The sequence below is a fragment of the Camellia sinensis genome, chromosome 1 (genome assembly GCF_055761805.1).
Source record: "Camellia sinensis isolate YWXY chromosome 1, ASM5576180v1, whole genome shotgun sequence".
Taxonomy (NCBI): domain Eukaryota; kingdom Viridiplantae; phylum Streptophyta; class Magnoliopsida; order Ericales; family Theaceae; genus Camellia; species Camellia sinensis.
In genome coordinates this window covers 229,635,305-229,779,483 of record NC_138961.1, presented here as the reverse complement: position 1 = coordinate 229,779,483, position 144,179 = coordinate 229,635,305, and the positions used below count along the sequence as shown (strand labels likewise).

Below are 144,179 nucleotides of genomic sequence, written 5' to 3'. Positions count from 1 at the left end.
CATGCGAACCACTCAAGCTGGTAAGCATGGTTATACACCATGGGAACCACCCAAGCCACCCCATGGCGCACTCCCTAAGTCGCCCCCCTTGGTGCACCACCACAATCTTCTACATCGGTCCGACATGACCCCGTAAACTGTCCCGACATTGATTCCGGTCAGCTTCTACAACAACGGTCTGACACGACCACACAGTGTCTGCTACATCGGTCCGGCATGACCTCGTAAACTGTCCTGCTACAACGGTCCGACACGACCATACAGTGTCTCATTCAACGGTCTGACACAACCATACAGTGTCTCCTATCCTATTTTATTTTATTTGTCAGTTTATTTTCACGTTTTGTTACTCTCTTCAAACTCAAGTTGGTTAGTTCCTATCCTCCTTGAGTTTGAGGGGGGCTGTTAATGTATTATATGTTATTAGCTGTTAGTATTATTAGTGTACAGAAAAGCTGTAAAGTAAAGCATAGCTAGTTGTCATTTATATTATATAATATGTAATGTTTCTTGCTTTCGGCGTCTAACTTAGCATCCTATGCTGTTATCTCCTCTCTATAAAGAGAGTGTTCATCTTCTTGTAATAATATACAGAAATACAGAGTTATTCATTTTGCTCTCTCTCCTTCTCTCTCTATCAATTTATCTTTCATGTCTAAATAACCAAACAGGACAATAAATGGGTTTCCTGGAATTTTCTATATAGTTCTGTTTGTATGTTTCCATCACACACACAAACACCGCTTGGTTACCCAGAAAACGTACAGGGCAAGGCAAAAATTCAAATATTAAAATCACAGGCTGTTAATTGCAAGGCTTAGTTAGCGGATATGAAAATTGTAGGTTTAAAATCCGCAATGAAAACAAAAAGATAGGATAAAAATGTGTGCGTGTACAGTGCATACGCATATGAACTGCATTCTAACTTCCCCAAATTTTCTCAAAACTATCACATTGATCAAAGAAACAGAAAAAAGAACAAATGGGCTTTGATCATCAACGTACCTGATGACAAGTCTTCCCATTCCAAGAAGAGTAGATTTGATCCTCAAAACTTGCGCACTTTGCGCTCTTCTTGGCCGGCGATGAACAACCAATCTCAGATTGTTTCCGAGATTTTTCTTCCTTCTTCTCACTGTTACTGGTCTTCCCATTCTGTTGATCAGATAAATCATCCCGTGAGCTTGAAGGCACCGCCATTGTCGCCAACTGTGATGTTGGCTTCGATGGTGGTTCAAACTGAGAGTACAGAGAGACAGATCGCCAATCGAAATTTTCACTATTTCTGAATTGTTGGGTGCGTATGGCGGGAGATGATGGAATTGGAAGAGAATTGAATTCCCCGCGAATTTCGAAATTGGAAATTTAGGAAGCGCCAAATGAAATTAGGGCTTTAATATAAACCGAACATGAACAAACAAACAAACATCTGAGCCACGTCGGTTCGGTTTATATATATATACATCCACGAAATACCAGATATCACCCTCCCGAATCCTGACCGAGGCCCCCCTCTAAACGGCCCAATCACCAGATAAGTGGATCGTTGGCCCAAACACACCAAGTACAGGGCCAATGTCAAATAAAATATGACAAATTACTCACAAGTCTCTTTTTATAAAAGTACGTAAGTACGTATCGATATGTTATATAAGAAAATGAAAGTTTTTAATTCATAAAATTTGTAGGAACTCTAATATTTTTATTTTTATTTTTTTAAAAAAAAATTTAGTATTTATTAACTTCTCCTTATCATAAGTCTTTTTGATTTGTTCCGTACCTACTTTGCACTTTTCAACTTCTACCATACACTATGCCTTGTGATGGATTATTAAATTATTTTTATAAAAAATCTTTAAAAATTAATTTGGATATTAAAAAATATTTAAAACAAATATAAATTCTTATTAAAAAATAACAGGTTGCAATTGCAAGAAAAAGTAAAAAAATTACACTGCATTTCATTAATAATGCTCAACAAATGTGCCAAGTATTTGTATAAAGGCTTAACACGTGTCCACTCTCAAATCTATATATTATATAAGGAAAATGAGATTTATAACCGCAAGTCTTGTGGGAACTTCAATATCTTAATATTAACTTTTTAACCTTTTGATTTTTTTTAAAAAAAAAAAACTCAACATTTATCTACTTCTCACAATCCACAAGCGTTTTTTATTTCTCTCATATCTACTACCACACTTTTCAACTTCTCCCATACACTATGGTTACTGATGAGATTATTAAATTATTTTTATAAAAATCTAAAAAAATAATTTGTATATTAAAAAAATATCTAAAACAAATATAAATTCTTATTAAAAAAATAACATGTTGTAATTGCAAAAAAATAAATAAATTACACTATGCATTTCATTAATAATGCTCAAAAAATGTGTCAAGTGTTTGCGTAAAGACTTGACAGGTGTCCACACTCAAATTATCAAATGAATATAGATGAAGTCAAATAACTCAACTTTAATGGCTAACAAATATTAGAAGCCCGACTATTGAAGCCTAATAACTATTAATTAATAAAATTTAATAATTGAAATGTCTCAAACCACTTCTCTTTGTCTTCTCAAATGTTCCTTTCTTTTTAATCATGCATTTATTTTAATATTGATAGAGAATTGAGCGTGTGGAAAAGTGAGAGACATTAAAATTATATATTTGAGTTATGTAATTGTCGTGATGAAAAATAAATATTATTTTCCCTTTCTATAGCGATTTATCTAGTTATACCTTCAATTAAAACTTCAGGTGTGTTTATACATCATCATTGAACGTTACTTTTATTTTTTTAAAATACTTTGTCTCACAATTATTCGTGCTTTGTATTATCAAATTTATTACATATGTATTTGCTGAAACTATTAGATAAACCTAATACAATAAGTGCAGACTATTTCAATATCATTATCAAGATTAAAAACACAAAAAAAAAACATACACAAAAAAATAAAAATAGACAAGATTTTACAAAAATTTGTTTGTGAGTCTCACCTCTTGAAGATCCTATAATTTATTTATTTTTTATATTATGTTTTATGTTTGGTTTCTGTACTTTTTTTTGTTATTTTATAGTTTTCTTTGTTTTCTTTAAAAAATTATTTTTAAAAATTAATAAATAACTAAATAAATCATTTTTATTTCAAACCATTTAATTTTTGTTTTTTATTCTTTATTTTTTCTTAAAGTAGTTTTAGTTTTGGACAAAAAAAAAAAATTCTTCTATATATTGTAATTTTGTGCATTTTAAGTGTATAATGTTTTCACTAATACACTCGGATATGCACTATGAAATAAGTATCATGCGAAAATCAAGCAAGAAGAAGAAAAATAAATAAAACAATTCGATGAATGTGGAGCAAAGATCCAATATCAAAACTGTTGGAAAATTGGTTTTATAAGGCTTATTTTTGGTTAACTTTGAGCCCAAAATTGAGTGGGCCCCAAACGTCTTTTGGGGTGGGTCCGAAAAGGTAACATGTTCCTCGCCGCACGGCAAGTCACACGGTGAAGACGGTTCGTCAAAACTATTTATGAGTGAATGGGAAGTTGACGTCATTTTTGGGTTCACGGAATGGACAATTAAATAAGTAAATGTGGGTTTCTTTGAATTGGGTTGTCCCACATTGAAACTTTAAGAGAGCTTTTGTGTGAATATAAGCTCTAGATTACAACACTTGGGTTGGGCCGCAAGGGGCACCCCAAGTTTGTAGAATGGAGGAGTTATGAACAAATGAAACCTTAGCCCAAACCACCACACGTGCGCCGCCACCACCGGCCGGCCATATCGGGCGCGAGTGTGGGTAAAGTCGATTTTTATATTAATTTTTTGGACAAAATTCATTTGAATTTTTCCTAAAAAATTATTGCGGGTAATTAATTCAAATTTGGTGTCCAAAAATTGTGCCTCCAAATTCCACTAATGCCTAATTGTTAACAGGTTTTTTAAACTGCCGGACAGAGTTAAAACTGTCCAAACAGGTTTCTTCAAATCTATTGGAATTTCGAAAAGATTCAAATTCAAAACTGCCCAGGTAGTTTCAACAGTTTCTGAACAGTTATATAACTGTAGCAATTACCATATCTGTTCAGTTTCTAGTTTGTATCTGTTGGCAAATTTCACACCTATTCAGGCAGGACCTTTTTGCCTATAAATACCTACATTTCCAGCAGTGTTGGATCATCCAAAACAGTCTGAAAAATCTTTTTTTTTTTTTTTGCTATCTTATTTTCTGCACTATTGCATATATTATTCATTATTAGTTTTTAGGGATTTTTTATAGAGAGTATAGAACACAAGGTTCTAGTTCGCCAGAAAAATTTGTTTGGAGTGCTACTACAAATTTGTAAAGATCATTGTATCCTGAGAGATAGACGTCATTAGTCCGTAAGCACCGAAGCGAGGTGAATCTGTCTTAAAGACAGAGTGTCACACACTCAACTTAGTCTTTAATTATTCATTTGGTTCGAATAAATTTGGTATGTAATTTATTTTATTTGTTTGATTTGTTTCGATTTATTTATTGTATACAGAAGATTGTTTCAACAATCTTAAGACAGATCCGAATTATTCTGTTTACAGAATTTTTCGTTTATTTCTTTTCTTCTTTCTTCTTCTTACAAAAATTATTTTCTGTGATTTTACAAAATAATATTCTGGTTGAAAAACAAATAGTAATAACATACTGTTTGACATATAGTACTAATATACTGTATATTTTCTTTGACAACTAATAGTAATATACTATTAATTAAAAATAATTCATTTTTTTTCATTATTAAAGTGTTACAGGAATTTAATTTTCTGTGTGGAATTAATTTGGTTAAATAAAATCTTATTTTATTTCCAAATTAATTGAAAAATAAAAGTTACATTCTTGTTTCTTTTATTTTACAGAATTTAATTCTGTAAATTTGGATTAATTTTCTGTGTAGTATAAATTCTAAATATAATTTTGTTTTATAATTTAGAATTCATGGCTACTGAAACAAATGCTCACTAGTGTGGTGGCTGCCATTGCGCCAACCCTCTATCCTGTTTTGACCGTACCGGTAAATCACGGTGAGAAGCCAGAAAAGTTCTCTGGAACTGATTTTAAAAAATGGCAACAGAAAATGTTATTCTATTTTACTACTCTTAACCTGGCACGCTTTCTCCATGAGGATGCTCCTATTTTGAAAGAGGATGAAACCGACCGGCAAGTGGTTGCTGCGGTCGATGCCTGGAAACATGCTGATTTCCTTTGCCGAAACTACATCTTGAACGGACTTGACAACACATTATACAACGTCTACAATCCTATCAAGACAGCAAAGGAACTTTGAGAGTCTTTGGAGAAAAAGTACAAAACGAAAGATGCCGGCTCAAAAAAATTTGTGGTTAACAAATTCCTAAACTTTGTGATGGTTGATTCTAAGACTGTGATCAACCAAGTTCAAGATCTCCAACTCATTCTGCATGGCATTCATGCAGAAGGCATGTCTCTCAGTGAATCCTTCCAAGTTGCAGCCTTAATTGAGAAATTACCACAAAGTTGGAAGGAATTCAAAAACTACCTCAAACACAAACGCAAAGAAATGCCTTTGGAAGAATTAATTGTGCGTTTGAGGATTGAGGAGGACAACTGTCACGACCCAAACCCGGCCCTATGGGTTTAGCACCGTAACCGGCCAGTAATCCGAGATTACCGAAGGCCTGCTTAACAGTAATACAGTAAAACAGAGTACAGGGCCTGGCGGAAGCCAATACAGTAATTAAACAATGTCCAATGAGCTGTGACAGTCTGTATGCAAAAGATTTTTTCCATGCATTCATACATAAACAGTACAGAACAGTATGTACAATATCCACATCCATTCAACTAGGGACTCAACCCTCCAGAACAGTACAGGAAACATTCCGTCTGTACAAAACAGTACGGTCTATACAAAACAGTAAAACAGTACAGAAGGGGGAAAAACAGACAAAACAGCCCCAAGCCATAGCATGGCAACTCGGAACCTCGCAGTGAGGCACAAAGGCTGGCTTGACAAAACTGGAGTAACCCTGACGCCTCTAGCTGCGGTCTGGTGCCTGAACACCTACATATATATATGAGCAGTGAGCTAAAGCCCAGTGAATAACATAAAGCGTAAAGGGGTTAAAAATGAATGTCCTTCCAGTATGAAAACAGTTCATTTCAATCAGTCATTCAGTTGTTTAGTACAATAAACAGTCATATGTGGTACATCCATTAGCATAACAGTAACAGTAAGTCTTGAAAGACCGAACAGTAATGATGGCCATCAGTCAGTAAACAGTAGTGGTTCCACGAGGGAACCGACAGAGAATTCTGTCGCAGTAACAGTAACAGTAAACAGTAGGTACTAAGGATGCCACAGTACAGTTCAGAAATAAAGGACATACATTCATTCAGTAAATAATACCAGTTCAGTAAACAGTTCAGTTCAGTATTCAAAAGATAATCAGTTGAACATATCTTTACACAATTGTTACTCACAGAGTTCTGGGCTACAGTATGCTAGAGCGTGTCTCCCCAGTTGCCAACCCTACACAGTTCACAGGTTGAACACACTAGGCTATACAGTTGGGAAATCTTATAACTTAATCCCTAATTTGCCTTGGTGTGTTCTACAACGATATCCTCATTAAGATGCCTTAAACTAGGCCTAAGAATGCCTAGGATGGGATGAGGATGCAAAAATACACTTAGAAAACATTTCGCAAAGTTTGCTGAAAATAGGAGCCTCGCTCGAGCGAGACTTTCTACGCTCGAGCGTAAGTCCAAAATCAAAGGCTTCGCTCGAGCGAAGAATCCTTCGCTCGAGCGGTCTGCAAAACAGTAAAAGTACTGGATGCTGAAATTTTACGCGCGATGGTCGCTCGATGGTCGCTCGAGCGGAGCCCTGGACAAAGGTGCTCGCTCGAGCGGGGAATCCTTCGCTCGAGCGAGGAAGCCAAATCTGGAATTTCCAGATCCGCCTCCCAAGCTCAAACCAAGCATTCTACCACTCCAAACTCGACCTCTTGGGCCCAAATTTTGGAAAACATCACTAAATTCAATGTATAACAAGTTTCAAAGCTCAATTTATGAATTCAAGCCCCAAAGGTGAGTCAATTAAAACCATATTCAAACCCATTTTCAAGAACAACATTCAAACATGCATGAATGAGTTTTAAACCCAATTAAAGCTTCAAAGCTTGATCAAATGAGCTCATTTCTTTTCAAATCAGATGGAAACATGGTCTATAACAACAATATGAGCATGCATGCACTAATGTCCATGTAATCAACCTCAAAATGCAACAATACCAACATGCATGCAAGAAATGATCTTCAATCCATCATTAATGAACCAAATCATGACTTAGCTCTACAAATTAACATGAATCATGCAAGAATGAACTCAAGGACAGCAACAAGAAGATGGATGTCCTACCTTAGTCTTGTATTCAAGGTCTAGGAGTTCAAATATGCAAATACACTTCAATTACCAAGCAAGATCAAGCAAATCTCTCAAGAACAACTCAATTCTCTCTCACTCTCTAGCTTGGGTCGGTTGAGGCAAGAAGAGGAGAAGAAAATGTTTGTTTTGATCACATACGTGGAGTGTAAAAGGCTCAAGTGTGTGTATATGAGATAGTGGCAAAATGGTAAATATGGCAAACTCTTTAATTGGCTTATTTTAATCTAATTTAATCATACCTAATCAGTTTTCAGATAAATATACCATAAAATCACATTAATTATGAGGGTCACGGAACATCAATCGGTTTCTAATTCGGCCGCCGATAAGGCCTTCAATTAGCAGTTTAAACATATAAACATGAACAGATAATCATACAGTCAAACAGATATAATGCAATTTAACTAACATATACTCAATCAATTCGGTTTCCAGTTTCGGTCAGCCAGTTCAGTACTTTTAATCAGTTCAATTATCAGTCAGTTATCAGTCATTATCCGTTTCGTTTAACAGTAATCGGTGATTATCGGTAATCAATCAGTCCTTAATCAGTAAACAGTATGAGGGTTGTTACAACAACCTCAATTTTGAAAAGCAGGCTGGTAAGCATCCTGTGGAGTCTAAGGAAAATGTAGTGGAACATGCTCCAAAAGCAAAGAAACGAAAGTTTTCTGGAGAAAGTTCATCACAAGGCTCTAAAGGAGGGGAAATTAAAAAGTACAAGTTTAATGACAAGTGTTACATGTTTGACAAAGAGGGACATCGGGCCAAAGATTATCGTAACAAAGGCAAAAGCAAAAGAAGAACAAGCAAGAAGTCTACTCAAGCCCATATGACCGAAATGGATAATATTTCCAATAGTATAGGTAACATCAATCTTTCTGCAGTTGTTTCCGAGGCAAATCTTGTCAGAAATTCTAAAGAATGGTGGGTGGACACTGATGCTACTCGCCACATTTATGCCGACAAAAAGATGTTCATATCTTATTCTACAGTGGACAACGGTGAACAACTTTTTATGGACAACTCCTCAACTTCTAAAGTTGAAGAACAAGGAAATATTGTACTTAAGATGACATCTAGAAAGGAACTCATTCTCAACAATGTGCTGCATGTACTGGATATTCTCAAGAATCTTGTTTTCGGATCTTAGTTGAGCAATAATGGGTTTAAGCTAGTGTTTAAGAGTGATAAATTTGTACTTACTAAGAATGGGATGTATGTAGAAAAATGTTACATGTCTGATAGCCTTTTCAAGATGAATGTAATGACTGTTGTACCCTCAATTATTAATAAAAATACATTTTCTTCTTACTTACTTGAGTCTTCAAATTTATGGCATGGTAGACTTGGACATGTTAATTATGGATCTTTGCGTAAATTAATTAATATGGAATATTTACCTAAATTTGACATTGATTCAAATCATAAATGTGAAATTTGCGTTAAGACAAAATTATCCAAAACTCATTTTCATTCAATTGAAAGAAGTACGGAACCATTTGAATTAATTTTTAGTGACATTTGTGATTTTAAATCAATTCAAACTAGAGGTGGGAAAAAATATTTTATCACTTTTATAGATAACTATATTAGATATAGTTATGTTTATTTAATTCGAACCAATGATGAAACTTTGGAAACTTTCATTCAATATAAGAATGAAGTTGAAAATCAACTGGGTAAGAAAATTAAGAAACTTAGAAGGGATAGAGGTAGTGAATATGAATCACCTTTGGTGAGTTTTGTAAAGAACATGGAATAATTCATCAAACCATTGCTCCTTACTCACCTCAGCAAAATGGAATTACTGAAAGGAAAAATAGGACTTTAAAAGAAATGATGAATGCCATGTTAATAAGTTCTGGATTGCCTCAGAACTTGTGGGGGGAAGCAATACTTTCTGCAAATTATATTTTCAATAAAGTACCCCGAAAGAAAGTGAATCAAACACCTTATGAAATGTGGCATGGAAAAGTATCATCATACAAATACTTAAAAGTGTGAGGGTGTTTGGCTAAAGTGGCTATTCCTAATCCTAAAAAGACTAAGATAGGTTCTAAAACAGTTAATTGCATTTTCATTGGTTATGCCAAGAATAATAGTGTATATCGGTTTTTGATTTATAAATCAGAACATACTAAAATGCATGTAAATACTATTATTGAGTCTCGAAATGTATCATTCTTTGAACATGCGTTTCCGAATAAGATTAGACAAGAGACTAGTAATAAGAAAAGATATTTTGATGCTATTATTAGTAATGATCAAGAACAAGATCAAGATTAAGAGATAGATCAAGATGAGGAAAAGGAACCTAGGCGTAGTAAACGTGCTAGAACCTCAAAATTTTTTGGTCCAGATTTTCTAACTTTTTTGTTAGGAAATGAGCCTTTAACTTTTAAAGAGGCTATGTCCAGTCCTGAAACTCATTTATGGAAAGAAGCTGTCAATAGTGAAGTTGAATTCATCTTGCAAAATCACACTTGGGAATTGGTGGATTTGCTACCAGGTTGTAAACCTCTTGGATATAAGTGGATTTTTAAAAGAAAAATGAAAGCGGATGGATCAATTGACAAATACAAGGCAAAACTTATGGTCAAAGGGTATAGACAAAAAGAAGGTCTTGATTACTTTGACACATACTCACAAGTTACTTGAATAACATCCATTAGAATGCTAATTGCTATTATGTCTTTGTACAATCTAGAAATTCATCAAATGGATGTGAAAACCGCTTTCTTAAATGGAGATGAAGAAATTTACATAGAACAACCAGAGGGTTTTTCTATTCCAGGAAAAGAAAAGAAAGTGTGTAAATTAGTTAAATCATTATATGGTTTAAAACAAATGCCAAAGCAATGACATGAGAAATTTGACAATGTAATGATGTCAAATGGATTTAAAATTAATGAGTGTGACAAATGTGTTTATATTAAAAACACAGACAGAGGTTATGTCATTGTATGTCTTTATGTAGATGATATTCTCATCACAGGTGGTAATAATGATATGATTAAAACTATCAAGAAAATGTTGAATAAACATTTTGACATGAAAGACATAGGCATTGCTGATGTAGTTCATGGTATGAAAATTACCAAAATATCAGAAGGTTATGCTTTGTCACAATCTCATTACATTGAGAAAATACTTGACAAATTTAGCAAAGATGATGATCACCTAGCTAGAACACCTGTGGATGTTAATTTGTTTCTTTCTAAGAATGTATAGGAAAGTATTTCTCAATTAGAGTATGCCCAAATTATTGGAAGCTTAATATACTTGATAAACTGCACTCAACCAGATATAGCTTATGAAGTAAGTAAATTAAGTAGATATACGAGTAATCTAGGAGTAGAATACTGGAAAGCTATTATAAGGGTTCTTAGATATCTTCGATTTACTCGTAATATTGGGCTTAATTATACTAGATATCCAGTAGTACTTGAAGGATACTGTGATGCAAATTGGATATCGGATACTAGAGACTCAAAATCCACCAGTGGGTATGTCTTTATGCTTGGTGGGGCAGCTGTATCTTAGAAATTTTCCAAACAGACTTACATTTCTAGGTCTATTATGGAATCAGAATTCATAGCTTTAGACAAAGTAGGGGAAGAGGCAAAATGGGTTCGCCACTTCCTTAAAGATATTCCAATGTGGCCAAAATGGGTTCGAGCGAGCTTGTTAAAACAGTGGAGTCGCTCGAGCGTGGACTTCCTCGCTCGAGCGGTCTGTAAAAATGCAAAAAATGCTGGATGTTGAAAATTTCCGCTCGACGCTCGCTCGAGCGTGAGACACAGTCCTCGCTCGAGCGTACGTTCTCTCACTCGAGCGTGCGTCTGCGTGCACCAAAAACCTGAGAGCTTGCAATTTACGCTCGAGCCATCATTCCTTCGCTCGAGCGGAGCTCTGAACAAACGATGGTTGCTCGAGCGTGGAATCCTTCGCTCGAGCGAGGAAGCCAAATTCTGAAATTTTCAGATTTGCCTTCAAAGCTCAAACCAAGCATTCAACACCTCAAAACTCAACCTCTTAGGCCTATTTTCTGGGAAAACACTTTAAACCCATAATATAACATGTTTTGAAGATCAATTTATAAAATCAAAACCCAAGGGTGAGTCCATTGAACACAATTTCAAAGAAACTCTCATGAACTATGTAAAACAATAACATGCAAGAACTCTTATGAATCAAGTGCTCTAAAACTTGGCCAAATGCAAGATTAAGCTTAAGAACACGGTGAATTCATGGACTACATTCAAAATATACACATACATGCAAGGAATTCATGCAAAACAACCTCAAAATGCAAGAATATGAACATGCATGCATGAATTAGCTCATAATTCAACTCTTTAAATTAATCCTTGACTTTAAACTCTAAATTACCATGAACCTTGCAAGATACAACTCAAATTCACAATGGAGAAGGTGAAATCTCTACCTTAGGTCTTGAATTCAAGGTATACAAGCTCAAATATGCAATCTCTCTTCAATTTCTTCTAGTTCCCAAGCTAAATTTGATGAACTCAAGTTCTTTCTCTCACTCTCCTCTCTCAAACGGTTTGTCTAAGGAAATGGCTGAAGGAATGATGCCTCAAATACATAACATGGAGGGTAGACAATGGCCTAGGATTGTCCACTAAGTGGCAATTTCGTAAATAACTTGAACTAATGTGATTTATCTCCATTTAATCTAATTTAATCATACCAAATCAAATTTTAATTAAATCTACCATAAAACCACATAAATTTTAATTAACATATAACACTAATCAATTTCAGATTCGGCCGCCGATAAGGCCTTCAATTTGCAGTTCAAAACTTAAAACACGAACAGATCAATTAAGTAATCAAACAGATAGAAATGCGATCAAACAACATACTCATGCAATCAATTCAGAATTTCAGTCAGATCAATCACTTATCATGCTTAATCACAGATTAGCACTAATCAGAGGTGAGGGTTGTCACATGTAGCCGTTACCATATTTGTTCAGTTTCTAGTTTGTATCTGTTGGCAGATTTCACACCTGTTCGGGCAGGATTTTTTTGCCTATGAATACCTACATTTCTAGCAGTGTTGGATCATTCAAAACAGTCTAAAAATTCATTTTTTTTGCTGTCCTATTTTCTACACCATTGCATATATTCTTTATTATTGGTTTTTAGGAATTTTTTATAGAGAGTATAGAATATAAGGTTCTAGTTCGCCGGACAAATTTGTTTGGAGTGCTACTACAAATTTGTGAAAATCACTATATCCTGGGAGGTAGACACCATTAGTCCGCAAGCACCGAAGCGGGCGCGAATCTGTTTTAAGGACAGAGTGTCACACACTCGACTTAGTCTTTAATTATTCATTTGGTTCGAATAAATTCGGTATGTAATTTATTTTATTTGTTTGATTTGTTTCAATTTATTTATTGTACAAAGAAGATTGTTCCAACAAAAACTCCCAAAGCAAGCAAACAAGTAGAATAGAATGTTTAACAATAGACATTTTAAAATTTACAACAAAAATTTATAACTTTCTTTTTTGCTAAGAAAATTCTATTTGGTACTAGCAATAAAATGCTTTTAAGATAAATTTTTTTTTTAATTTTAAATTAAAACTATAGTAAATTTATGTGAACATAATTGCTAACCACATTTTTTTACTTAATGTATAATATTATATTGACTACATTTTTTCATGTTTATTTTTTTAAGTATTTATATAAAAGTAAAAAAATGTTGTTAGGAATAAATTTTTCCTTAATTTAGTTATAAATTTTGCTCGTACATTATTTTGAAATTTTAAATAAAAGTAAACATAAAATAATTGATTGAAGATATGCTGTATTTGTTATATTCATTTTTCCTACGTGCAAAAAAAAAAAATTAAAAATCACAATTCACACATGTATAAATAATTGTAAACACAATCTGTGCATAGCATGGATGGAACACTCGTTCTATTTAATCACAAAACCTTTTACATAGACCCAAAAGTTCTATATCCATTTATCTTTTCATCTTCCTTCACTCTATTTCATCTCTTTATCTATCTTTCTTTGATATCAGCGACAACAACAATCATGGCCACACCTTACTTCTTTTGTTTCTCTTTCTAATCTACAGTCACCAGCAACCGGCGACTATCATTGATTGGGGTTCATGGGAAACCACTGAGTACCAACTTCTTACTTTGTGCTTACCGACGGTGAAAGAAATGAGTTTTTGACGAAGAAGATGAATAGATCTACGTTAGATCTAGCTAGATCTAAATAAAAAAATAGTTGTCAGAGTATAAGTATCTCTCTATATCCGTCTTTTTCCTTCGATCTTTCAGTTTTAATACTTTTTCTGTACTACACACTTCTATTTCCCTGTTATAATAGAGAAAATTCTCAAGTTATGAACAAATTGTTTTTGAGTTTTAATTACAGTCGATGAAATTGTAAAAAATTATAGTTTCAGTTTTTTTGGTACTGAAATGATTCATTCTTTAAAACTGTAAAATTTTGCAGTTTCATAACATGTTTTTCAGATTGATTAATAAGGACAAATGCTTAATAGAATTATACTTTGAAACTGTAATAACCCTCACCACTGATCACTGATAACGCTACTGATTACTACTAAACTGAGACTGAACATGATTAGTAATTGAATCGACTGAAATACTGAACTGATCTATTGAATGTGCTAGTTTAAATGCATATCTATCTGTTGATTGTTAAATTATCTGTTTATGTTTTATGCTTTAAACTGCAAATTGAAGGCCTTACCGGCGGCCGAATCTGAAATTGATTGATGACTTATGATCATTAGAATTTATGTGATTTTATGGCATATTTAATTAAAATGTGATTTGGTATGTTTAAATTAGATAGAATTGAGCTAAATTGCAATAGTTGGCTTAATTACCAACATACCACTTAGTGGACCACTTAGGCAACACATATTTGAGCTTCATTATACATTCAACAAAACATTTCATCAGCCTCTTTCCTTGTTATTGCCGACTTGAGAGAGAGAGATAGGGAGTTGGAGTGAATTCATCTTGTATTGCTTGGAAATTGAGAAGATTGGAAGAGTTTGTGATCAATTGAGCTTCTAGACTTGTATTTGAGAACTTAGGTAAGGAGTTCATCCTTTAGTTGTGAATTTAGGTTAGTCCTTGCATGTTTCATGCTAATTTGAAGAGTTGAGCCTAGAATTGGTTTAAATTGTTGCATTAGAGCTTGAATCATGCATGCATGTTTCCATTCTTGGGTTTTGAAGCTATTGTTCATGAAATTCACATGCATGTTCATGTTTTTGCAAATGGACTATGAATTCACCATGATTTTAGAAGAATTGGCTCATTTGAGCTAGCATTTGAAGCTTTGAAGTTGTTGAATTCATGCATGTTACACATTCATCATGTTCTTGAAGTATTGTTTGAAATTGGGTTTAATTCCCTCACCTTTGGGCCTTGATTTTACAAATTGAGCTTTGAATCATGCCATACTATGTATTTACAAGTGTTTTCCAGGAAATGGGCCCAAAGGAATCGAATTTGTTACATTTGTAGTTGAATTTGAGTTTGAGGTTCAAATTTGGGAATTCCAGATTTTGAATTTACGCTCGAACAGGGTGACTGGCGCTCGAGCGTGGAAATCGTGCTCCCGGCATTTTGTTCTGTTTTGCAGTCCGCTCGAGCGGGGTAATTTACGATCGAGCGGGACATTGTGTCTTACACTCGAGCGGATGTCGAGCGTCCAATCGAGCGTAATTTTCACACATCTAGCACTGTTGACTGTTTTGCAGTACGCTCGAGCAGGTAAGTCTACGCTCGAGCGGAAAACCTTTGTCTGTATGTCCGCTTGAGTAGAGTAACTGACGCTCGAGCGGGATCCCTGTTTTTCTGAAAACTCTGAAAATGCTTTTAAAGTGCATCTTTGCATCCTCATTTCATCCTAGGCATTCTTAGGCCTAGTTTAAGGCATCTTAATGAGGATATAGATGTAGAACCACACCGAGTCTAAGTAGGGACTAAGTCTTTGTTTCCCGAATGTGAACTTAGTGTGTGTTCATCTTGTAAACTGTGTAGGGTTGGCATCTGAGGACGCGCTCTAGCTTAACTGTAGCCCAGAATTCTGTGAGTAACAACTGTGAACAATTGAACTGTACTGTTTTCTGAAATGATACTATTACTGAATGAATGATGTCCTAATTGTGAACTGTATTGTGGCATCCTTAACAACTACTGTTACTGCTACTGTTACTGCTACTGTTACAGAGATCTCTGTCGGTTCCCATGTTGGAACAACTACTGTTTACTGATATGATGGCCATCAACTGACTGTTCGGTCTGATAAGACCTACTGTACTGTTTTGTTACTGGATGTACCACATATGACTGTAATGACTGAATAACTGACATACTGATTGAAATGATTGTTTTCAATACTGTAAGGACATTCATTCTTAACCTCTTTACGCATTATGTTATTCATTAGGTTTTAGCTCACTGCTCATATATATATATATATATATAGGTGTACAGGCGCCGGACCGTTGCTAGAAGCGTCGGGGTAAACTCCAGTTTTGTCAAGCCAACCTATGTGCCTCACTGCGAGGTTTCGAGCCTGCCAAGCTATGGCTTAGGGGTGTTTTAATTTTCCCCCGTCTGTCTTTGTATCTGTTTTGTATTATTGTATAGACTGATAACACTGTACTGTACTGTCTTAATAGGGATTAAGTCCTTGACCTGGATGATTGTAAATGTTGTACATATTGTTCTGTACTGTTCATGTATATACGTATGAAAAATCTTTTTGCATACAGACTCACAGCTCATTGGACATTGTTTATTTATCGTTTTGGCTTCCGCCATGCCCCTGTACTCTGTATTACTGTCTTACTGTTAAGCAGGCCTTCGGTAATCTCGGATTACTGGCCGGTTACGGTGCTAAACCCATAGGGACGGGTTTGGGTCGTGACAGAAACTGTAACATTTTTCAGTTTCAACACTTGTTTTTCAGTTTGATCAATATTAAAAATTATTTGCTTAAACCCTACAAAAATTGAAAATAACATATATATATTTTTCACATCGTTGCTGTTTGTTGTGCTTAGATTTTTTTCTTTTTTTCAATTTATCAATATTTAGCACATTTTATTATATTTTTTCGCTTTAATTTCTCAATTTATGCTTCTTATTTTTTTGGGCAATATTGTAGACGTTCTGACGACTTTCGGTGACGTTCAAAACATTTTGGTAATACTTCGGCGAATTTCCAGTGATATTTCGGCGACTTCCCAGTGATATTGAACATTCCAGCGAGTCTGCAATGACTGTCTGACAGAAGTCTGGTGGTCGTGTAATGCAGCAGCTTATTTACCTTTTTTTTAAAAAAAATGCTCTAGGATTTTTTGGTAACAATTAAAAATATATAAGACTAATTGGTGTAAGTGTTTTGTTTTGGAATTAAATAAATTTTAAATTTTGTGAATGTGATTTATCAGTAAGTTTCCCAATAAAATAAAATAAAGATAACTGAGACACGATTTACAAACATAAACCTTGAAACACTGTTCAAAATATAATCACAAATCAACATAATAAGAGTATCTCTAATCCTTTATAATATATTATTTCATCTTTCTAACAAAAAAAAAAAAAAAAAAAAGAAAAAGAAAAAAAGAGCATCTCTAATTGTTCAGTTTTTTTCATCAAATTTAAATTTATTAAAAAAGTGTTCATAAATCATCTAAAATCTTTTCCCTCAAATGTTCATCAAATTAAAGAAAAGTTATTTTTTTTCATCAAATTGAGAACTTATCAAATCCTTTATCAAATTTGAATTTGATGAAAATTTAAAAAGATAAAACATTGGAGATGATTTCTTTCCCATCATTTTGATGAAAAGTAAAATTTGGATTGAGAAGGTAATTTTTTAAAAGATTTTGACAAAAAACGATTGGAATAGTTAATATCAAATCAAATTTTTTACTTAAATTTTGAATCAACTAAACAAAAAAATTTGATGAATAATCGAAGATGGTCTAAGGCCAGTGAAATTTATATAAAAGATAAACCTGCAAAAACACGTCAAAACACAACCACAAATTAATTTAATAAGACCAGTAAAATTTATATAAAAGAATCCGAACAACCTTGTTTTTTGTTGAACAACTTAAAAGTATTAATAATAATAAATAAATAAATAACTAAAAATTCGAAAAGAAAAATACAAATAAAGACATGCGAGCTAACTATGTATATCTTTCTAAGGCATTCCATTATTCACCTTGATTTTCTTTTCATCATCACCAATTTTTTTTCCAGTACCAGTACCAGTACCCTCTCCACACTTGTGACATTCCTCAATGGGTACATTGTTGGAGAACATTGGTTGGTTGGTTGGTTAGTTAGATTTTTTTGTTGGTTGGCATCATTTCATGTTTGGGTTTATATTAAAATTATCTCAATACTAACCTAATCCATTTATTATTTTGTAATATTACATCGTGTTATTTTCGATTCATATCCAATTCCTATTTCGTCAACATGACATGTCAAAATTTTTCGCTATGCGCGTGGGGGTTGCACGGCAATTGGAATGTGTTTTTCCTAGTATAAAATTTGTCATTGTTGTTCTAAGATGGAACGGCAATTGGAATGTGTCTTTCCTAGTATAAAATTTGTCATTGTTGTTCTAAGATGGATGAGAAAAATAATGAAAATGAAATATGCATATGCAAATAATCAAGTACGTATGGCGGAAAAAAGAGAAAACAAATTTACATAAGAAACAAAACCAATTTAAGAGAAATATAGAAACAGAAAACATAAAATTAGAATTAAGAATTAGAAATCTTTAAGTATTGCTTGGTTTAATTTTTAAATTAACTTTTGGATTGAAAAATCAAAAAACATATTTGGTTTGTTTTCAAAATTATTTTTTCTCTTTTTTTTTTTACACATCAATCAATCATTTTTTTTTCTTTCCTCTCTCATTTTTTCTCTCTCATTCTCTCACATTATATACATCAATCAATTAATCAATCAATTTTTCTGTCACACCCATTTATTCTGTAAAATAATGATGTATTATTTATTGATTGTGTATATTACAAGATTGATATATCTGATTTGTATGTTACAAGCTATTATATAGGAGAGGTGTGAGGTAAGTGAGTGGTGGTAGTGGATGGTAGTGGAGGTGGTGGGTGGTAGTGGAGATGGTAAGTGTGTTAGGTTTAGTGGGGTGGATGTAGTGGGTTAGGTTAGTGGGTTAGGCTTAGTGTACATTAACAGCCCCCCTCAAACTCAAGGAGGATAGGAACTAACCAACTTGAGTTTGAAGAGAGTAACAAAACAGAAAAATAAACTGATAAATAAAACAGGATAGGAGACACGGTATGGTCGTGTCAGACCGATGTAGCAGACAGTTTATGGGGTCATGTCGGACCGTTGTAGCAGACACTGTGTGGTCGTGTTAGATCGATGTAGAAGACAGTTTACGTGGTCATGTCGGACCGTTGTAGCAGGACAGTTTACGGGGTCATGTCGGACCGATGTAGCAGGACAGTTTACGGGGTCATGTCGGACCGATGTAGAAGACAGTTTACGGGGTCAAGTTGGACCGTTGTAGAAGCTGACCGGAATCAATGTCGGGACAGTTTATGGGGTCATGTCGGACCGTTGTAGAAGCTGACCGGAATCAATGTCGGGACAGTTTATGGGGTCATGTCGGACCGATGTAGCAGACACTGTGTGGTCGTGTCAGACCGTTGTAGAAGACAGTTTATGGGGTCATGTCGGACCGTTGTAGAAGAGGTTGTGGTGGTGCACCAAGGGGGCGACTTAGGGAGTGCGCCATGGGGTGGCTTGGGTGGTTCGCAGGGTGTGTAACCGTGCTCACCATGATATATGTATAACCCCCCCTCAAACTCAAATAGGTGTGAAGATAGAAACCTATTTGAGGTTGAAACAAAGGGATTGATAAAGCTGGCCGGTGTAGAAGACACTGTATGAGTGTGTATATAGGCTGCCCAAAAGATATATATGGATCTAGATATCGAGCCCTCAAAAATCGTGCCCTCAAAAGGTGTGCCCGCACCCTAAAAAGGCGTGCCCGCACCCTCAAAAGGCGTGCCATCAAAAGGCGTGCCCGAGTCATCAAAAGGCGTGCCATGAAAAGGCGTGCCAGGTTGTCGGTGGCAAGAGGCGCGCGATGCGCGAGGCTGCCTCGGCTATTTAACCAAGACAGAGCCTGAGGCCGAGGCAGAAGCAAAAAACCTGCGAAATCTGCTGAAAAAACTCTGCCGTTTCTGAGAGAGAGAGGCTGTAACACTGTTGTGCTGAGAGAGAGAGTCTGTAACACTCTGTTGCGAGAAAATGGCTTCGTCGTCCCGTGGTCTGCTGACTCTCTTTCCTGACCTGAACGAGTCCACAGGAGAGAGAACTGGTGCGGTGTCCCATGAACCTCAACCAAACACCACGGGGTTTGCTCCATTGAACTTTCCGATGCAGTCGGTGGAGCAAAAAATGGCAGTGCAAACGGATGTGGAGGCTAATCAGTATACTTTGAAGGCATGTGTGGAGTCCATGACGGCGGTCACAAACTTGTCGCACCGGCTGCAGAGTAGGACAAATGAGGTGCAGCAATTAAACGCCCAGCTGGCTCTGCTCCAACGCATGTATAAGGATGCGCGAGCAGAGATAAGCGTGCTAAGGGCAGAAAACAAGGAGCTGAAGCGGAAGGCCACCGTGATGTTCCGATTTGGAGGGCCGCCATATGCTGCAGTGGAGGAGCAGGGAGTAGTGATCGTGCCCAGTGGAGTGGGAAGCACGGAGGCAACACCGTCAAGGGCCGCCCAGGACGGAGGCAAGAAGAAGAGACCGGCGGCAGAGTAGAGAAAAAAAATCCACAGTTTGTAATTTTTTTTTTTTTTTTTTTTTTTTTGTTTTTTTTTTTGTGTGTGTGTGTGTGTAAGTGTGATCGGGGTGAATCCCTGAGATGAATAAAATATGATTTGTCGTGCACATTTGTAAATGGTTATGGGTGTTTTTTTGTTTTTGTTTTGTTTGTTTGTTTGTTTGTTTTTTTTTTTTTTTTTTTTTTTTTTAATGAAAAAAAAAAAAGATAAAATAAAATAAAAGAAAGTAATAATGGTCGATGCCAGCCATGAGAGTAATAAAATATGAAATAGTCAGGGATTTGGGTGTAGGGTGGTCCATGGAGTTGGTAAAACCAGCACATGGTTTGTGGGGTTGGTTGTTCAAAAAGATGGGTTTAAAAAAAGAAAAAGAAAATGAGGTGGTGGAAATAAAAAAATAAAATAAAGGAGGAATTGGTAAAACCAGCACATGGTTTGTTGGGTTGGTTGTTCAAAAAATATTGGTTTTAAAAAAAAAGGAAAGGAAGGTGGTGGAAATAAAAAAATAACATAAAGGAGGAAGTCTGAGAGAGAGGTGCCGAGAGAGTGAGAGAGCTCTGTTAGAGAGAGAGAGCTGGGTTTGGTCTTTTGTTAATGTGTATCTTGTGTATCTTGACTGATAATTGATTAGAGAGAGAGAGCAGAGATGGATAGCAAAGAGATTGTGCCCAGTTGTGGGTTTGCGTATGGATCATGTAGCCCTTTCATTCCGTCTCGGCGTCTGGGTAATAACAATAACATGCGTAAGGTTTATGGTTCTTATGGGCTTCTCACCCCATCCAGATTGCTCAAGATGAATCATTTTTAACTTCTTGGCGATGAAGTCTCAGCGGTTCGAGAGAGAGAGACCACGGTTTGGTGTGGTGGATGGAAGGTGCCTCACAGTTGACGAGCATGTCGTCGAGAGAGATCGGAAGGGTGGTGTCGTGGCCGTGGACAACGGCGAGAGCGATGGCTGATGAATCAGACAAGAACAGCCGATATTGAGAAGGCTGTGATGAACGGCCAGGGTTCGTTGGGGGAACAAGGAGGTCCAGCGAAGAAGACCGTGGTTGACGGAAACGGCCGGATTGGTGGTGTCGTGCACGTGGAAACCCAAGTGGAATCGGCTACCAGCGACGGAGAGAGCGAGGCTGAAGGCAACAGGTTTCAGTGTTTCAAATTGTGGTGGGAGATGTGGTTTTCTTGAAGATCGGAGACCGAGTTCCTGCTGATGGGTTGTTCATAGATGGGCAGTCGTTTGAAGTTGATGAATCAAGCACGACAGGTGGGCATATGGGGACGATAGTGACCACGGATCAGCTTCATCTTCATGAGCCACATGTTTGACTGGAGGCTCGGATGATGAATAATAACCAGGCTGTTGTGGAGGATAACCATGATGAGAGTAATGGGGTGGTGGTGGTGGCTGAGAAGATAAAGCAGAGCCGTGGTCAGTGAAAAGGGAAATAGAGCTGTCTGCAGAGCGAGAAATTAGAAAATTTGGATTTGTCCGGCGGGCGGCCAAGGCGAGATTGCCGCCCGCCGGTGGAACGAAAAATACTAGGTTCCTAACCTAGCTCTGATACCATGTAAAATAATGATGTATTATTTATTGATTGTGTATATTACAAGATTGATATATCTGATTTGTATGTTACAAGCTATTATATAGGAGAGGTGTGAGGTAAGTGAGTGGTGGTAGTGGATGGTAGTGGAGGTGGTGGGTGGTAGTGGAGATGGTAAGTGTGTTAGGTTTAGTGGGGTGGATGTAGTGGGTTAGGTTAGTGGGTTAGGCTTAGTGTACATTAACATATTCAACTAATAAAAAAAAATACAAATCATCCAAAATTATTTCTAAAACTCGTAATCAAATAAGTTTTCAATTTTCAAAAAGCTTTTAAAAAATTTAAGGCAAACTTCACTTTACCCCCTTATGGTTTGGGCTGCGTGTTGTTTACCCCCCTGATATTTGGAAATCGCTACATAACCCCCCTATAGTTACTGAATTGAAGTGCACAGTTAATATTTCTATCTAACATAACAGCCCGTGTATGACATGCGCCTAATATGCAAATTGACATGAAAATATAATTTTCCCTCCGAATTAAATGACTAAAATGCCCTCTTCTTCATCATCAATTTCCAAAGTCTACCCTTATCTTCATCATCAATATCCAGATCTGGAAACCTTTACCCAGAAGAGAAAAAAAAAATTAAAAAAAAAGAAAAAAAAAAAGAAGAAGAATGAGGTAAAAAGACTATTAGATATATAAAAAAATAGAAAGAAAATACACAATCTTTTAAACTTAATTTTTATATAATTATATTTTACAGATATATACCTATACATAAATATAGGTACTATAATTTTTAGGGTAAACTACCAATAGGTCTTAATAGTTGGATTTAATTCCTATAAAGTCCTGTTGAAAATAAGTCTTGGTAAAGTTGTCGCTAAAAATAATTTTTTTATGACAATTTTTTATATATGTCGCTAAAAATTAACAATTAGTGATTTTTTTGGTCATAATTTTTATAAATTGTCGCTAAAACTTACAATTAGTGACTTTTTTATGGTAATTTTTTTTCCATAGGACCTATTAGATAATAAGTCCACTTATTAGGACTTACACGTAAGTACCCCTAATTTTTATACATATATATAGTTATATATATATCTCTCTACTAATTGTCCAGTCACTAAGGACATGGGCGATCGTTGAAGCTTGTCAAGCTCCAACCGTATGGTCTTGTGAAAGTAGAGAAAAATTAGAATTGGAGATTTCATAACCGAATCGTCCAAATATGCTTTAGATGATAGCGAATCGACCGGATTCACCACCACTCCTTCTCCTTCTCCTTCTCCTTCTCCTTCTCCATCGTTTCGGCCCGACAATGGCATCTCCATTTTTCTTTCTGCAAATTCACAAACCCAACCTCCTCTTTACGCTATGTTTGGTAACTTAGGAGAGGAGAGAAAAGAAAAGAAATGATTACTTAAGTAATAAGAGAAAAGAAAAGAAAAGAAAAGAAATGATTGTAATTTCTCTCCTTTTTGTTTGGATAAGTAAGAAATAAAAGAAAAGAAATGATTGTGATTTCTCTCCTTCTTGTTTGGTTAGATTTCATTAAGAGAAAAGAAAAGAAAAGAAATTATTTTATGTTATATTACCAAAATAACCTTTTTATATTTTCAATCATTTTATTTCTTTTATTTTTATAGGGGTAAAATTGGTATTATAAAAATATAAACATTTGTGGATTTCTTTTCTCTCCCAATCTCTCCACTTTTGGGAATATTGAAAATAAGGGTTATGAGAGAAATGAGTTTCTCTCCATTTCTCTCTATTTCTTCCCATTTCTCTCCACTTAAAATAACCAAACAAGGAAGAGAAATACATTTCTCTCTATTTCTTTTCTTTTCTCTCCAAATCACTCAATCCAAACACAGTGTTAGCTCCACAAAATTACCTCTACCCCTCTCTCTCTACAGAAAATTCTATTTTCTTTCTCTAAAACTCTGGTTAATCTTTCTCGCTGTGTAAATTTCTCTCTCTAGAACTCTACTATTCACACCTTTCAACATGAACCCCTCTCTCTCTCTCTTTGTATCTTTATAGTTGCTTTCTCTATATTTTGGTTCGGTAGAGAGAAAGAGAAGCTTCTGATGGACATATACATAGATATAGATAGAGATATACATATAGATACATACAAGCTAGTCTATGTGTAGGTGTTGACAAATCCATATATTATATAATGCTCAGATTTTAACCAAGAAAAAATAAAATAATTGATTTGAACTTTAAACTTGAAGGCATATTAAATTTTAATTAAATTAATTTTTGATGAAAATTATGTTGTTTAAATTAATTTGTTAAATCAAAACCCTAATTTCACATGTTAAAACCCTAAGTTCTCTCCACACAACTCTTACTCTTCTCAAATGCACAGTTGTTGAATGAAAAATGGTAAACAATGGTTATATATAAGGGCAAAATAGTATTTTTACGTATGTCTTTAACGTTGTTAACTATGCATTTCAATCCAGTAACCACAGGGGGTTATGTGGCGATTTCCAAATGTCAAGGGGGTAAATCACACGTGACTCAAACCAAAAGGGGGTAAAGTGAAGTATGCCTAAAAAATTTATATTCAAAATACAACTCAAAACTCAAAGTTGTTTTAAAAAACTAAACTGAACAGAGCCAAAGTTTATTGCTTGGAAAATCCATTGCTTCTCGGTGTGGATTGTGCAATTATTTAGGCTTGATTTGAGAACATGTTATTTTAGTAACTTTTTGACTTTTTACGAAAAGATGTGTAAAAAAGAAGAGAGTGATGCGATAACTTATAATGTCTTTTTAATTTTTTGACTAAAATAATTACTTCCCAAACAAGACCTTAATATATTATTTAGACGTCACCAAAATTATAAATGACAGGACCCGCTCCTCGTACCCAAGGGTTAAGTATCGTGATGGCCAGTAACTGAAATTACCTACGGCCAATTCATAAACAAATTAATAAACGCAAGCGGAAGAAACATTTGAGTAAGGGTACCAAAATAATCATTGGAGCTTCTATTTTTATTACAAAATATATTGACCAAAAAGGCCGATATTTACATATAAAAATATCATAAAAGTGTTGTGTGTGTCTATTCCGCAGCCCCGCGTCTAAGACTTTCCAGAAGTTATTTTTGAATTGCATGTTTCCTGAAAATTGGTAAAAAACTATAAGCACATAGCAGAGTGAGAAATATTATACCAAGAGTATAAGGGACACGAAATAATCATGGATAGTTATTTAGGCCAAAACATTTACAGATAATTTAGTCGGAACAAATAATCCTTTAAGTAGCAAAACAGAGATTATTTTCATAAATCATTTAAATGACAGAAACTGAAATACAGAAACTATGTAAATATATCACCATAATCACGGTACTGAACAGAACAAAACAGAGCAAAGGTCACAGAAGTGACAGTCAGAACAGAGGTACGGATTCAAGAAGTGGCTCGTACGGATTCTAGAGGCGGCTCTCACAATAGTGTAGCACTTAGTTCCGCACAGAACAGAGGTACGGATTCAAGAGGTGGCTCCCACAACAGTGTAGCACTTAGCTCCGCACAGCACTTTGGTCCGCACAGAACAGACGTCAATGGATCAGAGGGCCACAAAGTAACCAAACAGAGGCCAATGGTTATTTAAGTCCCCCGAGACGTGGGACTCCCATGTTGGTACTTACAAAATATAATTATATATAAGGTTATAGCAAAATATTCTTTAAAATATAAAACAAATATATCCATGGATTTTCTTTTAACAAATAAGGTTCAGAAATAAAACCACGTAACTGAAACCTTTATAAAACATAACTTTTATTAAAAATATAACTTGTATAAAATAAATTTTGGTAAGTTAAAACATACGTAAAATATATTTTGGTGACTCAAGGTATAATATAACTCACCTTAACTTTAATACCTTACTCTTTCTTTCCACTATCAAAGACCCTTTTAACTTTTATTATTTTTTTCCTTTCTTTTCCCTCTTCTTTTCTTCTTTCTTTCTTCTTCATTTTTCTTTCTTCTTTCCTCTTTCTTTTCCTTTTCTTCTATCCCAGGTGAAACGCCTGCTCCCTATTTATAGTTAGGTGAGGCCATTCATCAGCCAACGCGTGGCTACGGGTCCCTTTCACGCAGATTTAATTCATAATTATATAGATTTGTTCTTATCTTTAATAGATATTTAAGATAATTATATTTTGACTTAATATTTTAATATAATTATATAAGTAAATTAATTCTTAATTAAATTACACATTATCACATATTAACAGAAAATTAATTATTTATTTTAATACCACACCCATTATTATTATTATTTATATTATCTATCTTATTATTATTTATATTTTGACCTCTAAACTTTTAAATAGTTCTATTATTTTACAAAATTACGCATAATAATATATAATAAATTATATATTTTCCGAACTGAGATTAAATAATATTAGTATAAATTCTATAGCATAATTAAAAATCTGAGTTGTTACAATCTTCTCCCCATTTAAAATTTCGTCCTCGAAATTTGCCATAGGTGTAAGTTATCCGCTGCGCACTCCGATAAATATATATTAGCTGATTAATCTGATAGAAAATAGTATCTCAAAATTTTTTTTACCAAAAATAACTCACGGTCTAGTTGTCAAAAATTAGTTTGAGCCAAAATGAGAAATAAGGAGCGACTTTAAAAACTTTTCACTCGTTTTGTTTATGATAAAAATAGATAAAAATGAGAACACAATGACAGAATTATATGCAAGAATTGAAAATTTTAAGATGAACTTTTCATTGACAGGAAATAGTTTCAAAATTAATATCTTTATAATTTGAACCTACTTTAAAAAAAATATCGAAATAATTTTATTTTTTTTTAGATACTGAACTGAAAATTATATGTATTTAATTATATTATAATTTTGGTGAGTGCTTGAGCCCGACATCCTTCTTTTCTTGTTCTTCTTTTATTAGAACAAATATAAATTATATCTAATATCCTTCACAAATTAGACATACTAAAAAAAAGATTTCTTATCTATAATCATATAAAATTATAATATAATTAAATCGACAAACAAAATATAATAATTCGGTACTAATTACCCGTTATCCCACTTCTTAAATGTGCATGTGTCCTATGCTCCAATGATGTTTTTTTTTTTTTTTAAATAAACCGTTGCTCTGATACCACTTGTCACGACCCGCTCCCCGTACCCAAGGGTTAAGTATCGTGATGGCCAGTAACTGAAATTACCTACGGCCAATTCATAAACAAATTAATAAACGCAAGCGGAAAAAATATTTGAGTAAGGGTACCAAAATAATCATTAGAGCTTCTATTTTTATTACAAAATATATTGACCAAAAAGGCCGATATTTACATATAAAAATATCATAAAAGTGTTGTGTGTGTCTATTCCGCAGCCCCGCGTCTAAGACTTTCCAGAAGTTATTTCTGAATTGCATGTTTCCTGAAAATTGGTAAAAAACTATAAGTACATGGCAGAGTGAGAAATATTATACTAAGAGTATAAGGGACACGAAATAATCATGGATAGTTATTTAGGCCAAAACATTTACAGATAACTTAGTCGGAACAAATAATCCTTTAAGTAGCAAAACTGAGATTATTTTCATAAATCATTTAAATGACAGAAACAGAAATACAGAAACTATGTAAATATATCACCATAACCACGGTACTGAACAGAACAGAACAGAACAGAGGTCACAGAAGTGACAGTCATAACAGAGGTACGGATTCAAGAGGTGGCTCGTACGGATTCTAGAGGTGGCTCCCACAATAGTGTAGCACTTAGTTCCGCACAGAACAGAGGTATGGATTCAAGAGGTAGCTCGTACGGATTCTAGAGGTGGCTCCCACAACAGTGTAGCACTTAGCTCCGCACAGCACTTTGGTCCGCACAGAACAGAGGTCAATGGATCAGAGGGCCACAAAGTAACCAAACAAAGGCCAATGGTTATTTAAGTCCCCGAGACGTGAGACTCTCGTGGTGGTACTTATAAAATATAATTATATATAAGGTCATAACCAAATATTCTTTAAAATATAAAACAAACATATCTATGGATTTTCTTTTAACAAATAAGGTTCAGAAATAAAACCACGTAACTGAAACCTTTATAAAATATAACTTTTATTAAAAACATAACTTGTATAAAACAGATTTTGGTAAGTCAAAACATACGTAAAATATATTTTGGTAACTCAAGGTATAATATAACTCACCTTAACTTTAATATCTTACTCTTTCTTTATGACTCAAGGTATAATATAACTCACTTTAACTTTAATACTTTACTCTTTCTTTTCACTATCAAAGACCTTTTTAACTTCCATTATTTTTTTTCTTTGTTTTCTTCTTTCTTTCTTTCTTCTTTCCTCTTTCTTTTCCTTTTCTTCTATCCCAGGTGAAACGCCTACTCCCTATTTATAGGGAGGTGAGGCCATTCATCAGCCAACGCGTCCCTTTCACTCAGATTTAATTCATAATTATATAAATTTATTTTTACCCTTAATAGATATTTAAAATAATTATATTTTGACTCAATATTTTAATATAATTATATAAGTAAATTAATTCTTAATTAAATTACACATTATCACATACTAACAGAAAATTAATTATTTATTTTAATACCACACCCATTATTATTATTATTTATATTATCTATCTTATTATTATTTATATTTTGACCCCTAAACTTTTAAATAATTCTATTATTTTACAAAGTTACGCATAATAATATATAATAAATTATATATTTTCCGAACTGAGATTAAATAATATTAGTATAAATTCTATAGCATAATTAAAAATCTGGATTGTTACAATAAATTTATCTTTTTAATTTTATTTTAGAAATATTGTTCACTATATTTCATAATAAATTTACAAAAGAATTCATAACACTTCTATCAAAAATTAAGGTTGATATTTACAAAAACACATAAAATATAAAGAATAAAAACATAAATCATTCGGATTTCATGTCATTTTATTTTTCACTATGTAATTTGAAATTATGTTAATGAAGTTTGGTTATTTATGCATTATGTTATTTTAAAATGATAGTTGAAATGGAAGAATAAATAAAAGAAAATTTTGACGTGCAAAAAAAACAAAGTCACTGTTAAAGTATCATTATTAAGATATAACATTTTATTTTCTTTGCTAAAATACAACAATAGTTAATCATTTTAACTAATTACTGCATTATTGTAAATCTCTAATTAGTATTTGAGCAATCATTAGGGTTAGAGATGCATTTGGTTGGAATGAAATAGAATATAAAGGTCATTCTTTTTATTTTATGAAATGATTATTTTTTTATAACGATAACTAATGATTCTATTTGTAATCTACTTGTCATTAATTTTTTAATCAATTAAACATAAAAATAAAAATTTTGATAAAATAAACATTACATTTCATTTCAGTGTAGTAAATCAAACAGTAGCTAAGAAATGCCTTACTTCACATTTGTTCAGTAGGTCACATTTGCTTGTTAACTGTTGGTCTGCTTACGATTGTTTTCTTGCTCATGGAATCATTGCATCGTTTCCACGAAAATTCATAAAAAATGACTTTGTTCTTTTCCGTGAAAGACTTTCCTTTCTAGTTATCCAAATATCAGTGCTTAGGTCACATTTGTTTATTAACTGTTGGTCTGCTTACGATTGTTTTCTTGCTCATGGAATCATTGCATCGTTTCCACCAAAATTCATAAAAAATGATTTTGTTCTTTTCCGTTAAAGACTTTTATTTTTAGTCATCCAAATGATAGAGACCTTACAAATTATAATCTTACAATCCTCAAAATATTTTAACTATTCATATTATTATTAGATATAATTTTTTTAAAAAATTTAAATACATTAATAATCAATACATCAATAAAAATATCTTTAAAATAATTTGAACTATTCATATTATTATCAGACACAATTTTTTAAAAAAATTTAAATACATTAATAATCAATACATCAATAAAAATGTCATCGAAATAGTCTAAATTATTCATATTACTATTAGACATAATATTTTAAAAAAATTCAAGCACATTAATAATTAACACATCAATAAAAGTGTGGGATCTTCTGTGGGTCCCAAACATTTTCCTCCAATTATATGCTACTATTGAGTTGTTCAGGGCACTTCAGGCTCAGACAAAAATACAGAGAGAGGGAGGGAGAGAGAGAGAGAGAATGGAGCAGATTCAGCAGAAGCTCCTGAAAGCAGCAATTGAGGGGGACACACCATCATTGGAGGAAATACACACACAAAACCCACTGATTCTGAGTAGAGTAACAGTGGGTTGTTTCGATGAGACTCCTCTTCATGTAGCCGCATTGCGTGGCCATGTCGAATTCGCAGCAAAACTCCTCAGTCTAAATTCAGAGCTTGCTCAAGTTTTAGATTCGCAAGGATCGTCGCCTCTTCACTTGGCATCGGCTAAAGGCTACATCCAGATTGTAAAGCTACTGGTAGCTGCAAAACCTGAGATGTGCACGGTTCTAGATCGGGATGGTTTCAACCCTCTCCATCTAGCAGCCATAAAGGGCAAGGTCGAGGTGTTGAGAGAGTTGGTTGGAAAGATGCCCCAAGCGGCTCTAGCCAAAGTCAACCGCCAGGGTGAGACCATACTACATCTATGTGTGAAGCACTTTCAGATGGATGCTCTGAAGCTGTTAATGGAGGAGACCAAGGACGTTCAGATTCAGGGGTTGGTTAATGCTACTGATGACTATGGCTACACCATACTCCATTTAGCAGTGGCCGATAAACAAATCAAGGTATGTATGTTATGTTCCTAATTCAGTTTATGACTTTGGGCTATTTTGGGAATTTGACTAAAAGTCATTTTTTTGGGTTAGTAACAAAAGTCAAAAGTTGGCTTTTTTGGCTTTTTTTCATTTGGCAAGTTGGTTTTTAGCCAACGGTACAATTACAATTTTACTCCTCATGGGTCACAATGTGTTACATAGGTTCAGTTGTAAATATTTTAAATAAATGGGGGTAGTTTAGTCATTTTATTATGATTTGACATCATAAACAAATATTAATCAAAAAAGTCAAAAGTCACTTTTTACCAACTTCCCAAATCATTTGTCTAAAAAAGCCAAAAACTTGATTAAAAGTCAAAAAATCACTTTTAACCAACTTTTCAAAACAACCATTTAATTTCTGACTTACCCTTTGCTGGCAAATACAACTCTTCTTTGTTTATTCCCGTTCCATTTAATTTAACATAAGCTTGTTTAGATATTGAAGTCGAGTAGAAATTTATAATCAAATACAAATTCAAAACACGAATAAAGTTAACCAATAATATGGGAATTGAGGAAACTGTAAGTGAATCTTCATCTTCATGACCAAACAGCCCTTTAATACAAACGAGGCACCTTGTTTGGCATTTACACGAGGCCCAATTATTGCTCCTCTCTCTCTCTCTCTCTCTCTCTCTCGCCCAATTGACAAATCATCCTTTTTCCTTTTTCTTTTCTTTTTCCTTTTTATTTTTATTTTAATTATTCTTTCTTTTTTCTTCATAGCGAGATGTATAGTATGGTCCTGTTTGGTAGGATTTATTTCTAATTTATTTTAATTTTTAATTTAATTTAAGTTATTTTAATATGTTTGGTTCAACTTAATAATACAACTTATAACTTTTTATAAGTCAAAAATTAACTTATTCTTTAAGTAGGGAGGAGAAGTTTAATTTATAAGTCAAAAATCAGCTTATGTTCACAGTTATAAACTATAAGCTGATACGCTATAAGTTATAATCACTTTCTCACAGCTCTACCAAACGGGACCTATAAAGTGAAGGGGTACTTTTCTTTTATAAGTAAGACTCGTTTTGCATGTGATTTTTTTAATTAAAAAGTCATTAAAAAAATTAAAAAATTAATAATTCATACTAATAAGTCAAAGATTTTATTTTCTCTTTACTTTTTACATATATTTTTGTAAAAATTTAAAAAATATCTCAAATATATTAATTTTTTTTATATCACATTTTAACTAAAAAGTCAAAAAATTACTAAAAAAAATTTATTCCTAAACGAGAGCTTAATATTGTGTTTGATTGAGCCATCTTAAAAGAGATTTTAAAAATATAAAAGAAAAGATATGTAAAATTAGATAAAATATAAAAATATTTTATTTATATTTCACCTATTTTTTCCTTTTTCCTTTTTAAATCACTTCATAAATCTTCCAATCAAACATAGTACAATTCACTTTTTCTCCTCCTTAATTCAATGGCAATTCAACTCTTATTTTATTTCACCATTTTTTCTTCTTTTTTTTTTTCTACCAAAAAAATTCAACCCTTATAACTTAAAACCCTTACAAACTCCAACCTCGGAGGATATGAAGGCTTCGTTTGGCAAGGGCTTTTGTGACTATTTTAATCACAAAAGACAAAATAGACTATCTTAGTCACAACAAATAAAATATCACATTTAACTCATAATTATTACACTATTCTCTCACAAAAAAAGTCAAAAAAATTAAAAAATCAAAAAGTCTTTCTCAAACCAAACTTTTTAGCTCAGACTAAAATAATCAAAAAACCACAACAAACCAACCCACTTTCCAAACGGAGGCGAAATAATGTTTATTTGAGTCATTTCCGAAGTATCAAATTTTTTTTATTTTTTATTTGAGTCAGAAAGAAACCATTGCATATATATACACTTCATCCCATGAAAAGTGATGGAAATAGGATTTGCAATGACCTTGATGACTTTTGCCCATTATGGGAAAATCAGTCTTTAAGAATCTCCTCCTTAATTCAATGGCAATTCAACCCTTATTTTATTTCACCATTTTTTTTTCCTTTTTTTTTTTTTTTTTCTACCAAAAAAATTCAACCCTTATAGCTTGAAACCCTTACAAACTCTAACCTCGGAGGATATGAAATAATGTTTATTTGAGACATTTCCGAAGTATCAATTTTTATTTTTTATTTGATTCAGAAAGAAACCATTGCATATATGTACACTTCATCCCATGAAAATTGATGGAAATAGGATTTGCAATGACCTTGATGACTTTTGCCCATTCTGGGAAAATCAGTCGTTAAGAATAAACTTTCGGATTAAAATTTTGAACTCCACCTAATATCACCATTTTCCCCTTACTTTTGTCTGGCCTAATGGAAAATTTTTCACCTATGTCACAATAAATTTATGTGTTGCAGATTGTAGAATATCTTGCTAGCAGAGTAGATGTAAACGCAAAAAATGCAAATGGGCTCACGGCATTGGACATTCTAACTCAGAGCCGAAGAGGGGTGGAGGATTGGGAGATTGGAAACTCTCTCCAAGAAGCCGGAGGGTTAAAAGCTGCAGGTGTTCCCTTGTCTGGTAATGGAAATAGATCTACAAGGCCAAGCGATACGCTCTCCATTGTACTTGACCAAAGCAGGACACCATTGCCCGCACAAACAAGTAATAATTTGCCTAGTCAGACAGCTGCTGCAACATTGCCTTCAAATGGAAGTAATAATCCACAAATCCCGTCATTTCTGCGTCATGACACTACAAGATCATCTGCCCAAGGGTACAAATCAAAGCACAAGCTCAATGACCAGGGTCAGTGGTTGGCAAAGAAAAGGGATGCATTAATGGTGGTCGCATCACTTCTTGCAACAATGGCTTTTCAAGCAGGGGTGAATCCCCCCGGTGGTGTTTGGCAAGATGATTCCCAAGGCCAAGGCCAGCCAGAACAATCTCAACACAGAGCGGGAGAAGCTGTGATTGCGTATCATTATGAAGATTCATACAAATATTACCTTCGTGCCAACACCATAGGTTTTGTTGCGTCTCTGAGCACAATCTTGTTTCTTATAAGCGGGTTGCCCTTCAAGCGCAAGACGTTTATGTGGATTTTGATGGTGATCATGTGGTTGTCAATTACATCCATGTCATTTACTTATGGATATTCTATAGTTGCGGTCACTCCTAAAAAGGACAGGGCATCACTCCGACGCACAATGTTTGTTGCAATTCCAGTGTGGTGTGGAGTTATGGGGCTCCTGCTCGTTGGCCACACTCTTCGCTTGACAGAAAAGTGGTTGAAGAAAAAGGGGAAATCTATGTGGGAACCAGTTAGAAGAAAGTTCTGTAGGAACTAATCCAATCCCAATCCCAAAGCCAGCGTAGTTGTTTAAATTTGGATGACCAAGCTCGCATTCTTGATTTCTCTCTCTGAAACTCTGAAAAGATCTTGTATTGCACTATGTTTTCTAATCATTTTCACGTGTGTATGAAATTTGAATTGCAATTTGAAGGATTATTTGTATGCTTCTGCTGTATGATTTTCTTAGTATGTTAAAATTGAACTCAAATCAATATTAATATTTGCAGTACTTCATTTCAAGTAAAATCTGTTTTTTTTTTATACTTTATTTTCCTTTTTCTTTCAAAAATTAGAATAAATAAATAAATATTACGCTCACAACAATGTTTGATTTTCATTGTTCAACAGTATTTCCTACATGTTTGGGGAGAGAAGAAAAATCTAGCATCAAATGAAGATGGATGACAATTGTGTTTTCTTTCCATGAGAGTGCATTTTGAAAGGCTCATAGCCTTATTTCTGTTCCTCTTTTTCAAAATATGCTTAAAATGTATAATATTTATAAAAAAAATTAAAAAAATTCACCAAATACCCAGGAAAAAAAAAAAAAAATTTGAAAATTCAATACATTTTAGTGTTTTGTTATATTCAATGATTTTTTCAAAAATTTTTGTAAGAATTTTTCAAAAATTTTTGTGCAAATTTTTTTTTTATTTTTTTGTAGATAAGATGAATCAGCAAATTCTACTAAGGCCAAGTTTGGGAAGACTAAATAAGTGTACTTTTTGTCTTTTTGGACTAAAAAATTGAGGTTGAAAATATGGATATTTGGGTTAACTTTTTGACTTTTTATTGAAAAATGTGTAATAAAAAATTGTAAAAATTGATTTGTAGGGAAAAATTTGAATTGGGAGTTGTGCAACCGTAATTGTTGACTTTTGGTGAATAGTGTTAACTTTTTAACTTTTTGAGTAACTTTTTGACTTTTTAACTTTTTTGGAACTACCCAAACTTGGCCTTAATTCGTTTTATGCCTATATACAAAATCTAACCATATGAAAGTTGTATTTTCCACAAACTTTCTTATTGCCCAATTACAACAACTAATATTGAAAACACAAACGAAAAAAATGCTAAAATATAAAAAATTAGGCAATCAAATAAAAATTTAAGGAAAACTACCAGAAAGATTGCCTTTTTCAACAAACATGGAGTATGGGATAACCAAAACTTTCATGTATGCAATATATTTATTTAGTGAATTTTTTTTATCAATATTAAAAAAAAATCACATTTAGATTCCCAAATTGGTAGCATCTCCTGTCATTCCAAATTTAGCGCCAATAAGAACTGCCACTGCACTCTGCATATATAAATAACAAATACACAATAAAATATATATATATATATATATATATATAAGTAAAAAATGTAACATGTATTGAAATAGTGCAAATACAATACAAGTGTGTGAAAAAAAAAAAGTTGAAAATTTGGACACAAAAGCAATACATAAATAGAAAGTGGGTGTTTGAGAAGTGGGTTTTTTGTAGGTTTTTTTAGTTGTAGGATATTATTGGAGAAATTTTTTTTTGTGTTTGGGAAGATGGTTGGGTTTTTTTGTGGTTGGATGTGATGTTTGTGAGAGAAAAAGTGAAATGATTATGAGGTTTGATGTGATATTTTGTTTGGATTAATTTTTTTTATTATTTTGTAATCAATTTGTCTTTTAGTGAAAAAAAACAAAAAAAAAACCAAAACACAAACTTCCCAAACACCGCCAAAGAGGATGGAGAAAATGAAATGGTTACTAAGGATTACCTGGAACACAAGCATGATGCCACCTCCCCATAGAAGCAGGGGTTTCCTCCCCCACCTATCAGTCCCAAAAACAGAGATAAATGTGGCAAGAACATTGACACCACCAGTGATCATGGCCGATGCAAGCGAAGCGTTGCTCTGAAACCCAATGGTCTTGAACAGCACAGGAGCGTAGAACATAACCACATTGATCCCAGTGAGTTGCTGAAACATGGGAATCAAAATAGCCAAACAAAGCTGAGGCCTGTACTTCCTCATGGATAGGTTCCTCCATGGGTGTTCCACTTGCTTTGAGGCTGCACTGGCATCCACCAGATCGTTGAACTCGGCTTGGACGTCGGCGACTCCGCGGATGCGCTGGAGCTGCTTCTTGGCTTTGTCGAAGTGGCCTCTCTCAATGAGGGAGTTTGGGGTTTCGGAGACCCAGAGAGATGACAAGATCATTAGGACGGCTGGAACAGCGGCGCCGCCCAAGCTGATGCGCCAGCCCAAGTCGCCCTTGATCATGTTGGTGAAGTAGTTGATCAGACCGGCAATCAGAATGCCGATTGTGATGAATAGTTGGAAGCAGACGTTGAGGGTTCCGCGGTATCTGTGTGGAGCCATCTCCGATACGAACAGTGGCACTGACTGTAATGTAATGGAATTTGAAACAAAGAATTAGTTAGAGAGGATGTGGCTGAAATTATAATTTAGAATGAATTTTATAAATACAAACACTATTATGTTATGTTCAAAGTGTGACTGACTGTAATAATATTAATATTGGAGCAAAGAAAGAATGAGCTTTCGTTTTTTATGAATGAACGAATGAATTACCTGAGTGGCGAAACCAACACCAATACCTAACAAAATTCGACCGATGATGAGCATAGCGAGGTGTACAGCGAAGGCGTTGAGAAGAGCACCGCAACAGAAGACGCAACCGCCCATAAGCATGGAAAACTTGCGGCCCAGTTTCTTGGTCATTGCCGAGGCGAAGAAGGACGCAAAAAGAGCAGCCAAATACAGGGACGACGTAAACATGGTCAGCGTTTGGCTGTCGAACTTGCAGTACCGATTGGTTGAGTGATCGAGCTCTTCCTTCCGATACACAGACGGGAAAAACTTTTCAAGAAACGGAGCCATTGATGTCACCCCACCTAATCATCATAACATTACCTTTATTAATCAATATCATATATTCAAATTAATCGCACAATCAGAAACAGAGTATATACATATATATATGAATAGACAAAGATTGATTTTTCAAAAGTAGCACAACTGCAATTCAAAGAATTGAAGATTTATTAATTTGAAGGGCTTACCAGAGATACCGATGTCGTAGCCAAAAATCAGGCCACCCATAGCGGCCACTATGCAAGTTACGAAGACATACCAAGTAAGTTTTCCGGGATAATCTTTCAGGGAATCGTCACCAACAGGAGTGATAAGAGTAGCAGCCATTGCTTGATTGAAGAAGAAGAAGAAGATCAAGATCAAGAAAAAGGCGTAGTAGATATGTGATTATGCAGTAACAGAGAAAAAGTAGACAGAAAAACGAGTGGATTTAGTAGATAGTTTTGTAGACACGGATGGTTGGGGTTGTTTATATAGTGAATGATAATGGGTTTAGGAATTTGAAGTTTTAAGGAACTCTGTCTCTCTCTCACTCTGTTTTCCAATTCGGATAGGAATGGATTTGCTAAACCATGTTTGCATGGCTTTAATTGTACCAGAAAAGTTAGGGATCATGAAAATTTTGTCATGAAAATGATCATGAAAAAATTATGATCCTTGGATTACCTTGATTAGTGTGTGTTGCTTTATTCTAAGTGTAATCTAAGGGTCACAAAACTTTCATGATTATTTTCATGACAAAATTTTCATGATACCTAGCATTGCTGTTAATGTACTCAATTCAAACTGGGGGTAATCTGGCTTTGAAAGATACTTCCTTTGGTTTTAATTTTTTGAAAACACTTTTTAAAAAATTTTACTTCCTTATTTTTCACATTTTTTTGTTTTTACTGAATTTTTTTTAATATTTTAAATATTTTTTTTAAATTTTTTTAGACACACCTAAGGTAATACACTTAAAAAGTACAATTTTTGTGATTTTTTTTTTTAAAAAAATGACTATGCCAAAAATACAAAAAAAAAATGAAAATCAATATATTTTTCATATTTTTATGTATTTATTAATTTTTCACAAATATTTTACTTTTTAGATATATCTAAGTAAGATGCATCTAAAAAAATATAAAAAATGCTTGAAATTTTAAAAATATTCACTAAAAATATAAAAAATATAAAAAACAAACAACGTAATTTTTAAAAAACATTATTCAGAAAACTCAAACTAGATACACTGAATGTTATATAGGATTTGGAAGTGCCAAGGAATGGAACTCTCTCTGTTTCCTAATTCGGACAAGGTTTGATTTCTTCAACTAAATAATTTTGTCTATTTGGAGGTCAGTTTATTGGTTAATTAAGCTGCCTTTTTTTTTTTTTTTTAATCTTTAGTGACTTTCTTTTAAAATTACATTAAAATTTTTATTTTTCCGATCCTTGTGCATAACGAATCTAAAAAGTAAAAAAAATAAAAAAGCTAAAATAAGTCCCAAATTTTTTTTTTACTATTTTTTATAAAAATATAAATCAGGTTTTATTCAAATTCTTTTAAAAAAATATATATATATATATATATATATTCGGTTCACATGGAATTGCTGTCCCACATATTGGAGAAGATTTTGTTAGTTGGCTAATTAGTTTAGTTTTGATAATGCAGCGTGTTTCATATAGAACTGGTCAGATTGATCCACGTTTTCCAAACCAGAGTCTGAGGTATCCAGTCTACAGTGGAACCTGCACAAGAGTTCAACGGGGAACGGGGAGTCCCCCAGCGAACCCTCCGACGAGCAAGTTAGAAAGAGAGATGAAATGTAGAGATAGACTAGAGATAGAGAGCTTAACATTTTTCTTGTCTTCGACCTCTACTTATATCCTATGGTAATCATTTTATTGTCCCTTCCGACCTGTCGTCATGGCCGAAAGCCTATATTCTAGCTTGCCTTGTTCATGGTGGGGCCGTTCTATCTCGACGGGAGGGCTTATCGCAATAAATGCTGTAAGGGCCTTCATTAATGGCTGATGTGCAGTGCAATAACTTTGCAGGATCTTTGTCTGCTTATGTGGCTTTTCCTTCTCTTACCACGTGTTTAGGTGCTATTGGTTTTTAATGCCATGTTGAGCTCCAGCAGCGTTGAGCCTTAATATTTGAGTTATGTATTGGGCCCTAAACGGTGGGCTGTATCCTTTGTGGGCTTACCCGTGTCTGTAGTCCCCCATTCCCGAGTACAGCTTTAGTCCAACGAAGGGAATAATGAAGGAAACGACGGTTATGAGAGACTATCGAGGCGAAGGTCGACCGAGTGGAGGGGTCGACTGCGAGGAAGGCCGGTCATGGAGGATGACCGAGTGGAGGGATCGACCATGAGGAGGGCCGATCGCGAAGGGTGACCGAGTGGCGGGACCGACCATGAGGAGGGTCGACCGCGAAGGGTGACCAAGTGGCGGGACCGACCATGGGAAGGGCTCACCGCGAAGGGTGACTGAGTGGTGGGACCGACCATGAGGAGGGCCGACCGCGAAGCGTACCAAGTGGTGGAACCGACCATGAGGAGGGCTGGCTACAAAGGGTACCGAATGGTAGAATTGACCATGAGGAGGGCCGACTGCAAAGGGTACCGAGTGGTGGAACCGACCATGAGGAGGGTCGACTGCGAAGGGGGAGTGGTGGTGCGCGGACTCGAGGTGCGGCGGGGCACGTGGTGAAGTGAAGTGGAATAGACAGGAAAGGGGAAAGGGGCAATGGATCGTGGTCGTACACGTGGCGGAATCCCGTGATGGGAAAGGTTAAGCGTTGAGCAAGAAATGAAGCGATAGGTGAATATAGGGTGTTGAAAAGACAGTTTTGGCAGATTTTTGAAAATTTTCACACTGGCGAAAATTAATTGTGACCCTTGGAATATAGGCAAACCTTGGGCTTTTGGTATTATCCGTTTCACCTATCTTTTCTAAAAAAACCAAAACGTTCCAGAAGTAAACTTGTTTGTTTCCAGTGACACACCTCTGCAACATTTTGTGAACTTTTTTGTGCCCGCGTCCGAAGCTATTCGTAGACACACAAGAGAAATGGCTCAAGAGGAAGTAGCAACCGCAAGGGTTGATCCGTTAGGCGATGATGATGCGGTGGATTTGGCATAACAATATCGTACGAAGAGAAGAGAGGGGGAGGTAGCGAGTCAGGCGGTACGGGCTCGTCCCAGAACATTGATTGCAGCCGCTAGACCTATCAATCAGGTGGAGCCGGACCACTGGCACACCAAACCGGATAGATCCGTACTTATTGCCGAGGAGTTGGAGAGAATAAGGAGGAAGTACCAAATTCTCGCGGAGGTAACGCTGAGGTTGCCCACATCCAAGGAGAGGGCGTCAAATGTGCGGCCAGACGAATTCAACCTCTACGAAGAAGTATTGCGATGAGGGTTGAGGCTACCCCTCCCTCAGGTTGTGGTGGACGTGCTGAACAAGCCGGAAGTGGCGCCAGGGCAGTTGATGCTGAACGCCTGGAAAATACTGATGGCGTGTGCGAGTTCCTAGCAGCAAGTAATCGGAGGAATGACAATGACAGTAAAGGAGTTTTTCTCCTGCTACAAGGCCTCCGGTCAGCAGGAGACCTGGGTGACTCTGCAAGCGGTGGCGCGGCGAGTCTTTCATCTTCGATGAAGGGATGGAGGCCGAGGCCCCGTTTGTTTTAAGAGGTAGAATAGAGGGGATTTATAGTGAGAGGGTTAATAGTGATGGGGATTGTTAGTAAGGGGATTGATAGTGAGGGGATTAAATAAAATTGTGTTTGTTTTGATGATAGTTGTTAGTGTAGGAATTGTTAAATTATTTTTATATAAAATAATAAAACAAATAAAAAAATATAGAAAATTAAACATTAATATTTATAAAAAAATTCCCAATATATAAAAAATAAAAAAATTTCTAATCCCCTTACTATTTTTCTAATACCATCTCCCCAACCTCCATCTCAATCCCCTCCCCAACCTCCATCTATATCACCTCCACCATCCTAATCCCCTCCCCAACTCTACAAACAAACACAACACTAAATAACACGTCCACCATCCTAATCCCCTCCCATCTACTTAACCCCAAAACAAACGGGCCCCGAGATCGTTTTTTGTGTCTGCGAGCGGTGGAAAGAGAGTTCAGACAACGTGGAAGGTCCCCACCAAATCGGTCGAGCCCAAGTTGGACGGGGCGGCCGAAGACTAAGTGAAGAAGGTGAGGGAATGAAGGAAGGAGAAGGGAGTAAGGTGGGACGAGCTAGTCCTTCCATCAACGTTGTTTGCCCTGAACTTGGGGCCGCAACCGTTGGGGAGGATCCGGCAAGGGAGGAGTTAGAGAGGCAATGGAAAGCGGAGGGGGAGGAGGAAATGAGATTGTTCGCTCGAGCGAACAAATATAAGGAGACACAACTGGGGCCTGCTTCGAAGTTGGTGCTGAATGAGAGGATCTGACCTCGTCTTAAACCTTTAGGGGACAAGAACCTGACTGAGTTTGCCCCCTTGCCACAACCCGTAGACCCACTGAAGGAGAAGGGCAGACGAGAGGTGGAAGCAGGGCTGAGGAAGTTGAAGAAAAAAAGAGTCGCCACTGGGGGGGTACAAGATGCGGTCGCTTTGAAGAAGATGATGGTTGGTAATGAGGATAATCCCATGGCGGAGAAGGCAGGGAAATGGGGGTGGAGGTTACTCCAGAGGGGGTGGTTGTCCCAGAAGCACAAGGGGACGAAAGTCAAGGGGCCCAAGTGGAAAAGGAACACATGAGTGCCATGGGCCCCGAGATGCAAGTGGAAAGCAGGTCGGTTGGCCCTGAGGAGGGGGCAAAACAGCAGCCAAAAGGGGTCCTGCGCCCCAAGGAGAGAGATAGGGGGTCAAGTTGAAGACTACCATCTACCACGCTCCAACAGTGTCTGGGCGACTGGAGGAAGAAGGAGGCCCAGCCAGGACAGCTGCAGATCGTCTCTTGGGAGTAGTGGAAGACGCAGTCGTGCACTCGATGGCCAGTTTCACTGAGGTTGAGCTCCTAAGGGGGTTGTGCTTTTCCCAAATGGAGGCGATCGCCTTAGCAGGGGCCCTTTTGAACAAGGCGGTGGCTGCAAGAGGCAAAGTGAGGCCACTGAAGGCTAAGTTGGAGGAGATGGAGGCCCAACTTGAAAGTTTGAAGAGAGAGAGCGTAGGCTGGAGGAAGGCCGCGCGGAGTGCGTGTGCCAGGAGGTTGAAAGAGGCCCAAAAGTCGAAGAAAATTGAGGTATTGGCGATGGTGCAGAGGAATATTGCCGACCATGCCCATGCTGAGCTGCTTGCGACAAAGTTGGAGTTGGAGACGGAACGCTGTAAGGTGGTATCGCTCGAGTTCCAGCTGGTTGGTGAGCAGAAGAAGCTGGAAGAGGCCCAAAAGCCTGCACCATCACCAACGAACTGTGGGACGAGGCCATGACCTGCAATGAAGATCTTCGTGCTCAGTCGATCAAAGAAAAAGAAGAAATGGATCTGAAGATCGCTGAGCTGGAGAGGACATTGGCAGACGAGTGGGCCAAGTCAATGGAGGAGAAGGCGGGGTTGGAGAAAGCTTTGGAGGAAGAAAAGACCAAGTTAGCCTATGAGAGAGCAGCGTACGCCGACTTATGTCGCAGTAGTAGAGCAGTTCAACGGATCTACCGACTTCCAAATGGCTATCGATGTCGCGATCGCCAACAATTTCGCAAGAGAGGGGTCTGGGGGGGTTAGCCCGTCGGGAGTGACCGTCAAGAGCAGGAGTGAATAAGAAGTGATCCAGAGCTTCCAGCGGTTGGACTTCTACAAACATGAGATGGCTGAGTTTTGGGATAACGGCTGGAAGATGTTTAAACGCAAAGCAGAAAAGTTGTTCCCAGACTTGGACTTCAACACTGTTAGAATAGATGAAGACGATATAGCCCAGACCCCCTTAGACGAAGGTGTTGACGAAGAAAACCTTGCTTCGAGTGAGGATGAATGATGAATGTAAAATTTTGTACTTTGTTTATAAATAAAATTTTTGGTGCTGTTTTGTTTGTTGTTGTGTTTGTTGTTTTTTTGTTGGGCGTGTAACTTCTGTAATGAACTTATGTGTAAGTTTTTGAATAAATGAAATTATGAGTTGTGTTTTTTTTTTTTTTTTTTTTTTAACTATTGTCTTTATTTGTTGTGGATTTTGCAAATGATGAAAATTGTTGCTCACATAAGGCTTGTGTAAAAATCATAGTAAAGGTTGAGAAGTGGGGAGCCAATCTATCTTGTGACAAAATTATGATGCAAAGAATGTTAACAATGAGAACGTTGAAATGTAAAGGTCTTAAAAAGTGTTAAGTCATGTGGTCAGAGTGTCGGGGAAAGTATGAGAGTGAAAAGGTCTCAAAATGTGATAGTTTTGAAATGTTAAATGGTTGGCAAATGAAAGTTAAAAAATGTAAAGAACGTTAAGAGGCGTAAAAGTATGGACCTGGAATTTGACCAAGTATGGAAACTATGCTACAAACATGAAGTTGTAAGAATGCTTGAGCCATAATTAACTCAGTCTGGTTGAGCCCTTTGTGCTCAGGCTGGCTGAGGCTTTAAGTAACTCAGTCGGATTAAGCCCTTCGTGCGCAGTTGGGCCGAGGCTTTAAGTAACTCAGTCTGGTCGAGCCCTCCGTGCTCAGTCGGGCTGAGGCTTTAAATAACTCAGTCTGGCTAAGCCCTCCAAGCTCAGTTGGGTTGAGGCTTTAAGTAACTCAGTCTAGCTGAGGCCTCCGTGCTCAGTCGAGCTGAGACTTTAAGTAACTCAGTCTGGCTGAGGCCTCCGTGGTTAGTCGGGCAGAGGCTTTAAGTAACTCAGTCTGGTTGAGGCTGCAAACAGGGTGTTATTGAAATACCACGCAGATAACTAAGATATAAGAGTGTTGTCACTTATAGCGTAGCCCATTGAGCATAAATTTACACCATGCGAGAGAAAGACAAAAACATCTAAGTGCGTAGATTGTCAAAAAAACATATAACAATTGATCAATACAAAAAATACAGCTTGTATTGAAAATAACGCTTCAAGTGCTCGGCGTTCCATGGATGGGGGAGGTCTAGGCCTTCCATGTCCTGAAGTCGGCAAGTACCTGGACGAGGTCTGGCCTTAACAACGTAAGGTCCCTCCCACTTGGCTGCTAACTTGCCCTCAGTCGGGTTTTTGGTGGCAAGAGTTGCTTCGCGCAAAACAAGGTCCTCAACGAAGAACTCCCTCAGTCGGACTTTGCGGTTGTAATATGTTCTCATTTTTTGTTAATATGAGGCCCGTCTGACGGCAGTGGTCTCTCGGAGCTCTTCAATCAGGTCCAGGTCTGCCCAACGTAGCTCTTCAATTAGTTCCGGATTCGGGTGCAAAACTATTGGGGTGGGCAGACCGACTTCCACTGGGATGACCGCCTCAGCACTGTATGTTAAGCGGAATGGGGTCTCCTCAGTGGTGGTTCGGGCGGTAGTGTAGTAAGCCTAGAGTACGTTCGGTAATTCCTCAGTCTAAAGTCCCTTAGCAGCTTCCAACTTAGTTTTGATGATCTTTAGAAGAGAACGGTTGGTAACCTCAACTTGGCCATTGGCTTGGGGATGACCTGGAAAAGAGAAACATGGCTGGATTTGAAGTTCTACACAGAATTTCCTGAACTTGGCATTGTCGAATTGTTTACCATTGTCGGAGACGATGGCTTGAGGGATGCCAAATCGGCATACGATCGACTGCCAGATGAATCTAGTTGTGTTCCGCTCGATTATTGTGGCAAGGGGTTCCGCCTCCACCCATTTAGTGAAGTAATCAATGGCGACGATTGTGAACTTAGTTTGGTCTCGGCCAGTGGGCAATAGGCCAACTAGGTCGATCCCCCATTTGGCGAATGGGTAAGGACTACAAAGTGTGATCAATTCTGTAGTAGGAGCATGATGGATGTTGGCAAAACGTTGGCACTACGTTGGCACTTATCACATTTAAGCACGAAGTCAGCCGCATGTTGATTGAGAGTAGGCCAGAAATAACCAGTGCGAATTATTTTGTGGGCTAGTGACCTGGCACCCGAATGATTACCACATATACCCTCATAGACTTCCTTCATCACGTAGGTCGATTGAGCTGGATTGAGGCATCACAGGTATGGGCGTGAAAAGTCACGTTTGTACAAGAGGCCGCTAATGAGAATGTAGTTGAACGATCGGCCCTGACTTTGGAGACCTGCTGTTTGTCGTCTAGCAGTTCCCCCGTTGTCAGAAATAGAAAGATGTCGGTCGCCCATGGAATGGGTTCATTTGGAGGAAGTGGACTTGCTGTTGGTTTGGGGAAATGGCAGGGTGGGCCAGGTACTCGAGGCGGACACCGTGGTTGAGGTCTAATTGGTCTGCAGAAGCTAATTGAGCCATCTTATCTGTCTTGGAGTTTTCCGTTCGAGTGATGCGCTTGATGTGGAAAGTGTTGAAAAGGCGAGCAAGGGAGAGTGAAATATCCCTGTAAGCCCGCATTGTGTCTTCCTTGGCATCAAATTTCCCCGTAATTTGTCCGACAATGAGCTGGGAATCGCTGAACACTTGGATATGGCTAACACCAATGTCTCTGGCTAGGCGGAGACCTGCAATCTATGCCTCATATTCGGCCTCATTATTGCTTGCGTCGAACAAACGGAGAGCACACTTGAAATAACCATCCTCGGAGGCGGTGAGAATAAGACCAACCCTATTGCTTTCTTTGCGGGATGATCCGTCGACGTTGAGGGACCAAGAGTGGGGGTTTTCTGCCTCAGTCTGGGGTCGCGGAGGTGGTGGGGCCGTGGTCGGAGTGAGATTAGTGAATTCTAGGATAAAATCGGCGACAACCTGCCCTTTGATCGCCGTTCGAGGTCTGTAGGAGATGTCAAGCTCACTGAGCTCGACCGACCATTGCATGAGTCTATCGGACAGCTCTGGTTGTTACATTATCTTCTTCAAGGGTTGGTCAGTGAGAACCACTATGGAATGGGCTTGGAAGTAAGGACGAAGTTGTCTTGAGGTGGTGACCAAGGCCAAGGACATTTTTTCTAGTAGTGGGTAGTTCTGTTCTGTGCCTCTAAGAGCCCGGCTAATGTAATAAATCGGACGCTGCGCCTCTGCGGTGCTGGAGACGGCTAAATAGAGAAAAAGGGGCTCACTTGTGAGCACCTAAGAGAGTAAGGGAGGGTTGGCCATGCACTGCTTCAATTGTTGGAAAGCCTCTTCAGACTCGGTCGTCCACTCAAAAGTTTGCTGAAGAACTTTGTAGAAGGGGAGGCACTTGTCCGTTGCGCGGGAAATGAAGCGGTTGAGGGCAACGACTCTGCCAGTAAGCCTCTGAACCTCCTTAACCGTTCTGGGTGACAGCATTTCTATTAAGGCCTTGATTTTTTCGGGGTTAGCTTCGATGCCCTGCTGACTGACCATGAAACCCAAGAACTTCTCAGATCCTACGCTGAAGGCGCATTTCTCCGGGTTGAGCTTCATTTGGTACTTTCGTAGGGTGCCGAAGGTCTCTCGCAGGTCGGCCAGATGATCAGTGAAGAGTTTGCTCTTGACTAGCATGTCATCGACATATACTTCCATGTTCCGGCCTATCTGATGATGAAAGACGGCGTTGACTAGCCGTTGATAAGCGGCTCTAGCATTCTTCAACCCAAATGACATGACATGAAATGGTAGGTTCCCCGGTCAGTGATGAAGGAAGTGTGTTCCTGGTCAGACGGGTGCATCAAAATCTGGTTGTACCCAAAGAAGGCATCCATGAAGCTGAGCATTTGATGCCCAGCCGTAGCATCAACAAGTAGATCTATGCGAGGAAGGGGATAGCTATCTTTGGGGCATGCTCGGTTGAGATCGGAGTAGTCGACACAAAGTCGCCACTTACCATTTTTTTTACGAACTAGGACCACATTTGACAGCCATCTGGGCTAGTCCATGTTTTTTTATGAACAGTGCCTCAAGAAGCTTATCTACTTCAGAAGCAATTAAGGTATTGCGTTCTGGGTGGAAGATGCGCTGCTTTTGGCGAAAAGGTCGAAAATGAGGCTCAATGCTGAGACGATGAGTGATAAAGGAGGGGTCAATACCTGGCATGTCGGAGTGGGTCTAGGCAAATACGTCGTTGTGCTCAATCAGAAGGGCGACCGCCTTGGCCTGGGAGGATAATTGGCTGCCGATCTTGGCGATTTTTGTCGGGTTGGTGGGATCGATGGGGACCTCGACAAGCTCTTCCACTGGTTCCCCTCTGACCAACTCATCCTCGTCCCTGACGTCGAGCCCTTCAATGATCGTAGCCTCCTTTAGCTTGACCTCTTTAAGTGAAGTGACGTAACATTCCCTGTCCATGGTTTGCTCGCCCCTCACTGTACTGACCCCAAGGTCGGTAGGGAATTTGATGGCAAGATGGAAAGTGGATGTGATAGCTTGGAAAGCATTTAGGGCAGTGCGGCCGAGGATGATGTTGTAAGCAGAGGGACAGTCAACGACGAGGAAGGTGAGAAACTTTGTGGTCTGCCGTGGGTATTCTCCGATTGTGATGGGAAGATCGATGGAGCTGATGGAGGTCGCGCGATCTCTAGTAAAGCCTACCAGTGGGGTTTGGAGAGGGAACAGACTTCCTTCCCCAACCTTGAGCTGGCGAAAGGCATTGAGGAAGATGATGTCTGAAGAACTGTCGTTGTCGACGAGAACCCGTCTGACTTTGTAGTTGGAGAGGAGAGTAGAGATGACAAGGGGGTCGTCATAGGGATAACAGATGCCTGTGCAGTCGGCTTCCGTAAACGTGATGGGCTCCATCCACTGCTTGGGATGTTTCGAAGGGCGGTCCAGTGTGGCAACTTCTTTATCTGAGCCCTGCCTTATTTTTCTGAGTTCTGCCCGCTAGGCTGAACGGGATGGTCCTCCACAAACGAGCCCGCCAGCAATAACTCTGATCTCTCCGACAAGGGGGACAGGGTTGTTTTGTGCCTGTGGTTGCTGCGGAGGTCTATCATGACCTCAGTTACATTAGGCAGGTTGTCGAGGAGGGGCGTACCGGCGGTTGTTTTTGATAGGTTCAGTCTTTTGCCTTTGTTGAGGGCGGACTGCCATGAACCGACTAAGATGTCCCTGACGTATCAAACCCTCGACCTGGTCTTTGAGGTTAACACACTCCTCGGTATTATGGTCGTGGTCTTGATGAAAGTGGCAGTATTTGGATTGGTCTCGCCGATTGGAAGGAGACTGTGACAATTGGGGCCATTTTAGGGGATAGTCTCGTTGGATCTGGTTGAGGACTTGTTCCATGGAGAATTGAGGGGTGTGTATCGTTCGAATCGGCCGGGGGGTCGGACTGGCGCCGACCGGTCGGCTCGGGGTGGTCGGTCGGTATACTGAGGTGTTGGGTGAGTGTATTGGGTGTTTCTGTTTTCAGAGTCCTTTCTTTTCTCTCTAGGGGTCGGGTTTTTGGCTGCAGGATCTTGTCGGGCGGCTAAGGAATCTTCTGTGTTCATGTATTTTTGGGCTTTGGAAAGTAGGGTTGCCATGGAGGTAAGGGGTTTTTAGAGAGGGAGAAGAGGAAGTCAGATGATCGTAGACCGGTCATGAAGGCCGTAAGGATGCCCTTGTCATCGTTTTCCGCTACTTGTAGGGCTTCGGTGTTGAAGCGAGTGACGAAGCTACGCAACGAATCCCCCTCAATTCGACAGATATTGAGGAGTTGGGTTGCTAGACGCCGTTGGCACTGGGCACCAATGAAATGGCTGAGAAATGAGTCACTTAGGTATTGGAAGGTGGAGACAGAGTCTGCTGGCAGTTGACTGAACTAGAGTCGCGCCGACCCCTTAAGAGTTACAGGGAAGGCGCGACACATGATTTCGTCAGGGAATGCATGGAGGATTATGAGGGTCCTGTAAGTTTCCAAATGATCGACCGGGTCCGTTGTGCCGTCGAAAGAGTCAAGCGATGGCATTTTGAATTTAGGAGGTAAGGGTTTGTCCCTAATGGAGGCAATGAAAGATGAGTTGGCTGTGGTGGATGGTTTATTCTGCATGTTCTGCATGACTCTTTGGAGCTGGAGCTTCATGGCTTGGAGTTCTGCATCCCAAAGAGGAACGTTTTCACCACCGAAATGCAATGGAGGCTGAACACTATTGGCCTCCCCTTCGGGGGTGGGTGCCTGGACCGACGGATGAGGGATCTGGGGAGGCGGGTTCATGTCTGGAGGAGAAGGTTGCAAGCCCTCCAAGTTAGGCAGGTAGGGCTGTTGGACGAGATGACTCGGGGCTCGTTCTTGGTTGGGTGGTATATCTGGAGGTGGTGGAGAGGGCATAGGAAGATTTCTTTGGAGTAGAGCATTAATCAGGGCTTGGTTTTGTTCGGCGAGGCAGTTAATGCTGTTGGTGAGTTCGGTGAAGTACTGTGGTGGGTTGTTTGGATTGGGAGTGTTGGCTTGGTGATCGGGAACATTGTGGTGAGAAGCCATGGATCTAGTCGTGACCATCCACCTTGGTGGGTGGCAGGAAGGGGTTATTGGGAAGGGGTCTCAGGCGGCAATGAACACAACTGGCGCGCGGAGCAAAAAGATTCCCACAGACGGTGCCAACTGATAATGCAGCGTGTTCCAGATGGAACGGGTCGGACTGATCCACGCTTCCCAAACCAGAGTTCGAGGTATCCAGCCCACAGTGGAACTTACACAAGAGTTCAACGGGGAACGGGGAGTCCCCCAGCGAACCCTCCGACGAGCAAGTTAGAAAGAGAGATGGAATGTAGAGATAGACTAGAGATAGAGAGCTTAACCTTCTTCTTGTCTTCGACCTCTACTTATATCCTCTGGTAATCATTTCATTATCTCTTCCGACCTGTCGTCATGGCCGAAAGTCTATGCTCTAGCTTGCCTTGTTCATGGTAAGGCCATTTTGTCTCGACGGGAGGGCTTATCGCAATAAATGCTGTAAGGGTCTTCATTAATGGCTGATGTATAGTGCAATAACTTTGCAGGATCTTTGTCTGCTTATGTGGCTTGTCCTTCTCTTGCCACGTGTTTAGGTGCTATTGGTTCTTAATGCCATGTTGAGCTCCAACAACGTCGGGCCTTAATATTTAAATTATGTATTGGACCCTAAACGGTGGGCTATATCATTTGTGGGCTTACCCGTGTCAAGTTTAGTTTTTTTTTTTTTTCCACCGTACATCTCCTAATAACCATCATTTTTAACAGCAAAAAAAAAAAAAAAAAACAAAAAGTTAAAAGAGTAGTGTGAGGCATCCTTTCATGTCTCAATACTAATCTTACTCATTTATTATTCCTATTATTATGTCGTATTATTTTTAATTCATGTCTAATTCTTATTTTGTCAACATGACATGTCAAAAATTTGCACTATGAGCTAAAAATATCGTGTGTGAAAAAATCAACAACAAAAAAATCCTGATTTTTTTTTAGCTTGGCCTATAAAAATTCAAATTTGTTAGGGCTTGAGCTAAAATTTGTACTCCGAATAAAATTGAGACAAATTTGGAGAGTTGGGTTGGGAGTAATTAAAAAAACAACAATGATAGGAGGTCCAAAAAATTATAGTTCGAATGGCTCAAAACACTTAAAATAATGTTATTTTAGATATAAAACGACACCATTTTAACATATTCGAATCATTCGAGTTATATCAATTTGAGTCGCAAAACAATTTCCTAAAAAACATAGAAGGATTTGGGCCCGAATATGAGTCAGTTTCAGTAACGCCACCAGATTGATTTGTGTGAAGCGAAACATGTGGGGTTGGCCTTAATGAAAAGCATAGATGGAAGAAGTAAGAATCCAGGGTGTGACGTGGGATTCATCCACGTGTCTCCGTGGATTCATGCATGCGAGCCACGTGTCAAACTCACCAACAAAGAAACCGTTCATTTTATGCTACCAAACAGAAAATACATAACATGGAAGAATCAGATTAAAAAAAAGAAGAAAAATAATTTATAAAATTATATCAAAATAATGTGATTGTATTATAATTTATTTTAATCAATCTTAATTTAAAATTAATAGATAGAAATTTATTTTATTAGTTTGTATATATTTTTTATTTTTCTGTCATTACTCAGAATTTAAAAGTCAAATTGAATATGTGTTAAAATGAAATGGTTAATCGGTAGATGTTATGATTGATGGAGAAAGTAGGAATCATGATTTTGTATTGGGTGATTGAAAAATATAAGAGAATATGATGTATAATGATTAGTGAAAGAGTATGAAATTGAATAATTTTTTGTTAAAATGTGTAATAATTTCAAATGAAGATCACGAAGACTTCGTTTGGCAAAGCTAGTTAGGAATAAAAAATGCAAAAAATTAAAATAATTTAAATAAATTAATAAGATAATATGTTATATTTAAATCATAATCATTTTATTTTTTTTCTTTTAAAAGTTAAAAAATTAAAAAAAACTAATCCAAATAAACTTTTTAATTCCAAACTAAAAAAGTTTCAACTTAAAAAAAACTAAATTTTCTCTTCTAAAAGTTAAAAAAAAAAATTAAAAACTAATCCAAATAAATTTTTTAATTCCAAAAGTTTCAACTTAAAAAAACTAACAAAAAAGGCTAACTAATTATTAATCAATTAAGATGGATCACCACCCCACTCAATCAATTTCTAAGACATTGCTACTCTATCCGAAGAAACCACGTACACTCCTACAGTAGGAATCATCAGTATTTTTAAAATATGAATAAGGTGTTTGATAAAATTTTGGTTGATAGAGAGAGAGATAAGAGCTTACGGAGATAGAATAATAATATAAAATTAAATAATGAATAATATTATATACACCAATTAGTGTATCAACTGATGTGAAATAATTTAAATTTTTTTTGATATTTGTAATTTATATAATGAGTAAAGTTAATAATAATGTCATAACTAATATTGATACATTAGTTAATATATTAATTGATGCATATTGCACCACTGTTAAATAATTGATGATTAACTTAAAATATGATCACGTGATATTCTGAAATTATTAAATAATTTATCCCTGAAAACACATACATGGCGATTGGAAGGGCAGGTAGAAGCCTAATGGGACCTCTCTTAATAGTCAATTTTGTGGTATATCTCATTTTACTTGGACTTGCTGGATGGTCCCTTGATAAATACATCAATGGCCAACAGAATCACCCTCGTCAGTGACCTCTCTCTCTCTCTCTCTCTCAACAAAGTCCTACTGGTAATTCTTTTGAATCATTAGTTCTCTGTGTGTGTGTGTGCAGATTTAGGAGGGAATGAAGCAACGAGCTTCATGTTGACATTTGCATTGCTCGGAGGGGTCGTTGGTGCTTGTTCTGTTCTAGCAGCTCTCATGCATCTTCGAGCATGGTCCAGTGATAGTTTATCCAGTGCATCTTCTTCTGCAATTATTTCATGGGCTATTACAGTCGTTGCTTTTGGGTAATTCATTCATTTATATATTCATTTCACCCCAATCTTGATTCCATCATCTCAACTTTCAAGCATTTATTTTTTGTGACTAACTGTCTACTTTTTTCTGTGTGTGGATTTGGTCTCTATATTTTGAATTATATCAATTTTATTCTTTAATTTTTGATGTTTTGCTATTTTGTTTTATTGATAATTTTTTTTTAAACAAATTGAATGGAAATCAGGCAAGGAAATTCATATTTTCCATGTCACTGCCTCCCTTCACCACTAATAATTTTGCCTTTACTTTTGTCCAATTTCTTAATGGGCTTTACGTATTCAACTAAATCAACACACTATGAAAATTTTAAAAATAAAATTAATACAATTAAAATTACAAAGACTTAAGAAGATATAAATTTCCCTCTTTTTTGGGTCTATTATATAGACATTGACAAAACTTATCACTTAAATTTCTTTTACATTTTGACCGCATGAGACATTTTGTTTGATTTTTGTTTTGCAATTGAGGGGTTAAATTATATAGTTGAAAGGATTAAGTAGTTATAGAGAATGTCCTAATAAGTAACCATTTTTAAAAAATTTAATTATTGCAGTACCTTTTATTGTGTACCTGTAGAACAAAAAAACTTGGAGGCACAATTAAAATTTCACTTGCATTTTATGCACTGCTAATTATTTACTTATTGATTTTTTGTAATTACAGACTTGTATGCAAGGAGATCACAATGGGAGGACACAGAGGAAAGAGATTGGTAATGAGATATTAACATATTACCTGCATGTTTTGTAATCTCTCTCTATACATAAATGATGGTAATTAATGACATGCCCGAATTGCAGCAAACATTGGAAGCACTTATCGTGATATCAACATTGAGTCAGCTGCTGTATTTGTTGCTCTTGCACGCTGGCATGTTCAACAGCAGGTATGGACCTGCTTACCGGATCTAGTTGTAGATTTGGGAACCTCCATGCCAACATTTGCAATGCCTAAATATGTTTTAATTTAATTCAAACTTGTTTGGATTGGAGTTGCATTATATGACCTTCATTTTGCATTGGCTTGTTCGAGAAACTTGTGTTTTTGCATGGAAAAATCAAAGCATGTGTCATTTATACTTCCAATTTGTGTATTACGGTTATATATATTCTGCTAGATTTTGAGCTTGTGGATGTTTAGAAGAAACTAGAAAAGGTATTGACTTCAATGACCTCTGGTGTAATACATCCTCTTCAAGTTTTTCAAAATCAAACAAATACTACACCGTTGGTACCTCCATGACCAAAAGTACAGACAAATATAAATATTACAGTGTACAATATTCCCCACCAATACAAGGTCTAAAGAGAGTTAAATATACACAATACATCCAACAAAACATTGCATAGACTATGAGTTTACGGGTTCAGGTGTTTTAGGCACTCACTGTTTGCGGTGCAACTCATTATTAGTCTACCGGTGAGAGTAAGGATAGGACGCCAAAAGCCAAGAAAAGGATTCCGCTCAAAAGTGTGACCTGCATTGAAACATGAGATTATGTAAGTTGTTGAACATCAAACCACTATAAAGGGTATGAACAAATCCATGAAAGCTAGTTCAGAAAGTAAGAGGTGGGATCTTCTGTCTGGATATTCCCCTATTTTTCTTGTTCCAAGCCACCTCTCTGCCACATGATGAATCATTTTGGCCTAATTGTGTGGTGGAAAGGGGTTTTGGGACAGGGATAGAAAAGGAGCAAGACAAAGGTGCTGCTTGGTACAACTTATTATAAGCTAAAAGCTGATAATTAGAAAGCAGAAACTGAAAGTACCCTTTCCCCAGTTTTTAAATAATCAGTTTTTGTCAGTTTATTTAAATTATTTTTGCCTAAAAAGCTATAAGTAGAAGTTGTATCAAACAGTCTGACACAAATTTTCAAATTAAAATAAGCTATAATCACCCCCTATAATCCACACCAAACACCCCCTAAGAATCTGTGCCAGAAATGAGTTTTGCAAGAAGCAAATTACCAGCCTTTCTGATATCCGAGATGCCAAGCTCTTTCCACCAATAACTGCTGCAACAGTACACAATGTTTGCGCACTGGACAAGATATAACATCCAAATACAGAGAAAAATAAATCATTGTGTATAAGAATATCAATAAATCATCATGTACACAATGTTTGCCACCATGGTTAACTGATTTGTCAATCCTAAGTTAAATCTGATTTGTCACAATCCATTTTTTTTTTCTTCTTTCTCATGACGAGTAATGCCTCTACTGTAATGAACTCCAAATGCCTAATTGAAAGCTCTTTTGGTTGTGTGAAGGTTTTAGAGCAAATAGCATGCCTGACCAACTATCATAGAACTTATTATTGCTCTACTTAGTCAATCTTAGGAGGTGTTTCCCAGGCTCAATCTATTGTGAAGTTGTAATTTGCTGGTGATCGCAAGTATCATATCTAGAGTTTACTCTGTGGAGTGAGTCATCAGTGATCATCTTGTCAACCCTTTTGGGAAAGATTCATATGTTTAGTAAGAAGACTTACGTAATTCCACCAAGAATCACCGCTAAAGCATCCTCATCTGCTGCCAAACTGATCGTAGCAAGCTGAAAAACACAATCACATCACAACCCGTTCATCTATCTAGGTGGTCGGTCCATAGAGCAACACAGCTTGTTTGTATGTGTCTCAAAGCAGTTTGTGTGCCACAGAGAAAAGTACAGAGAATGCAGTGTAGGCAAAACTATATTCTGTGAACTTTTCTATAAAAGCTTTCTTTGTTTGTAGTATTACTAAAATGTGGGTCCTTGAACCACGTACCTGGCTCTTGTCGCCCCATTCACCAAAAAATGTAACAGAAAACGCCTGTGTAAAGAAACAACACAGTGAAATGCTACATTCTATAGTACCCTTATTAAAAAAGGGATCAAGAACAACTGACCTTCAAAAAAACTGGTGAGAAAAAGCAGTTAAGAAATGCCCGCTTTTGCTTTTTGAAATCCTTATCCTCTCCCTGGGAAAGAGATACAAGACCAGTTATGTTCCTTTTTTAATTTTTTTTTTTTTCCCAAACAGAGCCTTCAGGATGAATTTGGCATTGCATGTTTACTAAGTATGGCCTCACCTTCTTGCCATATGATTTGGCTTTTCCAGTTTTGGCCTTCGTATCAGCGTTCTAGTCATCCCAGAAAGAATCAGTAGTTGAGACCCCCAAAAAACAAAAAAAAAAGCGGCAACAAAAAATGTTTTGCAGACATAATTTTTACATATAAACTTAGTTCCTTGATTTCAAGTCAAAAAATGCTCATCATTTTGTATAAGTTTGTGTATAAAACTTATGTTTATAAATCATTATCCACACATAGCTAATAAAAGAGAATATGGAAAGAGACTAACCAATTGCTTTTCAACGTGCTTCAGTTCATCGTTGTCACTGTCGAAGGAAAGGGAATTAGAGCCTTTTTACTTTGTCTTGTAATACAAGAACCAAACTTGCATGATAAAAATTCAAATGCGAAGATTTTCCAGGATTGGGAAACAAGGGAAGGGAAGGGAAGGGAAAAGAATGGGGAAAGGAAAAAAAGAGGGAGGCTTACTCGTCGTCTTCATTGTATGCTTCCCACAAAGACCAGAGTCCAAACCCAAAGAACAGAAAGGTTGTTATGTAATGAGCCCATTCCTTGGAAATCTGTGTTTTGGTATTTTCAAATCAGCCATATTTTTCACCAAACAAAAAAAAGGAAAAGCAATATTACACATTGTTAGAATTTCCCATCTTTACCTTCACCTACTCCACTACACACTCCACTTCACCTACCTCCACTTCACCACACACTCCATTTCACCTAACCCACTATCACCTCCACTACACCTACTACCACATTTTCTTCTATATATAGATTGTATAGGAATTGTAATTTATAATCTTGTAATATCAATCAATAATATCCATCAATATATTTTTCATGGTATCAGAGCAAGGTTAAGAACCTATTCATTCTGCTTCACCGGCGGGCGGCAGCCTCGCCTTGGCTGCCCGCCGGACCTCTACACATACCCAGACTGTAACTTCTCTTACCTCTCTGTTCTGTCCATTCAAAGCTCAGAAGCGCCGGAAAACCCCTCCGGAATACCCACGCCGCCGGACCTTAAAAAAAAAAAAAAAAAAAAAAAAAAAAATCACCCTTGCCGTCAGATCCATCTCTCTCTCCGTGTCGAAAATGGCAACAGCATCGTCGTCGTCGTCAGCATCATCTGGGGTTACAGAAAGAAGAGGAATACCAGCAGCTGCTTTCGTGGAAGATGTACACACCTACCTCTCTCAATTAGGTCTCGATGTCAACTCCGCCCTCTCTTTCCTCCAAGAAAGGCTTCAGCAATACAGGTTGGTCGAGATGAAACTTCTTGCACAGCAAAGGGATCTTCAGGGGAAGATCCCAGACATTGAGAAGTGCTTGGATATAGTCACTACTTTGCAAGCTAAGAAGGGTACTGGTGAGGCACTGCTAGCCGATTTCGAAGTGTCTGAAGGCATCTATTCTCAAGCACGCATTCAGGACACTGATTCAGTATGTTTATGGCTGGGAGCTAATGTCATGCTGGAGTACTCATGTGAAGAGGCCACCAAGCTTCTACAAATGAATTTGGAAAATGCTAGAGCCAGTTTAGAAGTTATTGTTGCAGATCTACAATTCCTGAGGGATCAAGTGACGTTTACTCAGGTCACAATCGCTCGCATATACAACTGGGATGTTCATCAACGCAGAATCCGACAAGCACAAGCCTCACCTGACACTGGTCTATCTGAGGAAGCTACTCAGCAGATTCCCACTCAGTCCAAGGCATTTCAGTAGGCGATCACGTGGTTACATTCATGTTTTCCACTGGCTTTGTCCCCTTTTTTGCTTCCATCCCCACTTTTTTATTTTTAATCAATTTTTATGTGACTTTCGCCACCACTTTTGACCCAACACTTTTTCATCCCATCTTTTTTAATCAACTCACTTCCTCTCTCTCTGGTCCCTCTCTCCACCAGACATTGTCTTCCATCCTTTCCCTTAATTTATTCCACCCACGTTACACTCTTTTTTTTATTTTAATATATATATCTCTATATATTTTTATTATCATATATTTCCTTTATCCCTACCATTGTTCGTGAGCATCACCATTTTTCCATTATCTTCTTATTATTTTTTTTATATTCCAAAAAAAAAAAAAAAAAAAAAAATCACACCGATGTTTTTCCATTCACTCCTCCACAAATATTTTTATCTATTTTCTTTCTCCATTGTTTTCTTTTATTTTATTTTTATTATTCACCACACCAACAACACAAAATCACACCAACAACATTCCACAAACTTTACCTTATTTTCTTCATCTCCGGGCTCAACCCCGATCACACTTACAAAAAAAAAAAAAAAAAACAGCCAAGACCACCATCACAACAACCAAAGGATTTTTTTCCGTATCCCTTCTCTACTCTGCCGCCGGTCTCTTCTTTTTGCCTCCGTCCTGGGCGGCCCTTGCCGGTGTTGCCTCCGTGTTTCCCACTCCACTGGGCACGATCACTAATCCCTGCTCCTCCACTGCAGCATATGGCGGACCTCCGAATCGGAACATCACGGTGGCCTTCCGCTTCAGCTCTTTGTTTTCTGCCTTTGGCACACTTATCTCTGCTCGCGCATCCTTATACATGCGTTGGAGCAGAGCCAGCTGGGAGTTTAAATGCTGCACCTCATTTGTCCTACTCTGCAGCCGGTTCGACAAATTTGTGACCGCCGTCATGCTTTCCACACATGCCTTCAGAGTATACTGATTGGCCTCCACATCCTACTGCACTGCCATTCTTTGCTCCACCGACCGCATCGGAAAGTTCAACGGAGCAAACTCCGGGGCGCTTGGTTGAGGTTCCAGTGCCACCGCACCAGTTCTCTCTTTTGTTGACTCGTTGAGGTCGGGAAAGAGGGTGAGCAGTCCACGGGAAGACGAAGACGAAGCCATTTTCTGGGCAACAGAGTGTTATCCAGAATCTCTCTCAGAAATCTCTCTCAGAATATCTCTCACAGGTGTTTTTGCCTCAGCCTCAGCCTCTGTCTTATAGCCGAGGCAGCCACGCGCATCGCGCGCCACTTGCCGACAGCCGACCAAACGGGCGCGCAAGCCAAGGCGCTCACGTGCCTCGCCATCATGTCTGGCACGCCTTTTGATGAAGTGGGCGCGCCTTTTGAGGGCGCACCTTTTGACAGATTGGGCACGCCTTTTGAGGGCACGACTTTTGAGGGCTCACTATATATATCCATATAAATATATATTTGGGCAGCCTATATACACCATCATACAGTGTATTTTTTAGGGGTCCGACAAGACTCTGTAAACTGTCCCGACATTGATTCCGGTTAGCTCTTTTATGGGTCCGACAAGACTCTGTAAACTGTCCCGACATAGATTCCGGTTAGTTTCTACAAGGGTCCGACAAGACTCTGTAAACTGTCCCGACAGTGATTCCGGTTAGCTCCTTTATGGGTCCGACAAGACTCTGTAAACTGTCCCGACATAGATTCCGGTTAGTCTGCTACAACGGTCCGACATGACCCCATAAACTGTCTTCTACAACGGTCCGCCATGACCCCATAAACTGTCTTCTACAACGGTCCGACATGACCCCATAAACTGTCTTCTACATCGGTCTGACACCACCATACAGTGTCCTCTACAACGTTATGACACCCCATACAGTGTCTTCACCAACGGTCTGACACGACCATACAGTGTCTCCTATCCTTTTTTATTTTTATGTATTTTCTTGTTTTGTTACTCTCTCCAAACTCAAGTTGGTTAGTTTCTCTCCTCCTTGAGTTTGCGGGGGGCTGTTAGAATTTCCCATCTTTACCTTCACCTACTCCACTACACACTCCACTTCACCTACCTCCACTTCACCACACACTCCATTTCACCTAACCCACTATCACCTCCACTACACCTACTACCACATTTTCTTCTATATATAGATTGTATAGGAATTGTAATTTATAATCTTGTAATATCAATCAATAATATCCATCAATATATTTTTCACACATCTGGAAAGATTACTCCAAAAATAACAAGTGTGAACTATATTTATTCTAGTCACGACTCATGCCAGGGCGGGCGGAGCTATTGAGGGTCTAGGGGGTGACGTATTATTTTTTATTATATTTTATTTGTGCTAAAAATAAAATGTTTTGATTTACTTAATTAGGGATTTTAATTTGTAGTTCTTTATGTTTGAAAGATTAATTTGAAAGAAAGGCTAGAGAGCAAAAGAGTGTTTCTGTATTGTGTGTTCTAAATTACAAGAGAAATGAACTCTCTCTTTATAGAGAGAGGCAATGTACATTGGATGCCAATCCATTACCACCGAAAGCAGAAAGAAGCCAGCTATACAATTAGCAAGAAAGCTAGACAGCTATACAATTAACAAATTAACAATATTATATTAACAGCCCCCCGCAAACTCAAGGAGGGAAAGCATCTACCAAGTTGAGTTTGGAAACAAGATCAGTAAAGCGGCCAGGAGGATGAGCCTTAGTGAAGATATCAGCGGGTTGATCGACTGAAGCAATAGGAAGAAGATGAACAGTTCCACAAGTAACATGCTGGCGAATGAAATGACAATCAATCTCAATATGTTTGGTGCGATCATGAAAAACATCATTGTGAGCAATCTGAATAGCACTCCGATTGTCACAGTAGAGAGGAGTAGGAGTAGATGAAGAAACTCCCATATCAGCAAGGAGCCAGCGAAGCCAGAGAAGTTCCTGAGTAGTATCAGCAAGAGCTCGGTATTCAGCTTCGGTGCTAGAGCGGGCAGTGAGAGATTGTTTTTTGCTACGCCAAGCAAGAAGAGAATCCCCTAAGAAGAAGCAGAATCCCGTGGTGGAGCGTCGATCCGTAGGATCCCCAGCCCAATCAGCATCGGAAAAGGCACGTAGGTCAAGAGAGGAAGAAGCCGAGAAGTGAAGACCATGGAACAGAGTGCCTTTGAGGTAGCGAAGGATGCGGAGTAGAGCAGTATAGTGGGGAGTGCGAGGAGCCGACATGTACTGACTGACAATGTGAACAGCATAGGCAATGTCAGGACGAGTGACTGTGAGATAGACAAGACTGCCGACGAGCTGGCGATAAAGAGTAGCATCAGAGAGAAGAGTGCCATCGAGAGGAGTGAGACGAATCTGAGGATCAATCGGAGTAGAGGCAGTTTTGCAATCAGTAAGACCAACACGAGCCAGAAGATCGGATGCATATTTGGCCTGGGACAAATAGGAACCAGTAGAATCATGAGAGACTTCAAGGCCTAAGAAGTAGTTAAGAGTACCAAGGTCCTTCATCTCAAATTGTTGGTGGAGAAATTGTTTGAGGTGGAGAATACCAGCTGTATCATTACCAGTGATAATCATATCATCCACATACAGAAGAAGAAGAGTAGTACCATGAGCAGTAGTCCGTATAAAGAGAGCAGAGTCATAGGAACTAGAGGTGAATCCGAAGTTAAGAATGGTAGAACTGAACGTAGCAAACCAAGCACGAGGTGCTTGCTTGAGACCATAGAGAGCACGCTGTAGTTTGCAAACCTGATGAGGTTGAAAAGTGGACCCAGGTGGAGGTTGTATGTAGACCTCCTCAAGGAGATGACCATTGAGGAAAGCATTTTTGACATCCATCTGAAAGAGCCCCCAGCGGCGAGCAGTAGCAACAGCAAGTAAACTGCGAACAGATGTAAGCCGAGCAACAGGAGAGAATGTCTCCTCATAATCAATGCCATATTCTTGGTTGAAGCCCTTGGCAACAAGACGAGCTTTGTAGCGTTCAATAGAGCCATCAGAATGTGTTTTGATTTTGTAAACCCATTTGCAGCCAATTGCAGTCTTGCCAGGAGGAAGATCAACAAGATCCCAAGTATGAGCTTTATCCAAGGCATGAAGTTCATCAGTCATAGCTTGCTGCCAAAGAGGATTAGTACAAGCCTCACGATAGGAGGTAGGTTCATAAGTAGAGAAGGCAGCAGATCCAACAATATAATCACGAAGATGGATAGGAGGTTGAGTTACCCGGCGTGGTCGACCTGGAGAAGGATCGGTGGGAGGAAGAGCCGGTGGAGAAGGAGGTGTGGTTGCAAGAGGTAGACCTTCAGGGAGAGCAGGCTGGACAGGATCAGGGGTGAGCAAGGGCGTCTCGATGGAGGAGGAACCTGTATCAAAATCAGCAGAGAAAAGATCGATGGAAGGATCAGTAAATAGTGCAGTAGTGGAAAGTCCGGGTAAGTGAAAAGAGGATAACGAGGAAAACATTTGGTGTTCCCAGAAAACGACATGGCGGGAGATACAAAGACGTTTAGAGAGAGGATCCCAACAGCGGAAGCCTTTATGTTCAATGCCATACCCAAGAAAGCAACAAAGACGAGAGCGAGGTTCAAGTTTGGTGTGTTCATGGGATTGAAGTAGAACAAAGCAGGCAGAACCAAAAACCCGGAGATTGGCGTATGGAGGGGGAGTGCCATGCAGACGTTCAAAGGGAGTTTGATTATGGATGACAGGTGTAGGAGAACAGTTGATAGTGTAAACAGCAGTGAGGGCAGCTTCGCCCCAAAAGTTTTCAGGGCAGGAAGAAGAGAGAAGGAGAGCGCGAGTAGTGTCAAGAATATGCCTATGTTTCCGTTCAGCGCGGCCATTTTGCTGGGATGTGCCAGCACAGGAACGATGAGGCAATGTACCATGATGCTGAAGAAAGGAAAGGAAATCTGAATCCCGATATTCCATAGCATTGTCAGAGCGAAAAATTTTGATGGTTTTGGAGAATTGGGTGTGGACCATTTGTGCAAAACGATAATAAATGTGTTTCAATTCAGACCTATGTTTCATGAGAAAAAGCCAAGTAAACCGGGAAAAATCATCAATAAAAACAACAAAATAGCGGGATCCCCCCATAGTAGTAGTAGGTGAGGGTCCCCAAATGTCCGAATGTATAAGATCAAAAGGTGCAAGAGAAACAGAAGTACTTTTATTAAATGATAAAGCAGGTTGTTTGGCCAGTTGACAGGATATACAATCGAAATTATCGGGAATTACATGACCCAACTGTCCACTAGAAACCAAAGACCTTAAGCGATTAACAGAAATATGCCCTAAGCGACAATGCCAAAGATGAAAGGGAGATAATGAGGAAGTAGATGTAGGAGCAGCAATTTGAGGAGAGGCAGGAACATGAAGGTGAATGAGTTCATAGAGACGTCCATGCTTACGGCCGATCCCAATAGTCTGCCCTGTCTGAGGGTCCTGTACCAAACAATCAGTAGCAGAAAATGTGACAGTTAGACCAAGTTCACATAATTGACCAATGGAAATAAGGTTTAAGGTAAGAGCAGGGATATGATAAACGTGAGGTATGGATAAAGAAGAGGTGGAAACAGTACCAACATGACGAACAGACATGAGAGAACCATCAGCAGTATGTATTGAGGGAATATGAGGAGAGGAAGATAAGGAAGAAAAAATAGTAGAACTGGAGGTCATATGATTACAACAGGCAGAGTCAAAATACCAAGAAGAGTTACCTGGAATGACAGACAAAGCAGTAGGAGGAGGTGTACCAGATGGGAAGAGAAGCTGTTTGAGCATGGCCTCTACATCTGTTGGAGAAAAGCGAGGGGTAGATGGAGTAGGTGACTCAGAGAACCCGGCATAGGTGGCAGTGTCAGTGTGATGAGACTGATTCCCGGAAGCAGCAGCAGCAGTGTGATGAGACTGATTGCCGGAACGGTGAAAGTTTCCCCGGGAAGAGCCACCGCGAGAGGAGTGGCTATTGGAGGATGAGCGAGAGGGATTGCGAAAACAATCCTGTTGCAGATGGCCAGGACCAAGTTTGTTGCAGTAGCGGCAGGATCTGACGGGGCAATGGACCAGGAGATGGGTTGAAGGAAGGCCCCGATTCTGACAGTAGAGGCAAGCAGTAGTCCGCTGGGGAAAGGATGGCCGGGACGGAGGAGTGGCAAGAACAGAGTCCACATGATGAGTTTGAAGAGTACCGAGACGAGTCTCCTCGGAGAGCAACTCAGAAATTGCTTGTTCAAGAGTGGGCAATGGATGGCGATGAAGCAGAGAGGCACGTACGGGCTCAAAAGATGAGGTAAGAGCCATGAGAAATTGCACCAACCTTTGCTGGTTGCGATGGATAGTAAATAAAACGGCATCTTCGGGGTCATGCCATGCTGGTTCGGAAAGAGCAAGCTGATCCCAAACAGAGTATATTTGAGAAAGGAAGTCATTAATGGACTGAGTGGATTCTTGGCGCATGCGGTGAAGTTGGTTCTGAAGTTGATATTGATGGGCAAGACCAGTAGTCTGGTATCGTTCTTTCAAAAAATCCCAGATGTCTTTCGCAGGAGTAGTTACAGAGTCAAGCTGAAAGCGGCCAAATTGAAGACTGATAGAGGTAATAGAGGTATTACGAAACCAGGTAATGATTTGGTAATTCTTACTGTCCCATTCCTCAAGTCGGTCTTCATAAGTAGCAGTATGAACAGGAGTTTCAGTAGTGGCACTGTCTTTTACTGGTTTAGCCACATCCCCGGTGACAATTCGCCAGAGCTTCTTGCCTTTGAGGAAAGAGGACATAGCTTGGGCCCACAGAACATAGTTTGAACCATTTAAAATGACGGAAATGGGATGGGAGGCATCATGACGATCCATAATACTAGTTGAGTAGGGTTAAAGTAATAGAAATAGATCCGTAGGAGCAAAATTTGGTAAAACAGAGTGTACCAGTGAGTCCGGAAGGTCGAAAATAGCAAGGAAAGGTATGCTGGACAGAGATGATGTCAGCGGCGCACGTTAGCAGAGTGCAGGGAGGAGCACGTTAGCAGGAAGGCAACGGCGCACGTTAGCAGAAAGCACAGGCGTGGCGCACGGGAGCTGGTTTGGCGCACGCGGGTGCACAATAGCAAAGTGGCGCACGGTACGCGTACGGTAGCAGGCGCGGCGTATGGGAGCCGCGGACGTGTGGGCGCGTGTGGGCGCGTGGCGGAAGTGAGCGACAGGAGTTGGCGCGTGCGAGCGCGTGTGAGAGTGGTGGCGGTCGTGTTGACGCGCAGAGGCTAAGGGCGGCGCGTGTGGGCGCGTGTTGGCTTTTCTGAGAACGGGCTTGGTGCCGTTGGACTCAGGAGAAAATTTCGAACAGATTTATGCGCTCTGATACCATGAAAGATTAATTTGAAAGAGAGGCTAGAGAGCAAAAGAGTGTTTCTGTATTGTGTGTTCTAAATTACAAGAGAAATGAACTCTCTCTTTATAGAGAGAGGCAATGTACATTGGATGCCAATCCATTACCACCGAAAGCAGAAAGAAGCCAGCTATACAATTAGCAAGAAAGCTAGACAGCTATACAATTAACAAATTAACAATATTATATTAACAATGTTAAAATTTTAGATTTTGATGGGTTGAAATTAAAAATTTTGATTTGTAGTGATTTGTGCAAAAATTGAGAATTTTAAGAAAAATGGGCATTGTCTTTTTTATTTTTTAACATTCATTTGAGAAAAATAAAAGAAAGAAAAGTTGTATTAGGTAAGGATTAGACTCGAATTCAAGCATATTTTTACTTTTCCTAATAGGAATACTGTTTTACCAATGGGACTGGTTCAAGTGAAAAGGGATTTTGGTCGCTTAAGCAAAGGTCTCGAGTTCGAGTCTTTGTGAATGCAGCAAATCCCCTTGGAAGAGGACCCCGCATATGCGCCCGGCAGCTTCTTCGGCGGATTAGTCCTGGGTCCAAAAAACCTGGGGATACCGTGGGAAACCTAAAAAAAATAGGAATACAGTTTTCCCATCCCTTATAAAATAATAATAATCAGTGCATTTGGTTTCAATTTTTTGAAAATTATGTTTTTTGTTTTTCGCATTTTTTGGTTTTTAATGAATATTTTTTAAATTTTAAGTAATTTTTTTTTATTTTTTCAGATGCACTTTACTTAAATATATCTAAATAGTAAAATATTTTAAAAAATTAATAAATATATAAAAATACAAAAAATGTATTGAATTTTTATATTTTTTGGTATATAGTGTATTTTTTTATAAAAAAATTCACAAATATTTTTTTTTTAAGCGTATTTATGTTAGGTGTGTCTAAAAATTAAAAAATATATATAATTAAAATATTTAAAAAATTATTTAAAAACATTAAAATATAAAAAATAATGATTTTTTTAAAAAACTTTTTTCCCAGAAATCAGAACCAAACAAGTTAAGCCTCTGTTTGGGAAGTGGGTTGGCTTTTTGGCTTTTTTGGTTATTTTAGCTTGGGCTGAAAAGATTAGTTTGTAAAGGACTTTTTGGCTTTTTGATTTTTTTGACTTTTTTTTTGTAAGAGAAGAGTGTAATGATTATGGGTTGGATGTGATGTTTTGTTTGTTGTGGCTAAAATAGCCTATTTTGTTTTTTTTTGGCTAAAATAGCTAAAAAGCCTGGAAACCTTCTTCCCAAATGGGTTGGCTTTTTGATTTTTTTGACTATTTTAACTTGGGCTAAAAAGCTTAGTTTAGGAAAGAATTTTTGACTTTTTGACTTTTTTAACCTTTTTTTATGAGAAAATAGTATAATGATTATGAATTAAATGTGATATTTTATTTTTTATGACTACAATAATCTATTTTATCTTTTGTAACTAAAAAAACTAAAAAAATCCTATACGCTTCTTCTCAAACGGTGCTTAAATAAGTCGTCCTCATAATAATAATAATAATAATAATAATAATAGTAGTAGGTTGCTATAGCTTACCAGACTAGGAGCAGCCCAACCAACCAAAGCAGAGAGAATAGTAGTCACCTACGTCAGAAAATAATAACAATACATTTAAAGAGAAACTGTACAACAAATCACGAAAGAGAATTAACAAAAGTCCTTCTCAGAGTACACATGCATGCCCTCTTCTTGACAGTCAAGATTTTTTTTTTTTTTTTTATCAGAAAGAAAGAAATTTCCAATACTTAAGCCAAATGGCACTTATAAAAAGGAATCCATCGCATAGATAAATTTACACCAAACAAAGAAACATTAGATCAAAAAACACATAGAGTAAAAACTGTAAAAAATTCAAACATACAACTTGTACTCGTGCTCGTATCGCAAAGCAGAGATTATCACAATCGGCTATAAAGTACGTCTAAGATAGATCATAAGTTATAATTCATAGCCTAGCATTGATGGACTCCAAAAAACACACCTAAGCCAAAAAGCAAAGAAAAAACTACCAAAAAATAAAAATAAAAATGGAAAACACAACCTCATAGCCGGAGAAATCGACAGGATCCCTGGAGGCGGCTAGATCTGAAGATTCAAGTACCTTTTTTGCTCTTAACAATTTTTGTATTACATTTTTATCAATAATTCAGCAAAAAAAACACACACACACACACGCACAAAAGGAAAGAAACAAACTTACAATCACAGAAGACAGGCAGCCAAACAAGACGCTCTTTCTTGGGTGACGCATGGCTAAGATCTTACAAGGCCACAATGAGTCAGCTAAAGAAAAACTACTAGTTTCATAAAAAAAAACCCAATAACAAATAGTTAAAAGGTTGTGTTTGAAACTTAAATTATTATTTTTTTCTTTTCAATCCAAAAAACATATAGAAATAAATATATAAATAAATAAAAGTAAGGATAACAGTCAAACTTACAGCGGCAATGCAAAATGTTCGGTCACCAATTTCAGAAACCACAGTCATAGCAAGGGATTTTGTGAAACCCTGATTTACAAATACAATTCAAACAATTAGTGAAACACTGTGTCTAGAATTTTTTTTTGAAAATAAAGAAATTAGTGTTGGTTTTTTTGTTCTTCTCCATAGAAGAGAAGCTAGACTGAGTTCAGTGGATTTGGTAGCAAATGGTACCACCTGTAAAACTGGTGAACTCATTTTTGCCCTGAGCTGCAAATGTCTCTGTGCTTGCTCTATAGAGAGAGAGAGAAAGAGAGGAAGGGAGGGTGGGAAGAGGGAATTGTAGTTACCAATAAAATTTAATTTAACCCATTTTTAACTGAAGTGCATCTCTAATTTTTTATTTTTTTCTTATCAAATTTAAATTTGATAAAAGGTATTTAAAATTCATAGCTAATTGTTTCATTAAATGTTTATTAAATTAGGAAAAAAATATTTTTCAAAACTTACAAAAAGATGAAATATTGGGGATAATTTTTTTCATATGATGGTGATGGGGATAGCGAAGCAATTTTTTTTTTTTTTTTTTTTTAAATATGGGCTGGGCAATTATTTTATGTTACTGGGCTCTGTCAAATTCACTCTATTTTCCTTTCATTTATTCTCAAGCAGGGCATAATTTACGGATCATTGTATTTTATACTCATATAAAATTAAAGAATCTTTTGCACTTAGAAATATAAAATAGAAGGGTAATGATACATCCCACTAAAAGTGGTACTCTAAAGCACTGGCAAGCATTTAAAAAAACAACAATGATAGAGACCATTAATTTTGGAGCTCTAAAAAGACCACTAATGACATGACACTCAATAAAAAAAGAAAAAAAATACAACACCAACGCCAAAACATCAAATCATTCATGGTGGGGGCCACTGTCACATCATTAGTGATAGCACTAATTAGTGCTCTCACTTATTTTCCTTAAAAAAAAAAAAAACCAAGACACAAGCAGTGGGTCCTGTCTATTGCCATATCACTGGTGGTACTTTTAGAACACCACTTTTAATGGCCTCCAGCATTATTGAAAATAGAATATTTGATTTATTACATAGGGATGCAGGATTTGGGGGAGGCCACCTCTCCAAACTCCCAAGTCAAAGCTGAAAAACCATAACCAAAAATAAATTATCAGATTGGTTTATTATTGTCGAAAGTCACATGCAATTTTATATTGACTTTAAAATATAAAAAAAATTTAAAAGCTCTTTATTTAATTTTATCTAAGATATTCCACTATAACTCATCTATTTTTCTCTTTATTCAGATTGGTTTATTAATTGTCCTTCCTCAACAACTTTTGACAATTTTAAGCCTCAAATTTAGTTCACACCAAACAGAATTTTTGTCTTTATTTATTATTAATAATAATATAGAATAAACTCAACCTTGTTCTTACAATAGAAGACACACCTAAATCAGAGGGAGATTATAACTATAATTGGAAATAAAGTGATTTAAAATTAGAAATAAAGTTTGTTTTTCTAGAATTTGGTGAAAAGAAGAATGAAAAATTAAAAAACACAATATTTTCATATGATTTTCTCTTTTTTTGGGATGAAAACAAGTATAGAAATTTACAAATAATTTTTTGTGCTTATTTTTGTTAAACTAGTGTGTAATTTTTTTTTTAAAAAAAAATTAAAAATTCAGCCAAATATATTAAGTTTTTTTATTATTATTAAAGGGCATGCTCATGATGTGATCTTAACTCATAATGTCACCCCACTCACCATGAGTATAGATTCTCAAAAAATAGCCAACAACTCCACTTTAAGACCTTATTGTAAAGTTTTATTCTCATCTCAAAATTCTTGTCCTATGTTACACAAATTTTTAATGCATAAAATTTTCTTATTATTTTAATTAATTTTTGGTTATTCTAATGTGTGATTCCACATCCCAGCCAACTCACCATGACACTTATAACAGTAATTTACAAAAATAAATAATAAAAAAAAAAACTCATTTTATATTGTCATTGTTAAAAAAAAAAACAGAAAAAAAAATTGTGTGTGCAACAGTGCACCATAACCTCTCTGAAGAGGGCGCGTAGTCCACCCGTTTCGAGATTTTCAGTGTATTTTGATAATCTCAGTTTCATAGGGATTCTATTTGAATCAAAATTATATCTCAATTTAAATTTATAAATTTTAATTCTTAATGTATATTCTCGTATAAATTTATTAACAAAGATAACATATATTAAATTTCAAAATATTTTTTTTTCTCATAATACACCATAATTAGTTATTCATATTCAAATTTCTATATCTTCTTTCCTAAGAGATTGAAGTTATTTCTTCTTCATTTTCATTCTCTCTCCAAAATTCTAATTCACCTTACTAAAACTCACTATCATTATTAACATTATTGTTTTTTTTTATTATTTTGAAACCCTAAATCCTAAAAAAAAGTTTGAATAAAATCAAATAATGGATAAGAGTAATAATCAAAATAATTTTTTGAAGTAACCCATCAAACAGGAGGTAAGTATTCATATAAAGGGGTTTCACAATTTTTGTAGAGAACCATTAATTATTTTTTATATCGTTTTTTTAACAAAAATTAAAGGACTCAGTAATTAAATTAACAATAACATATTATTGGAGTTGTTATTATTTTGTCATTTAAATAGTACATTATTTAAGAATTACTCTTTCTTGTTGTGCCTAATGTTTATATGCTTATAAGTTTGATTTTTACTTTTCTACGAATATTCTTGTGGATAATTTATGATGTAAATTTTTTTTCCCCTTCTTTATTGAAAAGTTTTATAATGCTTATATAAAAGTTTGATTTTTTCTGTATTTATAATGTTTATGTGCATATAAGTTTGTTTATTTTTCTGTATTTGAGAATTATTTTCTGTATTGAAAATACAAAAATGCGCCAGACCCCCAGTAAACCCCACCCCCACCGACCCCCCAGTGCCACGTGGCACTGCAGGATTGGAAGAAAAGAAAAAAAAAAAGAAAAAGAAAACTGGCCAATGGAGGCCCATCACGTCATTGGGGGTCGACCCCTAGTGAGGGTCTGTAGTAGCGTTCTTGAAAATATTTGAAATACTTTAGTTTTTTTAGTTTGTTTATTATTTATTATTTATCATTTGGATTTACCTTAAGAGTAATTTGAAAAAAATAATAAGATGTAATGAGAGTAAAATAAAATTTTAAATAATTAAATAAGGTGTACTTAAAAATCTATTTTGGAAAGCAAGAAAAAAAAGTCTATTTTTTAAATTTTTTTACAAAAAACATATAAAAAAAATAAAGAAGAGATATGATCCAAATAAGTTAATAAATTAATAAAATGATTTTTTTTTTAGTTACCAAAATTAATTAAGGGGTTGTTTGGAATGTTTTAAATAAGTATACTTTTTGAATTAAAAAGTTGAGAGAAAAAAGATGATTGTTTGGGATAATTTTTTGACTTTTTATAAAAAAATGTGTATTAAAATATTATATAAAATAATAAAATCACCATTTTACCCCTATGCCTATGCCCTATGCATAGCACCAGTGACTATTGAAGGAACCATTACGGAATGCTTTGAATTGTGTGGGGGAGGCAGACACGCTTCAGATTTATATACTCCCTCCGTCCCAAAATATTGGTCCCTTTTGGGGAATCCAACTTTTTTTGGTAGTACACTTATTGCATTTGAAAAAAGTTGGTTTTCCAAAATTACCCTTTTGATAGTACATTTTTTGAGAATATCAATGTCATAATTGTACTTTTTAAATTGTTTATTAATTAAAAAGAAGGGCAAAATAGGAAATTTACATTATTTTTGTACTTGATTTATAAAGAGGGACTAATATTTTGGGACAATGAAAAATGGAATAAGAGACTAATATTTTGGGACGGAGGGAGTATATAGGATGAGTCTTTCCTTTAGTCTTTTATCGGACTGGAGGGCTTATCACGGGTCTCATTTCAATAATGTAAACCGTTTAATGTATAGAAATTATCAAGTACTATATATAAATATAAAAAATCACATTGATCGGATATTGATAGCTATGTGATCAAATCAGTTTTGTATAAAAAAAATAGATGATTAAAAATAAACGGCTGAAAAAAATCTGATTTGATCACATAGCTATGGATATCCGATCAACGTGATCTTTTATAAATATATAGTACTCGACGAGTTCTACACATTAAACGGTTCCAATTATCAAAACAGGACCCGTGGTGTGCCCCCACGGACCGAACAACGCCGTTCTTTGTAAAGTTTTTTGTGCAGCCGATTATGTAATTTGTACCATCTGGTTCAGACTGTACCATCACGTCAATGACTTCTTGGGTTGTATTTTTTTTGTGTAAATTTATTTATTTTATTTTATTTTATATATATATATATATATATATAAATAGTGATAACTTTTTAATTTTTTTAATATTTTTTTAATTTTTTATCTTTTTTAGGCTAGGAGAAACCAACCCTAAGGCCTCGTTTGAGAACAGGCTAATTTAGTAACTTTTTGGTTATTTGGTTAAAAAAGTAGGTAAAAAAAACTTATATGTTTGAGATGACTTTTTGGCTAATTACGAAAAGATATGCAAAAAGTAGAGAGAAAAGAGAATCTTTGACTTTTTAGTATGAGTTATTGACTTTTTGACTAAAAAGATAATTTTTTAACTTTTTGACTAAAAAGATAAGTCCCCAAACGGGGCTAAGAATCCCTGATAACTTTTTTGGTGTAAATAGAAGTCCCACTTTTATCTGCAATAGCTAATTTCAAAGCTTATCAAAACAAGCGATGAATCATAATGGGCTATTCAATTAAGGGTAGTATTGTTGATGTAAATAAGGCTTCATTTGGGAATTTAGTTGGACTTAAATTAGTTTACTAAAAGATAAAATAAATTAAAAAATTAATAAAATAAAATATTATATTTAAATTATAGTAATTTATTTTTTCTCATAAAATTATTAAAAAAAATTCTCAAACAATACTTTTTTAACCAAGTTAAAATAATAAAAAAAAATCAAAAAATAAAGCTAATTTTTTTAAAAAAATATTTGAAATGATCTAAATAAATATATATTTTGAATTTTTATAAAAGTATGTGTAAAAAAAATAGACAAATAATATGATTTAAAAAAATAAAAAGACAAAAAAATATATTTTCGTAACAGATGCCAAATAGTACCAAGTACTAGGTTTTCGTAGTAATACAAGAGAGAGAGAGAGAGAGATGCCTATTGCTGAAACCGAGGATGGTTCTGATTCATCATCGTATGGATCTCAACAACAACAACCACATCCACCACAATTGGAAAGACCAAAATTCGATGAAAAAGGCGAACAACAACCACAATTAGAACAAGATTTGAAATCTACGGCCACCGACTATTTTGATTCGGATGAAGAAGAAGATTGAATCTACAACGACAGTGTTGATTTTTTAGCTTTCGAAAGTTATTATTGTAATTTTAAGCGTGCCAGTAAGGATCAACCAGTCCTTACAGAAAATTAATTCCCAATCAACTATCAGACGATTGTGTTTTAGTTCTTTCAGCCTCAATGAAGAGGACTTTTATTGGTGGCTTTGTTTAGGAGAATTAAGTAAACAACGATTAAATGAAGAACAATTGTAACATTTCATTAAGTAAAAATAAAAGACTTACAATGATTCAATTCAGCATCGTTGAGGTTTACAGCAACAAACTACTTAAAACTACTCCTATGAACAAAGTGCAGTGCAGGAATTTGAAGTACAGAAATGTAAAGAACAAGAAATGTAAAAACTGGAAGGAAAATAAAGTAGAATAAAACTGGTTTTTTTGATTTGAATATGGGGTTCTTTCTGGGGCCTTCTTTGCTATTTATACTTTTAAATGATAACTGTCGAAATGAGCTTCTAACCGTCGAATCATCACTCTATGATTGCTGAACATGTTTCCTCACAGTTAGCTCTACTATGCCATGTCTGCAGTTAGGCTTCCCTCCTAATTTTGAATTTAAATATATGAGTAACTGTTAAAATCACGTCAGCTTGCATCTCTTTGCTGATCCAGTGCTATGCAGATCGACAATAACCAATACTAACTGCCACGTGTGTGATTACGATTGAAGATTTGAATTGTCTTCCTGTATTGTCCTCATCTTACCATGTGTTGAACTGTGATTGGCCTATATAAAATATGTAGCCAACATTAACCCCCGCACTAATATATCCAATACTTGATGATATTAGTGGATCAAGGTATTTTATCCACGTCTTAGAACGTGCATAGGCTTTTCATTTTTCAGAAATGCAACTGTCATTCATCAATGAAACATTTGCATTAAATTCTCTTCTATCCTTTGACCATTCCCACTATCTCAGTATTCGAAAAGACTGGTACAACTCTCATGGCCAAGCAAACCTTTCCTTACCTCGATCAAGCATATGAAGAGTTGTTTGATAATGTTGTTCGTCCTTGAAAGAACCTTCATGCATTGATTAGCCACATTTACCCACCTTTCTATATTCAAGTCATTGAAGCTTTTGTAAACTATCAACATTTGGATTACGAATCTATTGTCCACAATTCTTTAATCCAAAATTTTGCAAACATGGATATTGGAAGCTCTTCTTCTGACCCAAAACCTTTTGCGTGGGATGAGGCTGCAGCTTCTTCTTTTTTTGGGGCTTCTGGTTGAAGAAGCTGGCCAGAACTTGAGGAGTTCAAGTTGAGAGAGCGAATCAATCATCATTTTGTCGAATTTGTTGATCCTCTAACTTTTTCTCCCTTTGCTCGTAGTTCGGTGGTTTACCCATATGTACCCATCGACCACCGACGCCGTTTAGAAGACAACCTACTTGTAGCATGGTACACATCTTCCATGCCTACGAAGATAGTACAAGCCACTCATCGTCCATAAGAGGCTCAAGGGTATAGCCTGTCATTTTTAGCCCAAAAGGCAAAACTTTGCTCTTCTGACTGGCTTGATATCATTAACAACCCCCAATTTCCTCCTTCTTTCGAGATGGAAGCTCCTGCACCTCCTCTTCCACAAAATCCTCACTGGATGGAGGAACTGAGACTTACTCTCTTTGAGGACCAGTTTCTTCCCTTCTATAACCCTCCATCTCTCCCTACTAAATATCAGCGACAACAAGCCCAACTTCTGCTTGCGGCATTTTCTCACTTGCCCTTCAATGTTCTCGAGAACGATGTTTCTCTTAAGAACTTTCGATGGACTTGTGATGTTATGATCCGGAGTCAAGTCCTCAACCTCATCGCCCAAGCAGAGCTCCAGATGTTTTTAGACCAACTCCCACTGCTTCTTCATTGGCATCACATTTCTGTGGCCACTACTCGATCTTTGGATCAAATCTCAGCTCGTCGATTTCATACCCGGTATGAAGCAGAGAACCTCATCGACGAATATGATGATTTCAAGAATAAAGACTCTGCATACTGGGATAACTTGGACATGGATGAGATAGACCAAGGGTTTAAAGACACAGAGTTTGAAATAAAGGCCGAAAAACTTTTTTATCAAGTAAGGGCATATCAACTTTAGCAGCCTAGCCTGGAGAAGATAGAAGATAGAATAAAAAAGGAACAGAAGTTCATTGACCATAGTTGGAACAAGTTCCATGACCTTGCCATTTACTCTATTCCTTATTTTTATGAACTTGAATATGTAGCCAAGGAAGACTTCTAATGTAATTGCTTTTGTCTTAATAAAGCTAAGATGTTTTCTCTTTATTTGGCATGGTTTGATTTTGCTCCATTTGTCAAAATCAAACAAAATTAGGGCTCGAATTCACCAATTTTGTCCTTCGACACTTGATTCGATCATACCCAATGAAATACTGGAAACCCAATTTGAACTTTTTCAACATATGGGGTGTAATTGACAACTTTTGCCTTAGGTCTCCTTTCAGAATCAAAGTTTCAAATTTACCAATTTTGCCCTTCAAAACTTGATTTGATCATATCCAATTCCCCAACATATGGTTAATACAATGAAGTAGTTTTAAATCAACTAATTTTGCTTCGAACAATCAGTCTATATTTTTCAAAATTTGGAAGCCTTTTTCAAGAACTGCACTATTTTATTCTAAAAAGTGATTGTATGCTACTAAACCAACTATTGGTTTAAAACCTAGAACAAACAAATTCAAACCGTAAGGTATTTCAAATTTTGCTTCGAAGGATTTTACTCTCATCAAAAAACCTAAAAACAGGTCTTTAATCCTTCTGAAGTAAACAAACACCTGAGCATTCCTGCACCCTTAGGTGTGGAATGTGCTTCGAAGTCGACTTTCTGCTTTCGAAGCCGTTTCTCACTTGATTTTGGCGCCAAAACTTGGTTTCGAAGCCAAATATTTTATTTCGAAGCTAACATTAGTATTTGAGATATGTTTCCCTCCATAACTATCAACATTTAGAGAAACTTTTCGGACCCGTACCTTTAGTACTTCTTTATGAATTCCGCCCATATAAAACGACTAGGTGTTTTTCAGACAGAAAGGTTTAAAAACCTTTTTATTTTGTGCTCCCAATCCACTTGGTCGTTTAATACACAAACCCTTCATCTTCTGCTGGCTTTCTTTTTCCCTTTATTCTCTTTCCCAATTTTGTCTTCTCAGAAAACTCTCTATCAATGGCTTCTTCTTCCTTGAAAATACCGGTTGTGGAGCGTGCAAGTCCATCCGTAGCCTTAAAAAGGATCATTGATGAATAGTGTGAGAAGTACAAGGCTAGTGAGAAAAGTGCCATTGACGAACGCATCTTCATTTCCCGTCGCCATGAGCAACAAAAATATGTGCTTGGGCCCATTTTTAAGGAGATTCCTACTGAGCTTCCAGCTCTGTATCCACATCTAGAAGATCATTGTTTCCTTTACAAAGGTAGTCTTGATTGGGGAAGCTGGAGGATGAACCGACCCCATCGTTGCTGGCTCACAGTGAGACCAGAGTGGGAGGAATGGTATGATCGGGTCGTCCCTGACAGGACACTGGATCTTCAGGAGCTCTGCCTCTTTGACACCCTGCAATTTTCCAAGTTTACCATTTCGGAGGACCTTTTTTTAATACATGCTACCCTTTGTTTTTGGAATTCTGCTTTTAATTTCTTTCAATTCAGATGTGGGATGATAGCTCCTACTGTCCTTGACATCTGCCATTTATTAGGATTATCCCCTACTGGTACCCCCATTGGTCCAGACTATCCTGACCTCAAAACCTTTTTTTCCCTCCCCTCTCTGAACTCATCCTATAGTGACTTTGTCAAGGCTGAGAATAAAAGAGAGAGCCCTGTGACTGATAGGGAATTTTTCTCTTTTTTATTGTATTGGCTTTGCAAGTTCCTCTTCTGCACCTCTTCTCAGAGGATCATGACTGAATTTGCCCATCTTGCCAAAGCCCTTGTTTTACAAAGAAAGGTGGCCTTAACTCCATACGTTCTAGGTCATGTTTATAGAGCTTGTTCCCCTTTTTTGTTGGATGCCAATCAGAGAGGCCCATTTTGGATACTTCAACTTTGGATTTTTGCATATTTCATCGAGTTACAGTCTAAATGCCTAAGCTTTTTGGAGCCAAACCCTACCACTCATGGCATGAAGTTAGCCAATGTTTCACTCTATCCTTCCAATTTTGCTTTCTACTTTTCCTTCTTCCACCAACTCCCAGCTTCCCCTTCTTCTCACAGCTTCCGTCCCTTCGAACCTACCAATATTGGCCCATCCTGGTTGAGGACCTTTTTGAGTGATATGTCCTGTTCTACACCCGAGCACAAAAACATTTGGGCCTTCATTCTGATTTCCAGAGAATTATTCATTGCGACTATGAACCCCAGAGCTTACAAATGCATCGTTGAGCGCTATTGTCTTGTCCAATTTGCTAAGCAATTTGGATTCTTACAAGGGGTCCCACTACCTCTCTGCAATCAGACCAATTTGAGCCTTACCAGCAAGATCTGAAGGTTCAAAGATCTAGATTGGAAGAAGCAACTTCCAAATTCATTCAGGATTTAATTGACTTTGAGTATTTCCCCTTCATACCTCAAAACAACATACTGAAAAGGTGCCAGAACTGGTGGATGGCCAATATGGAGGTATACTTGGCCATTCCCCCTCAAGATCTATTAATGGTATTGGATATACCTCAAGCCAAGTCCAAAGGGACTGGAGCTGTTACCTCCTCCACTACTTATGCTACCTCAACTCTTGCGCCTGCCACTAAAAAGTCTGTTCCTGCTGCCTCAACCCCTCCTAGAGTTACTCGAGCTGCCTCGAAGAAAAGTATGTACTCCTTTTCTTTTCTCTTCTCCTCCTTTATGATGCTCTCGTCCTTACTTATAACTCTTTCTTTGGTGTAGGTGGTGCGGGTGCCTTACAAGAAGATTCCCCCTAAAAGGTTCAAGCTTTAAATCTTCTCAAGAGCAAACAACAACAGCAAAGGAAAAGAAAGCTCTTACTTGACCCTGAAGAGAAGGTACCTAAGGTTCATGTGGAAGTAGAAAAAGAAGAAACAGAAAAAGAGCAGGAGACACACTTAAAAAGAATGAGGAAAACGACTGTCTCTCTTTCTGATTTCACTAGAGACCCTATTCATGAAGCATCTGCTAAAGCAGTAGAGGCAGAACATTCCAAAGAGCTTATTGTATTTCAAAGGGCTGAGAAGAGGAGACAACAACAAATGCTAAGGGATGAAGCTGCTGCTGCTAATGAACTCCAAAAAGAAGCTACAAGAAAACAACAAACTGCTGAACATTATACCCTTCACAGCTCTCCAATCATTGCCACCACTTCTGGAACTAGTAATTTCCTTCGTGCCTCTATTTTCTTTTCTCAAATTCTTGATACTGAAACTTAACATTACTTTGTGTTTCTTCCTTTACAGCAACAACTACTCTGTCTTCTCCTATAATAGGGACTCCTTCAATTTTATCTAAAGTTGAAATACCTTGAACTGTGGAGCCAATTCAAGCACTACTTCCACTTCCTGGTCCTACATTTTCCATACATTTCTTGAGGCAAAGCATTCCTGCATCCCTATCTTTCGGCTTAACTCCATTCTTTCATTTTCTATCCTTCAACTCTACCTAATTTATTCTTCCTTCAAGCCTTGCTGCTCCTTTCCTTCCTGAGGAAATTCCAGCTATTACTTCATCTCCAGTGATAGTTGATTCCTATAGAGAAGACATTGGTAGCTCACCAGTTCCTCGTCCATTATCCTTATCTAGCTCCAGTCCTTCTTCTCTTGACTTACTGGTAACTAAGACTATAGAAACTGCTAGGGATACTTCATCTCCCTCTCCTATCCCTATGCAGCCATCTCTTCCTCCTATCAGAGCCATTTCTACATCAACCATGTCAACAGAAGAAATAGACATTTTTTAGGCTAGACTAGCTAGCCTTTTTGACATGTCGTCTACCATTCCAACAGCTAGCAATGAAACTGAGCCATTAGTCCAAGCTGATTCTCTCTTAGAAATCTTTGAGAGCTCTTCTTTCACTAGTAGGACTTTCTTGCCTTCATTGGACTTGGACAGTTGTTTGGAATTGCTGACATCCTTTTTAAGGATCCCCTTCGAAGCCTTGCAAAGGCCATTTATTAAGAATGGTTTCCTCCAGTACTGCAAAGTTGTTAAGCAATCCAGCATGACTATTTCAAGTCATTTATCTCATGTGACAGCCACCATTGACTTTTACAGCAACATCTGCCATGTTGCCAAGGTTGCAGAAAAGAAATTGCTGAGAGACCAGAGTTTTGTTTCCCAAATACATGCTGAAGTGTCAGAATTGTAAGAGCAACATTCCTCTGTCTCCCAATTTCGAGCTCAACTATTGGAGAAGAAAGCTCAGCTTAAAGAAGAGTTATCAGCAGTCAACCAGGCTTTAGATCGAACTGCCACCAAACTGCAGATCACTAACCAAGGACTGGCTGATCGAAAGCAGGAGATGGTTACAACCATTCAGTTGTTCCCATCTCTTAAGAGTAGAGAGTCTATTATAAAGGAACAGCTGAAACATTGTACTGACTTTTGGGCCAATCTATGGCTGCATGTATTCAACTCATTATGAAATAAAATCCTTATTTATTATTTGAGTGTTTTCATGTTCTTTTCATTTAGCCCTTATTATATTCCTTGTGTTTCCCACACGGTTAGATAATAAGGCTTCAAATATCTGTCATTAATCTTCGTAGGGTGTACATATTCATTCAAATTTTTCAAATGATATGCTCCCGAAGGCAAGACTCTGTGAATTTGATATGGTCCTTTCCAGTTAGGTGACCATTTGCCAAATTTATGGCTTAATCCTTATTGGGAGTATTGTCTTCTATACCAAATCACCTTCATCAAAGCTAATGTGCTTGACCTTCTTATTATAGTTTTTGGCTACTTTCTTCTTTTGGAAAAGAATGCTATTTAATGCCAGAAGTCTAGTTTCATCTACGTTCTCTAATTCCAAGCACATACTCTGATGGTACTGTTCAAGAACTAACTGATCTTGGCCTCTCACCCTTAAGGACTTGATGTTAATTTCTACAGGTAACACTGCATTATGCCTATATACTAAGGCATAAGGAGTAACTCCTGTACTTAACTTTGGAGAAATCTTGTAAGCCCATAATACATCCAACAGTAAGTTATGCCAATCCCTGAGATTGTCTTCCACAACTTTCTGTATTCCTTTCTTCAAAGATTTATTGGATGATTTTGCCTGACCATTGGCTTGTGCATAATAGGGGGTAGAATTAACAAGGCTAATTCCAAACATTGTCACAAAAGATTTTACCATCTTCCCATCAAATACAGTCCCATTATCAACAGTTATAGTCTGCGGGATGCCAAATCTATGGATCAGATCTTTAATGAATCCAATAATTTCGGTCTGGTCTACAGCCTTATACGGCTTAGCTTCAACTCACTTAGTGAAGTAATTTGTGGCCACTAAGATGAAATAATGATGCTTCGAAAGGGGTGGGTGTATTTTCCCTATCATATCCATAGCCTATCCTCTAAACGGCCAAGGCTTCACAACAGCATGTAGATCAGTTATGGGTACACGTCTTATTGTGCCATGCTTTTGGCATGCTTGTCAACCTCTATCATATTCTATGCAATCTTTAAGAATGGTTAGCCAATAATAGGAATGTCTTCGAAACAGCCATCTCATCTTTACACCAGGTTGATGAGCACCACAGATACCTTCATGAACCTCAGCCATGGCTGTCAATGCTTCATTTAGACCTAAACATTCCAATAATAACCCGTCTGCCCCCCTTTTGTAGGGAGCATTACCATACATTATGAATTGCATAGATTGCAATTTGATTTTTCTACTGGCTTTCGAAGATGGGCCAGCTAGATACTGCATTATTGGATGCCTCCAATCTTATTATTGTAAGTCATTATGATTGACTTCTAAAACCACATTCCTTTTATTTAAGGGTGGTATTACCTTTTGGTATATTGTTTGGCTTATGTTCATTTGAGTGTTATCCCTTATCTTGAAATTCGAAACTTTCTGAGCCACATCATTAGCTTTATTATTCAAGAATCTTGGGACATAAGTTACATTTGCTATCTAAAATTGAGAAAACAAATGTAATACAACAACATAGTATGGCAACATGCTTACACTTTGACACTTGAAAATTCTGTTTACCTAGTCAACCACCAATTGAGAATCTCCAAATATATCAACTGCATGAGCTTGTAACGCAATAAGTATTTCCAGTCTCATTATTAAAGCTTCATATTCAGCTTGATTATTGGAACAAGTAATTTCATCCACTCTAAAACCATGTGTGGCTTCTACCCCTTTTGGTGACTCAATCACCACACTAATTCCAGTTAGACCATTGGTTTTTGATCCATCGAACCACATTTTCCATAGTTCAACACTAACCATACCAAGTTCCATTATCTCTTGGCTTTCTGTTTGACATGGATGGTCTGCCAAGAAATTAGCTAAAACTTATCCTTTTACTACCTTTTGGGGACATATTCTAGATGAAATTCTGATAAAGCTAGTATCCATTTGCTAATTCTTCCTCTCAACATAGGTCTAGATAACATATATTTAACCAAATCTGTGGTTGCAATTATCAAGACAGTTGTAAGTAAAAGACATTATCTTAATTTCATTGCAACAAAATACAATGCAAGGCACAGCTTTTCTACAGCTGAATATTTACATTCACAAGAATTTAGAAACCTACTAAGGTAATAAACTGCTTGCTCTTTGCCTTCTTCATTGTCCTAGGCTAAGAAAATTTCCAGTGAATCTTCTGCCGTAGCTATATACAACTTTAAGGGCTGATCACCCTTTGGTGGCATCAACACTGGAGGGTTGGCCAAGTAGGCTTTGATTTCTTCAAAAGTAGTTTGATGCTCTGCTGTCCACACAAATTCCTCTTCATCTTTTAACCTTAATAAGGAAGAAAATACTTTAGGTTTCCCTGCAGTATTAGAAATAAATCTTCGAAGAAAATTAACCTGTCTAAGGAATTTTTGTACTTCTTTCTTACTTGATAGAGGTTTGGCTTCAATGATAGCTTTGGCTTTGTTCTGATCAATCTGTATTCCTTTCTTGTGTATTACATAGCCCAAGAAGTTTCCAGCTGATACGCTAAAAGCACATTTGAGAGGGTTAAGTTTCAACTTGAACTTTTTCATTCTTTCAAAAGCTGCTTCCAAGTGAAACAAATGTTCCTCCATGGATTGAGACTTTACTACAATGTCATCAATGTAACACTCTAAATATCCTCTAATGACATCATGAAAGATAGTGTTCATAACCCTCTGATATGTAGCCCCAACATTCTTCAGACCAAATGGCATTTTAACCCATTCGAAGGTGCCAATATTCCCCGAACATCTGAATGTTGTCTTGTGGATATCCTCTTCTGCAATACAGATTTGGTTATAACCAGAGTGCCCATCCATCATTGATAAAATCTTGTGCCCTGCTGAACTGTCCACCAATAAATCTACTATAGGCATGGGGTACTCATCTTTTGGAGTTACTAGATTTAAGTTTCTGAAATCGATGCATACCCTCATGTTACCATTCTTTTTAACTACAGGCACAATATAGGATAGACATTCAACATACTTGGCTATCCTAATAAAGCCTGCCTTGAGGAGCCTAAGAATTTCCTTCTTGACTTTCTAAATCACTTCAAGACTCTTCCTTCTTGGTTTTTGCTTATATGGCTTGAAATTAGGCTTCATAGGGAGCCTATGTTCTACTAATGACCTATCCAATCCTGGTAATTCATTATAAGACCATGCAAAATAATCTTTATATTTCTTTAAAACTACCAACAACTGGTCCCTGTTAAGAGCATTTAGCCAAGCACTTATGTAGGTGGGCTGCTGTATAGAACCTTTCCCTAAGTTTATTTGAGAACTCACTGACGCTTCTTTTTTGATTTCTTCTATCTTCGAAGCAATCTCCTTGCTTTGTCTTGCTCCCAGTTTCTTTAATTTAATATCTTTGCCCTCCTCCTCATAGACAAAGTCTATCTATAAGGCTTCTTCTTCCTGTATCTCCCAGACTTTTGTTTGAATGTCCAATGCACAGTATTTATCCAAGGCCAAGACCCTGACCTGTTGCTGCTCCTACTTACAGCCAATTACCATGGCTTTTTTCTCTTGCTCTTGCACCTTCTGGACTATTGATTTTATGTCCAATACTGAGAACTTAATTAAAGCCAAAGATTTGGCCTCTTGGGTTCCATCTTTTTGCCTACAACCAGGCATCATTGTCATCATTGGCGACAAATTCTTTATCAGTGCTTTCCTGGACTAAGTGCTTCAGTTGTGTTAATTCCTTACCAGCCGTCACTTCGGCTGATCCATCAAGTTTTCTCAGTATACTGAGTGGTGTTACTCCTTCAGTATACAATTTGGCCTCTGTAAAATCTGCACAAGCTATAGAGGATTGAGGGTCTGCATTGATCTCCTCTGTCTCTCCATTGCACAAGGCCATCATTATCTTCTAATATAGAGAAGAAGGCACACATTTATTGGTGTGAATCCAATCCCTACCAAGTAGAGCATTATACTTAGCATTGCTGTCGATAACGAAGAATGTCGTCATGCAGTCCCTGGTTCCCACACTCAGGTTGATGGACAAAATACCCTGAGCCATCTGTTTGTCTCCAGCGAAACCAACAATGGCCGTGCTAGTCGGGATTAATCTGGGATTCCTCTTTCCTAGTTTCTTCAAAGAAGATTTCGGAAGCAGGTTTACTGCTACCCCATTATCCACCAATACCCAGTTCATCTGTATCCCATCGAAGAAGGCCTTGATATACAAGGGTTTGATCTCCTGTGTCATGGATGTCGTGGGATACTCAAAAGGGTATGAGAGGTTAACACTCACATTTTTCTTACTCTCGTCCCCAGTTTCCATTAGTATGGCCGCTTTGGATTCGTCTTGCACTATACTCACTTGTGAGTTTTCACTAGAAACTAGAATTGGGTCAATCTCCTAACCTTCTTGGTTTTCGTCTTCAGCTTGGGACTCTTGTGGTAATATATGCACCATATTCATTGATACTGGAGGAAACGAACCAAATTGGGCGACTGGCTACACCTGCTTCTTTTCCTGGCCAACTTGTTCAATTACTTCAGAGGTATCTTCCATGCTACATTCTGGCACTTCAGTACTAGTAACTTTCTTCGAATGGTCTGTTTCTACTGTTTTTTTGACCAAAAATGTCTGTTTAGCGAAGGCTTCGAACATTTCCTCCTTAACCATCTCCTTCCTTTGGCCTAGGCCAACTTCTCCCTCTGTCTCACTATCGCTTTCCATCAAAACCCTTTCCAATCCTGTTAAACTGGATCTTTCTTTGACTTTTAGGCCTCGTTTGGGAACAGACTAATTTAGTAACTTTTTGGCTATTTGGCTAAAAAAGTAGGTAAAAAAAACTTATATGTTTGGGATGACTTTTTGGCTAATTACGAAAAGATGTGCAAAAAGTAGAAAGAAAAGAGAATCTTTGACTTTTTTGTATGAGTTATTGGCTTTTTGGCTAAAAAGGTAAGTCCCCAAACGGGGCCTTAATTTGGAGTGAACTTTGGCCAACTGCTCTCTGTTGCAACTCATTTTGTCTTGAGGAGTCGATTTTGGACTATGATCTAACTTTGGACTTTTCTCTCCCTCTGTCTGGCCCTTTGACTGGACCAATGAAGAGCTTTCTCTACTTTCTTTCAGATCCTTCTGGTACTGAGTGTATCTTCGTTGGATCTTCCTCCTTTGGGATCTAGAAATCACTGGAACCATATTTGGTTCCTTTGTTTTTGGATGCTTTAGTAACACCCAATTATTTGGAGCCACCAAGGGAGGTTTGACCATCCTACCCTGGTTTCCAACAATATTTCTTTGGGTAGGTATTTCCTTAGGTTTGTTCTGCATAACAAACCAATCTGGAACTCCAGGTACCCATGAACCCACTAACTTAGTTGTTGAACTATCCCTTTCTTCTTTTAAAGCCAGTTTCGAAGTTGTCTGTGAAGGCCACTACTTGGCCCTGACTCCCTGTTTTGGGCCTAATTTAGGCCTCCCATGAAGGTGGCCACTTTCCGTTCTGTGTGAGGCTGGTCTAGCGGGCCAATATCTGGCTTTGATCCTATAACTTTAGGCCACTTTAGGTCTCATTTCATGATGATTGCCCTCCATTCTGTAATAGTTGGGTGGTCTGAACTCATGTAAAGATCTCTTGCCCTTGGAATGCACTCTAATGGCTGCTGACCCAGCTATGAATGGTTGCTGCCTAGGACTAGCTGGATATGGCCATTTGTTATAGGCACTAATTGGTTTAGGACGCCTTTGCACATCCTTGTAATATTGCTTCCCATCAATAGGGAGCCCTTTCAACCACTTATAGCTCAACTTGCACCTGGGACACATTCTTTGCATGACAGCTTCCTCTAAAGAATCATCATCCAATGTCTCCTCATCAGAGTCTTCCCTCTGGTCTGCAAAGCCCTATCCAATAGCTGGTGAACTTCTAGCATCTTTCTTGATAGTAGTCTGGCTGGCAACATGCATTTGCACATTGACCTCTTACAATTCCTTCAAGGATAAGTTCTGGAAGTCTGACACAATAATATTGGCTGCAACTTTCCCAATTTTTGGGAATGGATTAGTGTCAATCCCCATAGTTTTTTCTGCTTTAGCTAGGAATTTTAAACTCCCCTTCCAAATCTGTTCTTGGATCATGTCCCGAAAACAATACAGTTTTTAGTTGAGTGTGACCAAGAATTATGCCATTTACAATACACTTTTCCTTTAAGTTCCTCTGAAGACGAAATTTTGACTCCTTTTGGTAATTTCAGGAAGTTTGCTACAAGCAAATGATCAAAAATGTCATCTGTCTTTGTTAAATCAAAAGAGTATTTCCTATGAAGGTCTTTCTTTTTAAACTGTTAGTCAATTGTTGTGTCTTTATGAATTAATGCCTCACAGATCACAGGTTCTTTCCCTACAATCTCTGTTGCATCAATCTCATAATTAGGATCTCTACAATACGTCTTGTATGATGCATTACTTCGATCTTATTCTTCCTCTAGTAATGATTCATACCTAGACACCTTATAGGTTAGTTCCACTAAGTCTCTAAGCTCAGTTGAGTCAAACTTTTTTCGAAGCCTAAACTCTAAACCATTTTGAGTCAATCTCATGAATTCAAGCTCTAGTAGGATGATCCTACATTTGTTTCGTGCTCTTTTGAATCTGGCAATAAATTGAGCAGCTTTCTCATCAGGCCTTTGACTCAACTTTGCCATGTCTACCATGGAAACTTCTGGCTCCGTTTGGAAGAATTGAGCATGAAATGCCTCCTCTATTTGTTGCCAAGTTTGGATAGAGCTAAGTATAAAGTTAATATACCATACAAAAGCTGCCCCAGTTAGAGAGTTTGGGAACAGTCTTAACTTCATGTAATCATTATTGGTAAATTCACCGCATTAAGCAACAAACCTAGCAATATGCTCTACCGTTGACTAATTTCCATTCCCATAAAAAAGAGCAAAGTCTGGTATCCTAAACCCTCTCGGGTATTTATGTACCCTATCTATCCATTCTGGATATGGTTTCTTGTAGGTAGGAGTTTAAACCCCTCGAGCCATCGGTCCACACATCTCTCTAACAATATCAGTAATTTGGTCCCTATGAGCCATATTTTGTGCTTGTTGAACCACCACTGGAGGAACAAACACAGGATTTGGTGGACAACATTGTGCCTGAGGTCATCTTGGTCCATAAGGCGGTGTATTTGGGACTGGTTGTCCTTGTGGTGCTGGCTGCTGTTGAGGGTATGGGTAACCCCTCTGAGCCTGTCATGTGAAAGGACCTGCAAAAGGTGCTGGAATAGGTGTTGTGTCTCTTCCAGTCGCAGGAAACCCTTCCAACCCCCCGGGTACAAATTTGAACAAAAGATTAGTGAACCCTCTTGTGCCAGGTATGGCTTCGAACATGGGATTTGGAAGCATCCTTATGTCATTTTCTTGTGTTGGTCCGGATCCACCAATTTGCATGGCTTCATTGTTAAGTAATGAGGCATTTTGATTTGTCACAGTCCTCGAAAGAGGCTCATACCAAGATTGAGGTGATGATCTTTCATAGTTTTGGTTATTAGTTTGACCATTAGTATGTCCATTACTCTACATAGGCTATTTATCTCTAGCCAATCTTTGCTGAGGGACATTTGAAATTTCCTCTATGTGTCTTGCGTTAATTGGTTGATGAGTATTCATTCGATCCATAAAGGATGTTGCCCATCTTTCCATTATGTTCATTAACTACTGTCGCATGACATTTATTAGGCCTCCCCATGGATTTATCGACTAAGTAGATGGAACAGTGGATGGTCCAATTATTTGGCCTCGTCTAATATTTTGAACATGCGGTACTTGCTCCAAAGTGCTGGTCTGTTCGACCATAGATTCTGATAAAACAGGTACTTCCACAGGATGTGTTATCACATTATCCTCTGGATTAGGTATTTCTACCTCTCCTTCCACGCCTTCTTCCAAGCGTTCATTTTCTCATTGTCTTTTACGTCGAGCCATTTCAATTAGTCCCACTGGATGTGCCAAAAATATATGTTGACTTTTTGGCTTTTGAAGGTTATTATTGTAATTTTAAGCGTGCCAGTAAGGATCAACCAGTCCTTACAGAAGATTAATTGTTAACCAATTATCAGACGATTGTGTTTTAGTTCTTTCAGCCTCAATGAAAAGGACTTTTACTGGTGGCTTTGTTTAGGAGAATTAAGCGAACAACGATTAAATGAAAAACAATTGTAACATTCATTAAGTAAAAACGACAGACTTACAATGATCCAATTCAGCCTCATAGAGGTTTACAACAACAAACTGCTTGAAACTACTCCTATGAACAAAGTGCAGTGCAGGAATTTGAAGTACAGAAATGTAAAGAACAAGAAATGTAAAAACTGGAAGGAAAATAAAGTAGAATAAAACTGGTTTTTTTTATCTAAGTCTGGGGGTTCTTTCAGGGCCTTCTCTGCTATTTATATTTTTCAAAGATAACTGTCGAAATGAGCTTCTAACCGTCGAATCATCTCTCCATGATTGCTGATCATGTTTCCTCACAGTTAGCTCCACTATGCCATGTCTGCAGTTAGGCTTCCCTCCTGATTTTGAATTTAAATATATGAGTAACTGTTAAAACCACGTCAGCTTGCATCTCTTTATTGATCGAGTGCTATGCAGATCCACAATAACCAATACTAACTGCTGCGTGTGTGATTACGATTGAAGATTTGAATTGTCTTCCTGTATTGTCCTCATCCTGCCACGTGTTAAACTGTGATTGGTCTATACAAAATATGTAACCAACAGGCAGCAAGCGCGGAATGACTATCGAAGAAAGTCGGATGTATAATGAACGAAGTGGTCGGCAGAGCGAGCTGTTCAACACTCCCGATAATATTTTTGCATTTGGTTTAATTTACCCGATATGGGCCTTAGTTAAGCCATCCTTGGCATTTACGCTGTTGACTGAGTTTGGTTGGGGATTTGGAAAAGAATTTAGAAATGAAAAGAAAAAATGTGTGTGATATTAAGTAAAATGTAAGTATATTTTAATCATATTTTATTGATTTTTTTTTTCTTTCTTTTAAATTCTTTCTCAAATCTCCAACCAAACGCAGTGCGAAGGGAATCAAGTCTGGTTCAGTCTGTTAAAAAAGCTCTTTGTATATGTCAAGTGAACACAAGCAAATTGGGAGAATGTTCTCTTATTCAATTAAACAGTTGAACTAGATATTTATAGCTTTACAAGAATAACAGAAAAAAGAAATAAACTGTAGCCCACCCTATTAACGTGGTAAGTGACTAGGAAGCAAACAACTTGTCCCTAAAGAATAGGAATTATTCAAACGACTAAGCAACTAATCAAAAACAGATCCTAAAGACTAGATCAACACTAACAGTTTCAACATCCTTCCTTAAAATGAATACCAATTTCATTCAGTTTATACTTGGATCTATGTACACCCCCAACAGACCTCTTAACTTCACGAACATATCAAGCTTTAATGGCTTGGTCATTATGTCTTCAATTCGTTCTTGAGGATGATAATGGACCAGCTTTACAGCTCCATTTTTAGTAAGCTCACGAAGAAAATAAAACCTGACATCCATATGCTTGCTTCGACCCTGTAATACAAGATTCTTCGAAAGCTTAATAGCTGAGTTGTTATCACAAAAAACCGTTGTACCACCATTTTGAGCATGATTAAAACCCTTCAAAATCCTTCTTACCCAGACTGCTTGGCAAGCACATGAAGCAGCTGCAACGAATTCAGCTTCAGTGGTAGACAAGGTGACTATTGGTTGTTTCTTTGATGACCAAGAAACGGCTCATGAACTCAACAAAAAAACATAACCTGAAGTACTCCTTCTGTCATCTGAATCTCCAGTATAGTTACTGTCTGTATAGGAAACCAACTTCTCATCTCCTTCTTTTTAATAAAATATCCCAAGATTAGAAGTCCCTTTCAGATATCTCAGCACTCTCTTGGCTGCCTGAAGATGGAGTTCTATGGGACGATCTACATACCTACTTAGAAAACTCATAACAAACGTAATGTCAGGTCGAATAGTAGTCAGATACATTAGACTGCCAACTACTTGCTTATAGTGACTACTGTCCACCCTTACTCCATTTTCATCTCTCATGAGTTTGCAACCTGGAACAATTGGATTATGAACAGAATTGCATTTATCCATATCAAACCTTTTCAGCAACTCTTGTGCATACCTCATTTGACAGATAAAAATACCCCCCGGTCTTTGCATTACTTCTATACCAAGGAAATATCTCATTTTTCCAAGGTCTGTCATGTCAAACTCATGCATCATAGAATTTTTAATTAATTCAACAAACATATGTTCATCATTGCTCATAAAAATCAAATCATCAACATAGAGACAAACAATTAGAATTTTACCTCATTCTCCCGCTTTGATGAACAAGGTATGCTCATAAGGGCACCTCTCGAAACCTTCATTAGTAAAATATGACTATCCGACTATACCAAGCTCGTAGAGCTTGTTTTGGTCCGTATAAAGCCTTTTTTAACCTATACACTTTTTGTTCATTACCTTTCTTCTCATAACTAGGAGGTTGCTCGACGAAAACCTCTTCACTAAGTTCTCTATGGAGAATGGCCGACTTTACATCTAGCTAAAAAATTGTCCACCGTTTTTGAGCTACAAAAGAACTACCAATTGAACTGTCTCCAAACGTGTTACAGGTGCAAAAACCTCAGTGAAGTCCACACCATGTTTTTTGGTGTAACCCTTGGCAACCAAACGTGCTTTGTACTTCTCTACCTCACCATTTTCATTGAGCTCCGTCCAAAGCCTTCTTTAACCTGTACACTTTTTGTTCATTACCTTTTTTCTTATAACCAAGAGGTTGCTCGACGAAAACCTCTTCACTGAGCTCTTCATGAAGAAAGGTCAACTTTACATCTAGTTGAAAAATTATCCACCGTTTCTGAGCTCCAAGAGAAATTACCAATCGAACTGTCTCCAAACGTGCTACAGGTGCAAAAACCTCAGTGTAGTCCACGCCATGTTTTTTAGTGTAACCTTTGGAAACCAAATGTGCTTTGTACTTCTCCACCTCACTATTTTCATTGAGCTTTGTCTTATACACCCATTTCACACCAACCTTCTTTGTCCTAGTATGTATATTCGTCAACTCCAAAGTATTATTTTTCTCTATAGCTGCAATCTCCACATCCATAATTGTTCTTCACTTTGTATTTTTTAGTGCCTTTTCAAATAGAATTGGATCATCGGCTGCAAACATGGCTAAATATGCCATGTCTTCTTTTTCAGATAAACCTTCTCCACTTACATAATCCCCTATCCAATTTGGTTGCCTTCTCGACCTTTGTTCCCAAGAGTTGATTGAAAGATTTTCACCTGAGCTAGATGAATTGCCTTCACATGACCCATTCGAGCCATTGGTTTCACTTTCCTCTGCACTACTTTGTTCATCAGTTTCAGCTTCATCTCTATTTCCAGCAGCTGTATCTGGCTCTTTGTCATTGTCGCCCCAAGTCAAGTCAGCCAAAATAACTTCCTTATGACTTTGGTTCCAATCCCAGCTGTTGTCTTCTTTAAACACCACATCTTTACTTACTATAATCTTCTGAGAAATGGGATTATGCAACCTATATGCCTTTGACACCTTATTGACTCCAAGTAAAAACACATTTTACACACTTGTCATCGAGCTTTGTCCTTGTGCAATCAGGAATATGAACATGAGATACACACCCAAATACCCTGAAGTGATCCACTGATGGTTTGAATCCGCTCCAAGCTTTTTCTGGAGTTTTGTTCTTTACTGCAAGAGTTAGACTCCTATTGAGAACATGACCACTAGTTCGATTCTTCCTCTCTACAACACCGTTTTGCTAAGAAGTGTATGCAGCTATTAGTTGTTTTCGAATACCATTCTCACTACAAAAATTAGTGAATTCAAGTGGTGTGAACTCACCCCCATGATCAGTACGATGACCTTTGATATTCGAACCAGTCTATGTTTCAACACGATTCTTACATTTCTTAAAGGTAATAAATTTTTCTGACTTCTCAACCAAGAAATAAACCCAAACTTTACGGCTATAGTCATCAATAAAACTAATCATGTACCTTTTGTTGCTGTTGGACATAGGGCTGATTGGTCCACATATATCGGCATGCACTAGTTCAAGAATTTGAGAAGCTCTCCATGTGCCTTTCCTAGGAAATGGATCTTTTCGTTGCTTCCCCACCAAACAATCTTCACATACCTTCGACGAGGTTTCAAGACAAGGCAGTCCTCTCACCATTCCCTTTTGTTGAAGAATTTTCAGACCACTGACCATATCTGCAGTGCCAAAGTCGAGCTGGGTCTTCCATGAAAGAATTGAAACAAGCTTCCTCTTTCAGGTATGTTTGAGCAAACGGTTTGAACATTCGATTCGAGGACAATGTAACTCCGTAATTAGCCCTCTCTTAGGATGATAAATTTTGCATGTTCCTCGTTGTATGAGAATTGCAAGTCCCTTCTCAATTAGCTGACCAATGCTTATCAAGCTGTTCTGTTACCCAAAAAGCAACCTAAGAGAGGGGTGAATTAGGTTTCTACAAATTAAAATTAATAATACCCCAATAAAATTAACTACTAGTACGACAAATTATTAACAAGCACAATGATGAACTTAGCAGTAAATGATCAAGCAAAATAATAATGAAATATAACTAACATACAGGGTAAATCAAATGATTAACACATGAATATTAGATAGTTATAGCAGTAGTAGGAAAGTAAAGAGATTAGGGAAGATGAGACAAACAAATTTATAGTGGTTCGGCTTCAACCAAGGCTACATCCACTCTTTAAGCTTCACTTCAGATTTTTCACTATCTTCTAACTTCACAGGGGTGCTAGCAACCTCCTTACAAATGGAACAATCCTCTACGAATTTTACATAGACTTCACAAGCCCAAACCCTTGCAAATCTTAGGTTATTCACAATCACTCTCAAGATTTCAAGAACACAGTGTTTGCAACACTTTTACAAAATGAAATGGTATTTTTGCTTTCAAAGAAAGCTTACAATAAATATCTCTCAAAGATAGATATATAAAATGAAACTTTGATTTTTCTGTAAATCTCACACAGGAAAGATGAGTTTAAAGCTATAAGGCTCAGTGTATAATTTCTGAGAATAGATGTGAGTGATTATAAATCAAAGAATATTTTCAGGTTTTTTTGTAACTTGTTAACATTAAAGGCTTTGGTATATATAATGAAATTATAGCCGTTGTAGTCATTTGAATTTATAACCGTTTATGACCATTGTACTTCCATCATCACCAATTTGAATATCTTCCACTCCATCATTACAAATTTGAATATCTTCCACTTGAACCTTTTGGCCTTTTGAACCTTTATAGCCGTTGTACTTCCATCATTACTAATTTGAATATCTTCCATTTGAACATTTTGAACCTTTTGGCCTGCTGTTGTGCTAGGTTGTTTGAACCTTTGTTTTGGGCTGTTTAAACTTCTGATTTAATCAAATATTAAATACATTCTAACAACATTTAGGATAAAGGTTTAGGTGAGAAATAATGGGACAAAATAAATTTTGATTCTATTTTTCTCTTTCAAATAAATCATCAAAATAAATTTTGATTAAAATATAATTAAATAAATCATTAAAATAAATTTTGAATTCTATTTGTCTCTTTCAAATAAATTAAAACATAATTAAATAAATCATCAAAATATCAAAATAAATAAGTCTAACATGTTCTTTATTCCTGGAACATAGAATACGCCAGTAATAATCTGTACAAAACCATTCACCAGCATTCTCACAATACTTTTACCCATTACACCCATGCTTGAATTATCTCCCAATTTAACCAATAGGGTTGGTCCAAGTGGAAAGGGACTTGGGTCGCTTAAGCAAAGGTCTCGAGTTCGACCCTTTGTGGATGCAGCAAACCCCCTTGGGAGAGGACCCCGCATATGCGCCCGACAGCTTCCTCGGCGGATTAGTCCTGGGTCCAAAAGACCTGGGGATACCATGGGAGACCTAAAAAATTGAATTATCTCCCAGTTTCACCTTCTCCCTGAAATTGCCTTCAAAATATGAGAAAAGTTCCCTCTTGCCACACATATGATTGTTGCATCCAGAGTCGAGAAACCACAGTTCTTCTTTGTTGGCTTTCCTATCATTCACATACGTATCATTCACGTATGCCATCAATAACAATTCTTCATTACCTTCCACATAGTTTGCTTTGGCTTCTCTCTCACTCTTTGGACAATCAGATACAAAGTGTCCAAGCTTACGGAAATTGTAACATTCAACAGTGGATTTGTCAAAGCTACGCCTGCCTCCTCCTCTTTCTCGAAATCCGCCACGACCTCACCCTCTTTCCCTTGAAGACTCTCCAAAAGTAACCTTCAATGCTTGCTCTTCCACAACCTGAGCTTTCATACATTGCTCATGTACTAGAAGACTACTTTGTAACTCATCAATGGTAAGAGCATCCAAATCATTTGACTCCTCAATAGAACACACCACGTAATCGAACTTGGGTGTCATGGATCTCAAAATCTTCTCGATGACTGTTACATCGTCTATCATTCCCTTATTAGTTCTCAGCTTGTTGACCACAACAAGAGTACGAGCAAAGTATTCATTCACAAACTCTCCCACTTTCATGTTTAACATCTCAAACTCTTTTTGGAGGGCTTGTCGTTGCGCTCACTGCACTCATGCTGTCCCTTGATATTTCTGCTTCAAGGAATCCCAAATACTTTTGGTTGTTGTAGACACCCCATTTTTGACCGACCTTGAGACTCAGACGTCACCAGTTGAGCGCTCGGTGATATTTCATATTGTGCTCGTTTAGAAGTTTCAAAGTCTCGGCTGCGAGCCTTGCCTCCGGACTTCCGGACTCTTTTGTGTTTTGCCTCGGTTTGCGAACCAAACTCTGTTTTCTCTGTTTTCTCTTCCCGAAGGGAGGGAGAGGTCTCGTAGATCATCTCTCAGTGGCCGTAGGCTACGTTTCGTGGTCGTAGGCCATTTTGCCCGTTTGGAGCCCGGTTTCTGATTTTTCGGAGCCGTTGGCCGTGTGCCTCGGTTCGGGACTGCTTAACCACCTCCGTTTGCCCCGGTTTTTGGCATACATCTTATTTGCTCCCTTTTAAGGGACACTGTGGTCCGAGAAATCGACTTTGTGGTCGAACACCACTCCCGGTGCCTAGCAGTTAGTTTTCGGGGCCTCGGGCTACGCGTTTCGGCCCCCGAACCTCCATTTCGCATCGGTTTGAGCTCATTTTTGGCAGGGACCTCTGTTTCATTGCTAGGAAGGTCATAGAAGGATGGGAGGCCAGTAATTGTTCTGTCAGCCAACTTTATCCCTTCATCGCCCTCCGTCGCCCGATTTTTCTCACTTCAAAGCCAATGTTGACCACCCTTGGGCCATTTTCTTGCACCCTAAACCCCATATTTGTGATGTACACATCTGGGAGGCCACCAATATTTGGTGGCCGGCCAGTAATTGCTTTTGAACCTTTTGAACCCCTTTGAAAAGTGGGTTGTTGTCTCTCCTGGTTCACTTTCTCCAGTTTTTGACTACATGGTTGTGTTGTGCACACATGAGAGGCTCCTTTTTTGGTATGGCCGGCCATTAATTCTCATTGACCCTTTTGACCCTTGGCCGGCTGGCCATGGGGAAAGCCGACCGGCCACCTGCAACCTCAATAACCGGCCGACCATGCTCCTTGCTGCAGGCACATTCCAAATATCCATCTCTTTTCCCCCCAGATTGTGTACCCGGGGGGCTGCATTTTTTGGGGGAAACTTGATTCATTTCCCTCCATTTTTTCCCCCCATTTCCCCCCCCCCCCTCTTTTGTCTATATAACAGCAGCTCCAGCTCTGGTTTAGGGGTTAGAAAAATCACCTTTGAGCCTCTTGCCTTGTCTCTCTCTCTCTCTCTCTATATTTCCAAGCTCCAAACTCTCAAATCCCACACTCATTTCTTCACCAACCCATAGCCCCACCCTTCCATCCTCCATTCCAGCAGCTGGAGGTTGTTCTTCAAAGCCTAGGAGTGCTGCATCTTGGTCCAAAAGGGTGTCAAAGACTAGTCTTCAAGGGTGAGTCCCTATTCTCTTTTTTTTGTGCTTTATTTTGTTCAATACATTAGCCACACTTGCTTGCTGTTTTGGGCTCCGACCCTAACTGGAACTAGGATTATTTTGAGCTATTTTTCATGTCTATTTAAGGGCCTCTCACTGTTTGAGACCTCCTTGTTGCACTTGCTTCATTGCCTCCCTTGTATGCCATTTTCTTGTGTAGTATTTTTGGCCTATGTATAAATTGTTTTGAGGCATGTCATAAACTGTAAAGTGGCTTATTTTGAGCCCTACTTGAATGTTGTTGAAGGCTTCATCACTGTTTGAGGCTTCTATCTTTCACTTGCCTTTATATCCTTTTTTGGGCTCCATTTTTGCATGATTCATTAGCCTCTTGTTCTTCTGTTTTTGGGCTCTGATCCGAACTATAAATGGCCTTATTTTGACCCCCTCTTCATATTTCATTAAGGGTCTTTTACTGTTTGAAGCATCCTTCTTGTACTTTGTGTTATAGCTCTCTTTTTGGCCTTGTTTTGCATAGTATTTTGAGCATGCTTGTGTACTGTTTTTGGCCCGGTCATAAACTGTAAAAGGTCATATTTTGGGCCTCTCTTTAACATTGTTGAAGGGCCCTCATCTGTTTGGGGCCAGCAGCTGTGACTTGCTTCTTTATCTCACATTTAGGGCCATTTTTGTGTATCAGTTTAGCCCTATTTGTGTTTGCTGTTTGGCCTTGCTTAAAACTGTAAAAATGTTTGTTTTGGGGCTGCCTTGAATCTTTCTTCATACTTTATGTACAAATAATGCATGCTTGATGTAGCTACAAGTCATTTCATGTGCTTAATCTTGCATTTTGGGACCATTTCATGCATCGGGTGCTATATTGTCATGATTCGGGGCTGTTTCAAGTCATATTTTAGCGCTGAAATTTGCATGCTAGCATATCATATTTCATGCCTTGCCATGTCTTGTTAGAGTGGCATTTGGTGCCTTAGGATCGGTCCTCGGTTTGCGTGCATGTGTGCACGCATTTCGAGTGTCTCATTTTCATCTTATGGCCTCTTATGTGAGTGTGGATGAGGTCCACTCATGTTGGTGTAAGCCCATATTGCATTGTGTATGCCATTTCATTTCATAGCATTATGTATGCTAAGTTGTATGTTAGCGCATTGTGTATGCCATGTTACCTCGTGCATCGTGTATGCCATTTCATAGCATTGTGTATGTTAAGTTGTATCTTAGTTGCATTTCATGCATATCATGCATATTGCATTGTGCTTGGGATAGGAATTAGCCCAGGCACGGGAAACGAGGTACGTTTCATACTCCGAGTGACGGAACGTGTCTCAATTCCCAGTCGCCGACACTCCGGATTATCCATGATGGAGTCTAGGTTTTGTTTTGTTTTCATGTGCATTCATTCTATATTGAGTTGCACAATTCGACTCCTCGGCCATCATGTATCGAGATGCGTGATTGGTGGCACGAAGATCAAGGCATGCATACATTTGTGAAAATACATTGTCATGCCCTTTTCCTGCTCTCTGTTGCAGCAAATCAAGGATCAGCAGTCTTCCGGGGCTTGGCGCGCTTTCCAATAAAATTATTGCAAAACAAAGGCTCATTGGGACATCGCAGTGGATTTCCGTGCCAAGCTACCCGAGCATGCATCATCCATCATTCGGAACAGAGTCGAGGCAGTCCCTAGCTTGCATGCTAGTTTACAGCTTACCTAGTTTAATTTGTTAATTAATTAGGATTTTGTAATTATTTGGACTGTAATATTTATTCGGGACTGTATTATTTATTCGGACCTTCCGTGCGAGGGCATAATTGTAATAAGTGTGCGTGTGTGGGATGTATGTCTTCCAACCCCACGTCTTTCTCCCTTTTATTTACCAGTTTATGATGGTTAGATTAGGGCATGTTTTCATTAGCATACAGTATGATAGCATGTTTGCATTCATTCATCTGTTTTGCATGCACCGGGCTCGACGCATCATACTAACTGCATTGTATTTTCAATTCTAAGTTGAATACATGTTAGATGTAGCATTTCATATGCCATGTTTAGAATAGCCAAGCCTGCTATAGTTGCATTTTTGCATGTGTTGCATTAGGCATTTCTGTATAATTAGGATCATGCATGGATTTCTAATTAGCTTCTGTTTTGGCTTGGAATACTCGGTAAGTTTTATGCTTTAGCATCCTTGCATGCATGTGAGTGACTGCCATGAATAGCATGCTTACCATGAGGCTATATGCTTATGTGATATAACTGCCTGAATGCCTGTGGGTGAAGGTTGGGTTATTTGAATTGGAACAATTCATTAATTGTGAGTTTTAAGCCCACTAGATAGTGGCAAAATCATATTTTCTAAGCCCACCTGATGGTGGCAAATCCACGTCTTAGCCTACTTGCGGGTAGCACCATCAAACCATTTTTAAATAAACAAACATGAAATGTTTTGTTCCAATTCAGGCGATCCAGTCTATACTTGTATGCTGTGCGCATCACATAGTAAATCTAGGCTAATAACCGAAATAAGAACGCATAATGTTTTCAAAAATAGATATCATGGTTAGTAGAGGCCGATCTTTGATCGGGCGAGCGGGGGTGCTCACGAAGTGACCTTCCCTAATCGTACCCAAGTTCCCGAGCCGAGGCAACTTTTGTGATAACGAACACGTGGCCTTAGGCAAACGAGTCAGGGTTTCCTAAATTTCCCCAAAATAAAATATTTAGGTGGCGACTGTGTATCTAGCAAAGCAGTCCATGTTTGGCACTTCTTTCAAAAATCTGTTTTCTCAAAACAATTTGTCGAATTTGGACTCTTTGGTTCAGATTACGAACCGTGACAATTTGAGAGTCCGAACTGTAGTGAGCCCGATATCGAACGGAACGGAGCTCATCCCTCCCGGGGCGTTCGGGGACGTCTACAGTTTCTGGCGACTCTGCTGGGGACTTAGAGAACTTGACTCGAACTCATGATATCTGGTTTTGACTACACTTATGTGTTTCTTTGCATTGCATTTGCATTAGTGCGCCTAGGACACCGTGTTTGCCATCTGCTATTCCTGAACGGTTTGCCGGAGGCTTGTCTTGTCAATACATGATCATAAGGCTGACCGGTTGTGGGCTCTGCCAGTATGGGAACACAAACCCCGATTTTACCGAGGCACCCTTTTGACCATTCGACCTAGTGCATATTCGGAATCTATAGTGACCATTCCAAACTAGGACAGGTTGCTTACCCGATCATAGGTTGTTTGAAACCGCTGCGTGCGTAGTGAAACCCTAGCTCCTGACAAAATAGGACAGGAAAACCCTACCCCAACATAGGGGTGTTTTGGCTCTCAATTATCTGTTATGTGCTTTTAGAGTGCGTCTCTACAGGAATGCATGTATCAATCTACAAGTTTGGGCATCAGGCCTGCGGGTACCAGTTTAGTAGTTTGGGCATCAGGCCTGCGGGCACCAGTTCAGTACTTTGGGATTCAGTTCACCTGAGGGTATCAGTTTACAGGCAGAATTTTGGGCAGAACTCTGTAGGAGGCACAGTCATTCAGCTCTGCTCATATGGGTTATCGTGAAATCGGGCTGAGATGCTGCATGTTTTCCCTTTTGCTAAGTAGTCTTGGAACCATAGCATCAGAAGGGTCTGATATCCTCCGGGTACTCTGGACCTGTGTTGTTATGTGATTAGGGGATGAACCACCTGCGGGCGACGTTCAGTTTATTTCAGATATGGTGTATGGCACGCACTGTTTTGAGCATTTGTGAATGCTAGTTTTGTACATTCTGACTTGGGTATTGGGTCAGTCTTGTTGTGTTATTTTGTGTCTGTCTCTTTGTTTTGAGTCAGTCCTTTCATACTGAGTCAGTCGGGTCTGTCTTATTGTATCGAGTCAGTCCTGTTTTTCGAGTCAGGTGATTTGGGGGGCGTTACCTTGGATATCACTTGCTTGTTTTGCGTTTGCCCTTTTGCTTTCCTTTGAGTCTGTTTCTGCCGGGGAGCCAGTTGTGCCAACAGATTTGAATGAAACAGCAGTGATTTTCACGCTCTCGCATTTGCTTCTGCCTTGTGCCAGTTGTACCAGAAATTCCAAATGAGATGGCAATATTTGATTAGAAGCTGCGTCTTTTCTGTGCTTTGAATTTATTGCATCGACCTAAGTTTTTCAAAACTTTTCGAACACTGCGGTGAAAACGAAGAGGAAGGAATTCCTCGGGTTTTGCAAAACTTTGATCATTTGAGAGAAAGAGAGGCGTGCTAAACCCTTAATGGTTGAAATCATGCTTGTTAAAGTGAGTACTGGGAAGGATCCTGGCTTGATCCAGATTGGTTCTACATTGTCTTCAGCGCGAGCGATTTGTCGCTTTCTTAAAAATTTTCAAAAACAAAATGTTTTGCGCAGTCCTACGAAGACTTGTGTGGAATCGCTCTTGAGATTGTGCAGCTTAGGATCGCTCTCAGCCTTGAGACTTGAGCCCTTGCTTTCAAACCTTGACCTTGGATTCAGAGTGTTCAAACGGTCAACCACGATATGAGGCCTGTGCGGCTAGATTTGAAACAGCCCTCGAACAAGTGGCACCAAAGTCAGATCAAGAAGATCAGACCTCATTAGAAGAAGCTGGCGAAGCTAGAACAGAAACACCCCTCGAACTAGGGGCGAAAATGTCCGATGTGCTCGAAGAGCCGAAGATGGATCCTTCTGCAAATCGATATAACAGCCATTCTCCTGGATTCAGACGACTTTAGGATCTCAAAACCATTTGACAAGGACAAAGCTACACTTTTACCCTTGAGAGGCTTGCTGGGCCGAAAACCCGGAAGGGCGGCCCAGGCAAAAGTTAGAGCAAGAAAAGAAGAAAAAGAACAAAAAAGAGAAAAAAACGAAAGAACAAAAAAGAAAGATGCAAAGAAAAGAACAAAAAAAAATCAAAAAAGAAATGAAAAGAAAAGAAAAGAACGCAAAAATTGAAAAGAAAAGAAAAACAAAGCTCGCAAGGTCGAAAACCCGCAATAGGCGCCTTGGCAAAAGTTAGAGCATAAAAAGGAGAGGTTAAATACCCGAGTGTACCTTAACCCCGAACTACGTAAGGCTTGATTCCCATGTTTGGGATACGTAGGCAACTTCATTCTGAAGTCCAGCCATAAACACTTCCAAATCGACTGTGTCCATGCGATGGTTCTGGTCATCTTTGTCTTCTCTGTATGTGAGAGTCTGGTTGTGTTTGTCGCTCTGAGGACTGACTATAATGCGCTGCGGTGCTATCCAAACTAGGGGCAACTTTCCGTTGCCATTCAAAACGCTGCAGTGTCATTTCAAACAAGGGGCAACTTTCCGTTGCCATGCAGTGTCCTTCAGACAAGGGGCAATTTTCCATTACCATGGATCCGAGGTTGCGCATCTCAAGAGTAGGTTCCGTGCTCGTTGAGCAGTGGTCGTTTGCAAAAATAGTTTTTGAGAATTTTTACTAAGGTTGACTAATCTTCTCGAAAAGTATTCCATTTTCAAAACTGGACCATTTCTTGGACGCAAAAGAGGAAAATTTTCAGTGCTCATGGCCTGACTTGCATGATTTTAAATCAGAAAATTGAACAAGCATGTTAATCTAACTCTCATTTTGGTCAAATTTTTTTTTAGGAGAAAACTAAAACAAAAAATGGTCAAAATGATGAACTAGGGGCACAGTTGAGTCAGGCTTCCTGTCTTTTCCATTGTCAACATACTTGCCAAGAAGGGCACTCTACCTGCCAGAATAGGGCACAACTGAAGTTAACAACAAAGGGCTGAAAGCTCTCTCATCCTCCAAGCGACGAGGTATCAAGCCAAGTACGAAGCACGAACCGGAATGGGACAAGATATTCCACTCCCTTATCTGGACAGATCTGATCATGTCCGAACTCCCCAACAGAGCATCGTCAACCGATGTCAGTTGCAGATTTGCTACACACCCAATTGTAGCACAGCCCTTCTGTGGAAGAAACTCACTGTTGTGAACAAGAAGAAGAATCTGGTAGAATACCGGGGGCAAGAGCCCACAACTTCCTGCTTATCCATCAACCACCCAGGGAAGGGATAACAAAATGAGAGATTGAAGAATAGAGAGGTGTGCGCTGAGAGAAGAAGTGAGGAAAGGGCTTTTTCAGAAAAACAGAGCCTGAGGGCCGAGTGATGTGAGAAACACAAATGAGAAAGGGTGGGAAACAATATCCGGAGAAACTGGCTCCTCGCGATCTGAGAGGTTTGTCGTCTTTGTAATATGTCTGTGTGTCGTGCCTTTTGTTTTGTTTATCTCGATTCCTGCTTTGAGTCGTCCCAAGCGTGTCTCGTTGTGTTTAGGTTGTTTACCTTTTTGTCTTTCGTTGTTGAGTCTTTTTCGCTGTGTTCAGTCGTAGGCTCAATACCCGGTTAAGAACTCCTTTCTTAATTTCAAAAAATAAAATCGTCTTGTGCTCAGAGTGCTGTGCCATTCTTCATGATTGTGCAAAACAAGATTCGTTCTTTCGTAAAATCGCACGGTTCAACCCAAGTTATATGAGAACAGTAAAATCAAGATCTATCTGAAGCTATATAGGTTCCAAGCTGTGAAGCAAAAGAAAAGAGAGAAAATTGGAGCATTTGAGTTTGTTTCAGTTTCCGTGATTATACTCTCCGTTATTATACTCCAGATGTACCTATTCAGGCCTTATCAATGCTCCGAAGTATGAGTGTGCCTCTACTGTCAAACTCAAGCCTACTTCAATGCCAGAATGGCAATCGAAGTGCTCCCTCAGAAAACCAGCCCCTGCCAGATGCATCTTGGTTGTGTTTGCAATGAGTTCCTAGGAGACCAACTACGACGGTGGAAACTAGAGTTCGGACGGCTATTGCCTAGAACGCAAAGGTTCGGAATTTCCGAGACTAAAGTCTGGTTTAAATACCCAGGGGTCTATCCTCGGCTTGAAATCTGTATGGCAGCCCCATAGATTGAGATAGCATGTGAATGCGCCTCGATTCTGGATACTGAATCAACCTAGTTTGTCACCCCGTTGGAGAATAGGGAAAGTTGTGAACATGGCCAGGAAGGAAAGGTAGTAACTGCGGTTTGGAAGTACAATCAAGAAAGTGCAAGAAGAACCCACTCTTTTCAGCTCAAAATGTTTCTGCGGAATTTTCAACTCATGTCTTCGATGTGTAGCTCATCGTCAGTCGGCATGCACGAGGTGTATCCTTTTTGGAATGTATCGTGACCCTTCCGAGAGGTAAATCGGAGGTTGCATTTGGAAATTGGTCTACTTACGGCTTGTATTCCCTTATTCGGTATTTTTTGTTTCAAACGGTGTTGTCACGCGCGTTCCACTGGCATTGTTATGCTCATTCGTTGCATTGTTATGCACATCAATCTAGCATTGTTATGCTCATTCGTTGGATTGTTATGCACATCAATCTAGCATTGTTATGCTCATTCGTTGTATTGTTATGCACATCTATCTAGCATTGTTATGCTCATTCGTTGCATTGTTATGCACATCTATCTAGCATTGTTATGCTCATTACTTGCATTGTTATGCACATCTATCTAGCATTGTTATGCTCATTACTTGCATTGTTATGTACACTTCACCTGCATCGTTATGCACCTTTTTTACTTGCAATTGCCGTCTTTTCTCCTCTCGCATGCGGTGTGTTAGGACATCTTTAGTTTCGAACATTCGGACGAGTTCCGGTGTTCATTCATACCTTTTCTCTCTTGCATGTGATATGCTGAAAGGTTTTCTCTTGCGTGTGATACGCTGAGAAATTTCCCTTTTCTCTCTTGCATGTGATATGCTGAGAGGTTTTCTCTTGCGTATGATAATTTCCCTTTTCTCTCTTGCATGTGATATGCTGAGAGGTTTTCTCTTGCGTGTGATACGCTGAGAAATTTCCCTTTTCTCTCTTGCATGTGATATGCTGAGAGGTTTTCTCTTGCGTGTGATACGCTGAGAAATTTCCTTTTTCTCTCTTGCATATGATATGCTGAGAGGTTTTCTCTTGCGTGTGATACGTTGAGAAATTTATCTTTCCTCCCTTGCATGTGATATGCTGAGAGGTTTTCTCTTGCGTGTGATACGCTGAGAAATTGGCCTTTCCTCTCTTGCATGTGATATGCTGAGAGGTTTTCTCTTGCGTGTGATACGCTGAGGAATTTACCTTTCTTCTCTTGCGTGTGATACGCTGAGAAGTTTGCCTTTCCTCTTTTGCATGTGATACGCTGAGAGGTTTACCTTCTTCCTCTCCTATGTGTGATACGCAGAGAGATATTGTGTGTAAGACTCCGGGTATTCTCAGTAGTCACTTTTAGCCTTCTCCGCGTGAGACGCAGTGAGAATTGCATAATTTTCTTACATCATTTCTGCATGAAATGTAGTTAGATTTGTATTCACTTGCTTAAAACTGTTGCATGGTATGCTTCATTACAGCTCTCTTTGCATGATCATAAGTTATGTTCAGCTTCTTGCATTGTCGGTTGCATTTTGCCCCTGCCTGCGGGCATGCCTGTGGGCACATCTGTGTTATTTTGTATGTTTGTCTAAGTTTTCGGCCTTGTCAAAAATGGGCCATCTCTGGTCTTTGACATTCACTCCCGTCACTTATGACTTTCGAGTTCTGTCAAAGAGGGGCAACTGTAGACACCCCATCTTTGACCGGCCTTGAGACTCAGACGTCACCAGTTGAGCGTTCGATGATATTGCATATTGTGCTCGTTCAAAAGTTTCAGAGTCTCGGCTGCGAGCCTTGCCTCCGGACTTCTAGACTCTTTTGTGTTTTGCCTCGATTTGCGAACCAGACTCTGTTTTCTCTATTTTCTCTTCCCGAAGGGAGGGAGAGGTCTCGTAGATCATCTCTCAGTAGCCGTAGGCTACGTTTCGTGGTCGTAGGCCATTTTGCCCGTTTGGAGCCCGGTTTCTGATTTTTCAGAGTCGTTGGCCGTGTGCCTCGGTTCGGGACCGCTTAACCACCTCCGTTTGCCCCGGTTTTTGGCATACATCTTATTTGCTCCCTTTTGAGGGACACTGTGGTCCGAGAAACCAATTTTGTGGTCGAACACCACTCCCGGTGCCTAGCAGTCAGTTTTCGGGGCCTCGGGCTACGCGTTTTGGCCCCCGAACCTCCATTTCGCATCGGTTTGAGCTCATTTTTGGCAGGGACCTCTGTTTCATTGCTAGAAAGGTCATAGAAGGATGGGAGGCCAGTAATTGTTCTGTCAGCCAACTTTATCCTTTCATCGCCCTCTATCGCCTGATTTTTCTCACTTCAAAGTCAATGTTGACCATCCTTGAGCCATTTTCTTGCACCCTAAACCCCATATTTGTGATGTACACATCTGGGAGGCCACCAATATTTGGTGGCCGGCCAGTAATTGCTTTTGAACCTTTTGAACCCCTTTGAAAAGTGGGTTGTTCTCTCTCCTGGTTCACTTTCTCCAATTTTTGACTACATGGTTGTGTTGTGCACACATGAGAGGCTCCTTTTTTGGTATGGCCGGCAATTAATTCTCATTGACCCTTTTGACCCTTGGCCGGCCGGCCATGGGGAAAGCCGGCCGGCCACCTGCAACTTCAATAACCGGCCGGACATGCTCCTTGCTGCAGGCACATTCCAAATATGCATCTCTTTTCCCCCCAGATTGTGTACCCGGGGGGCTGCATTTTTGGGGGGGAAACTTGATTCATTTCCCTCCATTTTTTCCCCCCTTTTTTCCCCCCTCTTTTGTCTATATAACAGCAGCTCCAGCTCTGGTTTAGGGGTTAGAAAAATCACCTTTGAGCCTCTTGCCTTGTCTCTCTCTCTCTCTCTCTATATTTCCAAGCTCCAAACTCTCAAATCCCACACTCATTTCTTCACCAACCCATAGCCCCACCCTTCCATCCTCCATTCCAGCAGCTGGAGGTTGTTCTTCAGAGCCTAGGAGTGCTGCATCTTGGTCCAAAAGGGTGTCAAAGACTAGTCTTCAAGGGTGAGTCCCATTCTCTTTTTTTTGTACTTTATTTTGTTCAGTACATTAGCCACACTTGTTTGCTGTTTTGGGCTCCGACCCTAACTGGAAGTAGGCTTATTTTGAGCTATTTTTCATGTTTGTTTAAGGGCCTCTCACTGTTTGAGGCCTCCTTGTTGCACTTGCTTCATTGCCTCCCTTGTATGCCATTTTCTTGTGTAGTATTTTTGGCCTATGTATAAATTGTTTTGAGGCATGCAATAAACTATAAAGTGGCTTATTTTGAGCCCTTCTTCAATGTTGTTGAAGGGCTCATCACTGTTTGAGGCTTCTATCTTTCACTTGCCTTTATATCCCTTTTTGGGCTCCATTTTTGCATGATTCATTAGCCTCTTGTGCTTCTGTTTTTGGGCTCTGGTCGGAACTATAAATGGCCTTATTTTGACCCCCTCTTCATATTTCATTAAGGGTCTTTTACTGTTTGAAGCATCCTTCTTGTACTTTGTATTATAGCTCTCTTTTTGGCCTTGTTTTGCATAGTATTTTGAGCATGCTTGTGTACTGTTTTTGGCCCGGTCATAAACTGTAAAAGGTCATATTTTGAGCCCCTCTTCAACATTGTTGGAGGGCCCTCATCTGTTTGGGGCCAGCAGCTGTGACTTGCTTCTTTATCTCACATTTAGGGCCATTTTTGCGTATCGGTTTAGCCCTATTTGTGTTTGCTGTTTGGCCTTGCTTAAAACTGTAAAAATGTTTGTTTTGGGGCTGCCTTGAATCTGTCTTCATACTTCATGTACAAATAATGCATGCTTGATGTAGCTACAAGTCATTTCATGTGCTTAATCTTGCATTTCGGGACCATTTCATGCATCGGGTGCTATATTGTCATGATTCGGGGCTGTTTCGAGTCATATTTTAGCGCTGAAATTTGCATGCTAGCATATCATATTTCATGCCTTGCCATATCTTGTTAGAGTGGCATTTGGTGCCTTAGGGTCAGTTCTCGGTTTGCGTGCATGTGTGCACGCATTTCGAGTGTCTCATTTTCATCTTATGGCCTCTTATGTGAGTGTGGATGAGGTCTACTCATGTTGGTGTAAGCCCATATTGCATTGTGTATGCCATTTCATTTCATAGCATTGTGTATGCTAGGTTGTATGTTAGCGCATTGTGTATGCCATGTTACCTCGTGCATCGTGTATGCCATTTCATAGCATTGTGTATGTTAGGTTGTATCTTAGTTGCATTTCATGCATATCATGCATATTGCATTGTGCTTGGGATAGGAATTAGCCCAGGCACGGGAAACGAGGTACGTTTCGTACTCCGAATGACGAAACGTGTCTCAATTCCCAGTCGCCGACACTCTGGATTATCCATGATGGAGTCTAAGTTTTGTTTTGTTTTCATGTGCATTCATTCTATATTGAGTTGCACAATTCGACTCCTCGGCCATCATGCATCGAGATGCGTGATTGGTGGCACGAAAATCAAGGCATGCATATATTTGTGAAAATACATTGCCATGCCCTTTTCCTGCTCTCTGTTGCAGCATATCAAGGATCAGCAGTCTTCCGGGGCTTGGCGCGCTTTCTAATAAAATTATTGCAAAACAGAGGCTCATTGGGGCATCGCAGTGGATTTCCGTGCCAAGCTACCCGAGCATGCATCATCCATCATTCGGAACAGAGTCGAGGCAGTCCCTAGCTTGCATGCTAGTTTACAGCTTACCTAGTTTAATTTGTTAATTAATTAGGATTTTGTAATTATTTGGACTGTAATATTTATTCGGGACTATATTATTTATTCGGACCCTCCGTGCGAGAGCATAATTGTAATAAGTGTGCGTGTGTAGGATGTATGTCTTCCAACCCCACGTCTTTCTCCCTTTTATTTACCAGCTTATGATGGTTAGATTAGGGCATGTTTTCATTAGCATACAGTATGATAGCATGTTTGCATTCATTCATCTGTTTTGCATGCACCGGGCTCGGCGCATCATACTAACTGCATTGTATTTTCAATTCCAAGTTGAATACATGTTAGATGTAGCATTTTATATGCCATGTTTAGAATAGTCGAGCCTGCTATAGTTGCATTTTTGCATGTGTTGCATTAGGCATTTCTGTATAATTAGGATCATGCATGGATTTCTAATTAGCTTATGTTTTGGCTTGGAGTACTCGGTAAGTTTTATGCTTTAGCATCCTTGCATGCGTGTGAGTGACTGCCATGAATAGCATGCTTACCATGAGGCTATATGCTTATGTGATATAACTGCCTGAATGCCTGTGGGTGAAGGTTGGGTTATTTGAATTGGAACAATTCATTAATTGTGAGTTTTAAGCCCACTAGATAGTGGCAAAATCATGTTTTCTAAGCCCACCTGAGGGTGGCAAATCCACGTCTTAGCCTACTTGCGGGTAGCGCCATCAAACCATTTTCAAACAAACAAACATGAAATGTTTTGTTCCAATTCAGGCGATCCAGTCTATACTTGTATGCTGTGCGCATCACATAGTAAATCTCGGCTAATAACCGGAATAAAAACGCATAATGTTTTCAAAAATAGATATCATGGTTAGTAGAGGCCGATCTTTGATCGGGCGAGCGGGGGTGCTCACGAAGTGACCTTCTCCAATCGTACCCAAGTTCCCGAGCCGAGGCAACTTTGGTGATGACGGACACGTGGCCTTAGGCAAACGAGTTAGGGTTTCCTAAATTTTTCCAAAATAAAATATTTAGGTGGTGACTCTGTATCTGGCAAAGCAGTCCATGTTTGGCACTTCTTTCAAAAATCTGTTTTCTCAAAACGATTTACCGGATTTGGACTCTTTGGTTCAGATTACGAACCGTGACAATTTGAGAGTCCGAACTGTAGTGAGCCCAATATCGAACGGAACGGGAGCTCATCCCTCCGGGAGCGTTCGAGGACGTCTACAGTTGTATCCTTGTTCAAGATGGTTTCCAGGATCGATCGATCGATCTATGGCCTGGAAGAGATAATTCTTTGCCTTCAAATCCTTCAACTTTGCATCATCAATCACCTTCTTCTATGCATCAGTGAGTTGAACTCCTTCTACTGCTGCAGGAATCTCACCTATCACCACACTCCAATATTCTTTCGATCGCATGAAATTATCCATGAGCATACACCAGTGATCATAATGCCCATCGAATTTTGGGATTGCTAGTTGCACAAATCCACTCTCAGTCATCATATTCTCGTTACTAAGCACCTTAGAAGACTGCTACTTCTTAACTAGCCCCTATGATGAGGCTCTGATACCAAGTGTTAAAAAACTCTTTGTATTTATCAAGTGAACGTAAGCAAATTGGGAGAATGTTCTCTTATTCAATTAAACAGCTGAACTAGATATATATAGCTTTACAAGAATAACATAAAAGAGAAATAAACTGCAGCCCACCCTATTAACGTGGTAAGTGACTAGGAAACAAACAACTTGTCCCTAAAGAATAGGAATTATTCAAACCACGAAGCAATTAATCAAAAACAGATCCTAAAGACTAGATCAAAACTAACAGTTTCAACACGGTCTCAGCCATTGCAGGGTATGATGTTACAATGCAAATGGTACAAACTTGGAGTTTTTGAAAATCATGTACACTCTGCTGGTGGTAGAATTTAGCGTCTAAGATTGAAGTCGGCTTATGTAGGCTTAAACGAAAATTACAAACACCATTGAGCGATTAGTGATGGTGCGTTGGTGCTATCAAGCTTGAGGCTTAATGTGTCATCATTTGGGTGAAGTAGATTTGTTTCTATCTTTTCTTTCCTATGTTCTCTTATTAGAATGCTCTTGTGTTTTCATTTATGTTCTGGGAACAAAATCAAAAAAAAAAAATTATTTACGTTTTGAGAACAAAATCAAAATTGATGGTTATAAGATAGTTTTTTTTTTTTTTCTTTTTTTGAAGGCAAAAGTAAGAACTTAATTAATAAGACAAATAAAGTACAAACAAAAAACAAGATCAAGACTAAACAAAACATAGGTAGAAGAAAACACAGATAAAAGGGCTTGTGGAATGCATATGGAACAACGATGCTGGAGGAATTGTTTTCTTTGTTCTCATATTTTTAAAAACAATCATTAAAAAGTTCATAACCATCTTCATAATTTTTATACCACTTTCGTTATTGTGTAAAAACAAATTTTCAATAGTCAGCCAACTTTAGCGTTTCTTGAAAAATCACTCATTTTCAAAATGATCATCTCAAAAACAGGTTCCAATAAAAGTTTAATGTGTTTTTTAAAAAATAATAAAAACACAAGCAAACATGACCTAAAACTCTGGTATATTTATAAATATTCCCCTTTAACAAAAATAAATAAATAAACATGGTGATGGTGCAACATAAACATGGTGAAAACTGTGCCACCCTTTGTGTACAAAATTGACCAAGAAATGGACAGCAATAAATATATATTGATCAAATATTTCTCATCTGTCAAATGCTTAAGAAGATGATTCCTATATAAATAAAACAGACAAAAAGGCAATCCAGTGAGGGGAAGATTATCTTTACCGATCCAACTATCCCAACATTTCAAACACGACATAATCAAGTGTAAAGAGTTTAAACATATGGGATTTATACACCCATTATATTCTATGCTAAATTGCAATAGGTGTTCCAACCTCAGTTCGTATAGTTTTTCCCATTCTCCGGTGAACACGACATAATTTTATCATGAATGGTAGTTTAGTAATGCAGAACTCTAAATCAATTAGGCTTCAATAGGATAATTTGATAGCATCACACCTCAATTCAACTGTTCAGATTCATGCCATTCCACTATTGCCAAAGTGTGGCGGCCACCACAAGCGACAAGCTTTGCGCACCAACGGCCGTCAGCTTCACTGCCGCTCAGATTTCTTGGGGGTGGGAGGTTTATGGGCACCTCTGAGGGATGACCAGTAGTTACTTTTCTCCCATATCCTAGCCGTCCATGGTCTCCTCGTCCAAACTGCCAATTGCAATACTAATCAACATATCTATCTTACAACAGCTAACCAAAACAATCACTTTCTAATCAAAGAAAATACAGCAGGAAAACAAGAGAAGCAAAAAATATATATAATGCCAAGATTTATGTGGGGAATCTCAAAAGGATATTAAATATTTGAACATGCTTAATAACACTACATGCTGGCAAGTGGCAAGGTCACATAAAGTTGGGAATATTAACCAAGTTGAGCATATAATCGAAGGCATTGAACCTACCCATGATAGTAACAAACAACCAAAATTTGTTTAGTAACTATATGATGAGTTCTACATTTGATTTCTGTTGAATAGGCTTTTAAGTGTCATGAAACGAACAAACTACTTCCCAACACTTACCGAAAACATGCGGCCATCACGGGTCAATGCAACTGAATGGGTGCCCCCACAAGACACCTATATCACAAATAAAAATATTAAACTTTACAAGTTTAAAAGATGCACACAAAAAAAAGGAGGTGATTAAATTTCTATGAAAATATAACACCTAATCAATTGATATTTCTCTTCTGTTGTAGCATATTTTTTTTGATCGGCTTCTGTTGTAGCATTGCAAAGGGCAAACATGAGTTACATATGTTTCCCCTTTAGTTACATAAATTCAAATTAAAACTCTGTGCAGAATTACATATTTCGTGCAGAGCTGCAGTGCATGGACCATACTCAAGTTTCAGATCAATGTGCCCAGAAGCAAAGAGTAGGTCCGTGCTCAACCACGAGTAGGGGCTGGTTGGGCATTCCTTCTGCTTCGCCAGGAAGGATGACTAACTGAAAGACATTTCTCTCTCAGAGAAACACAGGAGTAAAAGCAAGCAAAGAATGAGGTGCCAATTGGACAAAAAAGGCAAATGAAATCAATCGTGTCACATTGTTTTCAATTGCCTTCTGTAATGAACCCAATTTCTTTTCATAGCACATGCATCAAATCTCTATGGCATACGGAATGATTTTTGGCTTTTAAAAAATGACTTCCTTTACTAACTCAATTACCGTTGGCATGACTTGGAAGAGAATGGTTTATTTTTCATTGTGCTGACACCATTTTAAAGAATACGTTTATGCCATTAGACTGTGGATAAGACATCAAACAATGTCTCTTGATCTGGTGTCACAAACACCCAATAATTCAGTTAAGGTACTTGAAGGTTATAGTTTGGGTTGGTAATGCATATGACACCTGAACAATGCCCTCCCCAACAAGAAGTTGAACCCTCTGAGGCACCATTTTACTGCTCTTGTCGTCTCCAAATCCAAGCCTTCCATGTTCCCCTCTGCCCCAACCAAACACCTGAAATGAAGAAACAAACAAATGAACATGTTATCATTGACAAAAAGCAGATATCATAAGGTTTACAACACAATTGCCAGATTGAGCTTTCCAAATCCCTGGAATGTATACAGAATACCACATTCAGAATGTAGTTGTAAAATTGGTTTTGGGCGCCTATGCAACATGCCTGAGCTACCCCGCCTAGGCGTCCAGGTGATCATCTAATTTTATTCATTTATATTGTTAGTCTGTTATGTAAAATATATGTTGTAAAATTAATCATAAAAGAAAAGCTAGCTTAGTGGTCAGTTGTGCTTATTCCATACTTTTTGCTTAGGTCTGAGCCACTTAAACACATCTTTATCTTCTTTTTTTAATGATTTATACCTTATGTGTTTTTTACTAGAGAGAATATTTTTTAATGATATGTTTAACTCTTCTAAAAAGACACTGCAATCTCTCTCTCACAACTGCTTATCCATCATCTTTTATGAGTGAAAGGAATTTATGACTTTTTTCATTTTAGCCAAAGGCCTTTTGACTGTTATAATCTCTCTCTCTCTCTCTAGAATTTTCTTCACCAACACAAAACATCTCTCTCTCTCTCTCTCTCTCTCTCTGTAAAGAGTAAATGCCTCTGCAGTTTGTTCTCTTAAAATATTTACACCAGGTATTCATCCAAAAGAAAGATATATGGCCTAAACTTACCCAGCAGACAAGTCAACTGTGCTGGAAAAATAAGAAGAAACATCATAGACATCCTTGACAGAGAAAGCAAAAACCAATTGTGCCTCCTGTAGTGAATAGTAAAAACAAAAAAACCAAAACTACCTTCCGTTCCAGAGAAGATCCTCAACTATTTGGATTAAGGCACCTATAAGCACTAGTTCTAGTAAAAAAGGACAGGAAAAATGAAGCAAAACCAATAATACTTCATAAATCAGCATACTAACCTTTGCATTAGCTGCAGAAGAGATATTATAGAACTTAGGTCACTACTCAATTTTACAAACTAATAAATTCATAGTACTATTTTAGTGAGTGCCCATATCGAAGTTATGGAAGTATTTGTACTATTAGCAAAAGGATTAGATGCGTCAAGAAGTGATAATAACACCATGTAATAAATACTATTAATGGAACCTCTGGAAGAAATAAAATGAAGGCAATACCTCTCCTTCATCTGTCAAGACAGTGGAATGCCATCCTCCAGCAGCAATATCAATCTGCATGAGAATACAGATAAATGCCTCTAAAACTCTTTAAACTATGAACGTTATAAACAAGTGGTTTTAAGGAATGATAATTGTGAGTTAGAGCCCATAATCTACTTCTTGCTTGCACATAAATAACCATCATCCAATATGGTTAATTTGAAACTAGCCATCACTAAAATCTGGAAACCAAATAAACAATGAAGTGATTACAACTTACAAGTAAATGAAATTTTTGAGTTTCTATAGCGTGTCCTAGCACTTTATTTATTTTTTATCAGCAACAAAAGGACTATTATTAATAAGGAAAAATAATTTTAAAAAAGGTACAAGTTTCTTAGAACATTTGCATGCTGGTAAATTCTTGTACATATGTAAAAGATGATTTGAAAAAATTAGGTTTCATCTTCACTGCTGGTTTAGTAAGAAAAGTTCGGATTAGCTGCCAATATATGCTTTCCATAACCAAAAAGAAACTATTAGTCAAACACAAACATTGTCGGTCTAAATTCATTGAAATGGGCATAAGACAAGGGAATTCAAAAACAAAGGTCATGGGGGGCTAAAATAGGCCCTCACTGGAATCATCATGGGCATTCCTTCACTGGCCAAAGCACTAGCTTGGTTGTCAGCAGTTTTATGAAGTGCTAGTTAGGATATCTAAGATCTCTCTCACTAGAGTGCTACAAACCCAAGGACCATGATCTCACCCAACACCCACAATCTCTGCTGCATTACCCTCAGTCAAAGGAGAGACCAAATACCAATAGAAAAGTCTTCCCCAAGACCATCCAAGAGAAGAGAGCTAACGTAACAGAAACGAAAGAGTTGGCTGGTCTAGAGAAAAAAATAAGAGTACCCATACCCAAAAAGCATCTCAAAGAAAACTCCAATGATGATTTGAAACAAAATTCCCAAGATAGAAGCCATTTCTAAATCCATTGTCTAGACTTTATGTAGCTTCTAATTACATTTACATCTATTAGGACAACTAAAGCAGCATTTGGATTATCCAGAATTAGATTTCTGATTCAGACATTCTTATATGTATATCATCAAAAAAAATACAATTCACTGAATCTGCCAGCAAAATAGACAACAGGTCTTAGACAGAGCTAAACTTGCTTCACAGATTATTCCAGTAGAATAAAATACTCCAGCACCAGCAGTCATAATTTCAGATGAAACTGAATTAAACAATATATGGTGTTACCCATTGACTCCTAATGGAAATGAACTATCATAAAATATATAAAATAATAACAGACCGGGGATGGTGATACAAACCAAAGTAAGACCAGACAGTCCTTGGACAGGAATAGGTTGTGATCTTGGCTGGGTATCCCCTGTTCCAAGTTGTCCATATTCATTGTTACCCCATGCCCATAAAACTCCATCCTCAAGGAGAGCCAGATTATGAAAAGCCCCAACAGCAATTGATTTCACTCTTTCAAGACCTTGCACTCGCACTGGAGTAGAAATTTGCTTTCTACGAAGTAAAAACAAATAAATAATCAAACAATAAAGTGCACAAACTATTATAAATAGAAAAAATAATTCACAAGATATATATACATGTCTCCAGGAGGCCATGGTTGACCCCACGTCCATACATGTCCTTCGCGTGTAAGCACCACTGAGTGGGTACCTCCCGCAGCCACCTAAAAAACATATAAGTGTTTAAAGTGTCCTAATGAACAGTCAACGGCAAGACAAGTAAGTGAATATTGGCATGCATACACAAAAATTGAATGGGAGTAAAATATACAGTATACATATAATGATTTCTGAGTAAATCCTGAAGGAACTTCATACCATTTCGTTTTACTACCAATAGAGGGTTTGAAAATCCAAAATATTGATAAGACATATCTTGCATATCTTATGGTTACACCATCTGATAATTAAAAATAAAAATAAAAAATAAAAAAAGAGTAAAAAACTACGCTGATCTAGCAACCAACCTTTCTGCAATCTCCACATATTTAAATTTCCATTGACCTCAAGAAAGAATGAATTATGAACTTTAAATTTTTTCCTTGAGGTTATATCTAAAGAGCAAGGTAAGAACTAAATGAGTTCCTATACACCATTTTTTTTTTTTTGGAACGTAAAATGGACAAACTATATAGGTGGACTAACAAAAGCAATGCAAAAAGACTCAATGTAATCCAACTTTCAGAAAAAGTACATCAGATTAATTAGTTAATCACCTGATGAACTGAAAGCTTTGATGCACATCGCTGCGGAATTACAATATCCCGCCTCAAAGGCCTACCAGGGTCATCTTTTCGCTCAGGTTCTTCACCACACTGGCCATACTCATTCCCGCCTGCAAAACACATAATTCATACCCAAATGAAAAATAAACATGAGTCAGTGTGTTTGGTTTTAGTTTTTTAGATTAAGTTTTTTGAAAACTGAGTTTTTTGGTTTTCGTGTTTTTTTGTTTTTAGTGAATATTTTTAAAATTTTAAACATTTTTTTTACTTCTTTAGATGCACCTTACTTAGATATATCTAAAAAATAAAAAAATTATAAAAAAATATTTTAAAAAATTAATAAATACAAAAAAATGTACTGAATTCTCGTATTTTTTTTGTATTTTTAGTATTTAGTGAATTTTTAAAAGGTTTTTTTTACAATTTTTTTACTTTTTAGGTATATTTATGTTAGGTATGTCTAAAAAGTAAAAACAATTGCTTAAAATATTAAAAAAATTTAGTAAAAACAAAAAACCACGGAAAACAAGAATGTAGAATTTTCTGAAAAGTGTTTTTGGAAAAATGGAAACAAGCAAAATATTTCTTGACACATGAACAAATTTTTTAACGATGTGTTGTTTACCAAGAGAATGTATGGAAAGAATCAAAATCAAACCTCCTATGCTCTTTGGGACAGCTTCTAGAAAATAATTCTTTTGCTTTCAAGAGATGCAATTACTTCCCAAAAGCAAGGTACTGCATTGCATGGACATAAATGCAGTACATGACACAGACAGAGAAACATGATGAATTCTAATAATAAAGGATACAATGGAATTGGAAGGACAAGGCAATATCTGTGTGTGTGTGTGTGTGTAAAAAACTTATATGCATAATTTTATTAAAAAAGGCACCAAGGGGATGATGCACAACCCATATACAAAAAGGCCTATAATCTCGATACATGGAAACAAACCTATTCCAAGACCTCTAAAAAAAATTAAAATTTGGTCCAAAGATGGATTAACCATTGGAACACCAACTATACAAATTGGACCAAAAAAAATATTTTTAATCTTCAAAACCAGCATCTCAATGCCCACAAACGCTCTTCTGTTCCGCTTGCCCCGTATTATCACATAATCAACAAAGGAATCAAGTGTCACATAATCGCCAAAGGTAATATATATACATATATATAACATAAATATCTAGGGATATAGATATACAATACTATTATGAATATCCAAGCAAGCATAGCCTCCTCTTCTTTCCCCTTTCCCTCCCTCTCCCATAATTAACGTATCTATGTTTTAAAAATGGTTAAAGGGCCAGGCATTAAGAAGATTACAAGAAACGTTGGCCAAATTTCAGAAATTATGAAATGCATTTTCAGACTCTAGCTAGTCCAAAATGCAACAGGCACCTTATCAGGTAATCCAACACAAATCCAACAAAGAAATCGGCTTATGCATCTAAGTTTGTGTGCCCAACGGAACAAGTAAGTGCCTCCAAATGGCAGTATGTATAATAAAAATGAACATAGTTCTCCATTCAAGTGTGGAGGGAGGGCATGATTGTGTGCATAGTTGAGATAAATAGTCCCCACATCCCAGAAAACCAAAAAGAAAAGGTAACAACAACTAAATGGGCAAGGGTAAAAAGAAATGATATTATACCCCAAGCATAAGCTCGGCCTTGATCGTCAACAGCCAAACAATGCCACCCCCCAATAGCGGCCTGAAATCAATGAACCATCAATAAATAAATTACACCAAAAAAAGCACACCAACCAACTATCTGGAATTCAAAATCAAAGCTGAAACATTTGGATTATTACCTGAACAATTTTGACATTGGCAAGGGCTTTAACCTGACTGGGGACATTCTCAGTTTTGCTCTCAGGTGGGTGCCCCAAAGTCCCTCTTTGATTCCAGCCCCAAGTAAACAACTGAGATGTTTCAAAATAAATAAAGAAATTTAGATAAACTTAACTTTAAGCTGATCTGAAAACAAAAGGTTATGAGCTAAAATCAATCAAACTATGATCGGACATGCTGTACCCCTAAGCAGTATATAAGCATATAACTAACTATACCATACACAAGATCATTTTAAGAGAGAGAGAGAGGGTAAGGGGGGGGACCTTGCCGTCTTGGCAAATGGCGAGAGAGTTACGACTACCGGCGACAATAGAGCGAACTGTTTCGGAGTGAAGAGATTTGATTGCGCAAACCCATTCTTTCTCGTCGTTGTTTCCAATTCCTAACTGTCCATCTTCTCCCGAGCCCCTGAGAGAGAGAGAGAGAGAGATTAACAGGAAAGATAGAAGTGATATTGCGTTGGTAAACAGAGGAGGAGAGAGAGAGAGAGAGAGAGAGAGAGAGAGAGAGAGTCCAGACCATGCTATAACGGCGGTTTTGGAAGCCATTAGAGTTGTGAAGTGGTGCTTCGCTTCAAAGCAAGTTATTTGATGAACATGGCTCGGTTTGGGAAGAAAAAAAGTCAGTTTTTTTTTTTTTTTTTTTTAAATAGTCCAAAATAAATAAATAAATAAATAAATAAATAAAATTAAATAAAATAGATTATTTTAGTCATAAAAAATAAATCTAATTCATAATCATTACAATTCTCTCTCATAAAAAAAATTTAAAAAGTCAAAAATTCAAAAAGTCCTTCCCAAATCAAGCCAAAATAACCCAAATTAAAATACTAACTAAAAAATTAAAAAGTCAACCCACTTCCCAAAACGGAAGCTATAATTACGCTCTTTTGTCTCTCTGAATATTTTTTATGAATATATTTACGCTCTTTTGTCCCTCTCAATTTTTTTTTATTTAATTTTTAGTTTAAAAAATGTTAAAATTTTCAAAAATTCTATTAAATATTTGTATAAATATCTCACAAGGATTTACTCCACACCATATTTATTTAAATATTTAATAAAATTTTTAATATCTCCAACATAACTCTTTTAGCCTCCGTTTGGGAAGTGAGTTGATTTTTTGACTTTTTGACTTTTTTAGCTATTTAAGTCTGGGCTCAAAAGCTTGGTTTGAGAAGGACTTTTTGACTTTTTTTATTTTTTTTGAAAAAAAAGTGTAATGATTATGAGTTAGATGTGATATTTTGTCTGTTGTGACTCAAATAGCCTATTCTGTCTTTTGTGGTTCAAAGAACCAAAAGAGCCCAAATGAACGACACATAATCTTAAATGCCTCCAACTAAAAAAACTATTCAATAATTATTATATATTATATTATTTTATATTTCTTAATTATTTTATATAAATTTATAAATTTTATCTTTTCATTAATCACAACAGCATAAGAGTCTTTTAGAAACACACCGAAAAAGTCAATTTTTTGGCTTTTTAATTTTTTTAGTCAAAAAATTCAATTTTTTTTTATCCAAAATAACCTAATTTTTTGTCAAAAAAATTAATAAAAAAATTTAAAAATTAATTTTTTACCAACTTCTAAAAACACTCCGCATCATGGTCCAGCCGCAGCATTCAATAACCACTCCCGCGGCTGCGAGAGGAGTGCGAATCCGATTCCGCAATGCATCGCTTATCCGCTGGGCAGTGTCGAGGTCCTATCCTATCCTATCCTATATCAATAATCATATTAATAAAATAATATAATAATTTTATTATTATTATTATTATCCAAAAAGGAAAAATGAAAAACACGTTAGCGCTTTCGTATCCATCTTGGGACTTTTTTTTTTTTTTTTTTTTGTTAAAATAGTCCAAAATAAAATAAAATAAATTTTTTAGTCTAATAAAATAAAATATCACATTTAATTCATAATCATTATATTCTTTCTCTCACAAAAAGTCAAAAAAATCAAATAGTGCTTTCCAAACGAAACTTTTTAGTGCCAAGATAAAATAGTCAAAAAAAATCAAAAAATTAAAAAACTAATCCATTTTCAAAACGAATCCTTAAAATTTTATTTGTGACAGTTATCATGAAATCAACATCAAAGTATAAAAATAAAAGATTTCTCCTTATCTACTTATATCTCTCTCTTTTCTTTTTTCTTTTTTTTATTCTCTTTCATCTCACTGTATGTCCACTCAAAATCACTATATTATTCTTCATCAGTATCGCTGAAAATCACTAATCACCCTTGTGAAAGACAAAAGATTCTCCACAGAAAATGTGTGATGAAATGGCCCTTCTTTTACCCTTGCAAAGAGAAACCAATTGGTTAGTGATATCTCCCAAATAGATTTGGTCGGGAGAATCCTTTGACGATCAAGTTAGACATGAGATCGGCAGCGTAATATTTATTTATGGAGGTAAGCTTTATACTTCTTCTCTTTTCTTTCTTCTTCTTCCCATTTTTTTTCCTTTACTTTCCATTTTATAGCGTTGTAGTCCTAGTCTTGATCGTTGGATCGACACCTTCATCTAACGGTCTTGGTTACCGCCAAACTTTGGTCAGGCAAGTGGCCAGGTTGCTTCGATTTTTTGCCGTTAGATTGCTTTGCTCTGTACAACTCACATTATGTCAGGCCTCTTAGGGATAGCCTGTCAATTGCCTCATTCATCTAATCATGTTCATCGAACGGCCATTTCATTTATACGAGCTAGGTCTATACACCAATCTCTGACAATTATGATCCTCACCGTTCGTCATGGATTAATCTAACGATCCTTTTGCATTTTGTAGATCTTATTTTAGAAGACGATTTTACTCACACTTTAGTCACGTGACATTGTCCCTTTCTCTATCGAACCCATCAGTGGTTTGGGCTTTCCATGATTTTAGATTGCTTGGCTGGACTTGACTTTTGGGTTTTGGGCCTAACATGTTCGGGCCTTAGGCCAATATTTTCACCCCTCCACAACCTTCCATATCAATTTGTATCCCAAATTGTGTAATCCTTTCTAAGTTTGGATGTCTTGCAATTAGGGATGGCAATGGATAACCTACCCTGTGGGTATCCATGGAGACCCAACCCAAATATATGGGTTTTCCCCTCTTTTTCTTATCCATTGGGTAGGATAAGTGATATTCTTTAAATATCCACAGGGGATGGGTTGGGGATGGGTATCCACTAATTTCCCCATATGTTTTTTTTTTTTTTTAAAGATTCACAACCAAAACTAAATATACATTCAATCTTTTTTCTTTTTTTTTATTTATTTATTTTTTCAGGTTCACAACCAAATTTTTTTATTTTTTTATTTTTAAGATCCACAACCAAAGCTAAATATACCTCCAATCTTTTTTATTTTTATTTTCAAGGTTCACAACCATTTTTTTTTTTATTTTTAAGATTTACAACCAAAGCTAAATAAACATTCAATCTTTTTTCTTTTGTTTTTGTTTTTTTTTTTTTTTTTAAAGATTCACAACCAAAGCTAAATATACATTCAATCTTATTTTATTTTATTTGGCTCAACAATAAAATCAAATACACATTAATTAACATTGTCACATTATTCTTGTCAAATTTTATGCATATCTAGAATTTTTTAAATTTATTTAAAAAAATTAAGGACACTGTCTAGTGTAGGTTTCGGTTTGCTTTTCTATGTTATTTTATTTTGTTACGTATCGTAATTTTCAGAATGGTTTGCTTGTTCTGAAATTTCAATTAACGAGTATGAATCTATTTGTTTTATGTTATCACACAATTTATACAACATATATATATATATGAATGTATTTAAAAAAAGAAAATTGTAGAGAATCAAAACAAGCATGAGTCGTGATTGGTTAGAAATGATGGGTACAAAGATTTATTTGCTAGAAAAATAAAAAGGGGATACAAAGTCTTACTAAATAATTTTTTTTAAATTAAAAGAATTTTTATGAACAGATTTAACTGAAATCAGCTTGTTTCCCAATGTTATGCTTCATTAATTTAGATAGAAAATATTTTTTAATGAAAAATATTTTTTATAAAAAAAATTAAAAATATATTTTTTTATATTTGGTGGTGGTGGTGATGGAACGAAAGTGAAAGTAAAGATTGTTATATAGTGGTGGGGTGATGGCGGCAGTGATGATGGTAGTGGCTATGGTGATGGTAGTGTGACAATGAAAGTGAGAATAGTGGTGATAGTGTTGTGAAATTAGTAAAAATTTAATTGAAAAAACATTTTTTGTTTTTTAAAAGTAACAAACAACAAAATTCGTGGGGACTAAAAGAAGAAGATGGAGGATGGATTGGATGTGGTAATGCATAGATATCTTAAAATGAGTGGTTCAGATTTGTTAAAGGTATAATTAGATTTTGGATAAATTAAAATGAATGATTCAAATTTGCTAAGAGAAAGATGATTTAATGTCTAAAATATCCGTGGCTAAGAGATCAACAAACGATTCCTTATTTATGCCCTGATGCAATTTAATACGGGTCTTATAACACTTTCTTAAAACAGGTTATTTCACATTTTATTTCTTTAAACAGGCTCTTATAATATTGTAATCAGGTTGTTGTAACATGTAGGGGAGAGAGTGAGAGTGAGAGAGATGGTTGTAATTTTTTTTTAATCTTCTACGTTCTTCCATATTTTTTTTTTCAATTACTAAAACTTGTTTGATTGTCTCAAAATTATATATTTGATTATTATAAAACAAACTTTTTAATTAATTAATTAATGTGTATTTGATTTTGTTGTTGAACCAAATAAAATAAAATAAGATTGAATGTATATTTAGCTTTTGTTGTGAACCTTAAAAAAAATATAAAAAAAAAGTTGTTAACATTAAATATATTAAAAAAGAAAGAAAAAAAATTGAAGGTATATTTAGCTAAAACCTTTATAAAAAAAAAAAAGAAAAGAGAAGGTTGTTAACATTAAATATATTAAAAAAGAAAGAAAAAAGATTGAAATTATATTTAACTTTTGTTGTGAACCTTAATAAATAAATAAAATAAAATAAAATAAAATAAAATTGTTAACATTAAATATATTAAAAAAGAAAGAAAAAAAAATTGAAAGTACATTTAGTTTTTTGTTGTGAACCTTTAAAAAAAAAAAAAAAAAAGAAGAAGAAAAATGTTTGTTAACATTAAATATAAAAAATAAAAATAGGAATTAAAGTAGATGGGAGAAAATCCATACCCATTAAGAAATGGGAAGGGTGGTACCCATGGAGAATGAAGAATGGAAAAAATTTATTATAGGAGAATGGAGATGTGAAATTAATATCCACCCCATTACCATCCCTACTTGCAATGTATTTCTTGTTTGTTGTCCAAATTGTGGCACCATTTTAACTTTACAATTAAGAATGAATTTTTACCCATGAACTAACTACAACTGCAGAAGTGAAATTTCTGGATCCATTATCTCCCAGAATTCTAAAACAGCAACACACAAAACTCTTGTGCTTAGGCATCTAGATACAGAAGTCATTGATATCCATAAGAATAGAAGGGAGTCGAATATCCACATGAATCGCAATTCCCACATAACGCTTAATAAACAACCAAATTTTGTTCTTCATGGTGAAAGATCATTTTGAAGAATAACTAGCTAAATTGTTTGCCAAGAACCAAATCCAAAGCATCAACAATCAACCATTACGAAAAAAAAAAAGGCCCAATTAGTACACATTAATGTGTGTTTGGGAGAGAAAAGCTTAAGTACACACCTAATCTTTGGTATAGTGCACAAAGTGGTTGTCCCAATAGGTGAACCATAACCACAAGGTCAAAAATAAATAATGCAAGGACTATTCAAATAACATAGCCATCAATGACTCAGTCATATGCCTTTTCATCAGAGATGGAAAAACAAGCTTATAACCTATAGGAACACTACAACTTCAAGCATGCAAGCAGTCAAGATCTTCCAATTCATCTGAGTCTTTATACATTCACCCAAATGCAATCTATATTTAAGGACATATGAAAAGTACAAAATACATCTCCTACTGCTGCTGCCCCTCTCCAGACTCCCGTTTTGAAGCTTCCTTGATCTCATCCCCCCCTTCATCCTGAAATTGAACAAATATATCATTACAGAATACCTATACCATAATTGACAAAAGGAAAAAAAAGAAGATGTCCACACAAAGCATGCAGACCACAATAATGTTGACTTCAATTTGAGTCAAAATAGTATTTAAAATTTCCCAACAAGCCAGCGCATTGAGACAGTTCCAAGGCTCTTTTATGGAACTTGGCTCCTCAAGGCCTAATTGGCTAACAAAATTGGGAACAATTGAAGCCAAACATAGATGGACAGAGATTTATAGTTCTGTGACTAAACCCATGCTCAGATTAGAAATTTGTTTTGGTTGGTTAGTTTCACAACAGGAAATTAGTATTGGCACAAGTACTAATTTCAGTTTGTATCATCAATCAAGCCAGCACTCCAGACCCTGCTCCTGGTCCAATTCATGATAATATCACACCAAGCCCATACCAAGTTGCAGTAATGGACAAAAATCAAGTACTCGAGTTAGATAAGGAATAAAACTATAACAACTGCAGGAATATAATAGCTCCAGAATCCTAGTGAGCAACATATACGTTATATGCACACATGCAAGCAAGCAAAGGCACACACACACAAGCTATGTATATAAGGAAAGAGAGAGAGAGAGACCGTGATATCCGAAGTCCACAACGTCAGATTGTCTCGGAGAAGCTGCATGATCAATGTGCTGTCCTTGTATGATTCCTCACCCAACGTATCCAGCTCAGATATAGCTTCATCGAAAGCCTACCAAGGAAGAAACAATGAGTTTTATCAGGAGAAAACACAATAAAACAGTTCGGCCATAGGAACTAATTGAAAACATTATCAGCAGCCTAAGTTTTAAAAGATCTTCATAGGCCTACTTTTAGCAGCCAAAAAATACATCCAAGACAAATTGTTACATTCAGTGTACCCAGTCACATATCATAGACAGATGCTTTCTACATGACAAGTTTTAAAGCTTGCACATATTTTGTTGTATTCCAATTCAATGCCATGAGATCATGACATGTAATATAACATCTAAACCTGAGGACTCAAAGTTGGTGGCATATTTCATATTTTCTTCGCTATCTCCACATATTTAACAAAATATCCAACATCAAACATGCTCCAAGCATATATGAAAAGTATTATCAATCAAGTGACGGCAGAAATATAGGAACAGAAAATAAATAAATAAAGCATTTAAGCAAGCCATACCTGCTTCGCAAGGTTGCAAGCACGATCAGGTGAGTTAAGGATTTCATAGTAGAAGACGGAGAAGTTAAGTGCAAGCCCCAGCCTTATTGGATGAGTAGGAGCCAACTCAGCCAAAGCAATATCCTGCGCCAAAGGAAAAAAAAATACCATGTATAGCAATATGGACAAGTTAGTAAAAGAAAAAATAGCATTGATGGCACAATGACAACTCACCTGAGCAGACTTGTAAGCCAACAAGGTGTTCTCAGCAGCTTCCTTCCTCTCAGCCCCCGTCTTAAACTCAGCAAGGTACCTGTGGTAATCACCCTTCATCTTAAGGTAGAACACCTTGGACTCTGCAGATGAGGCAGAAGGAACGAGATGAGAATCAAGAAGGCTCAGAATCCCATCACAGATCTTGCTGAGTTCTGCCTCAATCTTTCCCCTGTACTCCTTGATAATGGAGACATGATCTTCATTACCACGGCTCTCTTCCTTCTGCTCGATGGAAGAGATAATCCTCCAAGAAGCTCTCCTAGCCCCAATCACGTTCTTGTAAGCCACAGAAAGGAGGTTTCTTTCCTCCACAGTTAGCTCCTCAACATCCACAGTCTTCGCCACTTTCTCCATGAATTCAACCATTTCTTCGTATCTTTCAGCCTGCTCGGCCAATTTGGCCATGTAAACATTTTCCTCACGTGATGACTCGGTTGACGCCATCTTTGTTATAGTGAACTAATACCTACTTCTGCGAAGTAATTCCACATAAATTCACCATAAACATGATAACCGCTTACATCAATAACATGTAAAACATTCTTCCATGACCAATAGGTATAACAACTATTCAATTTCAACCAAAGAAGCATGAACACTTCTGATAAGGTGTAGTGTTTGTGTCAGACAACAATACTTGTTTGTGTATAATTATACATATACAGTTCTAAATCCTAAGCCTTCTAACTTGTTTGTGGATAGAGCTAGCTTGTTCACACTTTTTCCCAAAATATAGAATGTGAGAAAAGATCTATTACTTCTTTATCTTTATATAATAATTATAAATAGAAAATAAATAGAAAAAAGAACAAAAAAGAAGAGTATTTGTAACATAAAATATGAAAAATATTTTATTATTCTCATAGATATGTATATTTTATTATTCTCATAGATATGTATAATTATACATTTATATGTTTTCTTGTCATGTCCTGATTTCTTAAAATTTGTTAAAATGTGATTTCTTAAAATTTGTTAAAATTATACAATTTTGAAACTCAGTGTCCTCAACTAGACCAATTAGCTGACACTTTTGGCCAACAGCATTTAACTTTTCACATCCCATAACTTTTCACATCTAAGAATCAACATCTCACTTGTCTCCGTATTAAACATATTCCAGAAACTAACCTGAGTACTGTAACCCTCTGTTTGCTTGTCAAGAAAACAGAAGGAACAAAAACCATATACATAGCCTTCAATATACCTATAAACCCCGTAGTATAGGTATTTTCATAATTGTATATACATGTAGATATATATAAACTCACACAGGCCAGTAATATCATCATTCAACAATTCAAAAAAAAATTTTATTATTTTCCCCCGTATTTGAACCACAATTGCAGTGACTAGTTTGATTGACATGATTACCAGTAACCAGAACGAAAAGGCAATTATTAACCAAATAGTCAACGAAATCAGATCTACAAAAGAAACAATACAATCAAGTGCACAAATAACTTGGAAAAAAAATCAGAAATTTAAGCATAAACCCTAACCCTACTTAGCGAAAGGGCAAATGATGAGGAAATACCGTACTCGACACGACGAATCTAAAGCGATGCGATCGGGGAGAGAGAGAGAGAGAGAGAGAGAGAGAGAAAGAGTTATAAATGGAGAACATAGTGGTCCAATGAGAAGGCGGCAGATGGTAAGTGGGCGGAGATGGGAAATTATTAAATATTTCTAAAATACCACCCTAACCAATTATCATCTAAGAAAATGTCTCGTAACTCAAATTTTGTGGTTTAAAAGTGGCTCAAATGGTCAAAACGACATCGTTTTGGCCATTTTTATGTTCTTCTGTACTCAAAACGACGTTGTTTTGACTATTTGAGCTACTTTTGAGCCACAAAATTTGAGTTACGTAGCATTGTCGTATCATCTAATATCTAAGAGCATCCACCAGTTTATCTAAATTTTGTCCCCGTTTCATAAGGATGTCAGAAAGTAATTATAACTTATAATCTAACAGTTTATAATCAAGATTTTGAAAATTGGTCCGGACCGGTCAGTTCGACCGGTTGAACCGTCGACCGGTCGGGGTTTCGGTCCGAATGGACCCTCTAAACCGGCCAGAATTGAAAATCGACGTTTTTAGAGAGAACCAAAAAAACCGGCGGTTGAACCGGCGAACCGGTCGACCCGAAGCCGGTTCGCCATGCTGTCCGGCTCGAATTTTTTTTTTTTTTTTTATCTTTGTTTTTTTTTTTTTTCTCTCTTTCTTATTTTATATATATATATATATATAAGAGAATTTTAATTTGAAACTCTTTTTCAAGGGTCTCCTCTTGTGAGGAATCCCATTAAGAGTTTGATGAAATTATTGTGAAACTCTTCACCTATTTATAAGAAAAAAAACTCTTTCAAAAAAATTCAAGAAATCCATGTGAGATTCAATCAAATGTATTGGAGGGAATATTGAAATTTTGATATCCCTCCAAAATTTTTACTCTCCTTTCAATCAAATTATTTAAATTAAAATCATATGAAGGGAATATTAAATATTTGATTTCATCTTCCAAAATTGAAATTAATAATATTTTAAAATATATTATTATATTTTTCAGTAAAAAAAATATTATGAAAAATATTTAAGATAATTTAATATTTTTAATTTTTAATTTTATTACTTATATTTTTATTTAAATATATTTTTAATATATTTATTACGTCACGGTTCGATTCCGGTTCAACCGTCGGGTTGAACCGGTGACCCGTCCACCCGATCCCTTTTCCGGTTCGCTCATCGGTCCGATTTTTAAAACATTGTTTATAACTTATAACTGTGAACATAAATATATTGATTTTTGATTTATAAATTAAGCTTCTCCTCCCCCACTCAAAAAATAAGTTAATTTTTTACCTACAAAAAGATATAAGCTGTATTATTAAGTTGAACCAAACATATCAAAATAGTTTAAATTAAGCTAAAAGCTGAAATAAGCTGAAAATAAGCTCTACCAAACAGGGCCTTTATCCTAAAATATTATTAAAAAATTTATTCCCTATTTTTAGGAATCACTTTTTCATTTACTTCCTCCAACAAACTCATATTCTTTCTCTATTCTATTAAAATAATATTTTTCATTACTTTTAAATTTAAATATTTTTTTAACAATAAAATAATTAAAACAAAAGTAAGAACACAACATGCAAGATGATAGCTTCTCTACAACGAAAGGCGGTCGACGCGTCAGATGATCGGGCGGTCAACCGGTGGATGTTCGGGGGCATCCAGGCGTGCGAAATAAAATAAGAATTTACCCTAAAATATTATTAAAAATTTCATTTCCTATTTTTGGAATCATTTTTTCATCTATTTTTCCCAACAAATTTCTTATTTTTTCTCTATTCTAATAAAATATTATTTTTTAATTATTTTATATTTTTGGGGATGGAGATGCTCAAGATTGAATAAAAAATAATTTTATATTTTTGGGGGTGAACAGTTGCTCCCTACATTTGGGGAGCAACTGTAGCAACACTTTTATTTGAGGAGTGGGTGAAGGGATCTGATGGGGTGTTTTTTAACAGCAAAATCCCTTATTTTGAGTAAGGAGGTGATAGAAGACATCTGCTGGGGATGCTCTAATATGCTTCTTATGTTCTCCAATCACCTAATACAATATCTCATTTATTTATTTTTTTACCAATCATAATACCATGAAATATGAGTACCCATATTTTAGAATTACCAAATAATTACCTCGGCGGAGATAGCCATGAAGTGTGTGGACACGTTGGCACTAATTGTCAAAACCTTACATCAATTTACTTCTCATTTGCGTCATTGTGTGAGTTTTTAGGGGCGGTTTGAGATTATTTAAATAAGTGTACTTTTTGACTTTTTGTAAAATATACGTTAGGTATGGATTGGGTTTGAAATGATGTGATAAAGAGGTGATGTGACTTAAATAGAATAGTGACTTTTTTACTTTTTTAGAGTATCCCAAACAAGGCCTTACTGTCACCACCAGTCACGGTTTAATCGTTGGAAAATTATTTAGAGATACAAACCCATAAATTATTACCTAAAATTATTGTATGGCTCACATTGGATGTTTTTGAAATACAATTACGTAATATTTTTAGGTATTATGGATTGGTGAATAAGATAGATTTTATGATTTTGTATCAAGTGATTGAGAAAAATGAAATGACATAATATATAATAACTAGCGTATGCCCGTGCCTAAAAGCACGGTGTAAATAATTTTAAGATTAAAATGGAGTTATAATTTATACGTATTATGTTGAGATTTATGAAGTTTGTGCCATTTTTTGATAAAGATACTGAAAAAATATATTGAAATATTTTTTTTCTTAAAGAACTTATAACAAATTTGCTTGTATTACATGCTCTACAAAACTCAAATAAAATAATAACTCCCCCTAATCTTAATGCAAATTAAGAAACAAACATATAAGATTTAAAGTTATATTGCATATCAAAATATAAAAGGCAGTAAAAAAAAGTGTAAACACTGAACAAAAAACAGAAATTAAAGTTATATTGTCATACACCAAAAGAGTGGGTTAAAACTTTACAAAAAGTGGGTTAAATCTTTTCAAAAGATGTGTCAATAACATGTCTTCAAATATGTGTTTGCCCAAACTTCCTCCTCATTACTTTCCAAAAAGTCTTTGTATCAACTTGTATGTATCTCCAATGAGGAATATGCACAACAATCTGGTAATTTGTGTAAACAAAAAAAATATAGATTAGTACATTTGTTGGAAATATACATATCAAAATACTTTAAGATTGAAATTACCTTATTACATCCCCATCGAAGCAAGCTAGTTGTATTTCTCCTTTTAAGCTCTATAGATTTTTCAATCCAATCCTACAAAAGTCCAAATTTCAAATTATTATTAAATTGAAATTTTATAAAAAGTTATATAATCAATAGAAATAAATCTACATGATTACCTTTTGATAAAACGTCATTTAATCTACATAAAATACTACAACAACACTTCAAGATAAACAATATTTGTAGTAGAATCCAAACCATCTTTAGGGAAGAGAATACTTATACGATCAAAGGATGTATATCTAGACAATGCCACATATAATTGCCTATGGCTAAACACTGGTATACGCAAATCAACCCCAACAAATTTCACAAATTGTCGTTGTGATTTATTAATGGTCAAGGCATATGCCAATCGGACTGAAAATTGACGTCTTGTCATTTGGAAAGACATTTCTGAAGAAGATGGTGTCAAAGATATCCATGGTATGAATGCCAAATTGCCAAACTTTTCTCCAGTTAAAATTTGAGCTTCAATTATGCGAGTGTCGCACCTTGTAACCATCAATCTTGTACCATTACATAGTCCATCTTTCGGTGCAATGTTTCTCAACAATATTATAGGATGACCCACTTTCAACTCTAACTTAAAAGTTGGCAGCCCAGGAGGATCCAATGAATTTAAATATTCATTAGGATATCTATTTGTAATGGTAGGATCAATTTCATTATCTTCAGACATTTTATCTGCTGCAAGATAAATATATAATCTCCCTAGAAAGATATTCAACGCAGTCGTATTAATATCACTGACATCATCGTTACGCGCAGACAGAATTGTGCGTTCAATTAAAAATGTTGGGGTTGACGTCTCTATCATATTCAATTGTGAATAAACTATAGAGAGTAATTCATTCAAATCTTGATATTTGTGTATTGTTGATGAAAGGTTAACGATTTCTTGAGGATTGGTCCCGATCTATAAAAAAAAAGAAGTGAAATCAATAAAAAAGTAAGAGTGTAAACACAATTTATAAATTTAAAATAATCTATATAATAAAGGTTAAAGTAGTGTTACCTTCATCAAGAAATTTGCAAAATTAGCATTTTCACGGCCTTCATGATTCAAACGCATATTCAAATCCAAAGTTAAGATATATATATGTTTCCATAGAACAGAGTGTCTTAATGATGCATTCACAATTTGCTCACGAACTCCTTTAGGTATAACTGGTAAGATTTGTCAAAAGTCTCCACCAAGAACAACAGTAATACCCTAAAATGGCTTTTCGCTATCACAAATATCTCTCAATGTACGATCAACCGCCTCAACACAATGTCTATGTTGCGTAGGAACTTCATCCCAAATTATGAGTTTTGTTTCTCTAAATAACTCAGCTTGTAATGATTGTTTGCTAAACCTACAAAGTAAATTTTCCAAGACATCTAACGGAATGGAAAATATTGAATGTACAGTGCGACCCCTACCAGTAACAATGATGCAATTCCAGACGAAGCCACAGTAACAACGATATACCCAAGGCTGCGACATTTTAATGTAATCGTATTGTATAGAAATGTTTTCCCTGTTCCAGCACCCCCATTCAGAAAGAAAATAGTTCCTTTATTTTGAAAAATTGAAGAAGTGATTGTGTTATAAGCATTCCACTGTCCATTATTGAGATAATCAACAGTAATTTGTGGATCTGCATGTTGTGCCTCACTCTGCAGTTGTTGATGTTCGAATATCAATCGATTACCAACTACTGCACTCTAATTTGCAGTAGGTTGTGGCATAGGTGGGAAGTTAATTAAACTTTTGCTTGATTCATGAAGCATTTGATTTAAAAGATGGAGACCATAATCTTCAATTTGAGCCTCAGTTGGGTTAGAAATGACAAACAATGTACGAATCTTATGTGCAAGATCATCACATATATGCGTTGAAAATTGATTCCATAATGCACATGGATTTAGTGGAGAGCACTGGGTGAGAATAATACTAAACAACCTCCTCAATTGATATCCAGTTTTTATAACTGTAGCCTCTTTCAAGCATTGTATCCATTCTTCATCATCTTCTAAAAGTCCTCTTGTAACACATGCTAATTTAAATGTATCATACACAACATTATCGATCGTGCGTAAAGACTGAAACGACTTTGGTCCTTTGACAACGGTTAGTAACAAACGCAGATAAAATCTTTCACCACAATTAGGGCTAGCAAAGGACATTCTACCAATTGCATATTCCATTTCTCTTGATTTCCATCTATTTTCTGACTTGAGCCACACAAAATGTTGTGAAAATTCTTAATAAGTGAATAGACATTCATCTTCACTGGCAGCACAATATGCAAAGAAGCCAGTAAGAGTTGACATTTGTTGACCAGCTCTAGATTGAATTGTTTCTAATGACTCTTCTGGGTTAAAAACAACGCGATGCATTCCAGGTAAATGAAGTGTCAATCGTACAACTGTTGGCATCTCTACATGCAAAGGATGACCAAATATTCGCCAAGCAGCTTCTGGAGGTCCAATATACCTTGCATCGAGATATCGTTGAATCTCATTTATCATTCCTAACACCATCGTTGTACGATCATAACCCTTATAAATGTATTTATGTATATACTTGACACATCTCATTCCGGCACAAACTTCCACATTTATATAACAGTTGAAAAGTTTAGAAAGATATGCATTATATGGTACGACATCCCTGTTATTAACTTATTGCCCCCTCATAGTATGTACATGACCATTATTGCGACGACGATAGATAGGGTATCCATCTTGATCCATAATTGTTGTTTCTGTGAAAGCTCGAGGGTATCTCTTAGTGTATCTACCATTTTCCATACATGGTGCTTGCGGATTTCGAGCACCACATGGTCCATGTACCATACAACATTTGATAGTTTCAAAAAGCATAGAATCATCTTTTGGGTCTGGAAATTCTGCACAGACCAATTTGTCTTCTTGAGCATATGTCCGAATTTTGTCTGGACCCTTAAGAAATAAAAGTGCATGCATATGAGGGAGGCCTCATTTTTTAAATTCAATTGTAAAAACATGTGCAACTTTATTTCTAAACACTTTATTTGTTTCTATCTCCTTCATCAAACATTTTCTCTTTAACTAAAAAACACGGGCAATTAAATCAGGACGATCAATAGGTTTTTGATGTGGTAATAATGCTGAAGTAATTTCTGGCCAATTAGGATTTGCAGTCATGGTAAAAAAAATATCTGGGTGTTGGTTGTATCGCGTGATAGGCATTGAATCTTGAAAGATTTCAAACATATGTCTAGGACTACCTGTAAATGAAGTTGGCAAAACAAACCTTTGACCAATTTGACCAGGTTACACATAATCTGGATCCATATCTGACAACTCTTGGTAAAGCTCAACCCGAAGTTTCCCTTGATTAAGCTTATAGTATGTCAATCGATTTTGTTCAGTTGTAGCCCAAGCATCTACCCAAAACTCTTGAAATAGTTTCCCACCTCTCAAAATTGTTGAATACTCTGTGGGTCGTTCAAACAAATAATAACTATAACAATCCATTTGAGTAAGTCGATCAGTTGAAGGTCAATCATACTGAACGTTCCATAATTTCAACTCAAGTTCCCATCCAAGCTCACCATATGGAAATAATAGAACATAATGTAATGGCAAGTATGTTGGGTGACATTCATTAATTTGCATCAACTCATTATTTCCTCGAAAATGTAAGATAATATCTCTCATTCCATGTACCTCTGTTTCATCACCTGGTATTACAATTGCAATCTCATTTGCAGTTGGTAAGTTATACCGACGTTGATCAGTTATTGAATTGTAATGAAGACGAACAGGTAGATTGTGTCCTGCCGAGTCTAATTGATGTAAAATGGCATGAGCCTGGCGAAATTTATCTACAAATGCATTGACTTGCAACAAACTATCTTGAATAGTTTTGAGAACATCCCTTCTTAAGTTAGGATTTCTACGATTACGAATTTCTAAAGCTGAATATGGGTCATAGATATACAATTGAGCATAACTCGCATCTTGCCCTGGTTGTGGTTGCAGTGATCCTGTTCGATGTCGCAATTCCACATGAATTGTGAATGATGTAGGGCCCCTTCCACTGAGTACTCTATGATCCAATGTAGCACCAAGACTCGTAAAAGCATTGGCTGCATTATACACTCGAGTATAACTTCTAAAGGATTTTGATTGATCATTATTCCCATCATACAACGCCTGAAGTGATGGAGGGGGTGTAATAAGTAAAGGTAGCCTAATCTTTCATTCCAAATAGCAAGTTCCGAATAAGGGGCGCTTCATAGATGATTTTGTCAATTTTTCGTCTATCCAATGTAAGGCTGAACAATAAGGACATAATACATCCATCTTGCCAAGATAATGACAACAAGAATCTTTGTGTGCCCAGGCGTCAATCAATGTACTCATAGGCATATCTTCTAATTCATCATCAATACATAGATATTCTTGAAGAAATCAATTTATAGGAGTAGACCTACGAATATTTGTATATAAATAAAATTCTACAAAACAAAACGGTATGAGTAAAAGTGTGTATTTGAAGATTAGACATAGTAGTTTACCAATTCCTTTGTGGAGCTAAAGATGTGCTTGGCATAGAAAACGAACATGTAGAATGATGGGTAACCATTGTTCGTTTTTGTGCCGAATGAGAATCTTCAGTTATTGTTTCTCACTCCAAGCGAGTGCGATCGCGACGAATTGGTGTTAAAGAAGGTTGTCTTAGTTGAACACATTTTTCTAATCCCTCTTGTTCTCATTGCAAGCTTTGAAATTCAAAGTATGACTTTTCATTTTTTTCACGCTCTCGCCGTACACGTTGGGTCAATGCAGCTTTTGATATTACATTATCATTTTGTGCCTAAAATGAAAATATTTTATCATTGATGCAAAATATGTGAATATTTTGTACTTAAAATGAAACTATCTTCGTATTTCTTTCCTTTCTCTTAATTTTGTTTTCTATTTTATTTGTTTTATACCTTTAATAGTGTTATCTTTATTTATTTCTTTCTTCATGCATTTTGTTTTTTTATTAAAAACCTATGTTATTTAGTTTCTCATTTCTTTATATATTTTTTCTTCATGTAAGTAGCAACTTATGGATGGTACATTATAAATGCACATGTATCCATGCAAAATAAAAATAATTAAATTTGGAAAAAACATACAAATAATAGCAAGTTACAGGAAAATATATTATAATTCTACAAAAATAACATAAAACAACCAATTCATTTTATACACTCATACCTTTTAACTATTCGAAATTTTGATTAGTTTTGCATCATATTTTTAAAAAATAATATATACCACTTGACATGCATTTGTCATTCTCTTGCCAGTAGGAGCCATTTTTTCTTTTTCTTTAGACATTGGGTTGACATTTTCTTTTTCTTTTGCCTAACAAATATAAACAAAATATTCAGAAGATCAAAAAAATCTTATATAATCTTATATAAATAAAATACATACAATATTTGACTTGATTTTGTACTTACCGCACAAACACAAATAACATTAAGGTCATGCTCATCACGGATCACCACACCAATATTTCTAGATGGGGTTGTAGGAGCAGGCTACAGGAATGGATTGTGAATAAATTAAAATTTATATAATAAAGTGGTAATAGTAAGAGTATATATTTCAAGAATTAAACATAGTTGTTTACCAATTTGGTGTTAAAGAAGGTTGTCTTGGGTTAATACTGTTACGACCCAAACCCGCCCCTATGGGTTTAGCACCGTAACCGGCCAGTAATCCAAGATTACCAAAGGCCTGCATAACAGTAATATAGTAATACAGAGTACAGAGGCTGGCGGAAGCCAATACAGTAAATAAACAATGTCCAATGAGCTGTGACAGTCTGTATGCAAAAAGACTTTTCATTCAAATATATACAGTCAGACAAAACAGTATGTACATATATATAATCATTCAGTCCAGGGACCTAATCCCTATTAAACGGTACAGTACAGTAAACAAAACGGTTACAGAGACAGAAGGGGGAGCTAAAACACCCCTAAGCCATAACTTGACAGGCTTGGAACCTCGCAGTGAGGCACATAGGTTGGCTTGACAAAACTGAAGTTTACCCCGATGCTTCTAGCTGCGGTCTGGTGCCTGTACACCTACATATATATATGAGCAGTGAGCTAAAGCCCAGTGAATAACACAATGCGTAAAGGGGTTAAGAATAAATGTCCTTACAGTAATGAAAACAGTTCATTAAATCAGTATTTCAGTCGTTCAGTCAGTACAGTCATATGTGGTATATCCATTAGCATAACAGTACAGTAAACAGTAGGTCTTAAAAGACCGAACAGTAAATGATGGCCATCAATCAGTAAACAGTAGTGGTTCCAACAAGGGACCCGACAGAGATCTCTGTAACAGTAACAGTAAACAGTAGGTGCTAAGGATGCCACAATACAGTTCAGAATATAGGACATACATTCATTCAATTAACAGTAACAGTTCAGAAAGCAGTATAGTTCAGTTGTTCAGAAGATAATCATTTTGAACATATCTTTACACAGTTATTACTCACAGAGTTCTGGGCTACAGTAAAGCTAGATCGCGTCCCTAGTCGCCAACCCTACACAGTTACAGGTTGAACACACACTAAGCTACACAGTTGGGAAAGATAACAACTTAATCCTTAATTTGCCTCAGTGTGGTTCTACATCTATATCCTCATTAAGATGCCTTAAACTAGGCCTACTAATGCCTAGGATGAGATGAGGATGCAAAGATGCACTTTAAAAGTATTTTCAAAATTTTCAGAAAACAGGGTTCACGCTCGAGCGTATATTACTCCACTTGAGCGGACATGCAGACAAAGGTTTCCGCTCGAGCGTAGACTTACCCGCTCGAGCGTTCTGCAAAACAGTCAAAAGTGCTGGATAGGTGAAAATCACGCTCGATTGGGCGCTCGACACCCGCTCGAGCGTCAATTCTTCCGCTCGAGTGGACTTCAAAACAGAACAAAATGCTGGGAGCACGATTTCTACGCTCGAGCGCCAGTCACTCCGCTCGAGCGTGAGTCCAAATTCTGGAAATTCTAGATTTGAACCTCAAGCTCAAAACCAAGTTTTAAACCATAAATTTCGATCCTCTTGGGCCAATTTTCCAGAAAACACATCAAAACTCATACTTTAACATGATTCAAAGCTCAATTTGTAAAATCAAAGCCCAAGGGTGTTTCAAACAACTCAATTCAAACCAATTTTCATGAATATGGAGAACATGCAAACATGCATGGATTAAAACCATTTCAAAGCTTCAAATACAAGCTCAAATGAGCTAACTCTTACAAAAACAAGATGAAAACATGGACTTAACATAACCATGAGCATGCATGTGACAATTTGTCATGAAAATAACTTAAAATTCAACAATTCAAACATGCATGCATGGAATGAGCTCCAATTCAACATGAATGAACCAATTCTTGACTTAATCCACTAAATTGACAAGAATCATGTAAGAACAAGTTCAATTCACAAACAAGAGGGTAATTACACTACCTTAGGTCTTGTAGTTCAAGATGTACAAGCTCAATTTTGCAAAGAACTCTTCAATGACTTCAATTATTAGTCATAAAAAGTTTCAGTTTAACGGTAATCAGTGGTTATTCGGTAAACAGTGACGAGGGTTGTTACAGTCTCCCCTCCTTACAAAGAGTTTAGTCCTCTAAACTCAAGTTACTTTCGTTTTAGAAGAAAACAGGATTCAGTGGAAACAGTTCAGGATATCTTTTAGCCATGTCATCTTCCCTCTCCCAAGTGGCATACACGCCACCGTGGTTTTGCCAGTCAACTTTCACTAACGGGATCTCTTTGTTTCTCAATTTCTTGATCTGTCTGTTTACAATCTGAATAGGCCGTTCCTCGTAAGTGTAGTTATCACTCAGCACTACACGAGTAGGCTCTATCACATGGAAAGGATCCCAGAGGTAGTCCCTCAACATAGAAATGTGGACTACGTTGTGCATATGCTCCATTTCAGGAGGAAGCGCAACTTGATACGCCACCGGATTGATTTTCTCAATAATCTCATATGGTCCGACGTATCTCGGCGCTAACTTGCCTTTGACTCCAAAACGAGTCTGGCCTTTCATCGGTGTCACTTTCACAAACACGTGATCACTCACTTCATATTCTTTATCCCGTCTTCTGACATCAGCATAACTTTTCTGTCTGCTCTGAGCGGTTTTCAATCTCTGTTGTATCAGTTTCACTTTCTCAGTTGTTTCGTATACAATCTCGGGCCCAAGCAAAGGCCCATCTCCAACTTCTGCCCAACAAATCGGAGATCTACATTTTCTGCCCTACAATGCCTCGAAAGGCGCCATACCAATACTTAAATGATAGCTGTTGTTGTAGGCGAATTCAGCCAATGGCAAATGGCTTTCCCAGTTTCCCTGAAAATCAAGGACACACATTCTCAGTAAATCCTCCAGAGTCTGGATAGTCCTTTCTGACTGGCCATCGGTCTGAGGATGATAAGCGCTACTCAGTCTCAATTTAGTACCCAATGCAGTCTGTAAGCTTTGCCAAAATCTCGATGTAAACTTCGAATCCCTGTCAGAAACAATGGACACAGGCACTCCACGCAGTCTAACAATTTCATCAATATAGAATATAGCCAATTTGTCCGCATTATAAATTGTCTTAACATGTAAGAAGTGAGCAGATTTAGTCAGTCTATCAACAATAACCCAAATTGAGTCCATACCTTTACTGGATCGAGACAATCCCACAATAAAATCCATTGTGATATGTTTCCATTTCCATTCCGGTATGGGTAAGGGCTGCAATAAGCCTGCGGGTCGTTGATGTTCGGCTTTAACTTGTTGGCAGTGAAGACATTTCGATACAAAATTAGCAATTTCTTTCTTCATTCCCGGCCACCAGAAATTCAGTTTCAGATCTTGATACATTTTCGTATTCCTTGGATGAATAAAAAATTTTGAATTGTGGCCCTCTTGCAGAACTCTTCTTTTCAATTCAGAGTCATTTGGTACACACAGTCTTTCTTGAAATTTCAGTACGTTATTTTCAAATTTGAAACCCGGTCTGGGTTTGGTTTCCCTTTCTTCGATGATCTTCTTCAAGAAGTCATCCGGTTGCTGTTTCTCTTTAATCTCTTCAATCAATGCCGGTTGAGCAGAAATAACAGCTATTGTTCCACCTTGTTCTCGTAAAACAATTTCAATTTCAGATTTCTCAAGGTCACAAAGCAATTCCTTCTGTCCGGTGAGCAAACAGGCTAAATTTCCAATCGATTTTCGGCTCAGTGCATCGGCAACGGTGTTGGCTTTTCCCGAATGGTACAAAATCTATAGGTCATAGTCTTTAATCAGTTCTAGCCATCTCCGTTGTCTCATGTTCAGTTCTTTCTGTGTGAAGAAATATTTCAGACTCTTGTGGTCGGTATATACTTCACATGTCGCCCCATACAGATAGTGACGCCAGATTTTCAGTGCAAATACTACTGCAGCAAGTTCCAGATCATGGGTCGGGTAGTTCATTTCATACGGTCTCAATTGTCGGGAAGCATAAGCAATAACTCTCCCATTCTGCATTAAAACACATCCCAAACCCTTATAAGAAGTATCACTAAATACAGTATAACCATCCATATCTGAAGGTAGGGTAAGAACCGGTGCAGTCACAAGTCGAGTTTTCAATTCTTGGAAAGCAGATTCCCTTTGGTCAGTCCAGTCAAACGATATCCCCTTCTGAGTTAACTGAGTCAACGGTAAGGCAATTTTGGAGAAATCTTTGACAAATCTTTTGTAATACCCGGCTAGTCCCAAAAGGCTTCGGACTTCTATCACATTTGTTGGTCTAGGCCAGTTTACTACAGCTTTAATTTTCTGTGGATCAACAGAAATTCCATCTTTGCTAATAACATGCCCCAAAAACATAACATGATCAAGCCAAAATTCACATTTAGACAATTTAGCATACAGTTTCTGTTCTCTTAGGGTCTGTAGGGCAAGTCTCAGATGTTGTTCATGTTCTTTTACACTTTTGGAGTAAATCAGTATGTCTACAATGAAGTCATCAAGGTATGGTTTAAAGATTCTGTTCATGAGGTCCATAAATGCAGCAGGTGCATTGGTAACTCCGAAGGGCATAACTAAAAATTCGTAATGTCCATACCTCGTTCGAAAAGCAGTTTTGTCAATGTCCTCTGGTTTAACTTTCAACTGATGGTATCCTGATTTGAGGTTGATCTTAGAGAACACTTGAGCACCCTGTAGCTGATCAAATAAGTCATCAATACGTGGCAATGGGTATTTATTTTTCACAGTTACCATGTTCAGTTCACGGTAGTCAATACATAGTCTCAGTGAGCCGTCTTTCTTCTTTACAAATAAAACAGGAGTGCCCCATGGTGAAGTACTGGGCCTGATGAACTTTTTGACTAACAGTTCTTGCAGTTGCACTTTCAGTTCTTTCAGTTCAGTTGGAGCCATTCGGTAAGGAGCTTTAGATACTGGCTGCGTTCCCGGAATCACATCAACGGTAAATTCAATATCTTTGTCAGTCAAATCCCCTGGCAGATTATCTGGGAAAACATCTGGGAATTCTCTGACTATAGGAATACTGTTCACGTTAGCATTAGCATCAGTATATACAGTCAATACAGAACACAGATATCCCTTACATCCCTTTTTAATCAATTTAACAGCTTTCACAGATGAAATCAAATACGGAGGAGGTACTACTCCAACCCCATTAAACACAAATTCGGGTAGACCCGGTGGACGGAAAGCTACTTGTTTCGTTACATAGTCTATGGTAGCATGGTATTTCGTTAACCAGTCCATTCCTAATATTACATCAAAATGATCAATGTTCAGAGGCAGTAAGTCAATAAACAAGTGCGCATCTCCAACAATAATTTCACAAGCAGGGTACATATATGCACAGGTCATAGATCCCCCAATGGGTAATGATACAACTAACAGATAATTCATGGGTTCTAATGGTCTATTCAGTTTTCGCGAAAAAGCATGCGACACATACGAATGCGTAGACCCCGAATCAATCAGTACATAAGCATTTTGAGTACAAATAAAGAGGATACCTGACACAACGGTCTCGGTATTCTGCACGTCTCCCGGTACTGGGGCGAACACTCGGCCCTGCCTCATGAGCTCTTTCCCGGTAGCCTTGGGGTTCAGTTTTGGTGCAACAGTTGATGCTGCCACGCTTGGTGCAGCTTTACTATTGGCTTGGGGAGCAGAGGGGCAGTCTTTAACCATGTGGCCCACCTTGCCACACCTGTAACAGGCTCCAGATATTTTATAACAGACCCCTCTGTGCTTCTTGCCACACTCAGAACAGGGTGGTATGAAACCACTCCCTTGGCTGGGGCTAGTTGTTGACCCCGTATTCTGTTTCTTATTCAATGGGTTATGCTTGCCTTTCTTGAATTTACAACCCTGTCTTTTACCACGCCATTCAGATACTGGTGTTTCAGTTTTCAGTGCTTCGATATTCAATTCAGCCATCAAGGCTCAGTCAAGTACATTTACATAGTTTGGTAGCTTCAAAACATTAATTCTGTCCAGTTTTGTAACATTAAGGCCGCCTTCAAACTTTCTGGCCTTCTTGTAGTCAGTGTCAACCATATGTGGTGCATAACGGGCAAGTTCAGTAAATTTTGTTTCATATTCCGTAACAGACATTGTGCCCTGTCTCAGCTGTTCAAATTCAGTCACTTTTCTATCCCTAACACACTGAGGGAAATACTTCTCGAAGAAGCCTCCTTTGAATTGAGCCCAAGTCATAACAGTATTTTCATTACGAATAAGCATCCACCACCTTCTAGCTTCTTCTTGCAAGGTAAAGGTGGCCAACAGTACTTTATGTACTTCGGAGCACGGAAAAATCTTAAACAATTTTTCAGTCTTAAGAACCCATGCTTCAGCTTTTAACGGTTCAAGGCCTCCCTAAAAGGACGGCGGTTTCATTTTGCTGAACTTATGGGTGAGAGCAATTATGTCCCCATCATTAACATTCACATTCTGTTCCGGCTGTACCGAAGGAGGAAGTGGGGGCTGTTGATTCTGTTGTTGGTCCAGTCTTTCAGTTATTAGTTCCATCATTCTTTCCAGTCTTGCCATTCTTGGCTCAGAGGATGAGGTTTCAGATTCATTTGCAGTTCTCGCATTATCCATTTCACTATATGCAGTTATAACAGTTATTAACATAGGCAGTCATTTGTTTAAACAGATTAACACATTAGCATACAGTCAATTACATTCAGTCATGTCATAGCCACACATTTATCATGCTCATGTAATGCCTTAATCACTTTTCTAGGACATCCTATAGCTCATTTGGACACGTGTGTGCGGTATAACTCGTGGTAAGTATCGCTCTGATACCACTCTGTCACGACCCAAACTCGCCCCTATGGGTTTAGCACCGTAACCAGCCAGTAATCCAAGATTACCGAAGGCCTGCTTAACAGTAATACAGTAATACAGAGTACAGGGGCTGGCGGAAGCCAATACAGTAAATAAACAATGTTCAATGAGCTGTGACAGTCTGTATGCAAAAAGACTTTTCATTCAAATATATACAGTCAGACAAAACAGTATGTACATATATACAATCATTCAGTCCAGGGACCTAATCCCTATTAAACGGTACAATACAGTAAACAAAACGGTTATAGAGACAGAAGGGGGAGCTAAAACACCCCTAAGCCATAACTTGACAGGCTCGGAACCTCGCAGTGAGGCACATAGGTTGGCTTGACAAAACTGGAGTTTATCCCGATGCTTTTAGCTGCGGTCTGGTGTCTGTACACCTACATATATATATGAGCAGTGAGCTAAAGCCCAGTGAATAACACAATGCGTAAAGGGGTTAAGAATGAATGTCCTTACAGTAATGAAAACAGTTCATTAAATCAGTATTTCAGTCGTTCAGTCAGTACAGTCATATGTGGTACATCCATTAGCAAAACAATACAGTAAACAGTAAGTCTTAAAAGACCGAACAGTAAATGATGGCCATCAGTCAGTAAACAGTAGTGGTTCTAACAAGGGAACCGACAGAGATCTCTGTAACAGTAACAGTAAACAGTAGGTGCTAAGGATGCCACAACACAGTTCAGAATATAAGACATACATTCATTCAATTAACAGTAACAGTTCAGAAAGCAGTACAGTTCAGTTGTCCAGAAGATAATCATTTTGAACATATCTTTACACAGTTGTTACTCACAGAGTTCTGGGCTACAGTAAAGCTAGAACACGTCCCCAGTCGCCAACCCTACACAGTTACAGATTGAACACACACTAAGCTACATAGTTGGGAAAGATAACAACTTAATCCTTAATTTGCCTCGGTGTGGTTCTACATCTATATCCTCATTAAGATGCCTTAAACTAGGCCTACTAATGCCTAGGGTGAGATGAGGATGCAAAGATGCACTTTAAAAGCATTTTCAGAATTTTCAAAAAACAGGGTTCACGCTCGAGCGTATATTACTCCGCTCGAGCGGACATGCAGACAAAGGTTTCCGCTCAAGCGTAGACTTACCCGCTCGAACGTTCTGCAAAACAGTCAAAAGTGCTAGATAGGTGAAAATCACGCTCGATTGGGCGCTCGACACCCGCTCGAGCATGTGATACAATGTCCCGCTCGAGCGTCAATTCTTCCGCTCGAGTGGACTACAAAACAGAACAAAATGCTGGGAGCACGATTTCCACGCTCAAGCGCCAGTCACTCCGCTCGAGCGTGAGTCCAAATTCTGGAAATTCCAGATTTGAACCTCAAGCTCAAAACCAAGTTTTAAACCATAAATTTCGATCCTCTTGGGCCAATTTTCCAGAAAACACATCAAAACTCATGCTTTAACATGATTCAATGCTCAATTTGTAAAATCAAAGCCCAAGGGTGTTTCAAACAACTCAATTCAAACCAATTTTTATGAATATGGAGAACATGCAAACATGCATGGATTAAAACCATTTCAAAGCTTCAAATAAAAGCTCAAATGAGCTAACTCTTACAAAAACAAGATGAAAACATGGACTTAACATAACCATGAGCATGCATGTGACAATTTGTCATGAAAACAACTTAAAATTCAACAATTCAAACATGTTGACAAGAATCATGTGACAATTTGAGCTCCAATTCAACATTAATGAACCAATTCTTGACTTAATCCACTAAATTGACAAGAATCATGTAAGAACAAGTTCAATTCACAAACAAGAGGGTAATTACACTACCTTAGGTCTTGTAGTTCAAGATGTACAAGCTCAATTTTGCAAAGAACTCTTCAATTACTTCAATTATCAGTCATAATCAGTTTCAGTTTAACGGTAATCAGTGGTTATTCGGTAAACAGTGACGAGGGTTGTTACAAATACATTCCTTTGATCTTTCTCGTTCTCGTCACAGGCGTTGTCCCAATTGGTATACAGAACGTGGCTTTTGATTTTTTTTCTCGTTCTCGCCGTGCACGTTGGGCCAATGCAGCTTTTGATAACACATTATCATTGTGTGCCTAAAATGAGAATATTATATAAGTAAGTGCATAAAATGTAAAGATTATGCCCTCTCTTGCTTCCCTTTCATCATGTATTTTTTCTTCATTTTAACTAACTTTTCCTCTTCGCTCGGTTGAGTTGTTAGTCATATATGAACCAATGCATGTATTGATGACATTTAAAAAGGGAGGAAAAAATAATTTGAAAACACATTAAGCACACAAAACTGCAAACTCACTATGCACTTATTAGTTTAAAGACACTACCCATCTCTTCACAAAATGTACGTTGAAAAGGTAAATATTAGATGATTGGGGTACGTAAAATGTGAATATTAAGGTGTAATGTTTTATACATTCCTTT

General features: G+C 37.4%; 7 protein-coding genes and 1 pseudogene across 10 annotated transcripts in view; 3 read left to right on the top strand and 5 right to left on the bottom strand.

Moving 5' to 3' along the window:
* The window catches only part of LOC114285857 (uncharacterized), a 14,828-nt gene extending 13,213 nt beyond the window's left edge, over window positions 1-1,615 (bottom strand). For both annotated transcript variants that reach the window (XM_028228939.2, XM_028228945.2), the window contains exon 1: window positions 1,006-1,615. In XM_028228939.2, the coding sequence (XP_028084740.1) occupies window positions 1,006-1,200 (195 nt within the window). In that variant the 5' untranslated portion in view covers window positions 1,201-1,615. The remainder of the gene's footprint in view (window positions 1-1,005) is intronic.
* Window positions 1,616-30,096: 28,481 nt separating this feature from the next.
* Window positions 30,097-34,372, top strand: LOC114285713 (uncharacterized). The gene is made up of 2 exons (XM_082924220.1): window positions 30,097-30,771; window positions 33,186-34,372. Exons 1-2 carry the CDS (start codon window positions 30,184-30,186, stop codon window positions 34,119-34,121), a joined length of 1,524 nt encoding a protein of 507 aa, XP_082780346.1. The 5' UTR covers window positions 30,097-30,183; the 3' UTR covers window positions 34,122-34,372.
* An 835-nt stretch (window positions 34,373-35,207) lies between these two features.
* LOC114285703 (sugar transport protein 1-like) lies at window positions 35,208-37,336 on the bottom strand. The gene is made up of 4 exons (XM_082920389.1): window positions 37,198-37,336; window positions 36,707-37,029; window positions 35,888-36,517; window positions 35,208-35,429 (listed from the first exon to the last, which is right to left on the bottom strand). The coding sequence occupies exons 1-4, from the start codon at window positions 37,334-37,336 to the stop codon at window positions 35,361-35,363; spliced, it is 1,161 nt and encodes a 386-aa protein (XP_082776515.1). The 3' UTR covers window positions 35,208-35,360.
* Window positions 37,337-52,035: 14,699 nt separating this feature from the next.
* Window positions 52,036-53,561, top strand: LOC114285847 (membrane protein PM19L). Its single transcript, XM_028228929.2, has 4 exons — window positions 52,036-52,176; window positions 52,265-52,442; window positions 53,140-53,188; window positions 53,277-53,561. Exons 1-4 carry the CDS (start codon window positions 52,044-52,046, stop codon window positions 53,385-53,387), a joined length of 471 nt encoding a protein of 156 aa, XP_028084730.2. The 5' UTR covers window positions 52,036-52,043; the 3' UTR covers window positions 53,388-53,561.
* Window positions 53,562-53,611: 50 nt separating this feature from the next.
* LOC114285839 (GDT1-like protein 5) lies at window positions 53,612-67,805 on the bottom strand. The gene is made up of 12 exons (XM_028228920.2): window positions 67,373-67,805; window positions 67,154-67,222; window positions 66,913-66,972; window positions 66,249-66,296; window positions 56,024-56,115; window positions 55,824-55,860; window positions 55,552-55,602; window positions 55,369-55,440; window positions 55,248-55,292; window positions 54,972-55,033; window positions 54,447-54,519; window positions 53,612-53,953 (listed from the first exon to the last, which is right to left on the bottom strand). The coding sequence occupies exons 1-12, from the start codon at window positions 67,391-67,393 to the stop codon at window positions 53,885-53,887; spliced, it is 699 nt and encodes a 232-aa protein (XP_028084721.2). The 5' UTR covers window positions 67,394-67,805; the 3' UTR covers window positions 53,612-53,884.
* On the top strand, window positions 56,110-57,850 carry LOC114304675 (prefoldin subunit 3 pseudogene; annotated as a pseudogene). The gene has a single exon (XR_014365997.1). The product of XR_014365997.1 is annotated as a prefoldin subunit 3 pseudogene (transcript).
* Window positions 67,806-109,764: 41,959 nt separating the features above from the next.
* On the bottom strand, window positions 109,765-117,559 carry LOC114285684 (ultraviolet-B receptor UVR8). Its single transcript, XM_082924184.1, has 11 exons — window positions 117,453-117,559; window positions 117,197-117,341; window positions 116,891-117,001; window positions 116,730-116,790; window positions 115,060-115,178; window positions 114,422-114,507; window positions 114,134-114,335; window positions 112,805-112,858; window positions 111,540-111,650; window positions 110,702-110,758; window positions 109,765-110,324 (listed from the first exon to the last, which is right to left on the bottom strand). Exons 1-11 carry the CDS (start codon window positions 117,479-117,481, stop codon window positions 110,121-110,123), a joined length of 1,179 nt encoding a protein of 392 aa, XP_082780310.1. The 5' UTR covers window positions 117,482-117,559; the 3' UTR covers window positions 109,765-110,120.
* A 5,180-nt stretch (window positions 117,560-122,739) lies between these two features.
* On the bottom strand, window positions 122,740-126,166 carry LOC114285823 (14-3-3-like protein A). Of its 2 annotated transcripts, none has more exons than XM_028228903.2 (5): window positions 126,001-126,166; window positions 124,422-124,935; window positions 124,209-124,331; window positions 123,633-123,749; window positions 122,740-123,018 (listed from the first exon to the last, which is right to left on the bottom strand). In XM_028228903.2, the coding sequence occupies exons 2-5, from the start codon at window positions 124,905-124,907 to the stop codon at window positions 122,953-122,955; spliced, it is 792 nt and encodes a 263-aa protein (XP_028084704.1). In that variant the 5' UTR covers window positions 124,908-124,935; window positions 126,001-126,166; the 3' UTR covers window positions 122,740-122,952. The 2 variants fall into 2 exon arrangements, with proteins under 2 accessions (XP_028084704.1, XP_028084710.1); XM_028228909.2 differs by having other exon boundaries at window positions 126,006-126,162.
* Window positions 126,167-144,179: the final 18,013 nt, after the last annotated feature.

Bases quoted from the DNA above. Each gene is read 5' to 3' on its own strand.
- LOC114285713 (XM_082924220.1), top strand. From the start codon at position 30,184: ATGGAGCAGATTCAGCAGAAGCTCCTGAAAGCAGCAATTGAGGGGGAC. The intron at 30,772-33,185 runs GTATGTATGTTA...TATGTGTTGCAG, and splicing joins TGGCCGATAAACAAATCAAG to ATTGTAGAATATCTTGCTAG.
- LOC114285684 (XM_082924184.1), bottom strand. From the start codon at position 117,481: ATGGCTTCCAAAACCGCCGTTATAGCATG. The intron at 117,342-117,452 runs GTCTGGACTCTC...TCTCTCTCTCAG, and splicing joins AAAACCGCCGTTATAGCATG to GGGCTCGGGAGAAGATGGAC. The intron at 116,791-116,890 runs GTAATAATCCAA...CATTGATTTCAG, and splicing joins CCAATGTCAAAATTGTTCAG to GCCGCTATTGGGGGGTGGCA.
- LOC114285703 (XM_082920389.1), bottom strand. From the start codon at position 37,336: ATGGCTGCTACTCTTATCACTCCTGTTGGTGACGATTCCCTGAAAGAT. The intron at 37,030-37,197 runs GTAAGCCCTTCA...TATGATGATTAG, and splicing joins CTACGACATCGGTATCTCTG to GTGGGGTGACATCAATGGCT. The intron at 35,430-35,887 runs GTAATCCTTAGT...TTATATATGCAG, and splicing joins GCATCATGCTTGTGTTCCAG to AGTGCAGTGGCAGTTCTTAT.
- LOC114285839 (XM_028228920.2), bottom strand. From the start codon at position 67,393: ATGAGTTCACCAGTTTTACAG. The intron at 55,861-56,023 runs GTAAGCCTCCCT...TTCCTTCGACAG, and splicing joins GCATACAATGAAGACGACGA to TGACAACGATGAACTGAAGC. The intron at 55,034-55,247 runs GTACGTGGTTCA...TGTGTTTTTCAG, and splicing joins AATGGGGCGACAAGAGCCAG to CTTGCTACGATCAGTTTGGC.
- LOC114285823 (XM_028228903.2), bottom strand. From the start codon at position 124,907: ATGGCGTCAACCGAGTCATCACGTGAGGAAAATGTTTACATGGCCAAA. The intron at 124,332-124,421 runs GTGAGTTGTCAT...CCTTTGGCGCAG, and splicing joins TGGCTTACAAGTCTGCTCAG to GATATTGCTTTGGCTGAGTT. The intron at 123,750-124,208 runs GTATGGCTTGCT...CTTCCTTGGTAG, and splicing joins CTTGCAACCTTGCGAAGCAG to GCTTTCGATGAAGCTATATC.
- LOC114285847 (XM_028228929.2), top strand. From the start codon at position 52,044: ATGGCGATTGGAAGGGCAGGTAGAAGCCTAATGGGACCTCTCTTAATA. The intron at 52,177-52,264 runs GTCAGTGACCTC...GTGTGTGTGCAG, and splicing joins TGGCCAACAGAATCACCCTC to ATTTAGGAGGGAATGAAGCA. The intron at 53,189-53,276 runs GTAATGAGATAT...CCCGAATTGCAG, and splicing joins GACACAGAGGAAAGAGATTG to CAAACATTGGAAGCACTTAT.